Here is a 122,308-nt window from a genome sequence, read left to right as displayed (position 1 = left end):
ATCAATGTGGGATGAGAATTGAGTCTACTGTCACGTATTGCATGTTAACAAACTTATGCATGTGCAAGTGATGAATGTGGGTCTAATCTTGTTTTCTTTCCTTGTGTTTGAAAGAATGATTTCCTTACTAATGATTTATATATTTCAAGTGTAGGTGTAAATGGGCTATTTTAGAGTGTAAATAGCTAGGTTAATGAACTTTTTTTTATTTGTACACAGATTAATTATAATTTTTTAAAAACTTGTTTTATCTTTTCTTTTTACCTTTTTTAAATCCTTTTAGAATAAAATTATCTAAAAATAATCATTAAAGAGAATTATGATTTTCAAATCAAAGTAGCACTACAATAAACTGTAAAAATTAAATTTTGGATTCAAAAACACTTTTTGTCAAACCTAAATTACTTCTTTATCTTTTCTTTGGGAAAGTCTTATTTTGTTCTATTATGTATATTTAGGGGTACCTGTGGGAGAAATCTAAGAAAGTTAATCCTCTAGATGATGTGGTGAATAAAATTAAGAAAAAATTAGCTAGGTAGAAAGGTAGGTTTATATCTTTTAATGGTAGAACATATCTAATTACTTTGTTTTTATAATCATTTTATTGTATTAGTTTCCCTTCACATGTAATCTTATTGTCTATAATTATATATCCATAACTATATATATATATATATATATATATATATATATATATATATATATATATATATAAAGAATATTCTTTTTTTATGTTCACATTTCATAATTTCAATTTTTTTCTTTATAATATAATTATTTGTTAAATTTTTAAAAGTTATAACCATTACTTTTACATGTTTTTTATAAAATTTTCTATCTTCTTTCCTCTCTTTTTTTATTCATTAATAGTTATTTTCTCATCTTTTCTCAATTCATTTCACTTTGTTTTTAATCATAAAAATTTATTTTGTATATAAATTTAATAACATTACAATATCATTATATATTGATATAATATTATGCATATTTAAAAAAATAAGTACACACAGGTGCTACTGTACCGATGTTTACGCTAGTAAAGTTACAAAGAGACTTCTTATGAGGTTGGGAAGCAATTAGTAAAAAGATAGCATGGATAAGTGGGATAATATATATGCAAACCAAGGGAATGATGATGGATGAGTATCAATGACATTAGGTATTTAATATGGTTTTACTGGTCAAGTGGAAATGGAGGTTGCTTATGAAAGATGATGAACTGTGGAAAGAAAATTGAAAATGCAAATATGGATCTTTGAGAAATGTTAGATATGTATAAGCAATGGGAAGGAAAAATATACATAAGATTTTGTGAAAACAACTCAAAGAGAGATTGTTATTGATTTATTAGAACAATGTTTCATTATAAAGAGAAAAGAAAAATCCTAATAAAACAATAAAATAAAAAATTTGATACTAATAAAAGAGAATCAAATATATGATATCTTTCAATATATAAATAAAAACAAAAGATATATAATATATTCATTAAGAAACTTGAATCATAAAGGTAATCATATTCACAAGGATGACAACAGATAGGGTTGGGCATGGATAGTACCTACCCATTACCCGTCCCGCAAAAAAAAATTAACTTGTTATTCATCGAATACTCGCTTAAAAAAATACCTGAGAGATTTATACCCATGGATATTAAAATAAATAATTTTTTTTAAATAAAATTACAAAAAAAATAGAAATTAAATTTTAATTATAATTAAATTTGATCTAATAAAATATATATTAAATTTTAATTTTAATTAAAATTTAAATTAAAGAAATATAAATTAAATTTTAATTTTAACTTTTTGCAGGTAATAGATACCCAATGGATAATATGATCCCTACACTCGACCTGTTTATAAACCAGTGTTCAAATACTCGCTACTTGCTACCCATTGATAATAAATATCTACGAGTATCAAATATTCATTGCAGATTTTATCTCTTGATACCCATAAATACGAGTATTTTGTCACCCTATCTACACATGAATCCAGGTGATTGAGTGATTTGAAGTCATTGAAATTGAGTTCATATTTTATTTAAATATATTTAAGAATCATGTAAACTTATAGTCAACTTAAGGACAATCGAACATATAGGTTCCTAACTTCAACTATTTCACATTTAAGAAAACCACAAATTTTTATAAAGTTCAAACTTATTATTAAGTAAATTATAATAACATCAAAGCTATGCCTATTGTAAACAACTGATCAGACACACCTTTGCAAATACATACAATGATACAAGGCAAAATATTTTTCACTTATTGTAGGACTCCTCCACATTCGATAAAAGAAGACATAACTTTTTATCAATATATATATATATATATATATATATATATATATATATATATATATATATATATATATATATTAATAAAAAAGTTATATATATAAACACACTTAGAAACTATTTGTTTACATAAACATAAAGAGGTTTTCTACTAAAAACAGAAACAGAAAAATAATTCCGTAAAAATACTTTAAATAGGCCATGCAGATAATTTTTGTGTGTATATACATTGTGTAAAAATGTGATTTTTTTTTTCATTTTAAAATATTAGGGTAAAGATACTCATTGCTGATCCAACCCATCTATATATGCAGTCAAAATATACGCTGAAGCGAAATGTGAGTGACACTACTATCAAAATCACCACATACTTAGTTTGAATAATTTTTACATAAACTAAAACTAATTTATATGTGAGTTAAAAAAATTGACTATAAAATTTTAGTTGAGAAAGTATTTATAAATTAATTTATACATAAACCAGTTTATATTGCAATTTTTAATGAAATTTTGAAACGTATATTCTAATTTCTTTGTCACGGTATACGGATGTGACGATTGTTTGTACTAAATAACAAAGAGAAGAAAGAAGATAAAAATAAATAAATAATTTATAAAAAAAGTTGTAAATGATTTGAAGAATAAAAAATTAGGTATTAAATACATGTGAATGAAGAATGATTGAGGATAGCTTATATGGGAAAAAAAAATCAAGTGAGTTCATATCTGATTAAATACAATTGAGATTAAGTGAGTTCCAAATAATATATGTTCATTCTCTCGTAGAGTAAATAATGGAAATTAAGTTTAAGAGTTTTTACACTAAAATAATTATGAATTTCAAATTTAAATTCATCAATAACAAACTATAATAACGATGTTATGGAGAGAGACTAATTTTATCAAACATAATTAGTACATTCTACCCCTAACAATAGTAGTATTTTCACTCTTCAACATAAGTCTTTGTTCAAGTTAGGTGTGAAATATTCCGATAAGACCATGTCCGACCAAACCAAATGAAAAAATAAATTGTTGGTCGGCACGAATTCAAATAATATTAGATAAATTAAAGCAGGTAAGATAGGTATAAGTAGTCGAATACAAATTTGAAAAAACGATTCAATAATACTCGAGTAAAAGCAAAAATTTGAATTCACTACTGATTTTTATATTATTTTTTGTTATGTCTTCAAAATATATTTGATCATTAATTTTAAAATTTTAAAATATATTAAAATTATTTTTAAAGTATTAAAATAATGTATTTAATGTTCTGCCGAGAAACCAGACTCATAAAAGCACTCACTTTTGAATCAAACCCTAGCCACGGATGCTTTTTCATTTTCGAACACAACTATCTTTCTATCGCCACAATAAACCCAAGAATGCTCCAAATGTTGAACTTCTATACAATATTTCTCTTCTTTTGAACCCTTATCTTCCACCGAAGCCAAAGATTCACTATTGGGCCTTGAGATCACAATAAGGAAAAGGTACACCGCGACAACCAATTCTAGAATGCAGAGAAACAGAAAATGAGTGGTTTTGTTCTTGGTTTTTCCTTTTTTTTAGGTTTGAAATATGGAGAACCTTAAACCCTAAACATTAACAACGACAATTATTCAGATCCGAATAATTATATTTAACATAATATAAAATTATCTATATCCGAATAATCCGAGAAATTAAATAATCGAATTATATATTAAAATATTAAATTCAGATTATGTTGGTTAGGTCTGACCCAACCCTAATTCAACCGCTGCTCAACCCTAGTTCAAGTCTTTACTAATATATAACTTTCCAAAAATCTTCTTTTTTTCATCCTAGCTGCTAACCATGGAGGATAACAAACAATGTTGCTTTTGGGTTGGTTCCACAAGTGCAACAAAACCATACTATACACACCATGCCCAAATATTAATACAAATAAAAATATATCGTAATTTATATATTAATAATATATATATATATATATATATATATATATATATATATATATAGATAGATAGATACTTAATTGACTTTTGATAGCTAACCATACATTTCTCACTTACGAAATATTCAAGAAAAACAAGTGCTTACAGATTTCAAGAGAAATTCTTAGATACTTGAAACCGGATATGGCTCATTCACCATTTTACATATCTTCAGTTAGAGAAGGGTAACCTGAAAAAATAAAAATAAAACAAAGAACTTGTTCAAAATAACGTAACAGTATTTGCAAGTGTTCTTTACATGTATTATTATTTGTACACCCAGCAAATTTTTACACACACTTTACATTCATTATTTCACTAACAATTTTTTTTTTACAAATATAAAAGTTAATTTTTTTAAGACCAAAACATTCTTTAAATATGAGTCATAAAAGTTATGTATATAGAGTTGTCGTTGGTGTTTGTTGGGTTTGCTTACCCTAACTTGAGAGACGTGTCCGAGGAACCATCTTCAACAGGAGGGTCACTGATGCAACTGCTAACGTTGTTTGTAGACTCTAATGAAACACCTTCTTCTTGCATTCCCATATTTGACTCCATCAAAAAATGCATTTTTGTTTTACGCACCATAGCCATAGCCTCCATCTCCGTCTCCGCCAGCTGATTAATTCATGTAACATTAAAACTTTCTGTAATTTATTTATCTACTTCTAAATTAAAAATCAAGACAATATAATATTACCTATTATATTATCTTTTCAATTTTGCTTTTATTATCTTCACTTCATTCTTAAATGTTTTTTCTTACGTCTACCATAAATGAGAGACAAATTAAATACAGATTTATTGCATTATTTCATAATCTTGAGTTTTTCGTAAGTAAACAGAATAAAAGAAATTGAGTGAGTCTTTGATTTCTCACCTTTTTCTTTAAATGCTTGTTCTCTTCTTCCAACACGATTCCCTTTAGCAGACAGAAAAGAAACCAAACAATTAATCCTCAAAATTCGGAAGTTACTAGAAAAATCTAGCCCTAAATTGACTTGAGTATGAACATTATGATATTCCTAGAATTAAAACACTGTCGCATTTCTAATTATATTTATGATTATAACATAACCAAGTTATCGAAATCCTGGTATTCACTAAAGGAAACACTAATTTAATATTCATGCAGCAAGAACTATGAAGATTATACTATAATTAGTCTGCATTAATTTCAATTTGAGTGAAGACACTATAACTGCATCATTTATATCAGAAAAACCTTTTTCTGAAGTTCTGAAATCTGACCCATCATCTGCTTTTCCTGAAGGAAAAAGTTGAAATGAGTTGGTATATATATATATATATATATATGAATCATTCATCAGAAAATGGACCACAGAAAATTAACCAAATGAGTTTATGTTCTTACCTTTATCTCAATCACACGGTCGAGTCCACTTTCAAGTTTTTTCTCCAGTTGCTGCAACTCATCTAGGCCTAGTCCTTGAAGATTATCACCTTTCATCCAACTAATAGTTCAAAACATAAACACAATGTATGTTACTTCATCCAGTTATTCTTCAAGTTTATTTTTATTTTTTTAATTTCAAAAATAAAAAAATCATATATACCTTAGTTCTTGGGTTCTCTCTGCAACTTCCTTACTCAATTTGGAGGTAGTCTCTAGCTGAAATCAACAATATAAACTAGTGCAGTTACTTATCAGCTGTTAGTGTTACTTCAACCTAAAATTTTGAAACGTGTTTATTTGATTATCACACACCTCTTTCAAGAAGTAATAATAATAATAATAACATAGTATATAAGAATAATTAGATCATTTTCCTACATAATATGTGTTTTGGTCTCCAAGAAGTTAAATAGAGAAAAACAAAATATAAGAACATTTTTTTTGTACAACCTGCATTTCTAGTGATGGCCTGTCCAATTTGTCAATGCCAGGGGAATGCGAATTATACTTGGTAATTATGCCATTCATACTATAAAAAGACCAAAACAAAAAGAGACAAAAAAAAAATGTTAGCAGAAAAGTTTAAATAAAATGCATTTTCTTGAGAGAAAAATAATGGATATAAGGGTTACGTGATTAATCCATGCATACGTATAATAAATTCATGCCGATCAAAAAAAAAAAAGTATAATAAATTCATAATTCTTATGCAATTTGTAGAAGGAGCACGACATTCATATGAAAAATTATCTTATCTGTATATAGAGAAAGAATTTCTGACAGTTTATCTTTGAAATATTTATTAACTCACATTGCATTTAACTCGTGTGGTTAAAAGTAACTCCTGATATCATCTAAAACTTCGTAAACAGATTTCTTGATCAGCATGGTCTTATATATAAGTCGACAACATTAGAAAAAAAAATCTTCCCATAACACAGAAACAAAAAGTAATTAAGTTAATTTTCAATATAGTATTTGAGAAAATTTAACTCGTAAAGAAATAAAATTTTCTGATAAGCAAGTGGTAGCCAGAATCAATGATGTTTTATAAGATTTATGGACATAAACAAAGGGATAAAATCTTTTTACATTTCATATAAGCAACAAAAAAGGTACCTTTAGGAATGAAAAGTTATGAAATAGAGAGAAAGAAAATTGTAGTGAGACTAAAACTTTTGAGGACATAAAAAATGGAACATGTCAAATTGTTAAATATATCCCTTTTATTTTCCTTTATGTGCTGCTTCAAGTTCATTTGATATGAAAATTGACCCAAGAAAAGAAGTCTTTAAAGAACAAGAGCCTCTAAGACCTTGTCTTTTGTGAGGAGCATCATAATCGACGCAAAAGCATGCGTACTCATTACTCTGGCCCGTCTCATATTTTTTCGGTGAGCCTGCGGACCGGACCCGCAGACTAGGCCTAATTGCCATTCCTAAGAAAAACTAACATATAAGAGAAACACTTATATTATCACTGTCATCAAGGAAAATTGATACATCTATTCACTTATTTTCGCGAGCTTCAACCAATTTAAACCTCATGAAATTCCTTCACCTTCAAATTTGAGTAAAGCATCTTCAACCTTTATTATTTTTATATATTAATATTATGATATATGCTTTCAAACACACAAGATTTATTTATTTTTTTAATACATAGAGATTATTCTGTTCTTCCTGTAAATATCACTGTATCAGGATGTAGTTTCTTTATTTATTTCTGAACTATTTACATATATATACTTTACTTGTTTTCTGAATTATTAGAAATGATTTTTCAGAGATGTAATTAGAGTATGGGGATATTTCCCTTCAACCAAACATGAAAAATACAATTTTTCGAGAAAACAATATATTCTAAAGCAATAAACTAAATGTATACTTTTTCTATTTAATTTCTCACACTGATGTTTCTGATAATGATTAAATTAATGACAATGTAGTTTTAGTTAGCAAAAAAATTCCCTCACCAACACCTTAAGAAATATTTTGAGAATTTAGGGCTTTTGTTCAATTACATATTTAATTCAATTCACCAATGCACGTAGTTCAAGTTCCAACATTCTATTATATAAAATAATTGCAATAATTTTTTAAAATTTAAAATAATTAGTCATTATATTAATTTATTAACTAACTTACGTACTATTTATAAATTAAAATTTATTGATATCTAAAATAATCTATAATATAAATAAAAGTTATAATTGACTTATGATTTAGAGTTTGATTTGTTTTCTATCAGTTTTAACTACTCATTATTATTAATTTTAAATTAGTCTCTAACTTTTAAGTTAGAAACTAATTTAAACACTATAATTCATTAGTAGCTAAAATATCTAATATTAGAGAATAATTTTGACTCTAATTCATAAATCAATTTTAATTTTTTATTTATAATAAAAATTATTTTATATACTAATAATTTTTAGTTTATAAATTGATATCTAAATTAATAGTAATTAATTATTTTTTATCTTTAAACTCAATTGTTATTTAATAATTTTCTTATAATATATATTATTCCTAATTCTCCAATTTCAATCTCATCTTCAAGGAAAAATATAGTTGACATATATGGAAGCAATATACATCAGAGTTATCAATTTTGAATAGTAAAATGTAAAATAAAGACTCATAATAGCATCAGATAAGTCCCAATCCATTTATAAATAAGAAAAAATCATTTTTTTAACAAACTATTTTTGACAAATTTGACAAAATTTCATAAATATAATTAAATAAATTATTTTTTTTATTTTTTAATCAAGATAAAGTAATAAAGTAATATCTTTTTACTAATTTAGGTAATTTGTAAAAATTTATCAAAAAGGGAGTACCTAATCCGAACTCTATTAAGGACCAACTAATACCAAAACAACAGAAGAAACAAGACCTGAGAATGTTTTGTGTACATATGGCACACTTCTCCTGAATTAAAACCGTATAGTTACCTCACCAAAACCATCAATTGCTACCTAAGCGTATGATCCTTGTCTGTGAAACCTAATTCCCTATGTCAAAGATTGCATAATTCGACCATTTATAAAACCATCAATTTTTTTTTTTTAGATAAGGATAAATATATAAAGAGAACGAGTTTGGAATAAGATTTATCACGTGATGAAGGAAGATATATAAAAGTTAATAAGCAAAAATATTAAAGTAAAATAAAATATCATTCTAAATGAAAAAGCTGACTGTAATATTTTCTCAAAACTTACTCATGAGTGCGGAGAAATTTGTTGTTCAAGCTTTTTGTGCAAATATTATTTTATCACTCTATTGACCAGTTTGTTTGTTCCAACCAAGCACACTCATTGTGTCATTTCGAATTCTGAGAAAAGCATTTTCCTCTTATATCCTATAATGTCTGTTTTGTGTACCCGGAAAATGAGCATTAATGTCTGACATTACCAAAAGTTCAAGAGAAACCATATACAGAAAGGTTTACAGTTATGAGTCTTGCTGTAACAGATCTCTGATCGTTTATACTTTTGAGACATATGACAAGAATACCAATTCCGTTTCTCAGAAATTGTAAGCAAAGTTGTCGTTATAATATAAGAATGTGCTAGATTGATACACAAGTTAAAGACCAAGAGAATTTGTTTTTTCTTGCACAATTATACTACTTTTGAAACAACTTTTGTTGTCTCTTTGGTGTTTGCGGAACGATTTTTCATATACATGTATATGAAAAAAAACATATATAAAGCTCGTGTCTTAGCATACAACACTTTATCTGTGGGATATTCAGTGATAAACTCGTGCTTCTTCCAAGAGTCAGAAAATAAAGACGAGTTCTTTGAACGGGTTTAGATTTATAAGCAACCAAATACATTTTCATAGCTTCAAATGAAACCTTCGAAACTGAAGTTTCTTTCCTAGACACATGATTCTTTGGGAAAAGTGCATTAACTGCACAACAATAACATTCAACAGCCAGTGAACTAAGATGTAATAACACTAACATCAAAGGTAGTCGAAACTATACCTATTAACTTATGCACCTGCATTTTTTTTTTGTTCCTCTCAGCAGCACAATCTTTCATGGAAACAACTTCAATAGACTACTATTAAATTCCCATAAAACAAGAACACAAGCGAGCGAAACGAGGTTTGTGTTCCAAACCCATCATGAGATTACACCTAATACACTGTCCCTCTTTTTCTCTCTCTCTCTCTCAAACACATTCCGTACACAAACTACAGGCACTACTAGCTTAGAGGAATTGGGACAAGAAGGACCAAACACACACACAAACACACATATACGTATTAATCGAAAACAACGTAAGAATATTATGCTTTATACATGTATATATGTATGTATATATACAAATACTGAGAGAAAAGTCACAGTTGTGTAATACAATATCTATATATGTATCCGTACATACCTGGAACTGCTATAATCAAAGAGTTTCCCTGTAGATGAGAAAACTATGAGACCAACATCAGCATCACAAAGCACAGAAAGCTCTTCAGCTTTCTTGAACAACCCTCGCCTTCTCTTAGAAAATGTTACTTGCCTCGCGGTTATGTTGTCGATTTTCTTTATCTTTATCTTCGCCCTCGTCATTTTCCAGCTGCAAAAACTGAATTAAAAGAACTGTTTTAAACTACACACACTTCTCCGAAAACACAAAAAATAGTTGTACATGACACATATGTATATAAGGATATGGAATAATAAATGGAATGATGAACACTGGTTCTTGTGTAACTCGGAAAGAAAAAAAAAAAACCCTAATAAAAGACAGACCCAGTTTCAGATCTGGATAACGGGAACAGAAAAAGGAACCTACCACACCGAAAGGGAAGTTTGTGAACATGCAAGGATTTTGAGAGGTTTGGATTGGTGGGTGGGTTTTGATTTCAATTGGGTGTTGATTGATATGGTTGAAGGTAGTGGAGAAGTTTATGTAGCAGTATTTTGATTTGTACTGAAAGGGGAAAAACTAAGAAAATGTTGCTCCAATCAGATTTAGTAACAAAGAAAGAAAGTGGTAAGAGAAGGAGAACTTTTGGGAGTCAGGAACACAAGAGAGAGAAAGAAAGATAACCTTGATTTGGACGCTGGCTTCATATCAAGAAAGGAAAGAAACCCTTCCCTTTATAGATAGCTAGATAATGCTCAACTCTTTCTATTTTCATTACTAATTAATTATTTATTTCTCTTATATTATATCCCTTCTTTTTCTTGATTTTTTTTCTTACCTGTATTTCATTTTAAATAATTAATTAATGACTGTGACCACTAGTCAAAATCGGATATGGATATTTCAAAACATGGAATAATTAATTGTAGGAAAATTGCCATTGGCTATTCAGAGATCGATGCGAAAGGAATTTCAGTTCAGTCTTTTACACGATTGTTTATTTTAAGCACCGTGGTTGCATGAGAGTAAAATTTAGTGTTTAATATGTTTTTAATCCTTTAACTTTGATTTAAAATTGGAATTTATTTTTGGTTGAAATTTTGATAAATTTTGGTCCTTAAATTTAAAAAATGAATAAATATAGTTTTTTTAACCTAATTTTGTTAACTTTTTATAGGTTTCAAACGCATTTCTCAATAAATATTGAGTCAAGAATGTGTCAAACGGCGTAAACAACTCTGATGTTAATATAAAACACATTTCACATGTTAAAAAAAAGTTAACAAAATTAGGTTAAAAGGACTATATTCATTCATTTTGAAAGTTTAAAGACCAAAATTTATCAAAGTTTCGATTAGGGACGAATTCCAATTTTGAATCAAAATTGAGGGACTAAAAACATACTTAACCCTAAACACTATAATAAATATTTAGAGACCCAATATTCTTATAATTTATAATATATATATATATATATATATATATATATATATATATTTATACTAACAGTTTATTAAAATATTGATAGAAAATAGTTTTGAATTATATTAACCAATTGAATGACTATTTCACGAAAAGTATATAATAAAAAAATAGTATCTTTGATATAAGAATTATTAGAAAACTGTAAAATGTACTGAATGAGTAGTCTTATTCATCAGATAATAATTGATGAAAATTATACTGGATAGCATTTTTCAGATACTTAAATATTACTATAAGAATATTAAAATAAACGTGACTACAATAAAGTAAAGTTTGATAATTATTAGTACAGCTCAATATTTCATTTCTTTTTCAAGTATTTACTTATATCATGTTTGAACATATTTATTTGAAATCAAAATTAAGTTGGATATCAGACAAAAAAAATTACAAAATAAATAAAAAGTAATGGAAATGTAAAAAATGGATATATTTCAAACTTTAAAATAGTTTTCCAAATATTAATGAGCGAAGTTAAAATTAAATCAATAACCTTACACCTTTTTCTTTTTACTTTTAACCTTACAGGTCTTTTAAATATTTTTTAATTATAACTAAAAGTATAAATAGATAATGAAAAGTAAAAATTATAAATATAATCTTTTTACACGGTCTTTAAAATAGATAATAAAAATAATATTCAAATAATCTATAATATTCAAATATTTGTTTAAAAGGATAAAAAAAATCCATATAGGAAAATATGTGTACCATCAATATTAAAAAATAAATAATTTTTTTATGAAAATAGCACGTAAATATTACTATTTGACTCATAAATAAAAACATTGTTTATAAATAACATGTGCATAAAATATGAATTGAAGTCATTGGGCTTAAGGTCTTTTAAATATTTTTTAATTATAACTAAAAGTATAGATAGATAATGAAAAGTAAAAATTATAAATATAATCTTTTTACACAGTCTTTAAAATAGATAATAAAAAATAATATATAATATTCAAATATTTTGTTTAAAAGGATAAAAAAGATCCATATATGAAAATATTGTGTACCATCAATATTAAAAAATAAATCATTTTTTTATGAAAATAGCACGTAAATATTACTCTTTGACTCATAAATAAAAACATTGTTTATAAATAACATGCGCATAAAATATGAATTGAAAAGTCATTGGGCTTAGGCCCCACCTCATAACGCGCTTGGTCTCTGCACATGATGATAAATTATTAATTTTATTTGATTAGAACTATATGTGAATAAATATTTAAAACATAGAATTCATTATATTAAGTTTACACTAAACACTCTCTTATCATATAAAGTTGTTTCTAATTATTAAATTTTGAAATAAATTTATGAAAATATAACTTAAGAAATGAAATGAACAATTTCAATTAAAAGAAATAAAATTTAAAATTTAAAATACAAAAGTTGAAAGGACATTTTTTTGATACAGTTTAATTTTGTTCTCACACGGTTGTTAAATAAAACAAAAAAATAATATATATTAAAACAAACTTAATATCAATATATAATATTATATGAGACATGTACTTCAATTATAAGAAAATAAGTTCTAAAATACTTGCAATGCTTTGATTAAAAGATAACTTTAATAATACTCTCATTCGATGATAAACAATCGTGGATTTAGATATATAATATTACAATATTGAAGGCTATTGAGAATAATACATACATATTTATATATTAAATATAATGTTTTTCATACATTTTATTACATCATGTCCCTGTCATATTGATATTTTATTCTGATACATTATGATGACTTAATAATTGAAGTAAAAACATATATAAATATGTTTTCCTTATTCAAATATGGTAAAATGTACTTTAAAGATAAAACTTAAAAATATTATCAAATAACTAACCAAACAATAATATTTCAAAGAAAAAAAGTCTCATCTAATTTTTTACTCTATATAATACCTAATATTTTTTTAATTGCTTTTTATTCTAAATTATTTTATATTTTAAAGTAAAATCTTTATTTTGTTAATACTAAATAGAAAATGAAGTGTTGGAGTAACACCCTAATTTAAATACTGTTAATTAACTTGAAGTGGAAACATTTATTTTTTTCATTTTAAGTGCAAACTAGCACGTGATTGACTAGTACTCTATTTTCCACTTAATATTAATAATAACGTGGATAAGGTATTGTTATCTACAATTTCATTTCTATTTATTATTTCAATGAATACTTTACATATTTCTGTGGAGTATTGCTTTTCGTACATGATGACCATGCTGTCTGTCTGACCTACTGTTGCATCTCAATAATTATTTTAACAGTACATTATTCCACTTGATTTTTTTCTTTTTCTTTACTTTATATTATTATCAACATTTAAATGCTTGTTGTTCTATGATAAATTTAATTAAAATACATTACAATAATCATTATTTTCTTTATATTATAATATATGTAGTGAGATCTATATATAAATTTGTAATTCGTATTCCCACCCCAAAAGAGCACAAAGGTGGATCTTTTGATAAATGAATTTCCTTTGACGTGTGAAAGCTGTCGACTCACTGCACATGGATGTTTTCACCACTTTTATTAAAAGATAATAATATTTTAATTTATTTTTAATTCATTATTCTTATTATTTTTAAATTGTTATATCATATCATTAAAAAAATTAAAATAAATAATTAAAAAAATCAGAATAATACATTAAAAACAGTCAAAATATTTTTTATTATATGAAAATAATATATATATATATATATATATATATATCATTCGACTAATTTTCTGTAAAAATATCACTTTTAAAATAAAAATAAATAATTAGGAAAGTCTTATTTCATACTTCTTTACCTAAGAAGTTGTAAGACTCACTTTTGTTTTAAGTAAATGGTTTCAGTTTGAGTGACTTTTTTTTTAAGTAAATGGGCTCAGTTTGAGTGAATAAGGATTCATAATCAGCCCACTTGTTACCTCGAGAATCCCATTTCTAGTCACTCATTTTCTTATCATCTTATTTTCCAAAAAAATAGTTCACCTTCTTTCTCCCAATTCTGAAGTAGGAGTTGTGCTAAGGCAGCTCAGAAACCCTCCTCCATAGCGAAAATCATTTTTCTCTATGTAAGTTGAGCAAAACCTTCATCTCTTTTTCCTTTTCGTATCTGTTTCGCTTCACAGTTTTGGCCAAATTTTGTTTGAGGTCATGGCCTCACTATTTCTTTCTTGTTCTTGATTGTCAACTCCTTAAGTAGTTGTTGTGTCTTGGTGCTCTACTGTTGGAGCTCATTTTGCTGAGTTAATCTTTGTCCAGGTAAGGGAAGGTATGGTTTTTAAAGTTTTGAAATGCTTTGCTTGTTTTTGCCAAAAATCGTGTTTTAGAATGTTGATTGATGCCTATGATTGTATGAAAATGAGCTGGGTATGATTTGAACTAGATTCTGTTTTTTGCATGTGTGAAGAACCTGCTAATCTCGCCTAAGCAAGAGCAGCAGGAAATTCACCCAGGGTTATGCTCAAAGTCTTGCTTAGGCGACGAGCTCCACTCTTGAGCGAGAGTAATCTCGCTCAGCCGAGAACGCGCAGAATCTTCCAGTGCTCCCTGATTGCAATCTCGCATAGGCGAGGACTTTTAGCTTGAGTGAGAGACTCTTGTCGCTTGAGCGATAGTCCTCTAGGATGAGCGAGATTGACAACATAATTGATTTAATTACTTGGTTGCTTACATGATTGATTGATTTACTCCTTAAAGCATAAAGTACGATGTTATAAAATATGTTGTGCTTGGTATGAAATGAAACATGAATTGGTTGGTTGGTTGGTTGTGCATTGACATGAGAATACAATATTTTGATATTACATATGGATTTGGTGTGAGAACATGGATATGGAATGAGATACATGTAATTCCATGAGTCTCTTAGTGAGACCTCATGATAGTGGTGTTGTACTGTATATAATTAGATAAGGATTCAAACAATATTGCATCCTGAAACGCTAAATGATCAGTTAGTCTCACATTGGCAAGGTAGTTAATGCTCTTTTGAGTATCTTTTTGTCGAACTGTTTTCTTTTGTAAGTTTCTTGCTATGTGACCAAATTTTCAGTCTAATTTAATTTGTGTTTAGATTTTGGTTATGGCATATGTTTTAATGTCTTAGTTTCCTATTCAATATATTAAGGATAACTGTAAAGATTGATTCTTATATACTGTCTGTTGATGCTCTATTTTATGTTATAAACATGTGAAGTTCTATTTACTAAAATTGTTCTATTAAATTTAGATTTAGATGTTACATGAGTTAAAAGCAAATATAAAATATATAAAAGTTGTGAATCTCTTATAAATTTATTAAGTCTTAATTATTTCTAAAAAGTAAAATAATAAATACTATTTTTTGAGTTATCACTCGACTTCAACTTTTTTTCATAAAATAGATAATAGAAAAAAAGAAAAAAACTCTCACAATTACTTTCCCATGTATAGAAGGTTGGAATGAAATGTTATAATCAACTCATCTGATTTATTATATGTTGATTAAAATTTTAATTTTAGATTTAAATAAATTTTAAGTTTCTTGTAATTTTAAATATTTTTATTTATTAAATATCTTAAGTTTTTATATTTTAATTGAAATTTGTAATTGTTTTCGTTAATGGATAGTATAATTATAATCCTAACTCATTTACTTTTTTTAGTTAAAGATAGGATTATTCTTGTCTCATTATCGATAGTAATGATAACAATAATTTTTATCATTTAATCAAAGACATTGACGTTAAAGAAGATTGTCACAATATCATTATTAATATATTTTTAATTAAATCAATAATAAAATTTATTTATTGTTTTATATTAATATAATATTATTAAATATATCTATTAAATCGTCAAGATAATTAAGTTAGATGATCAATTAAACAATATAGTAATTATGTCATCCACTTAAAATAAACATTAAATTGTTTTTGTCATATATATCAATAATAGTGACAATAATAACTCCTTGGTCAACTAATATTGAAGTTAAAAAGTAACATCACAATATCATTATTGAATATGTCTTTAATTAAGTCAATAATAAAAATAATTTATTATTTTATATTCATATAATATTTTTAAATATTAATTCCAAAGTCTCACATTTATTATTTCATTGAGAAAACAAATTTAGACAACCAAATAATATAGCATTTCTGTCGTCAATTAAAATAAAAATTAAATTGTTCTTATTTTATATATATATATATATATATATATATATTAATTAGTGACAACAATAATTCTTTGATCAAATGATTAAAGATATTGAAGTTAAAAAAAATCCACAATATCATTATTTGAGATCTTTTAATTAAATTAATAATAATAAGAATTTATAATTTTATATTCATATAATATTGTTAAATATTAATTCCAAAATCCCACATTTATTAATTCATTGAGATAAATAATTTAGGTGAACAAACAATGTAGTAATTAGGTCATTCATTTAAAATAAAATTTAAATTATTATTGTCACATCACATGTATCAATAGTAGTGACAAAATAGTTATTTGATAAAAACACTGAAGTTAAAAAAAACCATCACAATATCATTATTTAATATGTTAGAATTAAATCAATAATAAAAATAATTTATTATTTTATATTCATATAATGTTGTTAAATATTAACTTCAAAATTTCACATTTATTAATTCGTTGAGATAAATAATTTAGGTGACCAAACAATTTAATAGTTATGTCATTCACTTTAATAGAAATTAAATGTAAAGACTCAAATATAAATATATAAATTCTAATTACTTAGTATATAAAAAAAAAATTGAAACTCCATAAAAAATATTAAATATAAAGGCTCAACTAAAAATATATAAACTCTAGTTACTTAATATATAAAAATGTCTACTTTTACGAGAACTTTAAACTTAGTCAAATCTTTCATTTATATGCAGTATCATATGACACATTTTTTTTTCAATACCATCCAATAAAATTTCTAATGAAACAAAAAATTATGGTTCGACAAGTTAATTATCCTAAGATATTATTAGAGACATTTATAATCCATATGAGGTATTGTTCATTTTTGAATGGGGACTCCATCACAATTTTATTCTTAAAAGACAATTCAGAGAATGGAAGGAAGAGAGGATATTTAAACCATCTTAGGCATCGATTCTAAACGACGTGGGACTATTTGGTGCGATAGGGACATTAAACCCTCCAGTCGATATCTACGGAGAATGATTGGATCATTCCCAGTGGAGGGCTTAAGAGACCAATTGTTCGCATGTAGAACCCCGCTATCGGCTCCACGGTAGGCGCCAAATGTTCTTATCGAAAAGGTAATGGAAGGGTCCAGATGACTACCCGAGTGTTTGAGTGGGAGGGAGCTCCACTTGCAAAAGACTCTCTGATGTTTAAGTTAGTAAGTAAGGGATTCTATGTGGACTTGTTAAAAGGGTAAGAGAGAAAAATGAACATATCTTAAGTCAAGTGGGATGCACTCATTTATAATGACTTTATAACCTATAACGTACTTGGTAACTGTCTTACTGAGATATCAGGACTTAATATCTCATCGGAGGTGCGAAGCGATTAGATTGTGTTGACGAGATTAGCAGATGTGTGGGTGTTTGGCCCAATTGAATGTGTGGGGTGCGTTGGATCTTATTGGGTCATATTTGGTAATGGGCCGAGTAAGTACACCATCAATTTAAAGTATGCATTCTAACATATCTATTTATTATTAACGTGTGTACTCTTAAGAGTTTGGATTCTCTATTTTTTTTTTATGTTATTTTTCTGTTGTGCCTTCAAAAAAATACATTGATGACCATTAATTTTAAAATTCTAAAATATTTTAAAATCATCTTTAAAGTACCAAAACAACATGTTTTTAATGCTCAGCAGATGATAACACAAAAATTCAATAAAGAAATCGAACTTGTGTACTTAATTAATCAAAGTCACGGTTAATCTAACTTTGCAAACAATTATTTCAAGCTGATGAAATGATTTCACATACTTTTTTTAATTCTTATTTACAAGCTATTTTTACAAGTCTTAATTAGAAGGATGAATTTTAGAAGAAAGAAAACAATATTAATTACAATGATAAAATACAAATTAAAACAAATTTATTACTGTACTGTATGGCCCATCGGCAGATCGGCCAAGCGGACCAAGGTCAAGCGGCCGCAGGCCGCCCGCTACAGGCGGACTTCACCTTGGACGTTGATGTGACAATCTCTCCAGAGTCTCAGTTCTGAACACACTAAATCGGCTACCTACCGGCCAAACGGGCTAAACACTCCCTTTGTCTTCATTTCCAGTTGAACTTTGTCTCCGCCTCCATGGAGACCCTCACCCATAAGGACGCCCTGAGCAATGATAGAAATAAATCAAGATAATACAAGCCACTAATCAAGTTTAAAAAGCAATTGGCCATAATTAAGAAACATTAATTATAGGCCCACCTCGAAAACTATAAATAGAGGTTAAAGGTAGGTTGGTGAGGATTTTTAATTCACATTTATTACAACAGTTACCATTATTCGCTGACCGGCCATAACTAACTTAATCATCGGAGTCTTTTAGACAGGTACACCGTTCGCCCGCTGGACTGAACGGAGAAGAGAAGAAATTGTATTGAACGGAGGATTTGACGAACTAATTAAGAAGAACGCAGATAAAAAATGATTAAAGGGTAATTTGAGTGTTGACAGTAAATGTTTGATCCCTACGCCTGAAACAATTACAATAAACTAGATTGATCACTTTATTTAATAAAAAAATTAATTAATTAAAAATGTAAAAAAAGGATAAAGAGAACAATAATAATTGATAACGAAAAACGATCCACGCTAATCAGTTATATTAGCAGTATTTATAATCTATACTTACGGTTACGCATTTATGATCGAATTTAATAACTGAAGGCCATTTTTGGGGGACTAAAAATCACGTGAGTTTATTATGATATCTAAAAAGAGACAAAACAAATCTAACATCTACACTTGTGGGCATGGGTAGCTAGTGATAACAAGACCGTGTTTGGTTTGTCTTCAGAAGAAGCAGTCAAATATTTAATAAGCCACTAATGCGCGCTCTTCCTGTTGTTGCTGTTACACCCACCAGTTCAACCCCATCCTCACAAAAATTAAAATAAAATAAAACAAAAAAATAACATAAAAAATGAACACAAACAGAGCCGAAGCCGAACGCTTGCTGGCCATCGGCGAGAAGCTGCTCCAGAGCCGCGACCTAAGCGGCTCCCGCGACTTCGCCATTCTCGCGCAGGAAGCTGAGCCGCTCCTCGACGGCTCCGACCAGATCCTCGCCATCGTCGACGTCCTCGTCGCCGCCGAGAAGCCGATCCACAACAGCCACCTCGATTGGTACGCCATTCTCCAAGTGGATCGCACGTGCCAGGACCTCGATCTCATCAGAAAACAGTACCGCAGACTCGGTCTTCTCCTTCACCCCGACAAGAACCCTTTCTCCCTCGCCGACCACGCTTTCAAGCTTGTCACCGATGCATGGGCCGTTTTGTCCGACCCGGTTCAGAAAACCTTGTACGACCGCGACGTCGCCGGTTCGGTCGAAACCGCGAGTTTCTGGACCGCGTGTCCGTACTGTTACTTTCTCTTCGAGTACCCTGCGGATTGCGAGGGGTGTTGCCTGAGGTGCCAGAACTGCGAGAGGTCGTTCCACGGGCTTTCGATTCCGTCGCTCCCCCGCTCGTGCCGGGCCAGGAGGCCTATTATTGTAACTGGGGGTGCTTGCCCATGGGCTTTGTGTTTGGAACTTTGGGCCCCAATGGGCCTGGGTGTGTGCCCGATAATGGCCCGAAGGCTGTTGCGAATGGGGCTGCTTCGGAATTGGGTTCCCGTTCTGCGCGGAAGCAGGGAAGGCCTCAAAAGGGGGTGTGAGTTTTTTTGGCTTGTGTTTCGCTTAGAACAATTGAAAAGCAGAAACCAATGGAGGTAGCGTTTCGTTTAGTTGTTTTGACCTAAAGTAGTTTTTGTTCGTTATAATTGTTTTCTGGTGGTTCAAGTTATTAATGTAGCTCTCTGATGTCTATATCTCAATCTCAAATTAGATTAACGTTTGTTGCTCCATATCATTTATTTTTTTCAATTGATTGAGCGTTTATGGATTTGGGAAACGTTTTTCTATTGTTTATATAATAATACGCTCAACCTGAAAGATTTTTTTTGGAAGCTCATTTGCGTCCTTTTGTCATCGTCGTTCGGTTGATGCTGCCACGTTATTTTGGTTTTGGAGTTCCGTTTGCTAAGCGTTTTTAGGGGATCAGTTTCGTTGTAATTTCTGCTGTTTGGGATAGTTCTATTGATCTGAGATTGACATTCATTTTAGGTATTGGAAGCAATTTTTTCCACTTGATTTCTTCTGTATTTCAAGTTTTACAAAATTTGAACCTGTTCTACTGATGTTGAACTAGCTTAGGACAAGTTTTGTTGAAATCTATGAAAATCTCAAGCCAATAACTGTAAGTACACAAGAGGCCAAGCAGATTATCCTTACAAATTGGCATTCCTTTCTCTTATGAACCTTGCACTTCAATTTCGGAAGGAAGATTTCTTGTTCAATATTTTTCATCTGTTTCGAATCTGCATTCGTTGGGTGTATCTATACTGCAACCTTGGCGAATGCTCCATGATAGATGATGAATGTGTACAGGCTAAAAGTGAAATCACAATCTACATTATTGTGAGTTCGCCTTTATTTAAAGCTTTTAGCCTCTAAAGTGAGGGATGTAGAAGATAAAACATAGTTGTAACTGTTGATAAGAAAATCAACACTGCAGATTGTTGGATAGTGATATTTGTCGATTTTGTTTTGCAGATATCTCCCCTCTTAATCAGGTGATTATGGGTAATAGTTGGATTAAGATACAGGTGCTCTGTTGTGTAGGTTAACTGATCAAGTTCATGGTTTGATTAGGTAAATGGTTAATCTATTTAGTTTGGCAAATCAAGTTCAAGAATTTATAGCAGTAGCTCTATTTCTCACATTGTTGAATTTTCAGCAGTAGTTGGTGAGATAATCTAGAATTTTATGTCCATTTCTATTGCTCTTGTGGCATGTTACAACAACTGAACAACTGAACAGTGTTTATCCAAGATGTTGAGTGAGACATTGAGTGAAGTTGAAGCAAAGAGGGCGAAAATTGACTCCTAAATATGAGAGAATTATTTATCCAGGAGAGAAACATTTAACCCTAAATATGAGAATTTAACTCCAGTTTTGATTTTCTTTCTTTATTATTTGTATATAAAAATCACCTTATTTTATTCTATTTTCTTTTTCTTGAAGTAATAAAAGGAGCAGCAACTATATTAGTGGATTGGAAACAACCTGGGTTATGTTTAACCTCCAAAATCCAAAATACACAGTTGGTCCTGTAATATATCATCCATTCATTACATTCAAACCAGACATAGGAGGTGAAAATGGTCTGAAGTTAGCCATAATTAACTAAATGTAGGCACTCTGCAGAGAGCTTATGGACTACTTTAGATTCATCTTTGATTTTGTCTAGTTTACTTTATGTTGGATGACACGGTGTGAAAAGGGAAACATGATAATGAAGTTTTTTTAAAAATAAAATAAGCGTCTCTCCAATGTGAGAAGTAAATCTATGTTCATCACGTGTGTGTTTATGCACATTTTACATGTCCTTATAGCAGTTAGGATTGCATCATTAGAATGTGTTAGATTTTCTGGTGGGGAAGACATAAGAGAAATTCATACTGATTAACCGTAAACAAATTTATAAAAGATTATAACATATTAATTGAGTCTCTCCATTATAAAAAAAAGTTTCATTAATAATCAATTAGTAACCAAAAATATTAATCATTTTAATGACTAATTCAGATACTAATTTAATTTACAACATAAAAAATAATTAACTATTAAAATAGTTATTATTAAAAATAAAAAATTATAATTAATTTTTAAATTGATTTTTAAAATTTAACTATTAAGATTTTAATTATCAAATGAAATTAATTATTAAACATCAGTTATTAATTTCTTTTTATTACAAAATAAATTATTTTTAAATTAAAATTTAATTAATCAGTGACTAATTTAATAATTAATTATAATTTTTTATTTATAATAATAATTATTTTAGTAATTAATAAATTATTTTTTAAATTAGTATCTCTAACGATAAATACAAAGATTAATAACTTTTGATCCCTCCTAAAATCAGATATTAATGAAACATTTTTTTACTTTGCTTTTGCAATTAGACGTGTTTTCGTGAAATGGATGACTTACGCTACAAGGATTTATGATACGTGTCAAATAATACTAATAATAAGTTATATGCAAAATTTAACTTGGATTTAAGTATCTGGCAGACAAGAATGATAACATCACCACAAATGAACAAAAGTCTTCTTCCAAATTTATCAACAATGGGAGAAGAGAGGAAGAAAGAAGCAAGACTAAATGTTCGTGAATATTAGAAATAATTATTAAATAAAAATAATAAAATTAAATATTATATAAAAAAATATAAACATAAAACTTGAAATATTGAATCAAAAGTGGTATTATGAATTAGACCTAAAATATAGAAAGTAAAATATCTTTCAAACCAACATATTGAAAGAGGTTAGGATAATAAGTATAGTACCTTCAATTATTAAGGTTAATAAATTTATTTTTTCAAATTTAGAAATTAAAAATCAAATTTTTAATTTTAAGAACTAAACGAGAAAATAATTTGTATTATAAAATTAAAAGCACATTTAAATTTTAATTTAATATTTTAGCTGGTTAGCCATAAAATAATGATATATAGGATGGTGCTTTTCCGACCTAATATTATTAACCCGTCAAGATGCAATTTATTAACATTTACTTAAAATGATTCAATTTAAACCATAATTGAGTACTATATACATCTATGCAAATATTCTTTACATTACAAATTACAATTAATATTAGGTGATTGTTCGGATAACTTTTACTCTTACATAATTTTGATGTCCTTTTTTTAAGCATATATTTGTTTATTTTGATGTCTAAAAAAAATAATTAAGTCGACTATTATCGATATCCACAAAAAATAGTATAACTTACCAATCCCATTTTCAATTTGTATGCTTAATATGACACTCTGAGAACGGGAGAAAAAAACTATCTTTCGCATACTTGACTACACAACAATACTTAGTTTTTACATTATTAACTTTAATTCCTATACATATAACATTTCTTTTATTTATACAGTGAGAAAATGTTAAAAAATAATAATAACAGTGATTACATGAAAAAATAATGAATAATTTATAGTGTAATATGAATGATTTATAGCGTGATGTGTTATTGAAATACGTTTTCAGCTATTTGTATCAAAGATATTTATTTTATTTTTAATTTTAAAATATAATTAAAGGTAGAATAGGAATATACAATGCATGCATTCCAGAAAAAATTTCATTCTATACAGTGATTTTATATATATAATAATTTTTTTTCAATATAAGTGTGTTTTTTTTTTTCGTTTTTACTTTATGTAACAAAATACTTTAATGTGATTAACATTTTACTTTCTGTTAGATCACTATCATATCTACATTTTGTTTTGCAAAATAACAAACACATTTTATTAAAAATATTGGGAGATCAATAAAATTAGTATTATTAAATTGTATTGTGAAATTTAGTTTTTTTTTGTTATGGATATCAACTAATACATCTTTAATTTTAATTAGGTAGGAAAACCTTAATTCTATCACTGCAAAATTCATTGATTATTGTAAGAGATAAGTGATCCAAGCTCCAATTAGTGAAAACATTTTGATCTCAAAGCTAATAATCATCAATACCACATTAATCTTCAAAATCTTTGTAAAATATTTAAACCTTAAAGATAAAAGTAGATACACATTTGAACACAAATTTGATTATTACCGATTAAAACCAGAATTGGATCCTTCAACTGCAGATGAAGATGAATCCAATGAAGCTAAAGGAACACTGTCTTCTGAGTTCATCGGTGCAAAAACGCAGCCTTTAAGTCATCAACTGCGAAACTCTTCTTTATGAACAATGAAGCTTCAGATTTTCACCCAACTAAACCACTCTCAAAAATCCGCTTTCGCCGTGGTTTTCGTCATTCTCTTGCCAGTTTTCTTTCCCGATCTTTTCCAACCACTTGGTCGTGCCTCGCCGTCTATGTTCTCTGTAACTCTAATCTTCAACTTCTTTCAATTCCTTAAATTTTGACATATTAATTGTGACTTTTATGTGGGAAAATTGAAAGAAAGAAACACCGAATTTGATTTGATGAAGAACCAATTTTGATGAACTGACATTGCAGGAATGGATTGCTCCGAGGCCTATGCACGTGGATTTGCTAGATGGTGCTTTGCAACACCAAACTGTGAGTACAAGTACACGTTAATCATAATTATGTTTAAATGCTAAAGATTAGGTTGATTTTGACATGTTTTTTTTGTGTATCTAGCTTTTTCAAGATTAACATTTTTTTTTATTGTTTTCAGTCTGTTGAACTTCAAACTAGTCTCTGGTCTCCCTTGCCCTTCCAAGGATGGAAACCCTGTACCGAGCGTCCGAAACCACCTTGTGAGTTTACATAGTATATTGAATTGATTTTTCTTTTAGACATTGGACATTTATTTATCTTGAAAATGAGGGCTGTATTGTATGTTACTTACTAGTTTTTGGTATTTTACATGTTTCTTTATGCTTATAATCTCTTGCAGCACTACCTGAAAAGTCAAGCGGTTATATACAGGTTTTCCTTGATGGAGGGTTGAACCAGCAGAAGATGGGGGTATGTGAATGATGATATTGTTTTGAAAGGGTATAATTTGATTAAAGAGTTAAAGTGGGGGGAAAAGGATAGTGTTCTATCATGCATTTCACTGGCATTTGCCTAAAATGTCAATTTGACCCTGTCTAACATCAGTCCCCCTTTTCTCTTTAAAAGATATGTGATGCTGTTGCTGTTGCTAAGATTTTGAATGCAACGTTGGTTGTCCCACATTTTGAAGTGAACCCTGTCTGGCAAGATTCAAGGTATATCCAGAGGGTCTGCTATTTTTTCAACCTTTATATGTTTAATTTCAAACTGGAAAGTTTCCGCTTAAGTGAAATTGTTGTGTTTCTGCAGTTCATTTGAAGATATATTTGATTTGGATCACTTTATTGATGCCCTCCGTGATGAAGTGTCCATAGTGGAGGAACCTCCTAGTGACTATTCTTGGAGCACAAGAGAGTACTATGCCACAGGCATAAGAGCTACTAGAATTAAAACTGCACCCCTTCATGCTACTGCTGATTGGTATATAGAAAATGTCTTGCCTGTACTTCGGAGGTGTGTACATAGCTTAAACTCAGATTCTGATGTGATCCTTCTTCCCACTCCCCATCTTCCCCTACTGGACTTGGGTTTTACCACTATAATCATTGCTTTTCCTGGTTTGTTTTTTTTTGTCATTAGATGACTTCTGTTTTCTGTAATTGTGAATTAAAAACTTTTGATACTAGTTATCAGAGGGTTTTTCAAAATGCAATTGATAGGTGCTATTTTTCTGTAGTACGAATCTATGGTGCACTAGAAAGTTTGATAGAATGAGGGATAAAAGGAACAAAATGTTCAGAGAGGGTCTGGAGAATTTGTGAGAATTATATTTATGGAAAATTAAAGGCTGAATGAATGAACTAGTTTTGCAATGCAATCCAGGGAGATTTCATTTATGGGTTTAGAATTAGGGAGGGAGCTGATCGTAACTAATCTACCTAATAGGTACAGTAACAATTTAGCCGACTCAGCACAAGTCTAGTATAACAGACTTTATTAGTTACCATGGTACTTATGCTAATATTCCCCCTCACCTCTATGGAATAGACTATGAGGAGACGTTGTCCTAGTAGCAAAGATGACTATGGTAAGGATTTCTGTTTCCCTAGCCACCCTTTTTGGCTGGGATTTGAAGCATTTTGATGTTAAAAATACTTTACTTAGTAGTTAGTAGGGATCTAGAAGAGGAAATCTACATGAAGATTCCTCAATGATTCAATACTCACGGTGAAAAGAGCAGGTGTGGCTCAGGAAGGCTTTGTATGGTTTCAAACCATCTCCTCGCACATAGTCTGGAAGATTCACCTAGTTTATGACATCCCTAGGATACAATAGAATCAAGGTCGTCATACTCTTTTTATAGAGCACTCCCCTGATGGCAAAGTCACTCTTCTGCTGATATATCTAGATGATATGATCATCCTAGGTGATGATTAGATAGAAGAATGGGATCTGAAGAAGAAGCTGAAAACCTAGTTTGAAATGAAGGAGTTGGAAAAGCTAAAGTACTTCTCTCTCTGGTGAAGATTGCTATTCCAAAAGGGGTATCTTTATCTCCTAAAGGGAGTATATACTTGATCTTCTCAAAGAAATAAGGCAATTTAGATGTAAGACATCTGAAGTACCAACTTGACACAAGATTAGAAGTTAAGAAAGTCCAACAAAAGAAAAGTCACAATACTAGAGATTGGTGGGCAATTTGTTAGTGTGGGAAGCCAATTTATGCATGATCCCAATGAAAGGCACCTGCAGAAAGTTCGATAGAATCCTTCAATATTTGAAGGCAAGTCTAGGAAAAAGGATTTTTTGTTCAAGGAAAGAGGTCACACTGTCCATAAAGGTACTTATAAATACAGATTAAGGTAGGTCAGTTGTAGATAAAAATGTCCACCTCCAAATATTGTATGTTTCTGGAAGCAAATCTTGTATCATGGAGGGATAAGAAGCAAAATGCAGTTTAGGTCTAGTGCTAGTGCAGGATTTTCAGCGGAGACATGATATTTGTGAGCTGTTATGGATGAAGATTATTCTTGATGACGTGAAAGTAAAAGTTAAAGGACTTTTGAGACTGTTTTGTGGAAACAATTCAACTATTACTGTTGTCCATAATCCAATCCAGCATGACAAGACAAAACACATAATGGTTGATAGATGCTTCATCAAAGAAAAATTAGACTGTGGTCTTTAGTCACGAACAACTCATGTTCGTATGGGCCTCCAATTGGTAGACATGTTCACCAAAGGATTCCCTTTAAGAAGTTTAAAGGGGCTTATTGGCAAGTTGGGAACGATTAATATCCATTCCCAACTTGAGAGGGGAGTGTTAAAAATATAATTGATATGTATAGAAAAATTATCTTTTAGATTAGTTTATCTCAATATAAGATAAACCAAAAGATAGTCATTTTATTTTTTATGCCCATTGATGAAAGATAAAAATTTTATTTGTATATATATATGGATAGCATCTTCGAACCCTAAGATTTTTTTTTCCAACTATTTTCATGAGCAGTAAACCTATGTAGCAAGCATGAACCTTCGACTTTCACTGGAGCCATAAACCATTCAATGTCTTCCTATAGATATACTGTTTACATAAATATCTATTTTCAATTGTTGTAGATTTTCTGGTTGATACAGTTATGGAATTGCTGCTATTGCACCATTTTCTCATCGCTTGACATTCAACAACCTGCCATCAGACATACAGCGCCTCCGTTGCAAGGTCAACTTTGAAGCACTGATCTTTGTTCCACATATCAAGGAATTAGGAGATGCCATTATTCATCGTCTGCGCCACACTTCTGTTGTCAACCAAGCTGAAGTGAAAGACTTTCCACTGGAGGAAACTGACATGGTTGGAAAACAGCAAACTGGAAAGTTTGTTGTGTTGCATCTGCGTTTTGACAAAGTACAGTTTTCCTTTTGGTCTGAGTCGTATATTATGAGTCGAAGCTTATGCTTGTAGCTTCCTAAAATTCTAGGTCACTTGTCATTCTAATTCAGTTATTGCATTGAGGACACAATCTTTTATGCTGTGTATAGGTTGATAATTAAATAACAGGTATTAGACTAACTGCTTTATTTTTTGCACTTTTATGTAATATGATTCATTCAAATATCCTTAACACGTAAATATTTTTCCTGTGTTAATGTAATTGTTGTTACACGCATTTGAATAATGAAATGATAGTCCATGCTTCTCTATTATAGTTACCAATAATGCATGCTCATATATTGAAATTGTGTTGACTCTGCTGTGTACAACTTTTAGGGCAATTATGGCTTCAAGGAACTATATATTTATGTTGCCTGTATGTGTGCGACGTGGATGTCTGAGTATGTTTCCTATATTTAAATTATGATTCAACCTTCTGTAGTTGACACTACTAGTTAACATATTTCTATTGAACAAAAGGGGTGATTATGTTATTAAGCCCTTTAAATTAACTGCAAGGAGGTGCATATTTCATCTCGAATTTTCCATGTAACCTTGTACTTCAACAACGAAGTCTTGTCCCAATAGGTGAGGTCACTTGACTCCAATCAACTTGGTTGAAGAGAAAATGAAGAGACATTATTTACCATGAGTTCCTTTGTAACCAATTCTTCCAATGTCCTTGACCACCCTCTCATTCTTCCTTTTCATAGGACTAAGAATGGGAGATTCATAAAAGAATGACTTGGAATCGGTATGGAGTGGGGAAAATCTAAAGGATTGTGGGGTTAGTCGGCTGTTAAGAGAAAATTAGGCTTGATTAGTGCTTGTTTTTTGGGTGTCACGGATCCTGTTATTATTTTTTCTGTGTTCTTGTCCATCTTTGTTTCTGCAATTTCAGAGTGTTATCATTGAGTTCTTGTACCTAAGATCCTATATCTATTGCCTTTGTCATCATTACATATCTTAGTCCTTAACACTTTGATTCCAAATTGCCCATGCAGGATATGGCTGCTCATTCTGCCTGTGATTTTGGTGGAGGTAAAGCTGAGAAGCTTGCTCTAGCAAAGTACCGGCAGGTGCTTTGGCAGGGAAGGGTATTAAACTCTCAATTCACCGATGAAGAGTTGAGAAGTCAGGGACGCTGCCCACTGACTCCTGAAGAAATTGGATTGCTCCTGGCAGCTTTGGGTTTCAATAATAGAACACGGCTTTATCTCGCTTCCCACAAGGTTTGTTAACGACATATGATGGGAAAGGCTTGTGATTACACATAGATTTCATTCTGATATTTTTAATGATGCATAATGATTAACAATCTAATAATACCTTCTGATACTTTCACCGATTGGCACTATTCTTTCAGGTTTATGGTGGAGAAGCTAGGCTAGCAACTTTAAGCAAGTTATTTCCTCTTATGGAAGATAAGAAGAGCCTAGCTTCCACAGAGGAACTGGCCAGAGTTAAAGGAAAGGCATCACTGTTAGCTTCTGTTGATTACTATGTCAGCATGCACAGTGACATCTTCATTTCTGCTTCTCCTGGCAATATGCACAATGCTCTGGTAAAAGAATCATCGTTGAATATTCTATTTCAAACTGCACTGTCATAAATAATTTGTTGCATAACAACTTAGTTTAAAAGAACCTAGCTATATTTGTTCTGTATTGGTGCAAGAGTTGAATTAAATTCCCAAAATGTTTTGCTTCTTTAGGTGGCTCATCGTGCTTATATGAATCTGAAGACTATCAGACCAAGCATGGGATTATTGGGGAATCTATTTCATAATAAAAGCATAAGCTGGCCAGAATTTCAACGAGCAGTTCTTGATGGACACAAGAACAGACAAGGGCAGATAAGATTAAGGAAGGAGAAGCAATCAATTTATACGTATCCTGCTCCTGATTGCATGTGTAGAGAGTAATGTAAACAAGTTTTGGAAGTTATAAATTGATCTTTAGTTTTATTACAATTCTGGTATATTTAGTTTCTGCAAAATTCATTTGTCTCTTTCAAGTCTTAATTGCAGAGATGTTCCAGTAGTTTTCGAATTCGTGCAATTAAGGTATTGTTCTTCTGTTCTTTACCGATGGGAAGTTGGGTCTTTAAATTTCTCAATTTTTTTAAAATTATTTATTATCTATATTTTTTAATTTTGAAACCAGTTAAATGTGAAAACATTTTTGTACTATATTTGAATGTTATAATATAATCAAATTTATTGGTAGTGAAATTGTTTTTTTGAGCTTTATTTTAATGATTTTTATATTCTTTAATAAATTTTCATATTTTAAATTTATATGTTAATTATCTTTTCAATGAAATATCTATTTAAATGATTGTTTTTTTCTGTTAAAGTAATGGTTTTTTCTTGTTTTTTTTTTCTTTTCTAATAAACTTTTTGTGGAACGAGAAATGATGGATGTGTTTTGAAATATAAATTTAGTTGAAATCTTAATTATATAATTTATATAATGATGTCTAATATGGGTTTACTAAAAAAGTTATCATAAAATTATAATGAATATTAATACAATGAAACGATGTTAAATTGCTATTATAACAGTTATTTTATTTGTAATTGTTGTCTTGGTATGTTTTTACTAATTATAATAGTTTCTCTCATTATTTATCAATTTCCACTTAATAATGTTATATTTTTAGTCTTTAAATTTGTACGCTGAAATTGGAAGTTTTTTCATCTTTTATATTTTAGTTTATAAACTTTACCAATAAATAAATATATTTTAATTTAATGGCGTTAACTATTTTTAATGTGTTAATATTATCAAATTAACATTTAAATTAAAATATGTAAAATATTTATAAACAACTCAAATATCAATTTACAAATTAAAAAAATTTCTTTCGTTTTGATCTTTATATATATATATATATATATATATATATATATATATATATATATATATATATATAATTGAATTTTTTTTTCAATTAAATTGACCTTAAAATCATTTTGAAATATTACATGTCGGAATTTAAATTTGTTATGGGTTAAATTTGGATTATTTTCTATCTTGAAATACATGATATTTTTCAAGTAATAGATGATGACCAATTGAACCGAAGAAACCATATTAAATTTTTTATAAAAATAAAAAAATAAAAAACTTATATAAAAGCACCAAATTACTAAATAAGTCTTTAGAAAACAACTAATCTTATTCACTTCTTGAGTAATGCAAAACCTTTGATGTTTTACGTTACATAAAATCCTATCTCAAACAAGCACCTGTTACGGATTATCTAAGAAAAAAACATTGATTGCTGGATGTTCACACTCAATATAAAACCTTTGATATAAAACCCTATTTCAAAACAAGCACCCGTTTCGGATTATCCAAAGAAAAAAAAACATGGCCCTAGCTATTTTTCTTTTGTGTCTATCACACACTTTATAAACCATTAACAACTCTGGCTTAAGAACCATGGCTCAGGGCAGGGAACTCTTACTTATCTTTTGCTCCAAGAGCAAACACACTAGATGTGACAAAACAAGGGGAATCAGAGGACTCGACCCTTTCTTTGTATCTTAACATTAGAAGTCCATTAGTTTTTTTTTTTTTTTTTTTTTTCTAGAATAGACTGAAAATTAACTACTTCTAAGATATAAGTTATCCTAGAGATCTGACACCACTTCTATTACAAACTTTAAGGTTTAATGTGTATAAGACTAGTTTTCCTTATATATCACTTAATCTTTTTATTTCTACTCAATTCATATTTGAATTTTTAACCTAATCCTGATTCTTTAGAAAGAATTTTGATGGCTAATTCTCTCAATACAAATAAAATCCCAAAAAGTTTTTCTTTGTAATTCAGAACGGGGATTACCAATTCCACTATTATGTAATGTACTCTCACAGTAAATGTGATATATCTTGTGTCTTCTTCTTTATAAACAATAAATAGGTTGGACAGTTTAACATATGATAGAGATAGACATGAGATATGAACATAATTTCTGATTTACACAAGATAATTGATTCCCACTAATCTACAAATGAATAATAAACATTGCACAATGCCCAGCTTAAAAAAAGACAGCTAGATCATTTTTGTGTAAACATCAACAAAAACGTAGCTACTCTACTTAAACATCAACATCTATTCTGCTCATCCTTCTTATCCTTGCCAATTGGAAGTTCACTTCCATTCTGGTGGGCTGCAACTTCTTGTGATTCTGAAGGGATAGAGTCAACCAATTCTTCATCAATTGCAATAGTTCTTCTCTCTGTGCCCAGCAAAGCAGCATCAAGAATAATATTCTCTTCCAAAGAATTACCAAGTGATGGTGATGATGATGATTCGGAAACATCAGATTTCTCATCATCTAGCTTTGATGGTGTAGTAGTCTCTCCAGAACCAGACTCATTGGATGTTGACAAAATTTTGGATGTTGTTTTTGACTTTTTGGACTTTTGGGATTTGGAGGTCTTCTGGACCGAACTTGGTGTCACAGAAAATTCATCAGAGTCTACTTTGAAGTCAGATGGCAAGGTTTCATCTACCTTACCATCTCTGTCCTCATTTGTAATAGTTGAATGAGTTGAAGGTTTAACTTTATAAGGTGGATCTATCAGTGCAAAAGGACGGTTTTTTGTTGATCTGGAACGAGAAGAAACTGTGTCATCAAATGGATCAATATCGAAATCAGTATCACTGTACATTTTCTGAACTGTGCGGATGGGTGTGGCTAGCCGAGCTCGATGATGACTTATAACTCTGAGAAGATCCAAGAGGATTACCTCCTGTTTTATAAAGTAGTAAGTAGTGTTCACAAAAGCTAATGCTGAATATAAAATAAACAAGACTTAATTATCTTTATACCCTCCCAAATTTTAAGAAAAATTATCATAATCCCATGAATTTGGAAAATATTATTTTTATCTTAATACATTAAATTTGAAGAACTAAATGATTTGTTTTGAAGCTACTTCTAGTCTATCAAATCTAGTGTTTAGAGACTAAATCCCTTTTCTAACTTTGATAAACTAAAAACATAATCCCATGAATTTTAAGAAAAATTATCATAATCCCATGAATTTGGAAAATATTATTTTTATCTTAATACATTAAATTTGAAGAACTAAATGATTTGTTTTGAAGCTACTTCTAGTCTATCAAATCTAGTGTTTAGAGACTAAATCATACTTTTCTAACTTTGATAAACTAAAAACTTTACTTTAATGTAGGGGCCAAGTATTCTAAATTTCAGGCACTAAAAACGTAATTAAATCATTAAATAATAATGATCTTTAATGAAGAGTTGCTTGGAAGCAGTAATTTGATAAATTGGATAGTTGGGTCAATATATCCACAAAGTTGGAAAACATATAGTTATGTAAAAGATGTGATTTGATATTAGTAACTAGGAAAGTATGTACATATGAATAAAGAATTTACATGTGTAATTAAACACACAATTCACAGAAACAGAGACTTTTATGTATCATAAAGTTAGGTTTTCCTTTTCCTTATTTTTGTCCTTTTTTTTTTCGGAAACAGCTGTCACAATCCTCCATTCACCACCATCAAGCCTCCTATCTTTGACACATTTGTCTCACACCGCTCAAATTTGCGTGATACTGTTCTCCGGCGACCTCCTTATCATGCACCTCCTCTTTCCATGAACAGTTTTGGGTTTCGTTTGACTCTGTTTGACTATATGACTTCTCCAAATTGAGCTTTTCTTAATGTCTCGTGACTTTCACCAACTTACCATGATACCATACAAAAAACACTTAACCACAACAGATTACACATTTGAGTGGTTTCAAGCCCAAGGCAGGATTGTCATTTGACAACTCTGACCTTCACTATTCCCAACTCTGAGCAACCTTGTTGGAAGCAAATTAACACTTCTTGATGCCTCTTTATATAGTGTCATTTGAGGCACAGTACCAGGCGTTTATGACTAGACTTGGTATGATGTATGGACAAAGGACAAGAAAAATTATTCAAATGATGTTTCACCGTTCCTACAATGTACTCATCAGCTTGATGAAAATCAAGTTGGAGAACATGAACATGCAGACATGTCGCGGAAAACTTGATCACCTGATTGCAGAATATTCTACTCTTATGTCCTTCACTACTGATGCAGAGACATTCTACAAACAATGCAGTCAATTTTCATGGTACTTGCTCCTATTGGACTTCCACAAGACCATCCAATCTACAATGTGGTTCAAAAACAGTTCTTACAACTCTCCACTCTTTATACTTTTGAAAGCACTTCAACATCTACCGGGGATTCATCTACCCTGGTCTCTTACTCCTCTCATTGTGGTCGTTGAAATGGAGGATTTAGTGGATGATGTGTTGCCGGTCATGGTTGACCTTACTACAACTACTGCAACCATTGGGGACATGCTGAAGAAGAATGTCGCACCAAAGCTTGCCAACAAGTCTCAACTAGATAATGTGACCCAAGTCAAAACTCCTACTTCAGATATCACGATTTCTACCACTAAGTATTATGAATTTCGCAAACTCTAAATAGCTAACTAACCTGCACCATTTGTTTCACTTGTGACTCAATCTGGTAATCCTATAGATTTTGTTTTATAGTCCTCCTCTCTAAGACCTTGGATACTTAATTTTGGTGACTCAGATCCTATACCAATCTCTTGTTTCCTCCTTTACCTATATGGACTCCTTGCCTTTTGTTACTCTTACAGATGACTCTCATATCAAAGTCTAAGATATTGGTCAAAACCATCTCTTCCTCACTTTAAACTGTCTTATTTATCCCTGAATGTCCTTTTATCCAATCTCTATTAGAAAACTTACTCGCACTTTTGATTGTTTTACCTTGTTAATAATTGTGATCTTGTGCAGAATCAACACAGTGGACAAACAATTGAAGTAGGATGTGAGTCTGGAGGACTATATCATCTTAACCCTCCCATGGCCTGTGCCTCTTCTGCCTCTCCAACTCTTGTACATCATCATCAACCATCATGTCTATACACAATGAAATGGTGTTGTAGAGTGCAAAAACCACCACTGGAAAAAAATTTGCACTCTTGTTCTTCACTTTGGTGTTCCTCTACATTTCTAAGGGGTGTTCTTCCTGCATGTCCTCTAATCAACCACATGCCTTCATCGGTTCTTAACAATCAAATTCTTTCTTGAACCCTAAAATCAAATTTCATTTTGTCACCTGGTGTATATTTGGGAAGACATGTTTTTTCCATAAACTCACTCCAGGTAAAAATAAAGGTTAATGCTAAATCCTTAAAATACATTTTTTTAGGTTACTCTTGATCCCACAAAGGTTATCGATGTTTCTCTCTCTCTCTCTCTCCTTTCCTACAATGGTATGTAGTCTCTATTGATGTTACTTTTCTGAAAAAACTACTTGCTTTTCTCCCACAGTTAAATGTGTCCTCTAGAGGTTCCACTATTGTACCAGTAGTAGGTCCTACTCAACCTCCACTTCTCACATGTCACCAGTGGTCGTGCAACAACATCTCCTACTTCATCCGTTCCTCCACCAGTGTCGCCTATACCTGAACCTTCGTTCCAATTCACAAAGGCATTACTAATAGAGAAACGGTTAAAAAATCCTTCCGAGTTTCAAAACATAAAAATGGGTACATTACTAATACAACTGAGTTGAAAGAATTGTTTTAGTAAACATTCATAAGCATCACTATATATGTCTTCCTTAACAAGGAGGTACGGATCATTGCACCATGCATCAACAAGTATTATAAACAATCTAGTCTCACCTTTACACGTAGGTACTCTTCAGAACGTGAAGTTTTAACAAAGCAGGACACCAATATCTGTAACATAAAAAGGCTTTTATAAGGTAATGGTAGCTGAGAAATCAAAATGCAGAAACTCAAATTCTAAATATTCCAAAATGTTAAAGGAAAAATGCTTTAATCCTGTAATGGGTGAAGATAGCTAATCCGTCACCAGGCACTAAATTGACAGTGCTAAGAATATTCTGCATATATACTTTGGAGATCATTTTCTAATGGACGAGAATTTTTTTTAACACAGAAATATAAATTGTAATGACCATGCATAAAGCTAAATGGCGGAAGTTAAAAATTTAAGTTTTCTTTATAAATAACTTTTTAATATATTTAGTTCTCTAAAAAAAGTTCAAAAACTATAACAAACTTCTCGATTTCATGACAATATGATAGTAAAAATTACAGTTCTTAAATGATAAAGCATACCACAAAGAATAAAAACAGGCCTCAGATTTCATTCAATTGACCAATATAAGTGTCAAACGAAAGTAGATTCTAGATTTTGAACAAGCTCATTTTCATTCTAAGAATTATGCTACATGCAGCATCTCAAAAGGAACCTTTAAAAAGCCTTTCAAAACAAAATTGAAGAAAAGGAGAGAGAGATAAAAACATATTGGAATTCATAAGCTCATGAATATTATATAAACCAATGAACAAGAAAGGTTTCCAACCATAAGAGCCTGATTTTCTGGATCAATGTTCTCTAGAAAAACCCTTCTGTGCAATTTTCTCTGCTCTACTTGAGGATGTTTGGCCAAAACCTTGCGCATATCAGCTATTATACTCTGCATAAAGAAATTAGGAAAGAGATTACTTAAGTTTTCAAATGATGAGATAGTCATCAAATAGTAACTAAACAATTATTAAAGGAAAGAATACTCACATTAATCTTGTTAACATCCAAGTGACTGATAGCCAGGTGAGTCTTTATACGCCAATGAGATTTCTTACTAAGATTCCTCACAACATTTATACTCAAATTGTGATTAGGAATATGAACTGCTTCACAATCAGAACCTCTAATTCTTGTTGGTGACCACCAGCCTACATGCTAGAGAAATTATGAAATTTGATTACAGTGAAATATTTTAAAGATACTTCGGAAAAATATCACCTATAATGGAAATCACATACACTGAACTAGCATATTGTTTTCTATTCCCCTAAACTACCTTTTCAGCAGGTAGATAATAAATACAAACCTCAACTTTACCAGAAACCTCATATCCTTTAATTTTTGTTTGAATCCGCTCATTCACAACAAATGGCCGAGTTGCATGAATCATTATACTCGAAAGGAAGTTTGTAAATATCTGAAGACACCACAAAAATGAAGTGAGAATGACAGCAAAGAGGAGCATGCCTAATTGGTAATGGCTATACCCTGTAGAATTACTCTACCAGAATTCGAGAATTTGATGTATAGGAGGATCAATAAAAAATCTAATGATAAATGTGACTTAATCACTCACGTAGTATCAAAGAACCCATAATGTACCTCACGACCTGCAAGGGAAATCAATACTGTGCCCAAACCACCCGCAGTCAACCACTTCTGTGTGGAGATACCCAGTAACTCCATGAACAATGACACAGCAGCAACCCAAACTGCAGTATATACAGCTTTCCCAGTAAAATCAATGCTCATCTGTCATTCGTTGGCAACATATTGAATAAGATTTGTGTTTACATACACTTCAGAATGCCCCAAGGATCAACAAACTAAATTAACAAGTTTGAACTTCCTCATTAAGATATCCAACATGAAAACAAGGACTATTATTCTATAACGATACCACATGCAACCCCCAAATTCAAATTTGCTAAAATAATATTCAGCAATTGAATTTTTTATTTCCTAGATGTTGATTACCTTCTAATTTTCACCGGGAATAACATAGCACATCTAAACCTTTATTTAAGTGGTATCACCCCAAAATTATTCCTTTATTGAGGAAAAAATGTTATGGAAACAGAAATGGAAGCATGACAAGGATCTGCACCAGAAACATACATTTCTTTCATCACTGGAGTCATTTGCCTCCATACATAATTTTTGTGCCTGTTGAATTAAGCTGAAAATAGGCAGCAGAATCATATTGCATTATAAGTTGAACAAGATAGGAAAACTGCAAACCCATAATAATAAGAAATTAACTACTGCAATGGTTCTTTTTACAAAAATAAATAAAGAGGATTCAATATTTTATTGGCATATTATTTGAATAAATCACAAAAATTTTCAAATAAATATATAATTAAAATGTTGAATAATTAAAATAAAATAAACATAATCATCTTACAATGCTCTACATTATTCTGCACCGTAGTTTATTCTTCTTCCTATTTTTTTAGTTAATAATTTGCATATATCACTCCACATTTCTGTGCATTTTACTTCTACTTATAACAATAAGAAAGCAAAAGTCTTTTCTTATAATGAAAAAGTGCAATACTCTCAAATTTTAACGGAAAAATATTCTATTTTATTGTATCAATTTGGCCTATAAATACATGAACGTGTAGCTTATTTTAGGAAATATGGACAGCTAATTCTAAGGCCATAAATCCCTGTGATTATGGTATTGCTTTTAAAGAAATAAACCTAGTATTAATTGCGAGATAGATTACCAAAAAGAATAAAATTATAGAAAGGATAAAATATAAAATAAAATTTCCTAAAATACACAAGGACCATGGTTTTGACAAAATAGAATAGTAACTTTGTTTGTTAGTTTATTGAACAAATGGGGGATATAATTCTGGCATAAATCAAATCTACCTTGAAGAACAGTAAGCAATAGTAAGCACTGTTGACAAAGATCTTACGAAACTCAGCAGCCGTTGCTTCATAGCCTGACTAGTTTCTGATGATAGGACTAGTGGATCTAAATCCCTGAAACAGTTTACACTAAGGTGTTCACAAACATGAAATGGCAAACTCCCACTGGAAAAAACGTTAGTCCAGAAAGATACCTGCAGATGAGCATCACTCCAGTCCACAGCAGCATAGGTTGAAAATAAGATGTCAAAATATAATATGCACTACTTTTCTTCCAACTTCTATCAGTACCCTGAAAACATCATGGAACAGAAAATCAGAAATTAATACTATTCAAATGATTTTGACAAACATGCAATAAGATGCTAACTTCTTGGAGAAACATCTTCCTGCCCAGGCGCCCAAGAGGCTCAAGACCAAAAACAGCAAACCCAATAATACCAAGGCCAGGGATTATTGGAATCGCGATTGGTTTTCCTGCTATAGCATTACATGACCTACATCGATTTAAAAAATAAATAAACCTAGAAATTAGAAATAAATAGATGCAAAAGGAAATATATGAACAAGACTTTGAAACTATTATGAGTGTTATTGTGCTTTCATGTGAAAATGTGTGTGGTTTATGCATTAGTTTTAGTTCACATCCCTTTATGTAATTCATATTCATACTATGCCTTTGAGAAGAACTTAAATCTTTTTCGAAAATCTTTTCAAAAGTGTTTCATAACATATTAATCCGATAATGTCAAAATATAATTGATTACACTATAGTGCTTTCACAAATAATCGGCCACCATAAATGAGATAATCAATTATCTTGATTCAAATACAAACTTAGTTCATAATCGATTATGCCTATAAATAATTAAATATTTGTGTTGGATATCTCACATCAACTATACAAGTAGGCAAACCTCATCTTACAAGCCGGTTTTATAGGGTTGAGTTAGTATTAAAATTCACTTCTTAAGATGGTATCAGAGCCAATTAAAAATCCATCAGAGTGAGATTTGTTGTTTGTTAAACCTATCAAGACACTCGCTATCAGGATGCTATCAAACCACCCATAAATATTTAGTCTCACGCTCAAGATGTATATACCTCAGTGTGAGGAGATGTGTAGGAGATCCCACATCGACTAAAGATAAAGCAAATTTATACTGTATAAGTGGATGCAAATCTCACATCACAAATTGGTTTTGTAGGATTTAGGCTTAAAGTCTACTTCTTAAGAATTTGAATAGTGTTAAACCATTATTTGAAGACATAATCGATTAGGATGTTCATATTGAATTTCCACAATTGACAAAAACATCATTTTAAACCATTATAAAAGTTTAAAAGATTAAATTGAATCTTTTAGAAATTAAGATAATAATATGAATATAAAAATGTTCAATTGAACCTAATAATAATAATGGAAAACAACATTTACTACTATGTCCAGTTCCTATTTCCTAGTCCCACCTTGACACTGCCACCATGTCCATGGTCATTGCCATCGTCGAAATCGATCTCCTTGTCAGACTCCTCATGATGGCTCTCCTTGTCAAACTCTTCATGATTGTAGGTATGCCACTACCCAACTTCACAACATAAACAAACTGTTATAATCATAGAAATAATATATAATCAGGAATATTTAGATTATGAATGTATTATTAGGAACATTTTTATTTATTCCCTTATCATATTTTTGTTATTAGAGGATATCAAATCTCCTCTATTTATTGTATTGATTTATTTTTCTCAATATAAATAAAGCACTCATACTGTTTCAGAAACACATAGTTTCATCTCAATGTTTCTCTCTTTCCTAGAGTTTATTTTAACACAAACAAATATATGCATGTAAGGGGTATGGTGATTGATCTTGTTGCACATCACGTGTTTGATGAAATGATGTTGTGACTAACAGATGTAACCGGTAACAGTACAATGAATCTTGACCAAAGAGTTGCTGGAGCATTAGAAAAAGAGTGTCCCTAAAGGTCAAGGCACTGTTAGAATGATCACCTAAGAGAAGTGTGAGAAGTTGAGAGATCAATCCCACTCAATTTGAATCCAATCCAACTTTTCACGCCCAATTCCAGAATAAGAACCGGAGAACCATAGTGTATGGTAATCACTCACTCTTACCTCACTGCATTCTATACTTTCTTTCTCTTTATGTGTAGGATTTGTATTCGATGAGAACATATTTTTTCAAAAGAAATAAATCTTGAATAGAGAACTTTATAACCATGGCTGAAATTAACTTCCCTCATACTTTAATTAGATTTCTCAACATTTATCATGTAAAAGGTAAAATGAAATATTCTTCAACGCACATGATCTAGGCAATTATCACTTGCTTAGATAGGCATTTTCAATGAAATAATTGAGCCCTTAGAATGTCTGCAAAACTATTCAACCTCTGAATCCAACAATTTCTCCCATACATCTTTAGTTTCTTGAAAAGAGAGAAATGGGTTTTGAAACATTTTTGTTTCTGTGTTTTCAAAGCCATTTCTCACTTTCTATGAAACTAAACATGACTAAGGCTGTGTTCACTTGAGAGAGAGGAGTTGAGAGAGAGGAAGTGAATGAGTTTGAGTAGATTTGAGAGTGAATTATGTTTTGTTTTTTTAAGGGATTTAGAGATAATTATGAGTAGATTTGGATGTAAATTTTGTGAAAGTTTGTGAGAAATTTGATTGATATGATAGATTAAAAAATATGTTTTGATATAAGTATTAGTTAAATTACCATTTTACCCTTTATGTAATTAGTAGTGTAATTTGATATTTGTATGAATAAATTTATTTTGTTAATTTTTTTTAACCACTAAAATAGAAGAAAAAGAAAATACCAAGTGATGTGGGATTGGATCCAAATAATGTGGGATTGGATCCAAATAATGTGGGAACGGATCCAAGTGATGTGGGATTGGATCCAATGATGTGGGATCGGATCCAGTAATGTGGGATTGGATCCAAGTGATGTAGGATCGGATTGAAGCTATGTGGGATCGGATCCCTTCTCTCAAACCATGCCTGGATCGGTTCCAACTATGGCAGGATCGAATCCCTTCTCTCAAACCATGCCTGGATCGGTTCCAACTATGGCAGGATCGAATCCCTTCTTCATTGAACGGGTATTTGCTTAATATTTTACAAAGGGTAAACGTGTATTTTCACAATTAATCATCTCAAATCACCTCCCATTACGCAAGATGATAAAAGTGATATATCCTGCTATCACTCTCTCTTAATTAACTACAAACGAACATAAAACTCACCTCATAATCCGTCTTTCCAATTTCTTTTTCCCTCAAACGAACAGAGCATAAAGGTTTGTTTGGTAGGGAGGAGGGGGAAGAAAAGAGAGATAATTAATTTTGTCGTTTTGTTCGGTAGAGTTTCACCTTAGTAATATGCAATGCAATGCATTTAATAAAATGAAAATTACCATAATAAAATTGAACCTTGGTTTTTAAGCTGCTTTAGTAAGTCCTCTTTTATCTCTCTACTCACAGGATTTTCACTTTGACTTGAAAAAATGTTTTTTTAATGCTAAGCAATGTTGTTAGCTATAGTTTCTTTCATATGCAACATCTTTAAGAACTCATTTGTTCTAATGTTGCTTAACTTTAGCATTGACAAAAGTACTTGCATTGGAGTCAGGAACATTTAGATTTACAGGGTGTTTAGATAACACAAAAATCAATTTTATCCTATCGTCCTATGAAATCATGGTGATACCAAGAAGAAGTATTTGCCTTTTACCTTCACCACAAAAAATTAATTGATAATTTCTAACCATGAACCTACTCCAAACACACTATGAGTGACTGAAATCCACAAGTGCTGCGCAAAGGAGGATGTAAAGGATTGGATAACTGATGTTCTCATTGATGCTCTTCACAGAGTAGAAGAATATGGTAAGCATGGTTGTCAGTAATGTAACTAGTCCTCCAATTAACCTCAAATTACCCTTTGCTTTTTATTTTAATGCTTAATATAAAAATCTCGAGTACTATATGTTGTTGTGATCCTAGTGATGTGATGGCAAATGTGAATTACAGAATGGCTCATATTTTTTTATATCTTTGGCTGAGTGTATAGGATAACTGCTGTGTACGCTCATCATAGCAGAAACTTTGATCAGAGAAGTAACTAAATTAGACAAGGTTAATATGAGTTGGAGATACTGGTGTCATTCATAAAAATGTATTAGTTGGTTGGTTGGTTTTGTATATTGACACATTACCCAGTCAATAATAATTTCTTGATTTAAAAGTAACGTTCTTTTTATATTTGATTTCGGTTGTCTTGTTTACTACTCCCTCTAGCCTCTGTCAATTCACAAAGTTCTCCATGGACTTAAACTATAAACAAAAGAAAAACAAACATCTATGACAGTAACTGTTATCACTGAAGCATGGAAGATTGCAAATGAAACTGTCAGCAACAAAAAATTCAAAGATAAATGGATAACTAGCAAACATAGCTATACCAGAACGGAACCAAGGTTTTAGAAAAAGAAAAACTAAAATACAGTTCCTCAGGTGCTGTTCGTTTAATTCTCAAAATAGAATTGAAGTTTTACCTAGTAATCCATATAACTAAGATTTTATTAAAGGATTGTGTGAATTACCAGGATGAAACTCCATTTTGATTAGACAAGAGTACAATCAATACCTAAAGAATTGTACCGAAGTATCTACAAGCACAGTTGTGGCACTCCTTTGTCAGTTATATTTAACATAAAGTAACAAAGTGAGATTGCGACCACAATTTAAATCCTTGGAAGGAAAAAACAGTAAAAAGGAAACTTTCATAGATGAAGGCCATACCAAACCATGTGCTAAAAGACTAATGGCAACAAAACATAATCTATTCCCATGCACGCGCTTATGCCAAGAGACAAGTAAATTGAAACTCAACGTTGTACATCGTAAGGACCTATTTGGATAGATTTTTTCCACAAGCACTCGCAGAAGAAAAAAAAAGAAAAAAAATTGCAGTAGTTTAAAATTATCGTTTACAAAAGTTAAAAATAAAAATTAGAACATTTCAATGAGAAAAATTCTACAAACAATATCATGCGTCAGAGAAACTCATTTCACTTTTTTTCTATCCTAAAAGCCTAAAAGTTGTAATGGAGAAATTTGTTCAAATATGCCCTACAACTAAGAGGAAATCTCAAGAAAAATAATTAAATTAAGTAACCACATACCTGACAAAAGCAACAGCTTCCATGATTACTGTACAGCCTAACGTCGCGAGACCGTCCAATTGAAGTGAAATGAAGTCCAAGGTTACGCGGTGAGCACAACATCGTACCAACAAATCGAAACTACTTTACTTTTTGCCTAGTTAACCTGAGAAACAAACCCAGTAATGTTAGAAGCGAAGAGACTAGGAGTTCTCAGTGCAAATACATATATAATGTTCCTAAGGGACTCGTACAGAGAGATACGCTGATGTCTGATACTGACAATATTCCGAAGACGTGGGAGAGTAGAAAAGAAAATAATCCTCTTCTTAGTAATGGAAGAATCGCGAATAGTTAGAAACGCAAATTTGAACTCTTCCAAGTCAAAAATCAGCACACGAACCTTCCCCAGCAATAATTTAGCGATAAATCTTTTTTTCCCTTTAAAAAAAGTGTTATATAATCACGAGTTATTCCCTATTCTTTTTTCTGATTAATAATTAATAACATAAAATAAAATGAAACGGTAGCAAGTAGTGATTTTTTTTATGTATCTTTTTAATTATATTTTAAATAAAAATTATGTTATTTAATTTTATATTCCTTTATAAATAATTGAAAATAAAATTAGATATCTTCTTTCAGAATAATTATTACAAAAGTTATTAGTTTTGCTTTACTTCGTAATTGGTTGACAATATTAAAATTATAAATCTTTAGTGCATTATAATTTATCAACTAGTATTATCAATCAATTTTATATGATAATAGTTTTCTTTTTATCAAATTAAGATATTCTTTGGCGAAGGTCCAAGAGTATATTTAATAAGGAATATCCTTTAGGTTCTTAGATAATTTTCTTAGTATACATCACTTATTTTTATTCTTCTGAGTATCTATTATCTCCAATTCAATACCTTTGTTTGAACTCTTAAGTGGGTCTCACCCTAAAGCTGGCATCCTGATATTTTATTACTAAGATATCATTATCTTATTTATGAAATTTTAAAAATTATGAGATTTATCTGACTGTTGTTAAGACTTTCTATAATACAAAAAAAAATACCCTAATATTAAAATTTTAAGGCATGCATGGTAATACTGTAAATAATTTACTTTAAATTATTTTTTACATAGCATTGCTGATATAAGGGTGTTCTTTGCACGTTTCGAATAATGACTTAAAAAATACATAGACAGTACACTAGAAAATTGTGGAACGGAGAAAGATAAACTCTGCATAGGAACCCAAACACAACTAGTTTGGATGATACTTACACCAGTGCAATACTGGTTCTTGGATAAACCATGTGCGCACTATTAGCGTTACACGTATTCTAAGATTAAGTTAACAAACTGACATTTTTTAGAGATGAGATTATTTATCAACTATATGAATGATTTTTGTGAAGAAAAAAACTCCTAAGTTATCCGTTTCTTCACCGACAAACACATTCTTCGTAAGTGTTCTGATGAATCGAAATTTCCCCCGACAGCGACAATTTACATACAAAACCCCGACGCTCAAATAACAGTAAATGCGTTCCTTTCATATTGAATATGAGGTATATATGGGTTTGGCTGACTAATCATTTGACAGGCAGAGGCAATAGACTGCAATGGCTTTAATAATCAATAATTATTTCTAAAATGACCATAAGGTAGTTGGAAAGTCGTACAGTGATGATATATATTCCACGTGTCTAATATTCTCGTAAGCATCCAATGCAAGTCGCCTTTTTGTGGACCTTATTCTCAGCTTCATGGGTCCAATCCAAAATGGTGAGCTGTTAAAATAAAATGGCATGAAAATAGGACCTCTCTCACACGAATAATGAAAATAAGTATATTATAAAATCAATCGACTTAGAGAAAATGTCACCCACAGGTGGCTGAATATGGATGATGAAAATGGGATAAAATGCCCACACATGCTTGAGAGGTTCACTAACAACTATTGCCTTTTTATCATCGCGACTACAATGAAAGTAATATTGGATTTTTTTCACATTGCCTCTACATGGAAAAGAGTTATAAATGACCATCTATTGCAGGTCCTGTTCAAGCCAGCCCAATGGTCTAGCTTAAGCAAGAATTGTTGCAGAATTTTAATTCCTTACTTTAACTTGAACTTGTGGATTGATTCAATTACTTTTAAAAGCATGAATTGGGCGAATGGGTATGAGTATAATGGTTTATGGTCTATGATTGATAAGTTTAACATGAACTTGGCATGTGACATATATGAGATGGTTGGTGGTTGGTAATTAAAGTGGCATGGTATTGGTATGAGATGAAATTCTATATTCATGGTTTGGGAAGGATGAGTTGGTATTGATTCTACATTCGAATATGAATGAGTATGGTTTATAAAGGTTGGTCTGAGATTATTTGCATGATAAATATTATTCGATTGTTTGAGCATGATTGGTCGAGGGTCAGTGCATAATTCCTTGAGATCTCTAGGTGGGATTTCAGGGTCGTGCTTCAGTGGTCGAGACGTAATTCCATGGCCCCTGTTAGTGGGTATCCATGGTGGTGCCCCATCTGTATAATTTGGTAAGGATTCAAGGTAAGGGAAACTAGATTTAACCGTTCATTTTGTTGTTGGGTGTCTTGTTGGTGTGTTCCATGTTTATAAGCTTGAGAAGCATGTTTAATTGAATGAAACTGAGTTGCATGTGTTTTTGGGTGTTGATCTGGGCTGTTTTCGCTACTGCATGTGTGCTGACAGTGGTGAGACCTGTTAATCTCGCCCAAGCGAGCTTGTCTCGCCTAGGCGAGAATAACAGGGCTTTTGCTTAAGGTTCTGCCTCGAGAACTCGCCTAGGCGGCCATTTTCGTTTCTGAGCGACGCCTAGTCTCGCTCAGGCGAGAAGGCCTCGCCTGAGCGAGATCTCGTGAAACCTCCACTGTCGCGCGTCTCGCCTGGGCGAGAATTCGCTGTTTCTGTGAGGACAGCATCTCGCCTGAGCGAGTTCGCGAAGGCGTGCTCTGTTTTCCTAGTTGTTTGAATGGTCTGTTGCATGCCTTGGTTAGGTTATCCTTCCTAAATAAGATGTACATAAATATGCTTGGGTGTTTGAATTTTGTGAGTTTAATTGGCATGATTGGTATGTGATTTATCATGGATTGTGGGTTCGTAGTAACTTGACATGAGAATTGGATAAATGACCAAAATGAGCTGGGGAATTGTATGAGAAACATGATTCTGATTGTGAGATAGGCGTAATTCCATGAGTCCCATGGGGAGACTTCATGGTGGTGTGTAGTGTATATGTTAAGATATGGATTCAAGTAAGGATTGCATCCCGAAGCTCTAAAGGGTCAGCGAGTCATAAAGTCTTCCCACGAGACTCATGGAATTACGCCTATCACACCAAATTTATGTTTCATACCATGTCCACCACCTTTATTCAGAACATCCAATCCTCATGCAAGTTCTCAACCAACCAACCAAACAAAATTCATGTGTTATTCATGCCAACATACCAACTTTTAGTTCATAAGATTCAAGCAACCATATATATATATATATATATATATATATATATATATATATATATATATATATATATATATATATATATTCACATGCTCTAGGTTTTGAAAGGAAGGGGTAAATAAATAAATCACACAATTCACCCATCAAACAAAGAGGAAAACAGATTTGGAACCATCCGCTGCAGTAGCCTCGCTCAAGCTAGGAGTCGTCGCCCAGGCGAGAGAAGTTGTCTCGCTCAGGCGACTGGCTCTCGCTTAGGCGAGCCTACAACAGTGGGTCATTGGAGGATTCACGATCTCTCGCTCAGGCGACGCTGTCTCGCCTGAGCGAGCTGGCCTGTCGCTCAAAATGCAGCCCCTCGCCTGGGCGAGTGCTCGAGGCAGAACCAGGGTGAGCATTCTGATACTCTCGCCTAGGCGAGACGAGCTCGCTTGGGCGAGAATAGCAGAGTTCACCACTGTCATCCCACATGCAATGGCGGAAACAGCTCAGATCCACTCCCAAATTCACATGCAACTCCATTTCATTCAACAAAAGCACACCACGCACGCATAAAAAAAACATACAACGACCAAAAACAGCCAAATAGTGATTTAAAACCAATGAATCTAGCTTCCCTTACCTTGTTAAACGCTAGCAGAAGAGAGTAGCGACCCAAGAAAAGTAGTGGAGCACAGGAGCAGGGTACGGAGCTGAAAACAGACCCACACAGAGTTGAGAAAGGGTGCTAGGGAGAACCCAAGACACAGAGTTCGACTTACCCGGAAGTACAATGTCCTTTGCTATCACGAAACAAGGGGAGAACCTCTATGCCCTAGCAGAGCTCTTACACTAGACAAGGGAAGGGAACACGGAGCTGTTTTTCTGAAAATGGAACAGAATGAAGAGGTTAGGGACTGACAAGGGTATTGGGTCCCCTTATTGGGCCGGCCTTAGGCCCACGAAGGCTAGGCCCCAAAACTCAACTGAAAAGGAAAAGGGGCTTACAGCTTATTTGTCTAAGAGTAACCATTTTCAATCCTAAGCTTGATTTGGCTAACTTCGACCTTATTCCCCCTTCCACAAGTGTTTCCACCTGAGAAATTTATGTTTTTACGGAAGTTTCACTTAAAAAATTTATTTGTAAAAGTACGAACCATAAACCATAATCTAAATAAAATGCCAGTGATAGATTTTACCTTTTATGGCCTATAAACCATAATCTAAATAAAATGCCAGTGATAGATTTTACCTTTTATGGCCTATAATCGGAGTGGGGAACAAACAACAATCAGAGCTATTCACAGATTCTGAAACTTATGTGAAACCATGAATTGACAATTATGTACATACACGGATAATTAGGGAGAATACAATGCATAATTCCAACTTATAAAAAGACAGCTGGATCATTTTTAACTTCTATCGGAGGTATATACTGAAATATCAATTTCTAATCCGGCCTAATTCAGCTACTAATCTAGTCATTTTGTTTATCAGTTGGGAATGAAGACTGACCATCCTTCTTATCCTTGCTAGCAGGAGGTCCACCACCGTTCCGTTGAACAGCAAATTCTTGTGAATCGGTGGGCATGGGAGATGGAGTAATTTCTTCTTCGATAGGAAGTGTTCGTTTTGAGCCTTCTAAGGCAACCCCGAGAAGAATGTTCTCTTCCAAGGAAGTTCTAACCGATAAGACAGAAGATTTCTCTTCATCTTGCTTTGACTGTGAAGAAGTAGCCGAAATGGTCTCATGGGTAGCAACCGGAGAGGATTCAAGCACATTACTTTGAGATAGATTTCTAGATACAGGAACGGTACTTCCCTTTCGTTCATCTTCTGCATTTTCCCTTTTAGTCTGTGATTCGGAAAATGACTTGGATTTATCCCTGGAGTTGTTTACATCAGCTGACGAAGTAGATGTTGCTCCAGAATTCTCATCCCCTTTGGTGTCAGATGCCGTGATTTCATCAATCCTGGAATCTTTTTCCTCATTTGCGCGAGCTGCACGGGTTGAGGGTTTAACTTTATCTTCACCATGAACTTTATATGGTGGTTCTATCAGTAGGAATGGACGATTTGCAGCTCTAGATCTGGTGAAAATCGAGTCCTCAAAAGGTATATTTTCCGAGTCAGCCTCACCGTATGTTTTCTGAACTGTGCGGATGGGAGTGGCTAGCCTGGCGCGATGATGACTGACAACTCTGAGAAGATCCAAAAGGATTGCCTCCTATTATCACATACAAAAAATGTTACAAAAGAAAATATTATTGAACATAAAGAATAATGATGATCTAATAATAGAATTAATGGCATGCTTCCAGAACTTTAAAAAAAGTTTTCACCATAAGCAACTGTAGTTACTGTTGGCATCATTTTACCTTAACACAGAGGTACTCTTCAAAATGAGAAGTTTTCACAAAGCAAGATATTAATATCTGAAACAAAGAGGACCAATAGTAAGAGAATATATATTGAGAAAAAAAAGTTAAAAAAGAAACTTCTGACGAAATATGTTTCTTAAGACACTGCAGAAAACACCAAAATTTACAAATTAAAAACTGAAGACTCGTGCCATATAAACAAATCAATAAAACAGACACAAACCATGAGAGCCTGATTTTCAAGATTAACATTCTCCAAAAAGACCCTTCTGTGCAATTTTTGCTGCTCTACTTGAGGATTTTTTGACAAAACCTTGCGCATATCAGCTACAATATTCTGCGTTAAGAAAAGGGTACCAAGATAGCATCAGCTTTCACATTAAAAATTGCATATCAGAGTCATAGAACGTATTTTTTAAGCATGTGATCCAATAATGCTCACATTAATTTTGTTAACATCCAAGTGACTGATAGCAATGTAACTCTTGATACGCCAATGAGATTTCTGGGTCAGATTTCTCACAATATTTACAGTAAACTTGTGGTTAGGAATATGAACTGCCTCACGGTCATCGCCTCTAACAATGGTTGGTGACCACCATCCTACATGCTAGAGAAAAAACAAATTTGAATACCAGAGAATTGAAGTTGCACAAACAAGAAATTCTACAATGGGAATAACTCTTCTACTGTCACATGATTGTGGAGGTCAACAGAAAAAACATGTTTACTGGACCACCACGATACTTATATTTGTAAAATTTCGTTCTAAGTAGATTAGAGATACAAACCTCTACTGTGCCAGAAACCTCGTATCCTTCAATTTTCGTTTGAATCCACTCGTTCACAATAAATGGCCGAGTGGCATGGATCATTATGCTTGACAGAAAGTTTGTAAATATCTGGATTAATCGCAAACATGAACTTAGAATGACAATAGCAAACAAAGAGTATTAAATACTTATTTTTTATATACAAAATACTGATTGAATATGGCTACTGACTATGAAGACTTATTCTTGCAGAATTTGATCAAGTTGACATAGCCATTGATTCACAACTTTCAATGAACAAAAATCAATGCTGGTAGACAGTACAAAAGAAACAATGTTGTACCTCGCGACCGGCCAGAGTAAGCAATACAGTGCCCAAACCACCAGCAGTTAACCACCTCTGTGTGGAGAAACCTAACAGCTCCATGAACAATGACACGGCAGCAACCCAAACAGCAGCATATACTGCCTTCCCAGCCAAATCAAAGCCCACCTGTTAGTCAAATTTTCCTAAATGAGAAGCTGATTGAGATTAAAAAAATTGGATTCCCACCCAAAAAGATACAAACAGGAAATGAAGAATGATTTTATGAAAAGGCATTCCATCCATATACTGAAAAAAAAAGTGAAAATAATATATAAAACAATTCTGTATTTCATATACATTGAGTATATTCTTATTTTTAATTTATATTTAAAAAGAAATTAAGGCTTCATTCGGATGCCCTAACAACAAAAATTAGTCTATCATGTCATTGATGTAACAATTAAAACATGACAGGAACAAGCAATACTAGTAAATGAATATGTAACAGAAACATACATTTCTTGAACCACTGGAGTCATTTGCCTCCACAAAGAATTTTTGTGCTTGTTGAATTAAACTGAAAAAAAAAATGCAACCTTGTAACATGATAATTTAACCACCATGCAGGACCCAATACGCTTAAAAAAAGAGAGAGAGAGAGAGAGAGAGAGAAAGAAAGTAATAAAAACACTGTGCTTTTGTGTCTGGTATAAGCAGAAAAAACATAAAAAATGATCAATACCTTGATAAACAGTAAGCAAATGAAATCACTGTTGACAAAGATCTCACAAAACTCAGAAGCCGCTGCTTCACAACCTGGCTGGACTTAGATGGTAGGACAATTGGATCTAATGCCCTGAAACAAATAATTCTATGATCAACAACAATACAGCTTCTTGGGAGATATACTTGTCAGCTGATAAGACAGCTGTGTGTTTAGGAACTGTAGGACAGTAGTATGGCAGTTAAGTGCGCTTTTCTTAAGCAGGATGTGCAACAGTTTCCAGATTATTGTGTGTTAAATTTCTGAAGTTTGTTTGATGGCAGAGACTCCTTGTTTGGGCTTAGGCCTATATTAGGATCTGTACTGCAAACTCTGGTTCAATCCCAGAACTCTTATATAAAATCTTCTATTTTATCTGTTCAAACTCCTGAGTCTACGCTTGACTTAGAAACAAACCTGCATATGAGCATTGCCCCAATCCATAACAACAATGGCTGAAAATAAGATGTCATAATATATCGCGAACTACTCTTCTTCCAACTGCTGTCAGTTCTCTGAAAATATTTTTTTCATAATCAGAAAAAGTATTAATCATATTAATCAATCAGATCTGGGATAAATGAATAATTAAAATTAAAGGTAACTTACTTGAAGGAACAAAACCCTGCTTAGTCGAATGAGTGGCTCAAGACCGCAAGCAGCAAAGGCAATGATGCCAAGGGCTGGGATCAATTGAAGCAAAACAGGGTTCCTTTGTAAAGCATCATATGACCTGAATAAATATCTAAAAATAAATAATATTTCCATAGAGTTATGCATTAAATAACAGATTAAGAGAGAGAAGCAACAAGAATAGTAGAAAATCATAAACCCTGTTCTTCAGATATATAAATTACAAATACCGTATCATCATCTTGCAGATAAAATAGAAACATATCACTTGACAGGTTGACATTACTCCAGAACATATGTTCACAACCTAAATAAATAGAAACCAAAAACAGACGGGGGCAGAAGGGCAGTTTAACCACCATGCAGCTGTATTAGACACTAGAAAACTGAAAACAGGGGTTTAAAGCAGAGTGAAAAAAAGAAAAGAAATAAAAGAGCATATAATGACCACACTATGATATATAATTATGAAGAGAGCAAGGAACACACTTTCTAACATAATAGTCTGGACATACACTCTCCCCGAGACTCTCATTCGTCAAAATTTATCAGAAACTACAAAATTATCAGAGCTTCACTAAATAGGATTTGGGACCAAATTTCAACCAATAGGGAAGAGTCTGCTGTTAGAATTTCTCTAATTACACACCTCTGAATCATAACTACAAGCTGATTCATTAACATGAAATTTATTACAAAAAAATTCATAGATATGTTTGTATATATATATGCGTGACATCATTAGAAAGGCCACAAAACATCAAGGTAACAAGTTAACATATGTTATACGACAAAAAGAAAAAGGTGAAAAAGTGAGAAACCACGTACAGGTATGAGCATACATATCCACTGAATTTGGGGAACCTTTCTAAATTAACAAGGAGAGAGAAGCCAACCTTGTTAAAATAACACCAGCAGATTTCATGAGAGGAGTTCCACTCCCTCCACCCGGTGTTAGGACAGACCGACATATGAAAACATTACATTTGGAAGGCACGTGCCTTATTGGAGCATGTAGTCTACTTAAAAGATGGAGTGTCGAAGAGTCTTGTTTCTGTTATTTCCAAAAGAAATGTCTCCAGAGGTTTAGATAAAATAAACATAATCAATATTAGCAAGTACGAAAGAAAAACACCAAATGTATGCAAAGTATAGGGGTACTGAAGACCAAATTTTGGCCAATGACCTATCCAACCGATCTCAGCTTATTTTGTGCTGGCATTGGATTCTAAAATTTAAACCTGATATATTTTGTCACTCTTTAAAGTATTTCAGTAAGTACTTAAATTTCACTGAAAAGAAAACCAAAAAAAAAAAAAAGAACCAGTCAAGTTTATTTCTGGAATGTGGGAACTTAATCGGCATTACAAACTAAGGGTGCCAAAAAGGTGGCTCGGCTAGGGCCATAGGTTAAGATGTAAAAGGTGTGGTTGACTCAGTCAAGCATGAGTTTTAACGGGCTGTGATTCTTCTAGACCTGGTCCAGGCCAATGCGTAGACAATGGCCCGACCTGAGCCCATATGGACTGCAGACTACACGAGTCAAGCCAATAGTGGCTCAGATCAGTTTAGGCCACATTTTTTTGAACTCGCACAGCCTGCTTTGCAATCTCTTTGAGTTAGTCGAGTTAGTTCATTTTGATACCTCTACTGCAAAACCACGCTAAGTTGGCCAAACTTACTACAGAATTTCTAGACTTTATGTCTTACGCATAACAAGATAAGTAGATAACGTTCTCATTGATATGATAATTTACTTGACGATACACGTTATTAAAATGCCATTTTTCCACATATAAACCTTTGGCGTTAGCCAGCATAGTAGTATCAAAAGGTGCACATTTTGCCTAAAATTTGGGTCCGGACAGACTCTGTCATTATTAAGTCTAAATATTTAATCAAATCAGAATACTATTCCAAATTAACTATGCACATGTGCAATTGAGCACCCCATGGACAGAGGAATTCAAGCGGGAAAGGATTAAATCATCCATCAAACATAGGCGAAAGAGGGAACGGAAAAGAGACCATGTATGAAAATTTTAATTCACAAGAACCATACCAAGCTACCCGGTGAAAGATTTATGGTGACCAAATGTAATCGACCAACCCCCATCCGATTCTGTCAAATGATTGAAATAAAACTCAGGATTTCTTTAAATTGAAGAGGAAACTGTAGGAAAATATCTAAATATCCGCGTACATGACGATGAAAACCGCAGAATCCAATATTACTGTTGAGCCTAACGTCATGAGACAGTTGCGTTGAACCTGGACAGACCATCTTGAAATTGCAGTACAAGATAATGCAATCAGTTCGAAGTTGAAAGCCAGTTCTCCCTTTCAACCCAACGCCTCCGTTTCTCAAAAATCGAATAACAAAAAATATAAACGTATCAAAAGTCGACGGAAAACAAAAACCTGCAAGAAAACAAACAAGAACATTAGCAAAAAAGGAAACTGAACAGATCACTGCAATCTTTATCTTTGAACAAATTCTCAGCAACTGAACTAATCACAGTCATATTCCCATAAATTGAGATAAATTTAACTTCGGAACGAATAAAAGACAAAAAAGAAAAAGAAAAACAAGAAATAAAACCCTAGATTTCGCGTCAAGATTATAACAAAGATGAACGCAAGAGCTTTTAACGGTGATAACACCACTTCATTAAGCATACCTCACGAGCCTTCAAAGAGGGAAAACAATACACAATTGAGTAAAAATTGAGATCTACAAACCTGAATGATGCTACAGAAAACAATTCAGGGTTCGTGGAAGAAAAGAGGATTTGACGAGAGAAGAAACGTAAGCGATTCCGCAAAAAATCTAAAAGAGCATTACGATATTATCCTCCTGAATGAATGGAAAAGGAAATTGTGAGGCGCTGTTATTATTGGTGAAAGTGTTAAGTATTTGAAGAACGACGCCGTGGAAAAGCCAAACTCGGTTGGCTTGGTAATAATGCCGCAATTAGCAAGTTTCTTCTCCCTGGTCCAATCAAAACGCAGAGTTTAGGATTAATGAATGCTGATAACCCGCCAATTATAGATTATTGTGGATTTATGTGGCGCCAGGATCGCGACCCTTATATCCAAATAGTACTAACTTACACGACATGTGCGTCTCCATGTTTTATTATTATTATTATTATTATTATTATTTTATTATTATTATTATTATTATTATTATTATTATTATTATTATTATTATTATTATTATTATTATTATTATTATTATTATTATTATTATTATTATTATTATTATTATTATTATTATTATTATTATTATTATTATTATTATTATTATTATTATTATATTATTATTATTATTATTATTATTATTATTATTATTATTATTATTATTATTATTATTATTATTATTATTATTATTATTATTATTATTATTATTATTATTATTATTATTATTATTATTATTATTATATTATTATTATTATTATTATTATTATTATTATTATTATTATTATTATTATTATTATTATTATATTATTATTATTATTATTATTATTATTATTATTATTATTATTATTATTATTATTATTATTATTATTATTATTATTATTATTATTATTATTATTATTATTATTATTATTATTATTATTATTATTATTATTATTATTATTATTATTATTATTATTATTATTATTATTATTATTATTATTATTATTATTATTATTATTATTATTATTATTATTATTATTATTATTATTATATTATTATTATTATTATTATTATTATTCTCTATACTACACAATTATTCGGTAAGCAATTAATTTCAAAACTTCAAATTAAGGGTCAAAATTGTGTAAAAAAATAAAATTATGAATAATTTCCAAATAAACACACTACATAGTTCAAGGTTAAATTGCTATTAGGCTTGCTTTCCTCAAATTTCAAGTAGTTTCTATAATTTAAAGAGACTTTAAAGGAGAATCTTGTATTTATAAGAAACAAATAAATAACTCTTATTACTAGCAATTACTCTTATTAAAAAAGAGGCTGAATATTGTTAAGAGTTTGATAAACTTTATTAAGCTATAAAAGTAGAAAGGTTTGTTTCAAAAGTGATACAACACTAACTATAGTAAAAACATATCCAATAAAAACGTATTCAACATAGAAAGGTTCGTCTCACATGTGATACAACACTAAAATGAGTTTAACTTGCTGCAAGTTAACAAAGACAACGACAATTGACACGTAAGTGAGAACGTGTATATTTTTATCCATATATTTTTATCCAAAAATACGTCAAAATCATGATAAACTTTTCAAAACATGAGAACCTATTTAAAAATTTAATGAAACTATTATAATTTATAAAAAAAAAGTAACCAATAAATAAAACTGCAGAAACATGGCAGCATGTTTTATTTTTAAAATATAAATTTAGTACCCACTCTATGATGAGTGGATGTAAAGTGGCATATGCATATTCTTTTATTATTGATATTATTTTTAAGGTTAATATGTTTTAATTATTGATATTATTTTTTATAAGGTTAATATGTTTTAATTTTTAAATTATGATGCGAAAATGAATTTCGTTTCAATCTAAAAATTTTTAAAATTGATGGATGTAGTTCTTATCATTCAATGATTAAAATTTTTTTCACGTGATAAACAGTATTTTACATTGGTGTTTCTACTATTTACAAGTGTGAGGGGTGTTTATTGAAAAATTGGGAAGTATGCAAATGGAATAAAGAAGAAGTATTTGGCCCATGAGGGCATGGCGATGAACAAAAACTTTGGGTAAAACTTCGTTTTGTAAGTATTGAAGTGTCAACCTCTTATGATGTAAGGAGAAAGAGAGAGAGAATATATATATTTTAATGAATGAGAAACATATACCATAGAAAAAAAGGCTGAAGTGATGGTGGTGATGAAGCGCATAAGGGAAATGTTAACCCCAATAAGTCCAAAACTCACGGTGAAAGTAGAATCACAAAGAGAGAATTAGATTTTAACAAACCAAGTAAATAAGAAATGAAAAAAAGATAATGTTGAGTTCGTTTGAGTGGACGAGATATGTGCATGGATTTAAAATCATAGATTTGCGGTTTGCGAATCGTGTTCTTATATGTGTTCTTATATGTTAATTTGCGAGAAAGTGAAAGGAACGGATTTGCAGGATTATCTGATAATCTCATCTCATCAAAGTTGTGAGATTTGCAAGAATAATAGACATTTTTACCATTTTATCTATGTTTATGTTCATGTGTGTAACATGTGTTATATAGAGGAGAGAATCAATCGTGTGTTGTGCATGTATAATATATATATATATATATATATATTTATTTATATATAATATGTATTAATTTTCATTGTAAGATCAAAATAGTAATTATATTTTCATTTATTACTTTATTTATCTATCATATAATTAAATAACTCACAAACTTTATCTCAAATTCATTTACTTTTATTTTTAAATTCATTCACTTATTCTTATATAAATTCGTCCACTTATTTTATTTTTCAAATTTATTGGTGTTGAATGTCTTTTGTTACATAAAAATCAAATGACATCATTGGATCGGATAACAAATACTACTTTAAATAATTTTTAAAGTTTGTAAATTAAATTATATCAAAATTTGAGATAAAAAAAAAAATAAGTTCTCATAATTCACGAACTATAATATATTTAACCATTTATCATATATTGTTATTATTATCTAAATAATTAAAATAATTTGTTAAATTATTTTTTATTCAATAATTAAATCTTTAATTCCTTTTTAATTTAATTTCGTTGTAGAATCTTACGTAAAATTTGTTGAAAGCTTGATTTTGTCTCTTACATAATGTTTAATTGCAGGGAAATGGATAGGATGGTTTCAAAATTCATTATTTTGTTATAATTTATGCAACAGAAAATCAAAATTTATAATTTTATAAACAAATTTAGATTTCTTAAAATTATACGATTTTAAAATTTATTTCAAAATGAAACTTGAAATTATTTATACTTTTATATTTATGATTTTTTACAATTTAATTTTAGTTTGGAATATTCTCTACTTGATTAATATGATATTTTTTTGGATAGCCCAGTTAACTCTATTCTTTTTTATTATTAATGCTGGCTAGACATACTTTTGGGTTGAAAAAAGAATCATAATTTTTTTATTTTAATCAACTATATTGTTTTAAATCTCTAAGATTTTGAAGTTTATCCAACCTCACCACTTGTATCTTAAAGTATAAGTACTTCTTAGAGAAGGAAAAATATATTTTATCAATTGTTATATATTTGTACATGATCACAATAGAGTTGAATATGATATTAAAAGACTAAAGGGATCTCATGATACAGAGAGGTGTTTAACTAAACGGCTTAATTAGACTTTTCGTCCTCTATTTTATATGTGAGGTTCATTTTGGTCCTCTCTTTTTTTCGGGGTTCAATTTAGTCCCCCAATTTGTTAAAACAGTTTAAAATGGTCCCTCCCGTTAGTTTTAGTTAAACGGCGTCAGAATATTGCCATTGTGTCTGTTTGGAACAGGGACGTGGCAAGTCCTGAGTACCTTGTCATCAATGTGGTGTAATGAGGTGGCAATGAAGGTTATTTATGGAGATAGAAGTGTTCATTTGCCCTAATTTAGTTGTCTTCTTCGTGGTGCTGAAGTTCAGCTTCATTTGACAAGCATAAAAATCTAAAAGCTCCAAAACTAAAAGCTGCATAATACATCCTCATGGCTTCCACATTCTTGTTCATCTCCCAAGCTTCAAGTCTTCTTTTCTTTTTGGGTCTTCCAGGTAGAATTCGTTTAGGAGGGGGCAATACATATGAAAATTCTGTTTCAACCATAATTTTGAAATCAAATCCTAACTAACAGTAACTGATCAATCACAAGTAGTCCACACAATTTTCCTTAGAAATTCTAAATCTCTCACAACATCAAATCTATTTTGAAGCCAAAAGGCCTTCATAACGTCCTTTAAAAAAGGCAAAAACTGGGTCTCTGGGGGGAAGAGATTCTTTGACAATTGGATGGTTCACAAATTCTTGGGTCCACCTGTAGAGATTAGGAAATTTCTCAGTTGTCAATAACTCTAACCCTGCTATTTCTTGAACCAAAGGGATCCAATATGCAACATAGACAGCAGTAATATCCACCAACCCAAGCTCCTCTCCTCCAAAGAACTTCTTCTCCTTTATCTCATTCTCAAGAAACTGCAGACCCTCATATGTTTCTGCAACATTCTTCTCACGCTCTTTCTCATCAACCGTGAAAACAGATTTCCATGAAACACCCACAATCTGATTTCATAAATCACACTATTTATTAGTCACCGTTGTATAAATCATAATAATTTAAAGCAGTTTAAATTAACTTTATGAACTCAGAGTAACTCAAATTCACAATCCCGCAAATTAACAAGTCATGAAAGGTGGTGTTTTTGGGATAAACGAGGAAGAATAAAGAAAAGTGGAAAAGATGGATTACATTGTCATCAATGAATTTAGACCAGAAACGAGCCAAGGCTCTCTGGTAATATATTGATTCAATGATTTTCGCTTCTTCCTCGAACCCTAATTTGTTCAATCGTTATCCCCAAATTCTTCCTCGCATCCAGATTTCTTTCCTCGTCGCACCTGATTTTCGCCTCTTCCACGAACCCTAATTTTCGCTTCTTCCAATTACCACTGACTTTAATTTTTCTTTTTGAACTGTCCACATAAGCTGATGTCCCTACTTGACACGTCATGTAAAATTGCCACAGTATCACATCAAATCACTCTGCCGTTAATTTTTTTAACGCTGTTAACACACAGGACTGAATTGAACCTCCTACACAAACTAAGGGACTAAATTGAACCCCGAAAAAAAAAGAGGACCAAAATGAACCTCGGATATAAAGTAGAGGATGAAAAGTCTAATTAAGCCTTAACTAAACTATACATTTTTTTTTCCCGTAGTAGGCAAATCATACTGCATAGTCATGATAATAGGCAAGTTTTAAAAAATTACCAATTTAGGCAAATTGTGTTGGTACCAAACCAGACGTTTTCTCATGAAGAAATCGTGAGGTCCCTGTGCATTTTTGGGTCAAAGGCAGAAGTCCTTAGGGGTTGGCAACATATAAGAAGAAACTGTGTAGGGTCAGCACGTTCTTAGCTGAAATTATTTAGGGGGGCACATTTTCTAAACTATGATCGATTACTTTACGATGTAATCGATTAGAGAATGAGTTGCAGTATTCAGTATTTATGGGTTAAATGTAATCGGTTACTAAAATATTGTAATCGATTACAGTCGTAATCTAAAAAAAAAACTAAATAAATTTTAGTTAGATACAAAGGCAACCATATCACCCTTCACATCTTGAACACTATGCATTCATGTTCCCTGACAGTTTAAAAATAATGAAGGAATCTCTACCTATAATTATTCACGCACTACACCAATGAGAGTTCCATTGCAGAGATTCCCTGACCTCCATTATTCATTGAAATTGCAAGGTGTGTTTAAAGCAATTTGGCAGCTGGAAATATATGCATGCGTGGTTGAGAAATAGGTGCTTATGAGAGAGATGGAGTTATGCAAAAGTTTGGCTTATGTGACAGAAAGATGAAAATGCAGCTTTATCATTGATTGATGGTGGGTCCAAATATATTATAATGTATCATGGTGTATAAATAGTTGTTCTGAAACATGTATAAATAAGCATACACTTTGCACCATGGGCAACCAAACATAAACCCTTTCCCATAAATAAGCATACACTTTTCTACTTTCTCCCTTGTTTTTAGTTTCATATTTGACATTATTATTATGATTGCCTTTGTATCCGATTAAAATTTAATCAGTTTTGTTTTTTTAAATTACGATTGTAATCAATTACAATATTTTTGTAATCGATTACATTTAACCCATAGATACTACAACTCATTTTGTAATCAATTACATTGTAAAGTAATCGATTACAGCTTAGAAAACGTGTCCCTTAAATAGAGATGGCAAATAAACTCGTCCCCGTGGGTATTGCCCGAACTCGTCCCCATTTTGACGGGGAATCCCCGCATTGACTGGGTATGGGTATGGGTTTGGGGAATCCCCGACTTTTTCAATTGGGTATGGGGATGGGTATGGGGATGTACATATCCCCGCCATAATACCCGTCTCCGCCATATCTTCGTCTTTGTTTAAATTATTAAAATATTCATAATTAATTAAGTAATTCTCTCTCTCTCTGTGTGTGTGTGTGTATATATATATATATATATATATATATATATATATATATATATATATATATATATATATATACTTTCTATTTTTTATTTCTTTTAATTATTTAGTTTGTCATGAAACTCATTCGCATCTCCAATATATTTTTTATCTTATCATAACCTTTATGTAATTATGCTAAAATGATGTATGTTAATTAAAATTTTTTTATGCCTTACATTTGAATATTTCTATTATTTTTTAATATTTTTATTTATTATATATTTTCCTTTCACATAAGAATGTTTATACTCTCAATTTAAGGTAATATAAAAAAAATTCTTTACTTATTCTTATTAATTTTTGTTTAATTTGAAGAATTCTTTTGTTTCATTAAAATAATTTTCGTTATTTTTCAACTATTGAGTATATATGTTGATATTTGAAAAATTTTCTTAGTTCTCTAAGGTATTTTTCATCTTATCATACCTTAATTATACATTTGATTTCCTTTGTGCGATTTCTTTCGATAGTTTCTCAAATTATTTCTAAAACACACATTTGTTAGTTTTTTAATATTTTTATTTATTGTTTATTTTCATCATGTAGAATAATATTTCGATATATTCTATCTAATTATTTTTTATTTTATAACTCATTATTAATCATACTGTAATTTTTTCACTTTAAATTATGTTTGAAGTGGTTAAAATTATATATATATATATATATATATATATATATATATATAATGATATTTAGGAATAATATATGATAATTCACTACAAGAAAAACATGAAATAGTGACTGATTTAGTCATTAACCCATATCAATCACTATTTTTCGTCATTGGTGGTAGTAATTGATTTATTGTCTGAATCAGTGATTAAATTAGTGACCGATTCAATGATCGAATCGGTATTGATTTAGTGACCAATTTAATTACTAATTTATTTGTAATTTAGTGACAAATTTTTTGGGCACTAATGATATTTCTTTTCAATTTTAACCACTTCAAACATAATTTAATAATTTGTTCTCTAAGGTATTTTTCATCTTATCATACCTTAATTTTACATAGTCTCTTAAATTATTTCTAAAACACACATTTGTTAGTTTTTTAATATTTTTATTTATTGTTCATTTCATCATGTAGAATAATATTTCGATATATTCTATCTATTTTTTTATTTTATAACTCATTATTAATCATACTGTAATTTTTTTACTTTAATTGTATAAATAAATTTTATTTACTACAATATAAAAATTTAATGTAATTGCTATGAACATTTTTTTGTCACTATCCAACATATATTGAAGTTCAAAAGATACAAAATCCATGTCAAAATTTTATTATTGTGTTTATTATTTGTTCTTTGTGTCATTTTGATCAAGTGATGTATTATAACTTTTATTAGTGTACTAGCATAAACACAGGCGCTATCGCGCCTATGTGTATGCATTTTTTAAACTAAAATGTTATTAAGTTAATATATAAACTAAAATTATAATATTAGTAGATGATAATATTGTAATGTTATTAAGTTTATATATAAACTAAAATTATATTTATTAAAAATAAAGTGAAGTATATCAGAACAGATGAAAAAATAACCATTGATAAATAAAGAAGAAGAGAAGTAGAGATAGTCGATTTTATAAAAAACTTATAAAAGTAATGGTCAATTTTTAAAAATTTAATAAATTATTATATTTAAAGGGTAAACTTGGTATTTTGAAATGTGAACACAAAAAGAAGAATCTCCTTTATATATTGTTATAGATAAAAAAGAGATTCATTAGAATTTAAAAAATTGAAGTAAACAAACATTTAAAATATATTTTAATTTGAATATTTGTTTTCCTTTTATATTTTTTTGAAATATTTTTTTAATTTTATCAACTAAGTTTCATTAATGTTGTAGTTTGCAAATTTAATAAATGTTTTGGTTCTCATAAAATTTTAGTTGGTATTCTAATATAAAATGTAGACAATTACAATTTATTTTAAAGTATTTGATATGGAAGAAACAATCATCCTCCTAATATTGAATATTTGATAATATTATGTTTTCTTTACCGTAATTTTTTTCTCTCATAAAAGTTAATATTGAAGTTGTTAGAACACGGGTACGGGTATGGGTACGAGATTATACCCGTTACCCGGTGGGGATGGGGATGAGACAAAAGTTTAATACCCGTTGGGTTTGAGTATGGGGATGGGGATGAATTTTTTCTGCGGGGATGGGTATGGGATAGCGAAACCCGTCCCCGCCCCGCCCCGTTGCCATCCCTACCCCTAAACGATTTAAGTTGAAAACGTGTTGGGCCCACACAATTTCTTCTTACATGTTGCTAACCCCCTCACGATTTCTGCCTTTGATCCAAAAACGCACAAGGGCCTCACGATTTTTTCGTGAGAAAACATCCGGTACCAACACGATTTGCCTAAATTGGTAATTTTTAAAAAACTTGTGTATTCTCGTAATTATGCAATGTGATTTGTCTAGTACGTAAAAAACCGATATTTTTTTATTTAGAAAATCACTTTTAATTCAGTGTTAAAATATGATAAAATAGAGTTCAGAATCTCTACTAATTTTTTGTTGTGTTATTCTATATTAAACATTAAAAATATATTGGATTGACATTTTAAATATTTTTTAATATATTTTAAAACATTACAACTAGTGGTAAACAGTATATTATGAAGACACAGTAGAAAAATAACCCTAAAAAAATATAAATCCGATAAAATAGTTAAATATTGGATGTAGTGAATTTAATCTCATTGAATGATATATTTACTACCAAAATGTTTAAACGTTCCAAATGTGCAGGATATTTCGAACTTCTTTAAAATATCTTACGTGGCAAAATAAATTTTTGGTTAGTTTTGAAATATATTTATTGCATTGCTGCATAAAGTTTTTTCTTAGTATAATTTGTTCAAACAACATTTACTTACTAAAACAAAAATGACAAAAGGAAAATTAATTTTTTCTATGTTGTTTTGTAACTTAAGGAACAATACTTTTTGCTCAAGATTATATTTATTTATAAACATATTGAATTAAAAAAATGCTTCAAATATTATTTAAACAATATGTTGTTTATTATATTAATAAAATATATGTGAAATTAAATGATAATTTTGTTAAGTACTTTTAAAAAGACTTAAGTAATATAATAAAATAATTATAGCCAAAATTGAAATTTTGTAAAAATTAAAGTCAAACTTACAAAAGTTTTAGAAAAAGTAAGAGTTTAGAGTTTTAGACCAAAACCCTAAACCATAATAAAATAATTATAGACCAAAATTGAAATTTTGTAAAAATTAAAGTGAAACTTACAAAAGTTTTAGAAACCCTAAAGTAAAACTTACACAGTAAAAAGTAAGAGTAGAAACTTAATTTGTAATTTTTTTTATATATCGTTCAAGATTGTATTTAATTAAATAATACAATTTATAATATAATAAAAGTTTAATGGATTTAAAGTTTCAAAGGATTCAATTATAACTTGAATACAGACAAAAATGATCGTATATTTGTTTGTATTTTATTTTAAATAAAATATATTCTGAGTGGATAAGATGGTCTTGAAGTATATGGTTCAGAAGATGTTGGGTATGCACGTAAATGACATGACAATAAATGTGTTTCGCGTGCTCAATTGCTGATGTGGCAGCATAATATAACTTGTGGGAAAAAAAATTGAGAACAAATTGTATTGAATTTTTTTTATTATCGATGTTACATTAAATTCTTAATTAATTAAAATAAAATAATAATTTCTATCGGATTTATTGCGATAATGATACAGAAGAATTTATCTAATCATCAGGTTTACCCTACCTAATAGAATTTAACACTTGAAGTTTACACTCTTAAAAAGTGAAATTCATATTTGGTTCAATTTAACAAAATAATGTTTTAATAATCAATAAATTTGCCATACACATCTCATAAATTAATCTCACACTGTTATACCATCATTGCATGAAATTTAAACTTTTTAACATGTTTTATTCATATAATATTTACCAGTCAACAAACGCTACATGTCTTTTTTTTATAATATTAAAAATGATATTGTGAGAAAAAAATTATAAATTAATATTTTTTGTTAATTTCTATGATGTTAAATTTATAAAAATAATAAAGTTATAAAATATTTATATTAATATAAAAAAAAATTATTAACAAGTACACTAAAATGATTCTCATTAATACTTACGGATATTATAGTTGAATTTTAAAAAAAAACTAATATATTCAAATTCTATTAATTCAAATTTTAAAAATAAATATTTTTGTTTTTTTTTTTGTTTTTTTAAATAAGTCAATCGATCAAAACCTAACAAAAATTAAAAATTTATATAAGTGATATGTCATATATATATATATATATATATATATATATATATATATATATATATATATATATGATAATCTTATCAAATTTGAAAATCTTGAAAAATTGAGAATAATAAGAAATAGAGAACTTTGAAAAATCTAGTGTTTGAAAATTGAAAAATTGAGAATTGATAAATTGATAACTGTGAGGTGAGTAATTGAGAACCTTAAGAAATTGAAATTCGTGAGAAAATTAAATTGAGTACTTTGAGAAATTGAAATAGATAATATTGAGAATTTGAAATTGAGAATCGTCAGAGATTGAGAATGGTGAGAAGTTGAGAAACTCATAACCATTAAAAATTGAAAATCGTGAAAAATTAAGAACCACGAGAAATTGAAAATCGCGAGAATTTGAGAATGGTTAGAAATTGAGAACCTCGAGAAATTGAAAATCTTAAGAAATTGAGAATCTTGAGAAATTAAAATTGAGAACCATAAGAAAATGAAATTGAGAACCGTGAATATCGAGAACTGTGAGAAATTGAGAACTTAGAGAAATCGAGAACTCGAGAAATTAAAAACCTTTAAAAACGAAGAACCTTGAGAAATGGATAACCTTGTGAAGTTGAAGAACCTGGAGAAATTAGATAACCTTGAGAAATCAAAGAACATTGAGAAATTGAGAACGGTAAGAAATTGATAACCTTGAGAGATTTAGTACCTTGAGGAATTGAAAACCATGAGAAATTGAGAAACGTAATAAATTGAAAACATTTAGAAAATGAAATTGAGAACCTTGATAAATTAAAAATGGGAATCGTGAGCAATTGAAAACCGTGAGAAATTAATAACCACGAGAAATTAAGAACCGCGAGAAATTGAAAACCGTGAGAATTTGAGAATGGTTAGAAATTGATAACCTTGAGAAATTGAAATTGTGAACCTCGAGAAATTGATAATCGTGAGATATTGAGAATCTTGAGAAATTAAAATTGAGAACTGTGAATATTTGAAAACGGTGAGAAATTGAGAACTTAGAGAAATCGAGAACTTGGAGAAATTAAGAACCTTTAGAAACGGAGAACCTTGAGAAATATAGAACCTTGAGAAGTTGAAGAACTTTGAGAAATAGAAAACCTTGAGAAATTGAAGAACCATGATAAATTGGAGAACCTTGAGAAATCAAAGAACATTGAGAGATTGAGAACAATAAGAAATGGATAACCTTGAGAGATTTAGTAACTTGAGGAATTGAAAATCATGAGAAATTGAGAACCGTAAGAAATTAAGAACGATGAGAAATTGAAAACATTTAGAAAATGAAATTGAGAACCTTTAGAAATTGAATTTGGAAATCATGAGAAATTGAAAATCGTGAGAAATTAAGAATCACGAGAAATTGAAAATTGTGAGAATTTGAGAACCATGAGAAATTGAGAACCTTAAGAAATTGAAATTGAGAACCGTGAGAAATTGAGAACCTTGAGAAATTGAAATTAAGAACCTAGAGAAATTGATAACCTCTAGAAATCAATAACCGTTAGAAACAAAGAACCTTGAGAAATGGAAAACCTTGTGAAGTTGGGGAACCTTGAGAAATTGGAGAACCTTGAAAAATTGAAGAACCTAGAGAAACCGAGACTCGTAAGAAATGAAGAACCTTGAGAAATTGAGTAACTCGAGAAATTGAGATATGTGAGAAATCGATAACAATAAGAAATTGAGAAATGTGAGAAATTGAAAGCCTTGAGAATTTGAAATTGAGAACCTTGAGAAATTGTTAATCGTGAGAAATTGAGAATTGTGAGAAATTGAAAATCTTTAGAAACATAGAACCTTGAGAAATGAAGAACCATGAGAAGTTGGGGAATCTTGATAAATTGGAGACCCTTGAGAATTTGAGAACCATAATAAATGGAGAACCTTGAGAAATTGAGTACCTCGAGAATTGAGATTTATGAGAAATTGAGAACCTTAAGAAATTGAGCACCGTAAAAAATTGAGAACCGCGAGAAATTGAGAACTATGAGTAATTAAGAATTGCGAGAAATTAAAAACCGTGAAAAAATTGAGAACTGTGTGAAATTGATAACCTTAAGAAATTGAAATTACAACCTTAAGAATTTGAAATTTAGAAATGTGATAAATTGAGAACTGCGAGAAATTCAAGATCGTGAGAAATTGACAACCGTGAGAAGTTGAGAACCTTGAAAAATTAAGAACATAAGAAATTACGAACTGTAAGAAATTTATTAGTGTAAGGTGTATTTGGTAATGATGGGTGCAGGAAGCACAAATAGTTAATAAGCCAATGAACATAAAAGCCCAAATATGCATGGGCTGGAATCATGGAACAGCCCATGTGCTTATGAAATCATAAAATATTGTTTCGTTAACTTCGTGTGTAAATTAAGAAAACCTTTAAAATCAGTACGTCCGTGAAAAACAGTATCGATTGAGAAAAGAGGGGGTGTAGGAGCATCGATATCAGAGGAAAATGATCATCCCAGTTCGTTGCTTCACCTGTGGAAAGGTATTATCTTTCTTCCTCTTTTCATTCCACATGTCTCGTGCTCAATCAAAATTAATTAAACATTTTGGATGCTTTTGCGCTTTTAGGGTTTAGGGTTTTATTTTGCTAATCCTCAAATTTGTTCCTTTTCTCCGATTTAGGTCATTGGAAACAAATGGGACACCTATTTGGACCTTCTGCAGGCAGATTACAGTGAAGGGTTCGTGCCCTATCTCCTCTCTTTTATTCATAGTTTCTTTTTTAAAAGATTAATCCTTAGTTCTTGTTCTTTAGGATGATTATAGATGTTACTACTGTGTCTGAACTTGATTCACGTTAGTTGTAATATTGCTGTATTAACATTTAACGTAATGATGGATTGCAGAGATGCATTGGATGCATTGGGGCTGGTTCGTTATTGTTGTAGGCGCATGCTCATGACCCATGTTGATCTCATCGAGAAGCTACTCAATTACAACGGTAACTTCTGTTCCCTCTATTATGTTTTTTATGTGTGTTAATTTTCTACTGTTGTTATTCTCTCTGTGCTGAATTGAACTGAACTATATACATTTGGTTGCAGCGCTGGACAAGTCTGATCCCAGTTAAGGAATACCAGATAACCAAAGATGGTTCAGTGAATTCCATGCCCCGTGGACATGTACCAGTTTTTCTTCTTGTTTTTTTTTTTTTCTTGAATTAATTGTTTTTGCTACAAGCAGGGTCATGTTTTTGTGTCGGTTTAGATCAAATATGTTTGTTGTCTGTTCTTAAGAGGGGCTTTGGCAAGACACCGTTTATGTTAATTTCATATGCCTTGTTATGACAGACCAAATTTTTGAAGAATGTCGTAATTGATGCCAATGCATGTCCTAATTTTGTTTTTTTAGGAACATTGTTGTCTGATATACATTGCATGTTGCAATTTAGCCTGTGTGTACAATGCGTATAGAATTTATTTGGGATGAGTTTATGAAAAGAGACTTAATCAGCCCGAAAGTTAATATAGTATCAGACTGGCCCTTAACAGATCAAGCCTTAACACCGATTGTCTATTGTAATATATAATTTCTATGGTGAAAACAAGAAACAATAGCTAGTGTACTCAGTTTAGTTGGCACCTTAAAAGTTCACAGTTATTTTTACTCTTTCTTTTTCTCTTTCAGATTCTGTGAAGTGCTTAACACAATTTCAGTCAACCAGAGAATGTGAATTAAGAAAGAGGATGCTGTTTAATCATTTATTCCTAAAAATCTTCATTTTTTTTTTCTTCATTGTATCCATTTCAATATAGTTTCTAAACCATTAACTGTGATGAAAATAAGTTAGCAATTTTGTTCCTGTTTCAGATTCTATGAAATTTATGCGGGACTGGAGAATTTCAGTTGAATTAAATGAATTATTTTCATTTATTAAGATATATTAAAGTTTGAAAAAGAACAAATTTTAGTTTTACCCCTAAATTTAGGAACTTCAAACATATTTAATTGTTTAAAATATGTCAATTATAAGTGCTTATTCTATTTCCCATCCCATGTTCATTTTTTAATATAGGCCAGATATTTTGTTTTTAATAATTTCAAGATTTTATTGTTCTATACTGATCCATATTGGGGGAGCATGTTAGGAGAAATAGGTCAGGGGTTAGTGGAACATGGATAAATAGATTATGAATGGTTAAATATCTTTTTTCATCACAAGTTAAATGCACCAAAAAAAATTAAAAGATTCTTGTGTTGCTTTTATCCTTATATTTATTGTAGGCTTAATTTATTTTTAAAACAACTAAATTTGAAAGATTCTTTTTTACTTTTCTTTTACAACCAACGTCAATAAATCCTTAACCACACGCATATAACCAAATATGAACATTGTGATTCTCTTAAACATTCAAAGTCTCCACAATGCTACTGTATTTCTTATTTGGAAGTATCGAAATTTTTGGGAAAGAATTGAACTTGAGTTTAACACTTCGCAAGTGTATGTTGTAGAACACAGATGGGAATAAACTAGATAGTTAATTCAATAAGCGAAAGCACTTAAAGTTTTAACATATTTTTCAAGGTAAGATGAAGAATTTTTGTGAGTATTATCCTTTAGTGTGAGGTGCATGAAAGACTAATAATTTGCAATGTATGATTTTGTGAATGCGGTTGGAATTCAATCAGAAAATGTAACGATCCCCATGTGTAAGAGTGGTTGATGAACTCAAACTAAGATTTGAACCTGAAGTTCAACAAAATATCGACAAGTTGTTAAAGAGATCAAGATGAAAATGTTTTATTGATAATGATTTGAGAGAGTAATGGATAAATTGTAGTAATAACTAAAATTTGTGATGAAAATTATGACATAAGTGATGATGATAAAAATGTATAACAAAAAATAAATAATGCCTTGTATTCATATTTGCCGTCCCTTGTTCATTTTTTAATCTAGGTAAGGTATTCTGTTTTTAATAATTTTAAATTTTTATTGTTCCATATTAATCAAGATCTAGTGGAACATGTTAGGAGAAATAAATTAGGGGTTAGTGGAACATGTTAGGAGAAATAAATTATGGATGATTTTGTTATATTATTTTTATGTAGTATTTTATGAATGGTTAAATATCTATTATCACAAGTTAAATGCACCAGAAATTTTGAAAGTTGATTGTGTTACTTTTATCGTTACATCTATTATCTATTTTAGGCTTAATTTATTTTTAAAACAACTAATCTTATTGCTGGTTTCAATTCAACTACAACAATTTTTTTCCTTTCTTTTTTACAATCAACATCAATAAATATTTAACCTTGCACACATATGAACATCTCAATTTTCTTAGACATTCAAAGCCTCCAAAATGCTATTGCATTTCCTAGTTTGTAACACCGAAAATTTTGTGAAAGAATTGAACTTAAGTTTCACACTTTGCAAGTGTGTGTTTTAGAACACGAAGGTGGGGTTGAACCAAATAGTGGATTTAACAAGTGAAAGCACTTAAAACTTTTATATAGTTCTCAATGTAAGATGAAAAATTGTCGTGAGAGCATTATCCTTTATCCTGAGGTGCATAAGAGAATAATAGGTTGCAATAACCAAATGTATGGTTTCGTGAATGCGGTTGAAGTCTAACCAGAGAATGTAACGATCCCACAAAGTCAGATATTCCTTTACTGAACTTGTGTAAGAAAGGTTAATGAACTAGAGCTAAGATTTGAATGTGAAGTTTAGCAAAATGTTTACAAAGAAGACGTTGTTAGAGAGGTATAAACAAGTAGAGAGGTGAAAATATGGTCAAATATTTTTTAGTGAAGAGATTGCATATGAAGTTGAAGAGTTATTGTTAATAGTTTGAGAAAAAAAATTAGTAGTAATTAAAATTGGTGATAAAATTATTACATAAGTCATGATAATAAAATTGTATAACATAAAAATTAAATGATACGGATTAAATTAAAAAAATTTGAAATGAATATACGACTAAACAAATTATTAATAAAGTGAACATACTCATATTCATTATGAACATGAAACTTAAATAAATATTGTATTATTTTAATATAGTTTTTAAATAAAAACTAATCTAAATATTTAGTTGTTAAGTATTATTGATGGATTGATATAAAAGATGAAACTGATTACACTGCAAATTATAAATTCAAATTTAAACTGGATTACTTTAAAATTGATTTAAATATTTGGTTATTAAGAATTATTCAATCAATAAATTAGAGTAATTTAATTTTTTGTAATTTAAATTAAATTGGATTTGTTTGTCTTAATCCATACGATAACTTAGTCTGAGTTAATTTTTTCTGCAATTTAAATTGAATTATCTTTTGTCTTAACATATGGATAAAAATAGTTATATTTTTAAAAGATAAAAATAATATTATTTTATTAAAAGATGTACATATACTATAATTTATATAACAAGTTATGACACTCAAATTAAAATTACTTTTAAAGATACATACTTTTATTTTATATTTTCAAGGTTTATTTTCGTTTATATTTTTTAAAGCAAGCCAAAATAACATGTCAGTCAAAACTAAGGCTAGACTAAAAAACACACAAAGAAAGAAATAATTGTTGGTTATTCGAAATTGTAACTAATATAATTTTAGATAAATATTCGAGAGACATTTTATTTATGGAATGATCATAGTTAAATTTGCAGTTAATCTCTATTTGAATGTAAAATCCTAATTATAAATTACTATGGAGAGCACGTGCACATATATGTCCACTTTTGAACATTCCACTTTTACATTGTGATTATAAAAAAGATGAAAAGTTGATTATTCTAATTATTATTAAAATAAAATGTTATTAAATTTTATAAAAAAATATTTTAAAAAATAACTATTAAAAAAATAGATATGAAATCGAGAAGATAAAATAATTTAAATTAATAAAAGTGAAATGGATAAAAGAAAAAAATTACATCACCAATCTAAAAAATAATCTTATATATGCATGTACAGATACACTGAGATATATGTTCAATAATAAACTCCAACAATAAAATCATCATATGTATATTATGTGTATCAGGGGTTAATAAAATCTTCTTATAAAATGTGTGTTTGATTAGTTTTTCTAATTTTTTTTCTTAATTTTAAACTGTGTTTAATACTAATAATACTAGACATTTTGGACAAAGAAAATTTGAATCAAATAGGTTTGGTTTCCCTCCGCAATTCTTCAATTGTTTTGTTTACGTGGCACATGGCGATTGGTCTTGACCAGGTTAACGTTACAAATTTAATAGACTCAGTGTATCTCACCCAAGAAGTTTGAGGTTGAATTTGGGCACAATCCATTTACCTTCATTTTTTCGCTCCCTAATTCTTCTCTTCTCATTACTTCCTTCCAAAGAGTATAATGAAGAAGACAAGTCGCCGATCTAAGCAATCGAGTCCAGTTCATGCCCCAACTTCAGAGTCGAACGAAAAGCAAATCTACGAGGAGAGGATTCGCAGTCTCGAAACAGAAAATAAAGCATATCAGGTTTGTCATCTCTTTAGTACCGATAAATTGCTTGTTATAAGATCTGATTTATCATATGTTTGTTCTTAGCAAGTTGATTGAGTTTAGAATCAGTGTTGCGTTTGTATCGGAATAAGTTCATGGTTCTTGATTTTGAAATGGAATCATCTGTTGCTGGAAAGTTTCGAGTCATAGGAAGTTATTTCTTCAATTGATTTTTCACAACCTTTGTAGTGATTATGTTGTTGATCTGATAATATTTTAATGAATCGGTTATTTGACAGAGTTATTACTGCTGAATTTGTGACTTGTGATGTTGAGTTGATGTTACTGTTAACTTGCTGTTTTGATTGCAGATTGAGATTGCTGAACTAAGGCAACAACAACTGGGGAGTGATTCGTCGGCTTCGAAGAATGGAGTTGAAAAGCTTAAGCAGGAGTATCTTCAGAAGCTGAACTTGCTAGAAGATCAGGTTTTTTTTGTTTGTTTGCGTGTGGTAGAATGGAATTGTTTTTGTTGGGGTGGCTGTGATTTGAGGTTTGTTTTCAATATCCTGCTGTTACAGGTTTCTGAATTGAAGATGAAACTGGGTACTCGGTCCCAGTTTTCAACTCAAAGAAAAAGGGTCGATGAATCAACTAAGCAGTTGCAATTTGAGATTCAAGGTTTGAAGGCTCAAAAGGTGTCATTTCTTTTGTGGATGAATTATTCTATAAAGTGTTGCTTTCGTTCTTATTCGTCCCTCTTTTACTTTGGATATCAAATCAACCTATGTTTGCGTACAGGTTCAACTGCAATGTAAAATCAAATTAGAGTCTGTGCAATTTAGATTATCCAAGGCTCTACTTGAAAAGGAGATTCTTCAGGTTTCTGTTACATTCTCTTGCGTCCAAAATTTTGAATGATTTACGATTTCATTGATAAAAATAGTTTTTTTTTTTTTTTTTTTTTTCTTTTAATTGATTGATGGGATACATATTTGATTAGTATTTTCCTCCCAGTTAGCCTTTTTATCTTATGAAATATGTTCATGTATGATTAGCTTAAGAAAGATGGAAGGAGGAACGAAATCAAGACCCAAAGTTTGCTGGATTCAAATGAGAGGCTTAAAATGGTTGGTTCTTTGAATTATCTGTGCTTTTATGACCTTTTATTTGTTTTGGTCGCTGCTATATGCCCATTGTTTTTCTTTCGGTAATTACTTTTCTCTCCATATCTTTTTGTCAGGTATTGCAGCGGAAGACAGAGGAAGCTTTTGCTGCTACTAAAATTTTAAAAGACATGATAGCAACTCGAAAAGCTATTTCACACAAATCAGCTGGTTAGGAGACCTGAATACCTCTTTCGTTTTTATTTGATTTGTGTTGGCCCCATCACATTTATGACCTCTTTTATTGCCGGTTTTCATGTAGGTGCTAGAAGTAGAAATGATAAACTAATTCAGGTAATTTTAAATCACTTGAAAATTCTTGTTCATTGGTCCTGTTGATGAGGGCTGCGTGGTTAAGTTTTGCTGACTGATGACATGTTTTACCAACTCCTGCTTATTTCCTTACAACTTTGGCTGAATCTTTCTCATATCCTTAGGGCAGGCTCTTTATTAGGCTCTTTATTAGTTTGCCTGAAACTTGTTTGTGGGTCCTTGTCTCTGTATTTCACTGGGTGCTGTATGGTCATATGTTGTGCTGAATTGTAACACATTTTACCTCCCACGCCTTTCCCTTAGGCTCAATCTTGCTCATAATAGATCCTGCATTATAATGTCTTTATTTGCTTCATTATTGAGGTTCGTGACCCGTTTTGTAGATTTTATCCAATATTATATTGTCCATCCTCTATTTTCTTCAAATTTGTAGTATAGATTTATGGTCTGCTGCAGAATGTTATTTTTTATTTTTTGAACTTAATCAGTGGTTTCTTCCTTTTGAAAATGTATATTGAATGGATTTGATTACTGTTTTGTAGCAGTGATCTAATTTATTAGTTAGCTCAACATACTAAAATATCATCAAAATGTGGCTGGTGCAGGATGCCGAAGAAGAACTTGATGTGACAACTAAGTTACACAAGTTATGTTCACAATATGAATCCAAAGTGGAAAAGTAAGTCCTTTGTCATTTCTCTCGTTTTTTTTTTTCTTATGGCCCGTTTTCACATGTCTTTCAAATGTTCAACTCTGTTGTTCATTTCATATTTTATTGACTTTGTAAGGATGAAATTTACTTCTAATGTGGCAAAATTGATTACTAAACACTGTTTGAAAGCACAATGGTGTGTGTTTATGTATGTTTCTTTTGCTATAATTAATATTGTATATGGTAGGAATTTTACATGACAACAAGTGTAAGCGAAAGTGATGTGAACTCCATTTGCACAAGTGCTGACTTAGGATCTTTAGGGATAGAACCTTGTAGGAAACTTGAAAAATTAGTGAAAAGGTGAAGTGGAAAGTGGTTGAAATTCTAGTTTGGACAGTAGTTTAGATAAGTTGATATCTCGAGCTGTAGAACTCCAATTGAGGTGATTCCAAAACGACGTGAAAGTTCACGTTCTGAACTTTAATTTAGGCTTAACAATCACTAGTTTTTGTGTGAGTTGAATGAGAGTTATGACCATGAGATAAATTTGGGTAGAATTGGGTTTTCTGAATATGGGTGAAGAAGTAAGAACAACAAGTGAATATAAAAGGTGGAAGGAAAGAATCATTCTTTCCAAGGGAGGCAACACACAAAGGATGGGAAAGTCTTTTGATACAGTCAAGGAATTCTTGAATCACTCAAGAACATAGAAAAATAAAGAGATAAAACTCTAATATTTCTGAATAAAACTCAACTTGTTTTCATTGATTAAAATGATTGAGCTTATATAGAAGCTTAAGCCATCAAAATTAGAAAAGATCCATTAATTGCAATTACTTTCCACTTAAGCTAATAATGATCTCACTATTTAATTACCGATTGTAACTAAAATTGTGGTAACCCAAAAGTTATCCAAAAATATTCAGTTTTGCATCCTCTTGATCTCCAAAAGGTTGATGACTAAGTTGTCAATTGGGCTTTTATTACAACTTGAAATAAAACCAAACTAAAGTCCATTAATTGATTAATCCAAAACATAATTTGGTCGGCCAATTCTACAAAGGATTGAGCCATTGTTTAAACAAACTAATAACTTGAAAAATTACAGTAAAGTGGCGTGTTAATCCTTCTCCATTTGGGTCATGATGTAATTCACAACCTTGGTATTTTCTTCTTGAAACTTGGGCTTCAACAAAAATCTTGTCACCTTTTTCTTCTACCTGATTGGATTCACATCAAACAATCCAGAAGTTTGAGTAGTGAAAAAACTTATTTAACTATATGGAAGCTAGCACAAGTGTTTCAGATTTTACATGCCTTTAGTATGATATGATATGACTCTAATGCTAGCATATATTTTGGCTTGAAATGTCTAAAATATAAGTTAGGGATTAACATTGTATCCATGTAGTTCATTTTTCCAACATCGAATCCTTGTTTAGTTCAGGTTTGAGGAGGAATATCCGTACTAAACGTTCCTAATTCTATGCTGCTACTATTTTTGAGTCAGCCATATAATTCTGATTATATGATTTGTGAAACAATCTTTTTCATGTCTCATTTTTCCGAGTAGGCTAGTATTTACTAGGTGCTTTATTAGTATCTGCATGAACAGTATAGAACTGAATAGCTTCTTTTCTTTAAGAGCATTCAAAAGATTTCGGATTGATGTTAACAAAATTATATAATTTTGGTTATGTCTCACCATAGTTTGCTTGCAAGAGTATTCCTGTCAGTATAATTTTTGTGAAATGCATATAAAGAGCCCTATTCTAACAATTTGACGTTGTCAGGATGGCTGGAGAAATTGTACAGCTGAAGGAAGAAATTGAGATGCTTAGGCAGGAAAAATCAGGGTGAAAACCGTTACTCAATTTTCTTTTGCATTACCATATAGTCCCCTTACTTAATATTTTGTTTGAAATTTTTGTTACTTCAAGGCCTGAGTTACAGGAGGAAGAGTATGACAACTTGGAGAAAGATCATGACATTCATGATCTGAAAGAGCAAATGAGCAGCCTTGATTGTCTACTTAGGGAATTACAATCGCGAAAGGAAAAGATTGATGTCAAGGATAAGAAGCAGGTGAGTCATTGACATCAAATTAGAACTGTACTAGGATATGCCAAGTTAAAACAAACAATTTAGTATGGACATTTAAAAAAAAAATATTAAATACATTGTTAATTTCTTACACTGTCAACATCTTATCAGGGAAACCTGGTTCTGTCTCATCTCTCTGAAGAGACTAGTGACAAGACAAAAGTGGGTACACCTGAAATGAGTAGTGCAAGTGAAAATAGTGTTAAGACGGAGAGAACAACTGGAGGGCTCTGTTGTTCATGCAGTAAGAAGTCGTTGTGCAAGACCAACAAATGTAAATGCCGATCCAGCGGTGGGAGCTGTGGAGCATCATGTGGCTGCACTCGTTTTAAGTGCACAAATAGGGAATCAAACCAATCAGCAGGAAACGAACCACTAAAATCAAATAACACAGAATGTTCTTTGGACGAAGATGGAAGTGTGATTGCTTCTGAATGTGCTAAACTACTCCAAAGTGCACTTGTTCAGAAACCAGCTAGTTGCAAGGACAACCCGGTGCCCATAAAGAAGCCATTACGTGACATTCAGAACTCCATGGTATTCTACATCTAAAGCTCTTTGCATTTAATAATATCTAATTTGATGACCAGACTCAGATTTTCGTATTTTACATTTATATATGTAACAGTTTTCCAACTAGCTTACTATGCCATTGGACAATATGTGATTACAGGTGAGATTGGACGATCAAAAGCAGGGAAAGAAAAAGAAAGCGCGAAAACCAGTAATTCAGTTAGTCACCAGGGACCCAATGTCTTCCCCTCCAGAAAATAGCAGCAGTACAGAGAGTGATCCAACTAGGTTTGACAAGATGGCAAAACCAGATACAGAGAATGATTCTGGCCAGTCAAATGAATTGGCTGCATCCATTACTAATGCACCTGGATTTCGTCGTTTAAGAAATCCGTCCCGACAAGCCAAATTTGTCGTTGGGAAAGAAAAGTTTTAGCAGCTGCAAGCATTCCTTTGTTCTTCCAGAGCGTTGAAAAATCATGCCAATGCTGAATTGACATTCCTTTGTTCTTACTGAGCGTTGAAAAATCATGCCAATGCTGAATTGACGGGTGCGGTTAGGTTGTTAATTTGGATCCTTTTTAACTCCATAATAACGTGGTTTCCTTAGAGATCTCATGGAAATTAAAATTAGTGGAGGAGTCATATAGCTCCTATTTTTAAGGTTTTTCTTACATTCATTGTTTGCTTTTCTATTGTATGAAACCGCGAGTGTAATGATAAAAATTCCTTGTGATAAGACAGTCAGAGGCATCTAATTTGGTTTACTAACCAAGTGCTCCCTGATGTCTTGATTAACTTGTATCATATACTTTTTTAAAGGCATTTTACAATGAAATATAATTTTGTTTTGGTTTGTATTTATTTGCCCATATTATTATTACCGTGTTTTATCGGAGAAGGGAAATGTAGGAAAAAACGTAGCGAAACTAGAAAAAAACAAAGATGAGAAATAATATGAAAAATATACTGTTGAAAAAAAATAATCGCAAAAAAATAAAATTAAAAATCATTTGAGATTATTTCACTTTAAAGAAGAAAAATAAAAGCAAATTATATGATTTGATAATAATAATAATTTTTATAATAATAATAATAATAATTGCTAACTTTCAAAAATTCATGTTTATTTTGATGATAATGTATTCACGTGAATACTTGACGTCTGATGGCTGAAGATGACTTGATTTCATTAAAAGCCATAAAATGTAAGATCATTAGAAGTGTCACGATTTTATTTTGAAACTACTACATATTCAGAAAACCTGACTAATTTGCATATAAAGCTTAATGCTCTTACATACACTTCAAATACTCAAAGCTATCATCTTGGTAGATTCCAAAATTACGCGTTGCAGGATCTTTGGCATGTGTAATTATTCCAAGTTTTTGGGATTGGCTTTCCATGACACACGTTGAGAATAAATATCACGACAATCAGAACAGTCTTCACTCCATTTCAAGTTTTTTCATCCAATACTCAATTTGGCTGGCAACACATGCTGACCCGGTGGAGCCGTAAGAGACAAATTTCTGGATCGCATTTTCTACTCCAAGAAAATCATACACATCCTCTTCAAAAACTGGATTTATACTTCTGAGCTCATCAAGACTTAAGTCCAACAGTTGGCAGTTCTTAAGTGTACATAAAGCAACAGATTTTCCAGCGATATCATGAGACGTTCTAAATGGCACACCCTGAAAATGTGAAAGAAAAAGAAAGAATGAGGCTTGCACGACTAATAGAGGATAAAAGATAAGTCGTAATTTAAAAATTAGAAGTTATTAGTAAAAGAGAAAGAATGATACAGTTGGAACATAAAAGCAAGCAGAGCCATGGCACAAACGCACGATGACTTGCGACAGAACCATCACACTTCTACTTAATTTTGACAATGACTAAACAAAAGAAGAAGAATTATTATAATCAAACCCAAACTTGGACAATGCAAATTGCTATTAATATCTTGCTTTTCAGTCAACAAATTTGTATAGCAGAAACATAGTTAACTCAGAGAAGGCAAACCAGTAAATGGGACTGACCTTATTAACAAGATAATCAGCTAGTGTGGTTGCATCAAGATGACCAGCAGGTAATGCCTTTTGTATTCTTTCGAGATTGAAGGAAATATTGAGAGCAAATTCTGCTGATACCTCAAGCATCCCCAAAATAGTTTTCACGCTGTCAAATACTGGTTCTTTGTCTTCCTACTTCCACAAAGGAACTTTTTTTAGTGAATCCCAGACAAAAAAAAAAAATGCAGAAATAAAACAAATGAACTAAAGAACAAACCATGAAAGAAAACATGCAATTCAAGAAAAGTTACACTTTTTATTTTTTACTTTTTAGCTACCTGCAAGTCACGGTTGTAAGCGTGAGGAAGACCTTTGCACAATGTGAGAAGAGTAACCAGGTCCCCTATGACTCTGGCAGATTTCCCACGAACAAGTTCCATGGGATCTGGATTCTTTTTCTGAGGCATAATACTACTTCCAGTTGAAACAGAGTCGCTTGGTGTGATAAATCCAAATTCCTCTGAAGCCCACAGCACCCACTCCTCACCAAGCCGAGAAAGATGCACAGCTGTGATGGCATTTGCAGAGAGAAACTCCAGTACAAAATCTCGGTCCGAAACTGCATCTATACTATTTAATATAACAATATAAAATCAGTTAGCATATCACATAAAGGGATGCATATAAAAACTTGACACCAATTACATAGATTGACTTCACATAAAATAAAATGAAGTGAAATACCTATTCCTCAAGGGAGCCGTAAATCCTAAAGCTTCTGAAGTCATGAATCGATCTATGGGAAGTCCTGTACCAGCCAAGGCACAAGCCCCTAAGGGGCAGAAATTCATCCTAGCTCTACAATCTACCAAGCGCCCAGCGTCACGCTCAATCTGCATAATAAATAATAGTTCTAAAACTATACCCAAAATCCAGATCGCCTCCTTAATTAAGTGAATGCATAAATCAGATAGAACATACATTTTCAAAACAATAACAACGTTAAACACATCATATACACAGTGCTGACATAAATAACAACACCATTGAGTGTTGAATCCCTCTCCTCTTCTATTATTAACATGAGATATCTTAAAGTTGGCAAGACACATACACTTGATTAACAACACTGTTTTCTAAAGAAACTCCACACTACTCAACATCAATTTGTCATCTAAAATCTATCAAGTCTTGAAAATCATTTCGGAAACAAGTACTACAATATTAGAAAATACAAGAAAACTTTTCGAAAGTAGTAAAGAAAGAAGGCCTAAACTACGATCAAACCTCCTCAACATAAGCCAAGAGAAGATGCTGCAGCAAAACGGGCTGCGCGCGCTGCAAGTGAGTGTAACCAGGAACAATGAGACCCTCGTTCCTCAAAGCCAGGGTCAGCAGCGACACCTGAAGCTGCTTCATACTCACGAGGATCCCGTCGATGGCGTCGCGGCACCAGAGGCGAAAGTCAGTCTGAACCTGATCGTTCCTACTCCGAGCGGTGTGGAGCTTCTTCGCAGGCTCACCGATCATGTCGGTGAGCGCAGCCTCGATGTTCATATGCACGTCCTCTCTATCAGCTCTCCAACTGAACTCTCCATTTTCAATGCGCCGCTCTATTTTCTCCAAACCTTCGAGAATGGAGTCTCTGTCGCTCTCGCTTATCAAACCCTAAACAAAGAATAGTGAGTGCTTCACTGAGCGTCGAATTGGAAGCGTAAAAGATTTCGTGACTGACCTGGTGAGCGAGCATTGACGCATGCGCTCTGCTTCCCTTTATGTCTTGCTTGTAGAGCTGTTTGTCGAAGGAGATCGACTCCGTGAACCTCTCCACGGCGTCGGTTACGCCCTCCTTGAACCTCCCGCCCCAGAGCTTGGCCTCCTTGGCCTGGGCCTGGGCTTGGGCTTGGGCCGGAGACGGTCCCGTTCTTGGCGTGGCGATTCTGCGTGGAGGAAATGCACAGTAGGAGGGAGTTGTGGAGAAGGAGAAGCGAGAGGAGGAAGAAGGTGCGAAACTTGAGTTCGACTGCATAAGCGGAGATGGAGAAGCTGTGAAAACCATGCCGAACTTCAGATTTCAGGGTTTCTGCAACTGCAGAAGTTTCTACTTTACTCGTAAAAGATTTATACATATAAATATATATATATATATATATAATATATATATATATAATATATATATATATATATATATATATACACACATGCATATTAATATTATTTTTCTAAGAACTATTTGTTTATAACTCACCAGCGTATCGTTGATCTAATTATTAGTATAGGAAAAAATGTAAGAGAAAAATACTTCATTAAATATTATTAGTTAGGTTTTTATCTTTTTTATAAAAACTATTTATTAAAAAACTAAAGGATGATTTATATTTCTGGAAAATAAATGATAATTTATAATTTCTTTTGGAATTATATAATATATATATATATATATATATATATATATATATATTTTTTTTTTTTTTTTAATTTAAAAAATATATCTCTTCTTAAAAGACTAATGAACCCATTTAAAAGTTCCATGAGAGGGGGAAACATTGTAACAAAGCCTTCCAAACATTTTGCTCTTGAAAGGATCTAATATATCAGACACCAACGATTACGGAGAAGTATCCTCGTTTTCATGTCTTGTTTCTCTCTTAGCTAAATTTCTTTAACCGCCAACATAATAAAATTGCAGTTATTCTAATTAGACATTCTGGGATTCCTTAATTTCTTAATCTTTATACTACCTATTGGTTTCATTTATCTTCATCATCAAGGTGTAATCTCAATGGATTAAATGTGTCTGATCGTTACACAAAATAAAAATGTTGCATAGAGCCGCAACAAGTGCATATTCATGGTGGTGGGCGAGCCACATCAGGACAAAACAATCAAAATGGCTGGAACAAAGTCTCCAAGGTATTATATAGCTTCATGCTTTTCTCTCTTAGTTTTCAATTATCTATCATCAATTCAATCAAAACATATAATATTTTTATTCAACAAAATAGTAGGTCTCTATTGATAATATTCACATTTTCATTTCTCTGGATTTCACAAACCCTTATTAATCATTTAGAAATGATGCAGATTTCCACATATAAACACTTGCCCCCTTTTTATATGTTCACCATTTTCTGATTAGAAAAATGAAGAAACAAGGTTTGTAATGTGAAATAAAGGACAACAACACTACAATGGCCTGATTCATATATACATTGATGACATGAAGAACAAGAAGCAGAAAAACACAGATGATAATCACATAACTCTCACAACTCCAACCCACATTTCTTATTGCATTACTCTGTAAAATAACAAACAAATAACTTTGTGAATATGCATACAAAAATTCAACAGATATGGAGAATGTGGTGGCCGAAACTCTCAACATCATTCATAATGAAGGAGAGTCATTTACCCAAAGGGCAGAAATGTACTATAGGAAAAGGCCACAGCTGATAGGTTATGTAGAAGAAGTCTATCGAGCTTATAGAGCATTGGCACAGAGATATGATCATATATCAAAGGAACTTCAAAGTGCCAACCGCACCATTGCCACTGTTTTCCCAGAACAAGTCCATTATGGAATAGATGAGGATGATAGTGAAGAAAGTTTCCCTGGACCAAAGTCATCATCATCATCATCATCATCTCAAGACCCCATCAATCAAATACCAAAAAAGGGCATTCCTAAACCTCCAGATATACCAAAGGATTTTAGAAAACAATGTCCAGTTAGGAAGATTGCTAACTCTGCAAAATCTCCTCCAATTAGTCCTACTTCAGGTCTGACTACGGCTGAAGCACTAACAGCAGTTGACAAGCTTCAGAAAGAAATTTTGGCATTGCAGACTGAGAAAGAATTTGTTAGGATCTCGTATGAGCATTCCTATGAAAAGTATTGGAAAATTGAAGACAAGATTACAGAAATGCAGAGAAGAGTTTGCAATTTTGAAGACGAGTTTGGCATTAATAATATCATAGAAGATAATGAAGCACGAGCTTTGATGGAAGCAACTGCTCTAAATTCATGCAAAGAAACCCTGCTTATGTTGCAAGAGGTAAAGGCACAATCATCTGAAGAGGCTAAAGAATCGTATGAAATTATTAAGGAAGCTCAAGGCAAGCTTAAAATCCTCAAAGATTGGTTCTTTTCTGAAGATAAAAGTGAACGAGACCCAAAAAGCACAGAGGAAGAAGATATGTTTAGCATGGAAAAAGAAATGCATGAGTGTGAAGTTGGTGAAAAGCTTGAGAAAGATTCAGGTAGTTCCCTCACTCTGGTAGAAATGGCTGACAAGATTGATGACCTTGTAAATAAGGTTGTTACACTAGAAACTGCAGTCTCTTCTCAGACTGGCTTAGTTAAGAGACTGGTATCAGAAGCAGAAGAACTTCAAAAAATTACACTCATGTTGGAAGAGGACGAGGAAAAGCTGATAGAAGATACAGAAGAAACCAGAAAGAAGCTGGAAGAAGTTGAAGAAAAGTTGAGGACAGCTAAAATTCTCAATCAAAGAGTCAAAATGCAAGAGAACAGCCTCCAAAGACTCTTTACTAGGGCTAGTTTTGAGCATGAACATCTTTCAGGAAAAATAAATAATGTGAAGCACGATGAGGAGGGAGAGAACTTGCTACTTCACAAAAACAGAAGTGCATCAGATGTAGAACTAAAAGAGGAGTCTGAAAAACCAGGTGATGATAACACAGAAACCAAGAAGGATCTTAAGACTAAAAAGAAGAAAAAGGATGATTATAGTGTGAATCTTGGTTATGTTAGAAATGAAGATAACAAGGACAATTTGAATAAAAGTATTGGTTTAATGATTGAAAAGGATCTTAAGACTAAAAAGAAGAAAAAGGATGATTATAGTGTGAATCTTGGTTATGTTAGAAATGAAGATAACAAGGACAATTTGAATAAAAGTATTGGTTTAATGATTGAAAAGGATCTTAAGACTAAAAAGAAGAAAAAGGATGATTATAGTGTGAATCTTGGTTATGTTAGAAATGAAGATAACAAGTACAATTTGAATAAAAGTATTGGTTTAATGATTGAAAACATTCCAGAGTTAACTCCGGTGAATAAGGATGATTTTTCTGAGTCAAAGAGTAATGTTGACACTGAATCACTTGATAAGGTAACTGGTGAGAAGGATCAAACTAACTGGAGTCAGATGTTTGCAAGTGGATTGGATGACAGAGAAAAGATTCTGTCAGAATTCAATTCAGTTGTAAAGAACTACGAGGATGTAAAGGGCAAACTCAATGATGCAGAGAAGAAAAATCAGGACAACATTTTGGAGTTAGCACTTCAGGTAAACATCAGTCTATATATACGTCTAAGATGTAAAAAATTAATGAATGGTTAAATAAATATTTGAGTTTATAATGAACTTCAATGTTAACAATTTAAAGCCAAATTGAAGGAGCAATACCTTTTTTAACAAATTTGATGTATAGATTTAGTTAATCCCCTCATATAGAATAACTTATATGTGCAATGTAAATTCAGAAACGAAAATCTGGTTACAAGTATGTTTAAAAAGTAAAAAAAATTATGTATAATGAGAAGTGCAACATTTAATAATACATTAAGGTTCTAAAAGCTTTACGTTTCATTTTTGAATTTGTTGCAGCAAGTGTCCTTCCAAAGAATAGTTGTTAGCATATCAGAATTTTCACATAATTTTCATGTGAGAATTTTAGTCATAAGCTAATTATAATTACTCTGAAATTTTAGTCACAAGCCTTGTTTTACGTTTAGAAGTTGTATATTAGGGTAAGCATTTCCTGCAATCCTTAGAATTAATATCTATTCTAGCAGATAAGAGAGTTGAAGGATACTGTTGAAACAAAGGAAAAACAGATCAACATTTTACAGCAGAAGCTGACCTGCTCTGAAACAAATCCTGAAGAAAGGCCTCGCATCACTCTCCCATATTATAACTACACATCACCACTTCTTGGAATTGCACCTCATGAAACAGAGAAACAGGACACTGAAAATCCAACTTCAAACACAGATGCAGGTGCAGGTGCAGTTAGTACTTCTGATGCAGATCACCACCAACAAGGTGTTGATAAAAGAACAAAGTTTGGCATACTAGTGAAGGTGACATCTAACCAGCATAAAAGGAGCCGTTCACTTTCAATCTTGGAGAAGAAATTTCGTTCAGCCATTAATATATTGCTAGAGGAGAACCTTGAGTTCTGGATGAGGTTCAGCACCTCAATGCACCAGACACACAAGTTCCAAGATTCCATAGAGGACTTAAAATGTGAGGTTAGAAGCATAAGGGACGACAACATGTCCAATGAGAACTCAAATATCATGCAATCTGAAATAAAAGCAATAATTAAACACCTGAGAGAGATAAGATCTGAGTTATTACTATGGCTGGAACACAGTGAAATTCTGCATGAAGAGTTACAACGTAGGCATCCATCACTGTGCACCTTACAAGATGAAATAGCAAGAGCAGCAACTCCAAATTCTGCGTCGAATATGGCAGAACTGAGTGGGTTTCAGGCTGCAAAGTTTCAAGGTGAGGTTCTCAACATGAAGCAGGAGAACAACAAGGTTCGTAATCAACTGCAAGCAGGTGTCGTTTTTGTGAAGGGATTGAAAGCTCAAGTTGATAAGATGCTAAAAAAACTGAGTATAGAAATAGGGGTTAACAATCAAGAACAAATTACAAAACAATCCACAAATCGTGCAAGAATACCCTTGAAGTCTTTTCTGTTTGGTGTCAAGTTAAGGAAGCAAAGACAACCAGTCATTGAAGGTGAGAGTCCAACAGAGCAGAGACAACACAGTGATCAAGGAATTGTTGATGACCATGACTAGAATCAAAGACAAAAATCATTAATCAAATACAGGTACAACCATATTACACAAAGCATCAGTTGCAACAAAGGAGAAAGAAACAAAAAACTAGGAATCCTTCTCATGCATGATACTGCATAAATATAAGAAAGCTGATGCAAATAGAGCATAAGTCAAAGTTCCGGATTAGGTGCATGCCCTTGTTAAGATTGTGCCTCAGTAGCTGTTTTATAAATTTAAATTCCTGTAGCTGGTTGTTAGGTGTTATTTAAGTTCGAATCAGTCTTAGCTAGAAGTTTGTTAAAGTTCTTTGAGTCTGTTTTATGTTTTGAATTGTGAATATGTGGTGCAGTATTTTTAGCTTAGTTTGTTATCTATGTTGTATTTAATACATGTTGATAAATGAAAAAATTGTCTTCTTCCAGAATAACAATTCTTACTTTCTAACGATTAAAATCCTTGTTGAAAATAAACATTCTTTGAGTTAATCAAGCTTAAAATTTTAACAATATTACATTAGAAGATAAGGAAAAATAACCAAAACTATAATTACACTACAATAAAATCTTGTTAAATAGAAAATTACAGTATCTTTCTCTAAAATCCAAAATCAATAACAATAAAAATAACACTCTCTAAATCCAAATAAAGTGAATATAGCATGCACTATATTTTCAAATAATAAGAGAATTCAACTAAAAAATCCAAATAATTAGAGAATCTTAAAAAGAAAGTCTTAATTTTTCTCACAAAATATTTTATTACAAGGGAAAAAATAGAGCTGATTTTAAGTTATCTCTAAAGCAGATTTAGAGGCAAGAAAGACAACCCACTATTAATATGGGACTTTTGAGTTTAATTCTTATACTGTCACATACCAACCAAAACACAGCCGAAAAAAGTTGCAGACTATGGATTATAAAAATATCACTACACACAAAATTGAATTCTATTTAATATAAAAATTATACTTGATTATGATGCATCTTAAGCTTTTTTATGATAGTAACTTCTAAATTAAATTGGTAGAATAACATAATTTTTCATCAAATAATAAGCTATTTAAAAAAAAAAATTGAAATGACCCCAAATAACTTCAGCGAACCAAAAGAATCTCCAAAAGTCTTCGAAAACAAATAGTACTTCAGAATCCAGTGTAAAAATAATTAAAATATACATTTCTGTTGATTTTTATGGTTGAGAAATGAAGTGAGAAAGCACCACATAAAATAAAATAAAATAAAAAAGAAAAAACAATGTTATCTGAAAGAAACACAGAAAGAAGGGAAAGAAGAAAAAATGGCGATGTTAGCATCACCATATGTAAAACTCTCACTTCCATTTCCACTTTCCTCTTCCAAACCCAACCCCCGGCGCCTCTTCATTCTCCGAGCCACCGAACCTGAAACCCCACCCTCTGGTTCGGAGTCCTCCGAGCCTGAACCTGATGCCGCCGCCGACGACTTCGACAGCCGTATCAGCCAGCTCCGCCTCCGGAACCGCAGCGGCATAGGCAAGAAAGCGGAGCTCCGAAAGAATCGAAAGTCGAAGAAAGGAAGCTCCGGATCCGGGTCGAGCGTGTTCCTGCCGCCCGTGGCGCTGAAGGAGCCGGTTTCTGACGGCGTGAAGGTGGAGCTAGGGTTCAGCCAGTACAGCGAGCGGTTGAACGGTCGCATTGCAATTCTTGGCTTGACAGCGCTGCTGCTGGTGGAGCTGGCGACGGGGAAGGGCGTTATCAACTACCACTCGCCGGCGATTATTCTGATTCAGATCTATTTTGTGGCTGCCGTTGGAGCTATCTTTGTTAAGTATGAGAAGGAGAAGATCAGTGTTTGGCCTCAAACTGATTCTTCCACTAACAAGTGATTTTTCGCCCAAGGCTTCTGTTTTTTGCTGATCAAATGTAATTATTTTGTTTGGTTCTTGAAATGAATGTTATCTTCGGCATAAATTGTGATTTTCTAGATTTGCATTTGTATTATATTATACTATATGATATATGTGTTAGCAGAGAGAGATGCAGAGAAGAGTATAATGCATACACTGATAGAGAGTAAGAGAAATTAGAATGTATTTCTCATATCACAGAAGGTGGAAGATACAGAGTATTTATACAGAAACAGAAACGGAAACGGAAACGGAAACGCAACAGAAGCTATTAACTGCCACACTTAATGCAGTTATTACAGTTATGATATTTTGAGTTACAATAACAACACACCCCTCTTAATCCAAAATATTAATCAATTTCAAACCCAGCAGCTCTCTCAACTTTTCAAATCTGTTTTGTCTTAGAGCTTTTGTAAACACATCAGCTACTTGATCCTCTGTAGGGCAGTACACCAGCTCCAATCTGCCTTGGCTTACTTGATCTCTTAAAAAGTGGAACTTTGTTTCTATGTGTTTACTTCTTCCATGACATACGGGATTTTTTGACAAACTGATGGCAGATTTGTTGTCCACCAGAAGCTGAATTGGTTCTCTGCACTCAAGTTTCAGCTCCTTAATAAGTGCTGTAAGCCATAGACATTGGCAGGCTGTTTCAGCAGAGGCAATATATTCTGCTTCACAAGAGGACAAGGCTACAACATTCTGTTTCTTGGAGCACCACGAGATAGGTGCATGCATGTACTTGAAGAAATACCCAAATGTACTCCTTCGATCCATTCTATCCCCACACCAGTCTGAATCAGTCCAGACCTCCATATTTCCTTCAACTTGACTTGTTCTTCTTGGAAAGAAAAGTCCAAGTTCTGTTGTTCCCTTTAAGTATCTGAGTATATGTTTTGCTGCAGCTAAGTGTGATGTCCTTGGGCTGTTCATGAAGCGACTAACCAAACCAACCCCATAGCTGATATCTGGTCTGCTATTACAAACATATCTTAGAGACCCTACAACTTGTTTATAGAGGGTAGCATCAACCAGCCTTTCATCTGTTGCTTCACACAGTTTCAGATTGGCAATCACAGGTATAGGAACTGGATTGCAATCTGCCATGTGGAATTTACTTAAAACTCCACTGATATACCTCCTCTGATGCAGCAAAATTCCTTTGGAAGTGTGTTTGAACTCCAGACCAAGAAAGTAATTCAATCTCCCAAGATCAGTCATTTCAAATTCTGAATTCATCTTCTGTTTGAATAGCTCAATTTCAGCTTGTGAATCTCCTGTCACCAGTAAATCATCAACATATAGGCAAATCAGCAGCAAATTATTGGGTGAGAAGACTTTCACATATACTCCATATTCAACTGTACATTTATTGAATCCAATCTGCAGCAGAAATGCATCAATGCATTTGTTCCAGGCACGTGGGGCCTGCTTTAAGCCATATAAAGCTTTGTGCAGTCTGAACACTTTATGTTCTTCTCCCTTTCTTTCGAATCCTGGTGGCTGCCTCACATAAACCTCCTCCTCTAGAGGTCCATTTAAGAAAGCTGATTTGACATCAAGCTGACTTATTTCCCAACCTTTCCAGCTTGCAACAACTATAACAAGCCTTACTGTTTCAAGCCTTGCAACTGGTGCAAAGACATCCGTGAAATCAATTCCTGGTTTCTGCAGAAAACCTTTTGCCACCAGTCGGGCCTTATGTTTTGCTATGTTTCCATCTGGTTTAAACTTGGTTTTGAACACCCATTTAACATCAATGGGATGTTTATGGAGAGGCAAGTCTACTAATTCCCAAGTCTTGTTCTTCTCTATGGACTTTAATTCTTCAAGCATGGCCTCCTTCCATTCTCTTATGTCAACAGCTTGCTCCCACATTAATGGTTCTGAATCAGCCAGAAATGCCAGATGCACAAGTTCTCCATCATCTCTAATTTCACAATCAGCCATAACTTCATGATCTGTTAGTCTAGTGGAAGGAAATTTCACCCTCTGTGACCTTCTGTTGGTGTTATCTCCACTGTTTGTGCTGGTTGTGGCAGCAGCTTTGTCTTCAAGCAGACACGGGATGTAGCTTTTCTCAGCAGTTACTGCCACGGGCTCCCAATTCCACTTTGCAGCTTCATCAACAATGACATCTCTACTTATCACAATTTGCTTCTTTTCTGGATTATACAATTTGTAGGCACCAGTTGAGTGGTATCCAACCAGTATAAGGTCCTCACTTCTATCTTCAAGCTTCTTACGTTTTTCTGCTGGTATGTGCATATGGCAAACTGATCCAAAAATTCTGAGGTGGTGAACAACAGGTTTTTCTCCTGTCCAAGCTTCTTCAGGGGTACAATCTGTCAAGGCTCTTGTAGGACACCTGTTTAGTACATAGGCAGCTGTAGAGATTGCCTCTCCCCAGAAATAGTGTGGTAGCCCCTTTCCTTTTATCATACATCTACACATGTCAAGTAGCATCCTGTTTCTCCTCTCAGCAACCCCATTATGTTGGGGGGTGTAAGGTGCTATCACTTCATGATGTATCCCCTTTGATTCACAAAATTCCAATACTTCTTTTGAATTAAACTCACCTCCTCCATCAGTTCGGAACACTTTTAATTTCAAACCAGATTGTCTTTCTACTGATGCACAGAACTTCACAAAATTTCCAAACACCTCTTTCTTTTCTTTCAACAAATAGAGCCATATTTTCCTGGTCCATTCATCCACAAAGATAAGAAAATACCTATTGCCCCCAAGTGAGAGTGTATCAAAAGGACCACACACATCCGAGTACACAATGTCAAGTGGCTGTTTTGATCTCTTTGGTGCACACTTCTTAAACTCCTTTCGAGTTTGTTTGCCAACGATGCAACCTTCACAAGTTTTATCAGGAACATGAATCAGTGGCAGTCCACTTACTAACTTCTTGCTGCTTAATTGACCCAAACTCTTGAAGTTTAGGTGCCCGAATCTGTAGTGCCAAAGCCATCCTTCCTCTTCAACATTCATTGATGCTAGACACTGGATAGCTGTTGCATTGAGGTTGATCTTAAAAGTTCTGTTTCGTGACAGTGGAGTTCTAAGAATCAACCTTTGTTGTCCATCATACACCTCTATGTGATTTTTCTGCATTGACATAGTATAACCCTTCTCCAGTAATTGTCCCAAACTTAACAGATTATTCTTCATGTTGGGAACATACAACACATCACTCATGTAAGCAATTTTACCATCCTTTCGAGTGATCATAACTTTGCCAACTCCTTCTGCTGTTATTGTGCTGTTGTCCGCGAATCTGACACTGCTTCTTACGCTTGGGTCAAGATCTATCAGCCACTCTCTCCTCCCTGTCATGTGGTTGGAACATCCTGTGTCCAAATACCAACAGGACTCGTCTTCTCCACTGTTTGTTGTGACCATTAACAACACATGATCAGATTCACTATCACTCTCGTCTTGGGCAAGATGTGCTTCATCACCTTTCTTGTTCTTCTTGCTTGAACTGTTGTGCCAACATTCATAGGAATAATGGCCAAACTTATCACACGTATAGCACTGTACCTTCCTTTTGTCATATGGTTTCTTGCCTCTACCTCTGCCATGTCTTCCTCCTCCTCTGGTACCATCATTTTGGCTAGTTCCAGATTCATCCACTGACTGCTCAGAATATTCTCCAAATCTGCCTCCACTCCTGCCACCCCGTGATCTCGCTCTTCCTCTTCTACCACCACGTCCTCGAAAACGTTGATTATCAACCCTAGTACTGAAGGCTTGATCAGTACTTTTCTCACTGTTCTTTCTTTCAATCAGCCGCTGCTCATGAGCTTCCAAAGAATTTTGCAATTCTTCAAGACTCATTGTCGTAAGATCCTTGCACTCTTCAATGGCGACAACGATGTGATCATACTGGGGTGTAAGTGTTCGAAGGATTTTAGCCACAACCTTACTGTTCTTCACAGGTTCATCACAGGCTCTCATGGAATTGACCAAAACTTGCAACCTTCCAAGATAGTCTGCAACTGATTCTTGATCTTTCATGCACAGTAATTCATACTGTCGCTGCAGGGACTGTAGTTTAACTGCCTTAATTTTTCCAGCATTACCATATGTGTCTTGTAAGATGTTCCATATCTCCTTGGATGTTGTGGCTTTTGAGATTTTCTGGAAAACAGTGGCAGATACACACTGGTGCAGTAACATCCGAGCTTTGCAATCCAGCCTTCGACTCTCCTTGTATGCATTTTTTGTTTCATCTGTAGCATTCTTGGCTGGTTCTTGCAGTCCTTTCTTTACGATATCATCCACCTCCTGGAAACCAAGAATGGCTTCCATCTTGACACACCAATCACCATAACTTGTGCCATCGAACACAGGTAAGTTGCCAGAAATCACGCCTCCAGCAGCCATGAAGCTAATACACGCAGCAAGCTTCTATCACACTAAGCCACACCCTCAGATCCTCCGGGGTCGGAAGGGCTCTTGATACCACTGTTAGCAGAGAGAGATGCAGAGAAGAGTATAATGCATACACTGATAGAGAGTAAGAGAAATTAGAATGTATTTCTCATATCACAGAAGGTGGAAGATACAGAGTATTTATACAGAAACAGAAACGGAAACGGAAACGGAAACGCAACAGAAGCTATTAACTGCCACACTTAATGCAGTTATTACAGTTATGATATTTTGAGTTACAATAACAACAATATGATTATATGATACTCATTCTTATTTGAGATAAATTGAAATTCAAGGTCCTTCTTTTGTTTTAGATTAAGCATAAAAATTTCATCTCCCTATATTCTAGATCCTTTTGTTTTTAGCTTAAGCATCTTCTGTGGTAGCTCTTATCTCCATTATACAGAAAATGCATGTTGCATAAGTATGAAAATGATTTCAATAAACAGAATACGAGAGAGTGTTCATGTGCATAATCCTAAACTATTCAAGCAAATCTGAAAAAACTTGAAAAGCAAACGATCTATATACTCACAATAATTTACAAGTACCAAACGATATCCAGAATAATATGTGTGAATATAAACCCACATTAAATCTAGGTTAACTTTTTTTAAAATGACTAGATCTCTTGGTGAGTTCTCTAAAAAAATAACTATATCTTTCTAAAGTTTCGTTTATATACCTCACACTTCATTAAGAAGTACATGTAAGAAAAATTAACATTTATTTGAATAAGGGGTTAGGATAGTGTAAGAGTTGCTTCATAATTATTTTAAAAATTAAGATAGGAAAGTTTGAAAACACCCCACAATAAAAAAAAAAAAAAAAAAACTACTTATGGATGTTTTAGGAAAAATACAGCTATTAAATATATATGCATCCAATTTTTACAATTCTTGAACGAAAAACTTTCTATTTCCAATGTAATAGCGCCAGTCTTATTTTGCAAAGCTTTAAAAATTCTGAAAAATTATATACTTTAATGAGAAGGATACATGTACCATCAATCTCTTATTTGAAATTTAAAAAATTAAATCTAAAGCAAGTGATTACAAAAATATATCTTCTAGAAATCATTTAGTAAATCATGAAAATTTGCAGGTCGTCAAAATATATTTACTACTAAGCAAATTTTTCTTCAAAAACATTACATTATACTGATGTGCTACAAATTCCTACAAGAACTTCAATTTCATCAAAACTTTAGAATTCAATCGAAAAAAAAAAAACTACTCATTTTCACAAACTAATCACTCAACGTTCTCCATCAGTTTTTACCACCTTGGCACTTTGGCTGCCTTCATCTTGTACGGGCAAATTTACATTTTTGTCATTCATGTTTTGATTGTTTGAACTTTCATTAATTGAAGTTTTCTTCTTGTCTTGATTAGAATTTAAGCTTCCCTTGTCAAGGTTGCTATTCTCAGTAGCATTCTTAACACTTCCTTGGTCTTCGCACACCACTGCATTTGCTTTAGTAGCACTTGGTTGTTTTTCATCTGCGACTGGATTTGCTTTATCTTTCAAAGTTTCCTCTCCATTACTAATAGGCACGATCTTCGCTTGACCTATATCTAATCTTCCCTTCTCTAAGTCGTTATTGACCTGGCTTCCAATAGTAACTTTAGGAGGTTCATTTTCTTGTGTCTGATCTTTCGGTCTGGAACTGGGATCGGAAGCTCTAAACTCTTTCGTGGAATTAGCATCTTGCTCCGATGGAACTTTACCAGCAGCTAAAGGTGTAACCGGTTTGTTCTGTTGAGAGAATATAAATAAAGTGAGTGAATTTTCAATTTGTCAAACTATTGCATAATGCAAGAGATTTGCAATTTATAGTGTAAATGAACCTTTGGGTCAGAAGGCAAATTGGTTGAAACGGATGTTCTTGTCAAAGAGCTCACTGCAGGCTTAGTGTCTATGTTGTGTTTTACTGGAGCAATTTTTAACTGTGATACAGTATTTGTTGAAGGTGAATCAATTCTTGTCCCAGGAGCAGCTGTGGTAGATTTTAGCACAGGATTTGAAATTATGTTACCCTTGGAGACTAGTTTTTCATCTACTAATTTAGGTTTTACATGAGAATCAGATCCCAACAAAGAAGCTTGCTGAGATGGCTGTTGAGGTGGTACGAAACTACTGGCAACCTTCTCCACAGTATTTCTAATCTGCACTTGATTTTTAACTGATGTGGATGTCTTAGCTGCAACCATATATAAAACGAGGTTATTCAAATGCCTTGCGTAAGATTGAAAAATAACATTACTAGAACAATAAACTATAAGTAACATTACTAGAAGATTGATCAGTCTTACATGTAATGTTCAAGTAATAAACTTAATAAAACAGGGAGAACTACTAATGTGAGAATGGAAAGAATTATCAAAATAAATTAGAGATTGAAATGAATAGTTTAGACCATACAAATCGTATTTGTGACTATGTAACTTTCGTTTAAACGTTGGGGTTACAATTTTTCACTGAAAGAGTTTTCTAGAATATTCTTAATATATTCCTTGAACATTCAAAATAAAATACAGTGCTTGACAATAGGGAAATTTTAAAAGCTTAAGGACAAAATATGTTATTAAAGAAGTAAATTTTAGAAGACACTAAAATTTCAATGTTACGTTATTTTTCAGTCATTGTTAGTCAATATTTCCTTCATCAACATCAACAGTCTTTTTTAGTTAAGTCAAACGCTAATCTTTCCTTGTTTTTCCATTTCATCTATTGTTTCTTGTTTCTTTTCTTGAATCGAAACTATAATGAGTCATTCCATGATTATTCTTGAGTTTCTTGGATTGAACATGTTAGATCTTCCACATCCCATAGACGACCGTATCAACTACTAAATAAAACATCCTCCTCCTTTGGAGAAACCAAGACTAGAAGTTCCAGCCCCAAACATTTTCTCCTCCCCATCGTTCAACCCATTGGATTGGTTTCCTTCTCAATCCTCACTTCCATTTTATTACCTGAATCTGAGTTTTCTTTTCAATCTGCAACCCAAAAGGTGGTCATCACAGTGGCAACCTGCATATTTTCCTCTGTTTTCCTTTTATGTTGCTTCTCCATCTGGCTATTGGCTCATCAGTTTCTTCCTCCATATTCTTTGTAAATGTTTCTCTTATTCCCAGTAATCTCTTACTCCGCAGATTCACAACACTTCTCACAGGATTGACAGGAAATTTTGTTCTTGCCATTATCAAAAAGGTGGTTGTTCTCAGTTTCTTTTGTTTCCTCAATGTTTTTTTCTGCACGGCCTGATTCTGATTCTTGATGTCTAGATTTGTTTCTGTTTCTGGTTCATTAAGGGATGTTTTCCCCAGCATGATGTTCCTTGCTTTCCTCCGTATCAACCATAGGTGTTCTCCCAATCCTCTTAGCAACCCCAAAACAACCCATCAGACTCATTTCTGCCACGATGATTCTTGATCCCAAGAACTTCATTTTTGCTTCTATTTTCAGATTTCTGGTCCAGAATTCCAATTAGTTGTTTTTGCCGGATTTCTACTTTCTCCTAATTCTTGTAACTTTCTTATATTTTTTTCTTGCTAGTTCTCTCCAAACCTTTATCTTGTTATGCTTTCTTCCACCCAAGATTCGTTATCTTTGCTCCCAGTTCTTATGACCAAAATCATACTTCAGTTAGTATATTTTGACCAGCAGTTTCACAAATGTCCACCAGGCTGCCCTCAGATGGTTCCATCTCCATGTTAGCCACCAGCTCAGAACATGAGCTCTGGAAGAGCTTTCACTGGCTTTGATAGTTTCTCTTCTTCATATGCACTATTGGCTTCAAAATCATTGCTCAAACCACCAATAAGCCTATTTTCCATCAAATGTTGGAATCATCTTCAAAAACCAGTACCCACAGCTCCAAGATAAAAATACTAGCTGATAGAAATTCGATACTACTTAGAAAGAAAAGAATAAGGGAGTTCTCCTGCATATAATGCCTAACTAGCAGAACTTTGAGGGTCTATGCGTTCTATTGACCAGACGCCTCAGTTCTCTCGCATATCACAAGACAATCTCTGTTTCAACCTTCCCTCTTATCTATAGACAATTTGCCTTAATTCCTCTCTATCTCAGCCCAACAAACTAACATATATCAACAACTTCCTAACTCTCTAAATCTCTCACTAATACTATAAACTAAAATGTATTAAAAGACCAAATAAACATTATTATTTGATAGTATTGAGAGATGGCAGAAGGAAGATAGTATTGATGGTATAGAGAGATTATATTTATAAACACGGGAAGCTTGCGAAGACCATTAAATGAAATTATAGAAGGCAAGATACATATATCCCTTGAATTGGTGAATTTGTACCCCAACTAAGTCATACTCAAGCTATTTGGCTATCCCACTCCAGCCATGAAATGCAAGAAGTCCACCAACAAAATGGTGATTGATAGCAATGCACTAATTCAACGTCACTCTGAATCTGTGCTTTTATATTAGAAAATTGCTTCGTTGTATTAAATAGTGCTAGATAATCTAAAAATAGTCATACTTTTAGGGGGGAGGTGACACAGGCAATACATTAATTAAGTTCGTGGTCTTTTAGGTTAAAACAAACATTTCAAATCACATTTGCATCTTGCCATTCATCTGAAAGATCATGAACATTTCAAACCACACTGGCAAATAATATTCATAATCACAGTACACAACATGAAACAGGGGACTATAACCAGTCCCATGGAAAGTGCGTAATTAACTAGTGTTTCTCTGATTAGGCACTAAACGTGTCTACAGTTATCAATGAGAATCATCCTAAAATAAATTTAAGAATCACCTAAAATTGATTTGAGAGTTGTAGAACTTTGAGAGTCAGTTCAGGATTTACAATTTGTTTGGAACCAATGATTTAGAAGAGGAAGAACTGGGTTGGGAACATAAGACACTTCCCAAGAAAATATTATCGCATTTGGAACAGTGAACAGAGACAAAGAAAAAGAAGAAAAATGTTGTGCAGATAGCAAAGAAATCGAGCTCTATTTTACAGAGAGAAAGGTGAGAAGAGGGGAGAGTTTGATGTAATGACCAAAATATCATAATGTTGATTTTATGTTTAGCGTAAAGGCAAAAATGTTATTTGAGATGAGTATATTTTCTTTATTCTTTCCTTTCTATCTAACCAAATAAGGGGAGATGGAGCAGTTTATTTGTTTCTTCTTATTCTCTTAACCCAAACAACCTAAAATACCAACACAGTTTTTCTCTTCTCTCTTATTTCTTTCCTCCCTACTTCTCACATCCAAACAAATGGATGGAGAAAATAGGAGGTAAAATGGAGCAAAATCAATGGACAAATATAGAAAATCCGAATTTAACTAATATGAAGATACATAAAAATAAACAGAAAAAGGTCCAGTACAATTACCAGGATCTGACAATCCAGGAGCAGTTAACTTTTTGAATGGCATATCAAGGGCTAAAGATAAAGAGTGTCGGGTTGCCAGTTGTTCAGCAGCAGTATATTGTGTGCTGGTTGATATGGTTCCAGAATTGACAGTGCCATCTTTCTTTCGTAAAATGCTCCACCTCTGCAAACAATTGTAGTTAACCCATGAGAATTAAATAAAACAAAAAGTAAATAACAAAGGGTAAAATGGTACGGTGCTTAAATCACATGAATATTCAAAAAGATACAAAGTAAAATGGTCCTTTTCTGCAAGTGTTAGGATAACCTATGCCAATATGTAGAATATAAAGTAAATAACAGTAAAGGTGAACAGGACTGGATCAGTTATCAAATGACATTAATATTCATAAAAATAATCAGTACACAAAAGGATACACAGATTCATCCATTACAACTAAAAATATTACAAATGAGAAGTTCTTGATAGAGTTGGACGTGAAAAAATTCATTAATGGGATTTGAACCTAGAAAAACAAGGTGATAAGCAGACATGTTACATGGATAGAGGATAACAAATAAAAATAGACTCAGTGCCATAAGTCTTGTATTACAATCAAACATAGCTGACAACTTTCGTTTTTCCTTTACCATTTTAGAAGGGATGACACACCAAAAAAAGGCCAGTTTTCAACAGGCCCAACTTCAACAGCTGCATAATCAAGCTAAAGTATCCTCTCCCAATAATAAATTTAATGGGTATAAATCTGCTATGGTAGATAAGGGTATCAGATTTCAACTAACTAAAGACCATTCTTTGCATCCACAGATCAAGCATATCAATGGAATAACAAATATTATGGCCTCCTATCAATAGGTAACTCATCGCTACTTAATTTGTTAATTTTACAATTCAGAATTAAGGTCTAAATCCTACAAAATCAACTTGTAAGATAAGAATTGTCAAGACTAGCAATGATGTGGGATCTCAACACATTGTCGCATACCTGATTAAACATCTAGAGTGTGGAAATATGCAAGTGCTCCAATAACAACATCCCTTATGCCTGGCAATTGACATCTATTGTGTGTACAAATATGAGTGACCCATTAATGGAATTAAGACAGACTTTGATAACAAATCAGAACCTAAGCTTAGGACATAACTCAATCCCAAAAACTAACTAATAATGTGAGGACTGCCTAAGCCTAAAAGGGACAGCATTGTTCATATATGATATATCTCCATTCAATGTGGAATCTCAACAAATCCCTCAAACGCAAAACTGCAGCATAGATAAATGTGGGCGGTTCAACAACAAATCTAAGATGGGTTTTAATAAAATTAAAATTTGGGATTAAAACTAGCTTGCAATACAAGAGTTACTCAAGCCTTATAAGGACAATATTGGTTATATTTTTTGTCGATGTGGGATCTCAACTAGTTAATGTAAAACAAAATATTTTTAATAAATATTCACATTTTAACAAATTGAGTGTTTTGAAATAGTCCAGAATAGAGGATGAACTTTTGATGAACTCATCACAGAACAAGCACAAGCACGAGATTAAACCCCCTAAAATCCCAAGAATCAAACAATAATTTTAAGCTGTTAATTTTGGATTTTACGAAAAAATAACACCGGTTTTCAAATGTAATGACATATCATTCATACAATGAATCTTAGTGTCTGTCTTTTACGAACTACCAATGAAATAGTCACATAATTACTAAGAGAACTGGTATTATAAATTTTTTTGATTTGAAAACCACCTGTGCTAACTGTGTAGGACTTCTCTTAATAGGAAAGTTGTCTCCTTTTGCCATGGTTGCCCAATTCCCTTCGCCCCATCTCTGAACAGCAGCTCGTAGTTGTATGTCCTCTTCCTCTGACCATGTTTTCCGTTTTCTTTTGGACGCCAAATTACCACCAACTAACCCCTTAGATTCGATACCATCTGTTGGTGGTACAGGGTGCGTTGGCAATGTTTGTCTCTGAACAGTGACTGGAAAAACAATGTTTGTCCCTTGCATCAAATTAGAGGGTTGTGAACTTTCAATAAGAGTTCTAGATGAATGGCAAACTGGAACATTTATAGTCAATGGAGCCTCGATTGTTGAGCTACTAGGGGCAGAGTCACTGAGTGTGCGAGAAGCAATCATTACCTGATGAATAAAAATTCCCAAAAACAGGCGGTTCAAAATTGAATATCAAGAAAAAACACAATTTAAAGTTTAAACAATGGACCGTAAAGAGAACTCAATTATTCTTCACTACATGGTACAGTCTACATAGATGAATCAACATCATTGAATACTACAAAATACCAAATTTTCAATAAAATTTAAAGGCTTTTTATTGTTTCCCTCTAATAAATTTTTAGGTCTTCCCCTATCAATTTTTAATCAAAAAAACTTTAACTAGTTCTAGTTTTCTCAATGCAGACTCCACTGGTCTTCTCACATGACCTAACCACCTTTGGGGAGTTTTCCTATCATCTTCTTTACAGGTGCTACATCAACTTCCTCTCATATACATTCCATTCCTAATCCTGTGTTTTTTTTTTTTGTATATTCATTCTCACTTTACTACATCTATTTGTTGCTCTTACTGGCACTTTACTGCCTACCATTCACAACCACACAGCATTATAGTTCTTATAGTGAGTCGTCTAGTGAAGGCAAGCTAACTTGCAATCATGTATTTACTGATAAAATTATTTTTGTTACTATAAGTAGAAATCTCCCCTACAATCAGAATGAAATTAGTAAAATTTACACTTGTGATTCCAGCCATATCCTTATCCAGCAGCATAAGGCACAAGACCCGTTTTGTTGATAGTTGTTGATGAATCTAACAAACAATAATTATACAACTACCCAATGCATAAGATATTGAGATAAAATGTGTAATAACTAGGGCAAGCACATGTACCTTCACACATGCAGCCGCCTCTGATGCAGATTCCACACTAACAGGAGGTAATGCTTCTAGCTCACACTCCAAGTCACTGTCATCATCCTGGAAATGAGGCTCCAAATAAATATGAACATATCTAACACTAATCCAAAACCCTAAGCAGAAAAATCCAGTAAAATATGGTAATACAGCATGTTGTGAAAAACTAATCTGGGATAGAAATTTGAATAGTAAAGGATACTCCACTAATATAATCATTAGTGGAGTGACTATTTAGTCATTGTCAGTCATCTGAGTTTGTCAATCTGACCCATAAAGGAACTCATGGTAATATTTATGAATTAAAATTAAGCCAGTACCTTCTACCCGGATTTTCATGTACTCTAATAATATTGGCTATTTGTATTTGGACACACGTCTATAAGGCCGAAGATAGGAGACGCTGTAAAACATGATTGCACTCAGGACTTCTAAATCATAAACACAATGATCTTGCACTTGTATATTATAAAGTAACCAAACTTCATTCTTCCTTATTTAGCACCAACTAGAATCATCATATTGCAAAAGTAACCACAAAACAGTCACAAGGAACTTCGATGCTGACACATGACCGAAAACCCTTTTGAAAATGAATGACCAGCAAATTCACCATGAATGCACAAAATTGTACTGAGATGGACATACATAGCATCTGTGTACTTGTTTGTAAAAATAGCTTCATTAAGGACTTATTGAATAGAGCTACATTTGGATATACAGAGAAGACAAACTGAAATAAGTTTTTCACAAGTTAATTAACTCATGTATAAGTTTAATATGTTACAGGAAGAAGATTAATTCAATTTACATTCTTATTTTGGTGGTTCTTTTTAAGAGTTCCTAAATATGAAGATTAATTCAATTTACATTTTTATTTTGGTGGTTCTTTTTAAGAGTTCCTAAATATTGATCGTGTACGCACTTACGTTTAAGTGAGTTGTTTCTATACTTGAAAGAGGGAGAACAACCAAACTGTTCTCATACAAACTATAGCTATTTTCAAGAGTTATCATGGACATTTTATAAGTTCTACCAAACTATCCATTCTACAAAAGTCAATGTTCTTTCCATTACTAAAAAGTATCTCCCTGTCAAACACACACTAATCTAGCTTAGGGTTTGACAGACACCAAATAGGTGGACATCCCAACCAGGTTGAGTCAAACTCAAGCACTTTGATTAAGCAACATAGTCTCTCCCATCTCCCCAACTCGCCATCCATATCAACCGAAGTTGGGTCTATGTTGTAAGATAAGTTCCAAAAAGTTGTAAACAAGTTCTTTCAAACCTACCCTAAACTAATGTGCAAAAGATATTTCACCTAATAACATATTAGCATATCAAAGAAATTTCAAGAGTATTATACTGACCAGAGGTTCAGCCCCAACTTCAAAATTTTCCGACAAAGAATGCCGATAGGCCAAATGCCGCCACAGCATTTGATATTCCCTAACATTAGAAATCCCAGTTGCGCTTTTCTTCACCAACTCGCTCCAATCAATCTTTGGCTTAGCGTAATGCGCAACTTCTTGAAGTAGAGTGAACACTGTAGTTGGGTCGTACCTGCACAAAATCCCAAATCGTTTGAAGTATTTGAAGTCGCAACACAGAATTACAAACAAAATTATAAACTTAAATAAATAAATAAATACCTTTGCATCAGCGCCACAGCATCTTTTTCTGTAAAAGACACTTTGGTCTTCTTCTCCGACATTGCCGTGTCTTAGTAGAAGCAGAAAAAAAGAGTGAAAAAGAAAAACAATCCCTAGCAACAGATAGATGAAACAGAAGGGAACTGCAGAGATGTTGATGGAAGAAGAAGAAGAAGAAGAAGTGTGCAGGAGAAAAATGGAGATTGAGAAACTGTGTCTACTGATTGAATACTTATAGAGATGATTCCCTTCTTGACTGGAATCATGGGGACCGATAATAAGAAATTAAGAGGTGGAAAAGAAGACAGAACAAGAATACAAAATCATTGGTGTTACTTTATTTATGGAACTATATTAGCAAAAGTTGAGTGAAAAAAAAATGCTTCAATTAGTACATATTAGCAATATTCTTTGACGAAAAATAATTATTTCCCAACTTGTCTGAGTACTTTATTGACATGGTATAGAAAAACAAAATTAATCTTATTCATTAATAATAGGTATATGAAAGTATGTATGTTATGGAAAACAGATGTGAATTAATAAAAATATATGATTACATTAAAAATGTTATTTGTTACTCTTTAAAAGGGTTCTAAGTTGTTGATAAGTATTTATTAAGACTCATTTTGATCTTTAATATTTTAAATAATAATTTTGGTTATTTACAGTTTAGATGAAATGAAAATGAAAACAGTCCTTTCAAATTTGTTACTATCTTCAATTTTTGAACTGTTTTAATACTTACTCAATAATCTATATAATGGTATATGAAAATTAAGAAAGCACATCCTTGAGAGAAGATTTATACATAAAAATGTGTGCATTATATTCCTCGTGTGAGTTTTATGGCTCTCTTGGTTTGAAAATAAGTTTATATGCAAACAAATCTAATAAAACAAGTTTCATATTTTGAATTGATCAAATAGATTTTGAAAATATTAAAGCCATGATCAATTTTAAAAACTAAAAGAGATTTTAAAAATATCATTGAAATCTTAATACAGAATATCGAAATGTTATATAAATATGTATAAATCGTTATGATTAGAAAATAAATGTAATTTTTGAAATGTCAACATACTATTAAATATTTTTTTATTTTATATACATAACTCTATTATCAAATCTAGAGTTTCAATTTTTCACAATATACTATATTGGCATTACTTGATATTGTCCACAAATGAAAACGTTCTTTCTTTAGTTGACGTGTTTTAAGACGTTTATTTTAACTCATATCGGACATATTCTGTCTTTATTATAAATGAAATCCCACATTTAAAATCATAAAAAATAGTAAAGTCATGATAATTAATATTTTAAAGTGTTTACCTCTCAATATTTGTCATCAACATAATCCAAAAATTTGTATTTATAATTTGTTTTCACACATGAAACTAGTTCCTAATGATAAATTAGTTATTTTAGTGTATATATATATAAATAAATAAAAAGATTATTATATTTGTTATACACATTTTTTAAGTTTATCGTTTAATAAATAATTATTACCAATTTTACCATTTAAGTACTATTTTTAAAATTTAACTTTTTTTAATTCAATCATTCTTTTTTAAATTTAACTATTTAACACATTTTAAGTATTATTTTAACTAAAATAGCTATTTATAATAAAATATCATTACAAAATAAACAAAAACTATATTCCATAAAAATATAAAAAAATTATATTTACTTATTTTAGGTAATATAAGCCATTCATAAAGGTAAATGCATGACCTAGTAATTCCTGATCTAGGTAAAAGTTTAATTAAAGAAAAGCAACTCATTAAAAAATATGCTATTAAGTTTTAACAATCTTATTTGAGAAATTAAAATTGTAACTTAATCTTTTAGACCAATTGTTTTCATCTATATGCAGAAATTACATGGATCTCAACTGACTACTCGTCAAATGCTTAAATTTAGAAGAAAACAAACAAGATGTTAGTTTCTAGTTTTACTTGTCTTTCAATCTCATATGACATTAAATTATTCTCCCACTCGTTGGATCATCCCATTGGATTGAAGAAACTTAAACGTTTAAGTATTTGTTAAGAGATCCAGTCTTAGTTTTTGAAATTCCCCAACACACAGCAAACTTATAACATTATTAAAATATTATGGCACCAGTAATATCAAGATCTTGATATATTACATTCAACCTTTTTAAATAAATTGTGTTCAACACAAGAACATAATATCCTCTGCATTAAAAAAACAAGTTTCATTAATAAAAAATAATTATTCGTTACGAATTTCTACACTTAAATGATACACAATCATCCACTGTAACCTCTATGTGTTGACCGATTTCTGAGACTAACCATCAGAGTCCCCCTAAAATTAATCCTAGTTTAGAGGGATCCATCCAACCTATCATAAGATAATGTAAAGACAATAGAAAGAAAAAGGGCAAATGTCCAGAAAAGCATTTCTTCTCAAGGAAACCTGATAAGCCTCCACTGTCGGTTCCTAAATTTCCGTAAAGGCAGCTACTAATCTCAAAAATATCCTCCAGCCAATCTTGAATTTTGCATACCAAATAGCAAGGATACCACAATCAAAACAGACGAACAACAAGAAAAATCACCATACATCTCTAAGGTAACGTCCGTCCGTCTGGAGTTTTTTCACTATAGCTTCAGCTTTTGTTGAGTCCACGTTTTCCTGTAATTCAATGCAGAAACGAAGTTTTTAAGAAAGTTTCATTACATAGGTATGGAGTGTATATTCTAGTGAAAAAAAGAAATCATCAGAACTATAGCATTTCTAAATAAAAGTTCTGAAAAAGATTTAAAAAGAAATAATTTAGAGACGAAAATTTACATTGTCGAGTCTCTTCATACACTAAACACAACATAAATGTAAATGTAGACAGAGTGTAACCAAGCATGCAAGAATCAGCATACGATTATGGCTCTCTCACACCCACTCAAGTTGTGAAAGGTAAAGTCGAGTCTAAAAATAGGAAAGAAGAAAAAACTAATGATATCAATACATTCATAAGGTTAGAATGAAGTCGATAATGATTTTCCAAATTGATATTTTAAAACCCTTCCAGGTTGGAAGAGAGAGTTCCTCCAAATGGCACTGAAAAACAAAATTGAGGCATTAAGTAGGGGAATCAACCCGTTTTTAAAATAAGCTAAACAATATTTTTTCCAAATAATAACTTTTGTAAAAAAAGAATAGCAACGTTACTATTTATTTGTCAACCAATTTCTTCAATAATATTGCACAAAAAATAGTCCATAATTTTCTCTCTACCATTGGATGTGGTAAGGAGAACTTACAATAATTTTTTTAATCACAAGCACAAAGGCACAAAAGTTCACATCCTCACAAACACAAGAATGTTAAAATCCCCCACATTTGAAATACTAAACACCCCAGAAATACTATAATAAACTCAATAGAAGAAAAGAGCAGAACAAAGAAAAAACGAAGTCAATGTAACAAATAGCTTTGGCTCCATTGAAAAATTCAAATATGCTAATTCAGCACCAAATTTTTCGAAAATCCAACCAAATTCTGTGTTTGTAATACAAACGAAAAGGCTTAAAAATTAGTCACACCTCTCCTATCACATAAATATATTATTATACTCACTGCTTAGCAATATAATTATTGGCATCTGTTCCTGGTGAAGAGACAAAAGCAATAGATAGAAAAGCTTCTTTTATTTTCTCATACTAGTTTGGCTAAGTTCGTTGAAAATCAATACTCAAGTATTTTGTAAAAGGGAGGGAGGATGAAAGATAATCAGCACCTGCTCCTGGACAATGGAATGAAGAGTTCGATGAACATCTCTGGCCATGCCCTTGGCATCACCACAGACGTAAAGATAACCTCCTTGAGAAATCAAACTCCACAGGTGCGCAGCCTGCACGTATAAAATTAATGCAGGTAATAATTTGTCCAGTTTCATTTGATACCTACTAAGCTGCTATTTGTACTTACTTTGTCCATCATCTTGTGTTGAACATATTCCTTTTCAGCCCCCTCTCTAGAGAATGCAACTATCAATTCTGAAAGAGAACCTTGTTCCACAAAATTCTTTAGCTCATCCTCATAAATGAAATCCTATATAAACAACATAATTGGAAAATCAAAAATTGCTCTGAAAACCCATTTAAAAAGCACAAAGAGAAATTAATTTACCATTTGACGATTTCTACATCCAAAGAAGAGTAATGCAGGGCCAAGTTGAACACCATCCTCTTTGAGAGCATATCTTTCCTGGTAAATCAAAGATAGAGTGAGTAAGCATTTAGAAGTATAGGTCTCTAATAATTCAGTTTCACCTGAACTTTCATTTATGAAATGGATTGGACAACAATTTTTAAATTTTTGGTATAGTGTTGTTAGACGTCACGGGCTTAGGCCTATCTTTTTGTACTTTCTTATTTATAAATGCATAACCCTATTTGTTCTATACACATTAAGGATTCAACCTGTGTCTCTCTCTCTTTTATTTTAACAAGGGTAAACTAGGTTTTTACAACAAACTAGATACCTGTTCGCAAATGATGTGAATTTTCTGCTTTAAAAAAAATCCTTAAAAGATACACCTTAAAAGAGCACTATGAAAAAAAATAAACAATTTGGATTTGGAAAAGTAATCCACTTTTGTTTCATTTGACAAGCACAACTTTCTAGCCTCTTGTTAAAAGCAGATTTTCACCTTCAGCTGTGACTTGAAAGCAATTTAGCCATGTATCTTCAAGAAACTAAAATAATTTCATTTTTAAGTGCTTATCGCTTTAGTTAATTCCACAACACAGCAAAAGAGCTCAAAAAGACAGAAAAGTGGATCTTTCCAGCTGAAACAAAATAAAGAATAAGGTGCTTTGAATTTTAGTTCATACTCGTAGTTGATTATTACATAAGTACTTATTTGATACCTATGTTTCTTTTTATATTCAATTCAACTGTTCAACCACCATCCCTTCTTCATTCTATATAGTTGTTTTCTAGCAACCTTACTTTTATAATAATTGCAAAAATACACACATAACATATTTCACAAACCTGTAAAAATCCCCTGAAAGGTGCAAGACCGGTACCAGGTCCAACCATAATAACAGGTACTGAATGATCAACTGGAAGCTTGAAATTTGATGGCCTAATAAAAATAGGAGCCGAGCTACAGTCTTGACTTTTTTCTAAGGGAATAGCATTCTGATAATTCATAAGAGATTTAAGTTAGAAACAAAATGAAAATTTTGGGTAATGCACCCCTCAGGAAAGAAATCAGAATCACAAACACAATTAGTTGAGAGCAGCGAGTCCAAGAAGTTAAAAAAGAGGACCATGTGATTGCACGAGAAGTGTATAAATTGCATGTTGATACCTTCATCCAAGTTGAACATACACCTTTGTGAATTCTACCAGTGGGAGTTGGACCATACACCAAAGCACAAGTTACATGTACCCTTTGAGGAGCAAACCTGGATAATCAAGTAATACAGTATTATTTGTTCGCCAATTATCTTATAAGGGTCCATTTGATACTTTAAATGAGATATGATAACTACCTAGGAGAGGATGAAATAGAATAATAACGAGGCTGTAAACGAGGGGCTATTGCAGCAAAAAAAACACCAAGAGGAGGTTTTGCTGATGGAAACTCGGCCATCACCTCAATGAGACTCCTCTGGCTTCCAACCACCCATTTGGAGTACTCATCCTGAAAACGAAAATTTGAAAATCATCATCAAAAGAGGAAGGGGAAAAAAATAAATTGTGTCAGTAAAAAAATGACAAACAGGAGTACAGAATTTTTACCTTCCCCTGAGGAGATGAAAGGAACTTTAATCTTTCTGCTTGGCTAGGTTCAGAGGCATGAGCAGCTAATGCAACTAAAGCAGCCTGGAATAGAAGCACGTGTAATTATTTCTTTATTTTCATTTATATAAAACAAGCACAAATCCCTATTGAATCACACTCTTATAAGCAGTAAAACCAAACAAGTACAAATTTCTATTGGATCAAACCCAAACAAGTACAAGATACAAAAATAAAAAGAAATTGTAAGCACATAAAGAGAAGATAATATTAAAACCTTTCGTGGGGGGTTCAAGAGATCAGCATAACGTGCTAATGCAGTTCGCAGTGAGCAAGGGCCAGGGAAAGGAGGTAGGAGAGAACCACCTAGGGAAGTGCCATCCTCCTTGTCTGTGTGAAGAGAAAAAAATAAATCTAAATTCTGACCCAACAACTTCCCAGTTTCTTCAACAGTTTCATTGCAGTTCTCAGCATAAACACCCACATGGTCTCCAGTTTCATATCTGGGAAATATCACGCAAAAGCCATCAACAGATTTATTGATTACTTTAAGGTAATTGGAACAGGATATTCAATTTGCCATCTAGTTAAGCATGAGAAAACCTCAATCCATAAAGAGAAATGTTGACAACACACTTTCAACAAATTTTTCCCTATTGTCTGAAATTTCTTAGAAATTACAAAATTATGTGAAACTCGTTCCATATTTAATGAACCTCCCTTGTGATTTTGAAGGTTTCAACAAATTTTAAACAATGAGAATTTTGAGAGGAGTATGCTAGAGATTTCATGATAACTCTGCCAATATTTATGAGAAACGCCATGCATTTCACATCAGATATGTTTGAACAGATCAAAATCATTAACAATAACTTCATCAGAAAATCTCACCCTCAATTTCATAGTCTTCCCGTTTGGGGAAGAGTGGGGAAAATTGGATATCGGACAAGCTTTCATTACTCTATATCTCTATTTACTAATCAAAAAAACATTTAATATTTCGTAAGAATTATAAACAAGTACAAAACCTTATACCAAAACTCAATAACATAATATAATCCAGCAGGACTCGATTATTTTGAATAATAATTAGATAAAAGTTTAAACATATATACAATATTTACTAGCATAACGTATTTGAAGCCTATATAAAACAAATTAGTAATAATTGACCGATGCAATTGTTCTACATTTTCTTATTTACCAAGAAAAAATGATACGGTTATTCATCAGGAAGTATAACTAACTTACGTTATGCCCGTCCCTGATACATCAAATTCCAAATGTATGCAAGAACGATCAGACACAGGTTTGTGAAGCTCCTTTTGTACAGCAACATTCACCCTTCAAGAAATGAAACAATAGGGTTGTTTAACAGACTGAACTAGTAAGAACAACATTATCAGTGTATAAAATTCCAAGCACCTGCAAGGATGATGAATATCAAACACAGCATTCCCATTTGCCACGGTTGAGTGATTATCATAGTTTGATGTTGCAGTGGGATCATGAATCACCACTCGGTATTCAAGAATAGCAGCTGTATAGGGGGTAGAGACAGTATTAGCATCATCCTCATCTCTGAGCAACTGATCCAACTCAGGCCATAAACTTTCTTTCCTGTAAACCCAAGACAACTCATGGTGTTTGAAATGTCCAAAAAGTAGTACACATATTTTTCACAATTTTATGGGTAGCAACAATATAATTAATAGCTAGATAGCAGTGATGAGAGGAATCAGAGGACTATCGTTACCAGGCAGAAAAATCATCTTCAATGGATTGGTCATCGTCACCTAATCCAAGTGCAACTAGACGCTTTGCACCTGCAGCGAACAGAACTATGTAAGAATATATCTATTAAAAGTCAATAACTACTTTAATTCCATTCTCAAGTCTAATTTACAAACTTCAGAACTTTATTAGAACGTGGTTTTACTAATATACATCTCACTTCAAAGGACTAAAACAAATCTGCAGAAATAAATAACTTAATATTACAGCGTTTTCCTAGATTGTAAACAACCAAGTAACATAATTCCACCAGTACTTCCTAGTTTGTAATAAGATTGACTAATAAATGACTTATTCTGAAAGTTTGATTCAAACATTATACACCCATTAGACTTTTTGAAAGGCTTATCAAATACATTGAATCTAACAATGTAAGGCACCATTCGACTAAGCCAAGAGAAAAAGAAAGTAGCACTAGTACATTACCTTTACAGTTAAGGAGGACAAAATTAAAGGAAACAAAATTCAAAAGCACACAAATGACAAAAATGACGAGATGTATAAGGCAACTTAGCTTTGACAAACGGCAATGATTCTATGCAATCATAACGAGGCAGATAACCAATTTAATACTTTCGAAAATACAGGAGATGGAACTACACACCTTGTTCAGCAAGATCTTCATCCACAACTTTACCTATCTGTATCAGAAAAACATAATAGAATCAAATGATGAATTTTTTTTGTTAAATAAAAATAAAATCATCTGATTTTACCTTATTAAAATGTTCGTATTGTCTGTTACCTAGGCCAAAAACTCCATATGTGAGTTTTTCAAGCCAGGTTCCCTTCTCATCTTTCCCCTAAAATTAATGTCCAGTGAAACATAGAATCATTTTATGTAGGCCATGTGAATAATGAAAATGCGAGGAGAGAGCAAGGCCTAAGATGTAGGATTTACTTAAAGTGAAGTAACTACAAACCTCAGTAAACCATTTGTAGAATCTTGCAGCATTGTCTGTTGGTTCTCCATCCCCATAACTGTCATGTCAAGTCAAAATGCATCATATTCACCACACATTTCAATAAATCAAAAAATAAATACATTTCATCCATTTTTATGTACATCAATCTTACGTTGCCAGCATGAAAAATACAAGACTCTCTTTCTTCAGCTTCTCCTCGTATAGATCATCATCAGCTGCATAGTCATCCTAGTTCAAATTAAATAGACATCAGACATTAGCCAAACTTAAATTTTAAAATTAAAATTCTTAACTTTCTGTACAATTTCACCATAAGTTTTCTAGAACTCTCCTAGTAAAAAATCAAACATTTAAAATAAGATGTTTGACCCATATATCTATAACCAGAATGTAGACAATGCCAAAACTTCCTTTCAATCCCACATACCAGGTCAACAACTTTGACAGCCGCTTTTTCATACCTTGCCTTGATCTCATCTGCCAACGCCTGTAATTAAAAATAAATATTAGAAAAATGCAGCAATCATACAAAATTGGAACATAACTTCCTTCAGATTTAAAGCTGCGGTTGTCCCAGGGGTAACCATTTCAAGCATTATAGAAAAGAGGAAGTAAGCATCATCTATACACAAATTATATTTGAAAAACATGTTACAGTTACAGGAGGGACAGCTAGCCAAGAAAAGAGGCACGAAAGTTCAGGATTTGCTTCACCTAAGAGAGGCGTCAACAAAATAGGAGGAAAACATAAGTGTTAGATTATTTTGAACTCATTTCCCGTACTAATTACTACAAGGCACAGAACTCATAGTTTTCGACAACTTCACACTATCCAACGTCACAGAAATTGCGGCACGATTTAGGATTTTCCACAGGTATCAATAAATAGAAAGGCACGCCATGCAGGGTGAGGCACTGTCAGCTCATCACCGTAGCCACGCCTTTTAACTATCACGGCGAACTATCAAATTGACACTAAAATGTAAGAAGAACACGACATCATTCCTCGCTCCTTGGCGTTTTCAATAACAAAATGAACACAGTCACATCTAACAAAAATCTAGCCAAACAATACGCGCCATCACAAATATCATCATTATCATAACTTATGATTAACCAAGTCATCGCACAAGTCAAAACTACAATATCTACTCCATTCATCAAACTTAAATACGCAGCACGAGAAAATCACAATCATTCTTTACACGAAGAATATTCCTATTCTATTTTAAAGATCCATAACATTCGATTGAATTCTCCTTGATCCAGCAGATTGAAAGAAAAAACACAGCAATGAAGAGAGAAATATAACCTTCGCAAAGCCTTCAGCAGTACCGGTCTGAGTACCGAAGAAAATGGTGACCTTAGTCTTGCCGGCGGCAACGTCAACTTCCTCCTCCTCCTCCATCAATAACCCCTTCGGCACAACCAGCGGCTTCACCTCCTTGCTCCGATCCGAAGATTTCTTCCAGAAAAACACTAGAAGACCGATTACGACCGCGGCGGAGGTGGTGGCGATGAGAAGCAGCGAATCCGAAACGGAATCTCCGAGAGAAACGCCGAGGAACGACTCAACGGCGCGCACCAAATCGGAATTGGAAGCCATCGCGTCCACAACTCAATCAAATTCGGAGCACAGTGCGGGAGGTGAAGGAGACAGTGACGAGTGCCTGCGTGATCGCGTGAGAACTAAACCAGTAACGACAGAAACCTAACAGGCACCGGTAGTTGTAGTGAAAGACTCTAGGAGAGAGAGAGAGGGAGGGGTTGGGTGCAGTGGTGAAAAGAAGAGAGAGGAAAGGACCCAGGAAGAGCTAAACCAGACAGAAACCTTGGGCCACTTTCAATCGATGTCAATGGGTTTACTTTTCGGTTTGTGGGAATTTGCAACTTTGCCAAACGATACTGATAATTAAAGCGCGAGATATCGCGGCGCCCGCGTTGACAACGACCCCCAAAAGCTCCTTTTGTGTTTCTTTCCCGTTTCTTACTTCCCTCCCTGCTTTTACTGTTACTTTATCTTTAAAGATCTCGCGAGAAAATAAATCAGCAACACAAATAGTGCAAATGCAATATTAACAATTATTTTTGTATCATTTATACCGTACTTTTCTGGCTTTTACTATTATTATTACATGAGTTTAACATATGCACGTCCATTAATTATTTCCTTCTTATACATCCGTTTTTGTTTGATTGGACTAAGGTTGGAGTGAAAGAGGAAATAAAGGAAGATATAGAGAAAGAGAATTAAAAGTAAGGTTCTTTATTGAGAAGCTATGATCCACAAATACAAAATTATGATCCACGGATATTATTATTGTATCAGATTTGATACGTATTAATACGTTAATATATTATTTTGAAAAATGATATCATACGATACTTTATATATTTATATTAAAAAATTATAATAATTTTTAAAAATACAATAAACATATAAACATATGTAAATATATGATTATTAACATGTTAATTCAAATTAAATTTATATGTATCGAAGTTGTCAATATAAAAAATTATTAATTATTATCGTAAAACTAATACTATTTCATTATTGTAAAATTAATACTATTTTATATATTAGATACTTTATTGATAAGTATTAAAGACAATATGTGTTAGACATCGATCCAAATTTCAAATCAAACGATCAATGATTCATAATTAAAAAAGATTAATAGAAAATTTATAATAATAAATAATTAAATTAATTGTATTACCATATTATTCTTAGTTGTAAACAAAGAAGAAGTGTATATTTATTTAAAAAATTAACTATGAACGAATTAATGTATGTAATGAAAAATATTAAAACAATAACAATAATTATTTACAATTAATAAAGCAAGGTAAGAGTGTATTAAAACATTGTAATATTTAAAATTGGATTTACACGTAACATTTTACCATATGTCTAATATATTAGTAGAATTTTTCATTCTTAATGATTTATTTTTTTACAAATTTGTTATAAAATTTTGGGTGAAAAATAATTCTTTATTTAATTGGTAAGTAATTTTTTGTGAACAATTATTTTCTACAAAATTTAAAAACTTGAAGTTTTTATTTGTTACAAAAGTTTATATAAAAAATATTTGGCACAAAATATTTTATAAAAAATATTTGTAGCAATTGTTTGCAAATTGTTTTTTATATCAAAATTTATAAATATTTTCTAAAAGGAAAATATATAATTATCAAGAAATATATGTTTTTTAATATGATAATATCATGATATTGAGTGAAATATGTACTTGTGATTTTTTTTATGTAAACTTTCTTTACAAAAAAGGCAATATTTGATTTTATGTTTAAAAATGAATTTTAAATATAATATTATTTCCAAAATTTTATTTATCATCAAATAGAATAAATCTTATTTTCATCATAAAAGAATATGTGTCCTCCAAAATGATGTGGAATGGTTTATCCCATATGAGAAAGGAAGTCATCGATATATGAATATGTAGACTGAGTATATATGAGAGTAATTGAGTGGACGAAAATGTAATTATTACAATATTTGCTATTTATTTATTATTTATGTTAATATCATATATTAATGAAAATTGTGACATATTATATTCATAATTATATTTATAATAATGTGATATTTATTATGAAAATAATATATAGACATTATATTATAAAATGTTTATATCTATTTAATATTATTTTCTGACTTGAACGGTGAATTACATATATTCTTAATTTTGAAATTCTATAAGGTGAGCGAACTAATTCGTAAGTTTGATTCATTACAATCGAGTTGGAATGAGCGAACTGATTTGTAAGTTTGGCCTGTTGGAATATACTTGTATACTTTTTAATTATTCTTGGTCATTATGTTTAGCTTAGTTTATTTTTCAAATGATGGGGTAGTTCGGTTTTGAAAAAGCTTTTGGCCATGGTTTATTATTTTTCAAAAAAATTCGAATTGCATTATTGGGTGATATATTATCGGTATTCAAATATTATTCAATCTTGATTGGTAGTTCGTTTCCCTATTGAACATTCATTCATTTGTTATTTCTAAAATGAAAAATCTATTTTATTTTCTCTTCAAATAAACTAATACATTTATACTTTATTTCATCTCGTTTTCTTTCATTGTTTTTTTCGTTTTTCTTATTCGTGATATAATATAATGTAAAGAAATATTACGTCTTCTTTACATTAACAAAACTATTATACTAAAATTATTAGAAAAATGAAAATATTGATACAATGTATGTATCCATAATAATTATTTTGCAAATCAATGTCACTTCGAAAATCATTGATATCAGTATTCTGAGTCCTCGTGGAATGCAATTTTAGCATTGGTGGTGCTACCTTTTTCTTTTCCTTGTTCAGAACCCTTATTGGCACTTTTTATTGACACTCCCCATGCTATCAACTTCCACGCCTTTCAACACCACCTAGCTGACACCCTGGTCTCGTAGGCATTTAACCGAACACCTTCAGCATCTGGTTCAAATCTCAATGACACAAGAGCCAGGTTTCAATGTTGTGTCAACATCATTTTTTTTGAGTCACTTTGGGAAGGATCTTACCACAACAATCACATGCATTCCATCTAAAGAATCACATCCATTCCATCAAAATAAGGTTTCATGTTTGTTTGCTTTCGATCATCGATTTGAGGAATAGTAAACGAATAATTTTGAAGAGATATAGAAAAGTAAGTAAGATTATTTATGCGAAGGTACGAAGATGTAAAAATAACTAAGGTAAATTTTGTTAATGATAAATATAAAATAATATTTTAATAGATAAAATTATTAAATTACAGTTGTATTTCGTGGTTTAAATTAATATAATATGATTATTATTATTAGTTTTAGTAATATTTTTATTGTTATTATTATTAGTTTTAATATTAATAATATTATTATTATTATTATTATCATTAATATAACTAATATTATTAAGTAAAAGTATATTTGGTAAGTTAGAATTTAAAAAAGCCAATGATTATTTAAATATTTTTGAATTGTTTTTTTCTTTTCGTTTCTTCATTGATGTAAGAATGATAATATTTCATTCGTCTTTAAATTCATCTACACAAATTAATTATAATCTATTGAAATAAACAAGGTTTATTTATCCTCTTAAACATTAAGAGTGTGTTTGTTTTACGTTTAAAATCCCAAAAGATAGAAAATCTTTGAAAGTTGAGTCTACTCCTTTGATAAAATTATTTCAAGTTTAATTAAATACTAAAATATACAAAACGTCATTTGATAAAATTATTTCAAGTTTAATTGAATACTAAAATATACAAAACGTCACTTGCATTGAAAGTAATTTTAAGGATGTTCTTCGGTTCAAAGCAACTTTAAATCTCCACTATCATGCATTCATTCACCTCCATGAATTATAATTTTCTTCTATTTGATTTTCTGATGGGTCTTTTGGTTTGAATTATAATGGTGTCTTTTAGTTTTCCCATATCCTTTATTATGGGTTAAAACTTATTGGAAGACACATATCAGGAGAGAGATGTGTCAATTAAATTGTGAGATTCATCAAATTCGGATTTTTAATAAATTTCAACTAATTATAGAGAATGTGTTCAAAAAATGGAGTGAAGCTAATTTAGGGGACTTTTACGGGAGCATTCCAAAATATGTGAAACTACAAGTAGACTTATTCAAATACACTTATAATGAAATACATATATTAAAATAAAGTTGATTTTATCTTTTTTCACCTTGCTTATTGTAGTAAGTTGATTTTTCATTTTATTTTTAATATAACAAAATTATTAAAATAAGCTTCACTAATAATATTAATATCAAATTACAATAATATTAATATTATTATAAAATTCATACCCAAGTAATTATACATATAAAAGTACTTTTCATCAATATTATCCAAAAACTATCATTTGAATAAAAATACTTTTAAAATAAAAGTATCTAAAAATAAATCAAGTTATACTCAATTTATTTTTTACTGAATTTAAGTTCAAAAAGATAAGTTGAACCAAACTTAATTTCTTTCAATTTAAATCCAAACATACCCTAAATCCCTAAAAACTACCATATACACTTCAACACTAAATTATATTCCCTTATTGAGATATTTATGCCATTTTACATATATTTTCACTTTTTGTTTTTACCAAATAATTTTACAAACATCCTTGTTTTCCTTTTCTTGTACTTTCCTTCCGGTCTCTCGAACATTTTCTCCATCAACCACGAAAAAAAAAAAGTAGAGAAAACCAAATAAGAATTCATTAAAAGTGTTGTGAAATGGGTGGAATGTATTATTAGTTTCTTTGAATGGCTTGAATATGATTGGTTCCAAATGCGCATTTTTCAAGTTTCTTGTTCACCCAGAAAAGTGTCGGGGGTCAGCAGAAGTAATTAGTATGGTAACCTCTTTCTTTATTGTGTGGCAAATTTGGTCAGAGTTGAGTTGTGCCTTTAATTTAAACACGGTTTATATACCAAACTCGGACCCACATCATTTGATTCCAATTCATGTGCCTTCCCAATAAATAAAATCAGTCTATAGAAGGAGGTAGATTTTTCGAAACTCAAACACTTCATTCTTCATTTGTATGAATCGCAATTATAGTTGTAAGATGTTTTCTTTTTTTATTTTATTGTTCTTCAACGTCTTAACGATAATTAATATATATTAAATTTATAAAAGTATGTATGTAAAATTTATAAAAAAATATATTAAATATGATATTAAATAAAATATAACATAATAATTATTAATATAATTTTTTTTATTTAAAAGATAAAAATGTACATAAATATTATATAAGTGTGTTTAATATTTTATTTAATATTTATAAATAAAAGTTAAAAATTAATTAAATAATAAAATAATTATATTTTAATGTTGTTAAAAATTATATAATTAAACATAAAAAAGTTTAAATTAAAAAAAAAAAGCAATTTAAATAAACATAAGATCCTACAAAGTTTAAATTTGAGACTTCATTGATTTTTTTTTTCTTTTTAATAAAGACTTACAAAGTTCTTATTTTGTATTAGTAGGTTATTGTCTACAAATTTAAAAAGGTATTTTTGTCTTTATAAATTTTGTTATGTGCATTTATACTATTTTAATTACTTTACTTAATTATTTTAGTTTTTAATGTAAAAATATGGTACAATACATATTAATTATTCCTTAACCAATATTCTCAAATTACAGTTAACATATTTTTTAATCAATATGAGATAATCTACTTTTAAAATTACGAGAATTGTGTAATTTGAAACGAAAATTAGAGTCGGATAATACATTGTCATATAGACACGGTTTCATAAAAAAAAAATTAAGTCTCAAATTATTTGGTTGTATTTGATTCGAAGTCGTTAGCACCATTTGTTTAACTTAAAAAATCTTAAAATATTGTATCATTTTTATAAAAGTTTAATATGTTTTTACTCTTTAGAATTTAATATAGAATTAAAAATTTTAATATAATTTTGATCTCAAATTTAGAATTAAAAATTTTAATATAATTTTGATCTCAAATTTAAAAGTTAAATAAATATAATTCCTAACTTAATTATGTAAAAAAATACGTATTAAATTACCTTTTAGATTGACGTTGAACTTTTTATATTATTTAATATGTTTTGATATAATTATTAATTTAGAACATCGTTTAACAAAAAATGTTATTAATTTAAAAGGATTATATCTTTTTATTTGTTAAATTTAAAAATTAAATATGCAAAATTTTGAGAAATGAAAAAATATTCATTTTGCATATAGATTTAAAGATTGAAAATAATATTCAATTGATTCATAATTTTATTTATAAGCAAATTATTTCGTATCGGTGGAAAAACCTTCATAAGATCATGGTCCTTGCAGATGGTGTAAGGATTGCTAATTCATAGTCATCGATACTTGATACATTTAAATAGGTAATGTAGTTTGTTGTATGCTCCGATGAGATCATTGGAATTAGGTAACAATCATAAAATAGTAAAGCTGAATAAAGTAAGAAAATTGAATAAGTTAATTTTAATAGTAAATATGCAAACGAACTTTCAAAATAATTTAGTAAATTATTTCATACATATTTGTATTTGTCTAAAATAGACATGACTATATAAACAATTATAAGCTTAAGTTTAAAAAATGATTAAATATATTTTTGTTATTTAACTTTCAATAAATTTTGAAATTAGTTAATTTTGAAATTTTAGATCAATTTAGTTTTTATCTTTTAAAATTCAATATTATTTTATTTTCTTAACTGAATGTTGCAAAACTATTTCTTGATTTTAATATTTTTGTGTTTTATTTTCCTTTTGGCAAATAAATATAATAAAAATAATCTGAATTTTTCATAAAGATATTAACAATTATAATAAATAAATTTTTTATCACATTTAGTTTATGGCATGAACTTGGAAATTTACATGGATTTATATTTCTTAAGATGAAATAATCTTGTGTTATTGTTGACCATGAAACAGATATTTTGTATTAATTAGCTAGTAGGAAACTAATTAAAGTCTGTTTAATATAGAACAAAATGGAATATATTGATGAAATTGAAAAAGGCATTTTATATTGTTTTGATTTAATATTATTTTACATTATATTTGACATCACTTTCGGTTCCTTTTTTCTACTCTTGTACATGAAAAATAAACTTGAAAATGTTAACTTAAATAGATGAAGGTGACCAAACTCATTATTTACAGTAATTATTGCAATATCTTTTAATATTTTTGTAGGAACTGACTAGAATAAAAACATTCTTAACAATTTTATTATTTTTTTGCATAACAAGTTTGTTGACCTAGTATTTGTTTCAAACATAAGATCTATAATGATCATTTTTTACATGTTTGTCACTCTTCGTATCAATTTCCTAATCAATATGTTTCCTCCAACCATTTAAAATAAAGTATTAATACTGCAAATGAATGACTTATTTCTTAAATCATAATTAATTTAAATATAAGAGTATATATTATATTATAAAATTGTTCACAATTAACATCGATTTTAGTATTCATATGAAAAGTTAATGAATAGATTTGGAGAAAAAATTGTATAATTTTTTAACAACTCGTGTTATATGTCATTATATATTATGATATATATGTTAGGAGACATCGCAAAACATACTAATCATTTATTATCATATAAAAAAATATTATTAAAAAAGACAAATAAAAACAAAAAATGCCAGGTAGCAAACCAAACTCATGTATCAAAAATACATATCGAATTTCCTTCAAAATCAGTTAAAGAACTTCGAAAACTGGAAGTTTATACTTATGAAAAAAAAAAACCAAAGGGCAATCTTAGTTGTCATGATTCATACCAATTATAATGATTTTTTTTTTTCTAATACTAAAGAACTCAACTTATTTGCACAACAAATCTTATCCTAAAAACATAAGAAACACTCAAACTCCACTATTTTACATATCTCGAAACATTTTTTCTATTTTCCTTTAAAATATCCGGAATAAATTGAAATGTAAAAGAAGTCTTATATAACAATATAAAATCACTTTCAACCGAACACATCTAAAGTCAACATTACGAAAATACTTACTAATAAGAATAATTCTCATAAATTCATCATATAAAGATTTGCATCGAAAAAATTCCGCAGAAACTACTAATTTATTTCACCGATATTATTTCTGAAAAAATTAGCACAAACCGCAAGACTACGAAAATGCTCACTATTAAGAATAATTCTCATAATTTCATCATATTAAAGGTTTGCACAAAATAAATCTGTAGAAACTACCAATTTATTTCACCCATATCATTTTAAAAAAATTAACACAAGCCGCAAAACTAAGACTTTCGAAAATTATATCTTAATATTCACCTTCGTCCAATAAAAGTTTGAAAATTATAAAAAAAAAAACTTGTACATGATAAGTATTTTTCATACCACAGTAGTTGTTATATCAAAAGATTGAAACATAAAAAAATTGTGCACATATATATGGTTAGGAATCCAAATGTGAGTCTATATCTCAATTGACCATAAATGAGAAAGTAGAGCACTATATAAGAATAAAGACATAAACTCATTGCCTTAAGGTATTGGGTTGAGAGTGGTGTTAATACCTTATATGGTTAGGCTTAGGTCTCATTGGTGTTGTATCTCCCAAGTGAAACCCCTCTGTAAACCTAACAAGTGGTATCAGAGTCGATGGTTAAAACTGGGTCAGACGAGTACAGTATGGTCCTAGTATCGAAAGTCTTCCTGACATAATGAGTCAGGTAAGCGTGTCCCGTTAAAAAAAATAACGACGATATAGAGATGGACAAAAAAAGAGTACTCGTAGTCTTAATGAAACCTACTCTGTAAAACCTAATATATATATATATATATATA

General features: G+C 31.6%; 11 protein-coding genes and 2 pseudogenes across 19 annotated transcripts; 6 read left to right on the top strand and 7 right to left on the bottom strand.

The window, feature by feature from the left end:
• Positions 1-4,360: 4,360 nt before the first annotated feature.
• On the bottom strand, positions 4,361-10,818 carry LOC114162273 (MADS-box protein SVP-like). 2 transcript variants are annotated; one of them, XM_028046099.1, is made up of 10 exons: positions 10,781-10,802; positions 10,523-10,675; positions 10,115-10,312; positions 6,157-6,235; positions 5,867-5,922; positions 5,665-5,764; positions 5,515-5,556; positions 5,170-5,211; positions 4,726-4,907; positions 4,458-4,476 (listed from the first exon to the last, which is right to left on the bottom strand). In XM_028046099.1, the coding sequence occupies exons 3-10, from the start codon at positions 10,294-10,296 to the stop codon at positions 4,458-4,460; spliced, it is 702 nt and encodes a 233-aa protein (XP_027901900.1). In that variant the 5' UTR covers positions 10,297-10,312; positions 10,523-10,675; positions 10,781-10,802. The 2 variants fall into 2 exon arrangements, with proteins under 2 accessions (XP_027901899.1, XP_027901900.1); XM_028046098.1 differs by lacking the exon at positions 10,523-10,675 and having other exon boundaries at positions 4,361-4,476; positions 10,781-10,818.
• An 8,677-nt stretch (positions 10,819-19,495) lies between these two features.
• On the top strand, positions 19,496-21,810 carry LOC114162259 (annotated as a pseudogene).
• A 2,661-nt stretch (positions 21,811-24,471) lies between these two features.
• LOC114195931 (O-fucosyltransferase 31) lies at positions 24,472-30,424 on the top strand. Of its 2 annotated transcripts, none has more exons than XM_028086378.1 (10): positions 24,472-24,783; positions 24,920-24,982; positions 25,104-25,185; positions 25,326-25,396; positions 25,553-25,641; positions 25,736-25,939; positions 28,067-28,337; positions 29,369-29,596; positions 29,731-29,928; positions 30,079-30,424. In XM_028086378.1, exons 1-10 carry the CDS (start codon positions 24,649-24,651, stop codon positions 30,286-30,288), a joined length of 1,551 nt encoding a protein of 516 aa, XP_027942179.1. In that variant the 5' UTR covers positions 24,472-24,648; the 3' UTR covers positions 30,289-30,424. The 2 variants fall into 2 exon arrangements, with proteins under 2 accessions (XP_027942179.1, XP_027942180.1); XM_028086379.1 differs by having other exon boundaries at positions 24,502-24,783; positions 25,358-25,396.
• A 1,874-nt stretch (positions 30,425-32,298) lies between these two features.
• LOC114163963 (mechanosensitive ion channel protein 2, chloroplastic-like) lies at positions 32,299-48,852 on the bottom strand. 4 transcript variants are annotated; one of them, XM_028048376.1, is made up of 16 exons: positions 48,640-48,852; positions 48,414-48,516; positions 48,275-48,344; positions 45,827-45,934; positions 44,169-44,313; positions 40,416-40,534; positions 39,316-39,442; positions 39,140-39,237; positions 38,946-39,059; positions 38,178-38,238; positions 37,662-37,811; positions 37,366-37,476; positions 37,047-37,214; positions 36,835-36,948; positions 36,125-36,181; positions 32,299-33,136 (listed from the first exon to the last, which is right to left on the bottom strand). In XM_028048376.1, exons 5-16 carry the CDS (start codon positions 44,268-44,270, stop codon positions 32,486-32,488), a joined length of 1,872 nt encoding a protein of 623 aa, XP_027904177.1. In that variant the 5' UTR covers positions 44,271-44,313; positions 45,827-45,934; positions 48,275-48,344; positions 48,414-48,516; positions 48,640-48,852; the 3' UTR covers positions 32,299-32,485. The 4 variants fall into 4 exon arrangements, with proteins under 4 accessions (XP_027904177.1, XP_027904176.1, XP_027904178.1 ...); XM_028048375.1 differs by lacking the exons at positions 45,827-45,934; positions 48,275-48,344; positions 48,414-48,516; positions 48,640-48,852 and adding an exon at positions 44,402-44,568; XM_028048377.1 differs by lacking the exons at positions 45,827-45,934; positions 48,275-48,344; positions 48,414-48,516; positions 48,640-48,852 and adding an exon at positions 44,431-44,568.
• Positions 48,853-48,937: 85 nt separating this feature from the next.
• Positions 48,938-55,494, bottom strand: LOC114163962 (mechanosensitive ion channel protein 2, chloroplastic-like). Of its 4 annotated transcripts, none has more exons than XM_028048371.1 (14): positions 55,234-55,494; positions 54,695-54,775; positions 54,554-54,613; positions 53,388-53,545; positions 52,468-52,603; positions 52,276-52,373; positions 51,838-51,951; positions 51,612-51,672; positions 51,132-51,281; positions 50,807-50,917; positions 50,458-50,625; positions 50,239-50,352; positions 50,013-50,069; positions 48,938-49,861 (listed from the first exon to the last, which is right to left on the bottom strand). In XM_028048371.1, the coding sequence occupies exons 2-14, from the start codon at positions 54,773-54,775 to the stop codon at positions 49,112-49,114; spliced, it is 2,058 nt and encodes a 685-aa protein (XP_027904172.1). In that variant the 5' UTR covers positions 55,234-55,494; the 3' UTR covers positions 48,938-49,111. The 4 variants fall into 4 exon arrangements, with proteins under 4 accessions (XP_027904172.1, XP_027904171.1, XP_027904173.1 ...); XM_028048370.1 differs by having other exon boundaries at positions 54,695-54,912; positions 55,234-55,493; XM_028048372.1 differs by having other exon boundaries at positions 52,468-52,591; positions 54,695-54,912; positions 55,234-55,492.
• A 3,920-nt stretch (positions 55,495-59,414) lies between these two features.
• On the bottom strand, positions 59,415-59,792 carry LOC114163693 (annotated as a pseudogene).
• Positions 59,793-68,451: 8,659 nt separating this feature from the next.
• Positions 68,452-69,467, top strand: LOC114162595 (DNA-directed RNA polymerase subunit 10-like protein). Its single transcript, XM_028046532.1, has 4 exons — positions 68,452-68,595; positions 68,736-68,794; positions 68,960-69,054; positions 69,158-69,467. Exons 1-4 carry the CDS (start codon positions 68,560-68,562, stop codon positions 69,181-69,183), a joined length of 216 nt encoding a protein of 71 aa, XP_027902333.1. The 5' UTR covers positions 68,452-68,559; the 3' UTR covers positions 69,184-69,467.
• Positions 69,468-73,343: 3,876 nt separating this feature from the next.
• Positions 73,344-79,096, top strand: LOC114162434 (kinesin-like protein KIN-4C). Its single transcript, XM_028046321.1, has 12 exons — positions 73,344-73,575; positions 73,911-74,027; positions 74,121-74,237; positions 74,341-74,421; positions 74,598-74,669; positions 74,783-74,876; positions 74,968-74,999; positions 75,584-75,657; positions 77,427-77,489; positions 77,574-77,718; positions 77,848-78,273; positions 78,410-79,096. The coding sequence occupies exons 1-12, from the start codon at positions 73,450-73,452 to the stop codon at positions 78,683-78,685; spliced, it is 1,623 nt and encodes a 540-aa protein (XP_027902122.1). The 5' UTR covers positions 73,344-73,449; the 3' UTR covers positions 78,686-79,096.
• A 319-nt stretch (positions 79,097-79,415) lies between these two features.
• LOC114164300 (argininosuccinate lyase, chloroplastic) lies at positions 79,416-82,378 on the bottom strand. The gene is made up of 6 exons (XM_028048911.1): positions 82,001-82,378; positions 81,553-81,933; positions 81,010-81,158; positions 80,604-80,895; positions 80,293-80,457; positions 79,416-79,947 (listed from the first exon to the last, which is right to left on the bottom strand). Exons 1-6 carry the CDS (start codon positions 82,322-82,324, stop codon positions 79,699-79,701), a joined length of 1,560 nt encoding a protein of 519 aa, XP_027904712.1. The 5' UTR covers positions 82,325-82,378; the 3' UTR covers positions 79,416-79,698.
• A 998-nt stretch (positions 82,379-83,376) lies between these two features.
• On the top strand, positions 83,377-87,157 carry LOC114162837 (kinase-interacting protein 1-like). The gene is made up of 2 exons (XM_028046815.1): positions 83,377-85,580; positions 86,090-87,157. The coding sequence occupies exons 1-2, from the start codon at positions 83,622-83,624 to the stop codon at positions 87,110-87,112; spliced, it is 2,982 nt and encodes a 993-aa protein (XP_027902616.1). The 5' UTR covers positions 83,377-83,621; the 3' UTR covers positions 87,113-87,157.
• A 1,168-nt stretch (positions 87,158-88,325) lies between these two features.
• Positions 88,326-89,057, top strand: LOC114196008. Its single transcript, XM_028086485.1, has one exon. The coding sequence runs from the start codon at positions 88,391-88,393 to the stop codon at positions 88,955-88,957; it is 567 nt and encodes a 188-aa protein (XP_027942286.1). The 5' UTR covers positions 88,326-88,390; the 3' UTR covers positions 88,958-89,057.
• Positions 89,058-94,514: 5,457 nt separating this feature from the next.
• Positions 94,515-103,737, bottom strand: LOC114164861. The gene is made up of 7 exons (XM_028049632.1): positions 103,424-103,737; positions 103,142-103,334; positions 101,745-101,831; positions 100,583-100,975; positions 98,830-98,992; positions 95,281-95,633; positions 94,515-95,188 (listed from the first exon to the last, which is right to left on the bottom strand). The coding sequence occupies exons 1-7, from the start codon at positions 103,483-103,485 to the stop codon at positions 94,688-94,690; spliced, it is 1,752 nt and encodes a 583-aa protein (XP_027905433.1). The 5' UTR covers positions 103,486-103,737; the 3' UTR covers positions 94,515-94,687.
• Positions 103,738-105,629: 1,892 nt separating this feature from the next.
• LOC114163164 (NADPH--cytochrome P450 reductase) lies at positions 105,630-113,805 on the bottom strand. The gene is made up of 18 exons (XM_028047297.1): positions 113,249-113,805; positions 112,364-112,423; positions 112,088-112,164; positions 111,934-111,991; positions 111,727-111,813; positions 111,615-111,651; positions 110,973-111,042; positions 110,642-110,836; positions 110,468-110,560; positions 109,494-109,719; positions 109,217-109,300; positions 108,967-109,118; positions 108,783-108,879; positions 108,461-108,610; positions 107,591-107,668; positions 107,390-107,512; positions 107,199-107,312; positions 105,630-106,096 (listed from the first exon to the last, which is right to left on the bottom strand). The coding sequence occupies exons 1-18, from the start codon at positions 113,540-113,542 to the stop codon at positions 106,016-106,018; spliced, it is 2,076 nt and encodes a 691-aa protein (XP_027903098.1). The 5' UTR covers positions 113,543-113,805; the 3' UTR covers positions 105,630-106,015.
• Between the last annotated feature and the right edge of the window lie 8,503 nt (positions 113,806-122,308).

The sequence above is a fragment of the Vigna unguiculata genome, chromosome 9, assembly GCF_004118075.2.
Source record: "Vigna unguiculata cultivar IT97K-499-35 chromosome 9, ASM411807v1, whole genome shotgun sequence".
Classification (NCBI taxonomy): Eukaryota; Viridiplantae; Streptophyta; class Magnoliopsida; order Fabales; family Fabaceae; genus Vigna; species Vigna unguiculata.
This window is presented reverse-complemented; position numbering and strand designations above follow the sequence as displayed.

Bases quoted from the DNA above. Each gene is read 5' to 3' on its own strand.
- LOC114162273 (XM_028046098.1), bottom strand. From the start codon at position 10,803: ATGAAGCCAGCGTCCAAATCAAG. The intron at 5,557-5,664 runs GTAAGAACATAA...TTTTTCCTTCAG, and splicing joins ACCGTGTGATTGAGATAAAG to GAAAAGCAGATGATGGGTCA. The intron at 4,908-5,169 runs GTGAGAAATCAA...TGAATTAATCAG, and splicing joins ACAAGCATTTAAAGAAAAAG to CTGGCGGAGACGGAGATGGA.
- LOC114195931 (XM_028086378.1), top strand. From the start codon at position 24,649: ATGAAGCTTCAGATTTTCACCCAACTAAACCACTCTCAAAAATCCGCT. The intron at 25,642-25,735 runs GTATATCCAGAG...GTGTTTCTGCAG, and splicing joins CCTGTCTGGCAAGATTCAAG to TTCATTTGAAGATATATTTG. The intron at 28,338-29,368 runs GTACAGTTTTCC...TTGCCCATGCAG, and splicing joins TGCATCTGCGTTTTGACAAA to GATATGGCTGCTCATTCTGC.
- LOC114163963 (XM_028048376.1), bottom strand. From the start codon at position 44,270: ATGTTGTGCTCACCGCGTAACCTTGGACTTCATTTCACTTCAATTGGA. The intron at 37,812-38,177 runs GTATGTTTCTGG...AACGAATGACAG, and splicing joins ACTCCAGTGATGAAAGAAAT to ATGAGCATTGATTTTACTGG. The intron at 36,949-37,046 runs GTGAGTATTCTT...TTCTTTATGCAG, and splicing joins TGGATGTTAACAAGATTAAT to AGTATAATAGCTGATATGCG.
- LOC114163962 (XM_028048371.1), bottom strand. From the start codon at position 54,775: ATGGTCTGTCCAGGTTCAACGCAACTGTCTCATGACGTTAGGCTCAAC. The intron at 53,546-54,553 runs GTATGGTTCTTG...TGGAAATAACAG, and splicing joins ATCTTTCACCGGGTAGCTTG to AAACAAGACTCTTCGACACT. The intron at 51,673-51,837 runs GTATTGATCATT...TTTTTTTTTCAG, and splicing joins TTTGCTTACTGTTTATCAAG to TTTAATTCAACAAGCACAAA.
- LOC114162595 (XM_028046532.1), top strand. From the start codon at position 68,560: ATGATCATCCCAGTTCGTTGCTTCACCTGTGGAAAG. The intron at 68,795-68,959 runs GTTCGTGCCCTA...GATGGATTGCAG, and splicing joins CAGGCAGATTACAGTGAAGG to AGATGCATTGGATGCATTGG. The intron at 69,055-69,157 runs GTAACTTCTGTT...ATTTGGTTGCAG, and splicing joins GAAGCTACTCAATTACAACG to CGCTGGACAAGTCTGATCCC.
- LOC114162434 (XM_028046321.1), top strand. From the start codon at position 73,450: ATGAAGAAGACAAGTCGCCGATCTAAGCAATCGAGTCCAGTTCATGCC. The intron at 74,670-74,782 runs GTTGGTTCTTTG...TCTTTTTGTCAG, and splicing joins CAAATGAGAGGCTTAAAATG to GTATTGCAGCGGAAGACAGA. The intron at 74,877-74,967 runs GTTAGGAGACCT...GTTTTCATGTAG, and splicing joins TATTTCACACAAATCAGCTG to GTGCTAGAAGTAGAAATGAT.
- LOC114164300 (XM_028048911.1), bottom strand. From the start codon at position 82,324: ATGGTTTTCACAGCTTCTCCATCTCCGCTTATGCAGTCGAACTCAAGT. The intron at 81,934-82,000 runs GTCAGTCACGAA...TTCTTTGTTTAG, and splicing joins CGTCAATGCTCGCTCACCAG to GGTTTGATAAGCGAGAGCGA. The intron at 80,458-80,603 runs GTAGCTAAAAAG...TTGTGGAAGTAG, and splicing joins CTTACAACCGTGACTTGCAG to GAAGACAAAGAACCAGTATT.
- LOC114162837 (XM_028046815.1), top strand. From the start codon at position 83,622: ATGGAGAATGTGGTGGCCGAAACTCTCAACATCATTCATAATGAAGGA. The intron at 85,581-86,089 runs GTAAACATCAGT...CTATTCTAGCAG, and splicing joins TTTTGGAGTTAGCACTTCAG to ATAAGAGAGTTGAAGGATAC.
- LOC114196008 (XM_028086485.1), top strand. From the start codon at position 88,391: ATGGCGATGTTAGCATCACCATATGTAAAACTCTCACTTCCATTTCCA.
- LOC114164861 (XM_028049632.1), bottom strand. From the start codon at position 103,485: ATGTCGGAGAAGAAGACCAAAGTGTCTTTTACAGAAAAAGATGCTGTG. The intron at 98,993-100,582 runs GTGGTTTTCAAA...AATTGTTTGCAG, and splicing joins GTCCTACACAGTTAGCACAG to AGGTGGAGCATTTTACGAAA. The intron at 95,634-98,829 runs GTAATTGTACTG...ATATGGTTGCAG, and splicing joins TCCTGGATTGTCAGATCCTG to CTAAGACATCCACATCAGTT.
- LOC114163164 (XM_028047297.1), bottom strand. From the start codon at position 113,542: ATGGCTTCCAATTCCGATTTGGTGCGCGCCGTTGAGTCGTTCCTCGGC. The intron at 111,043-111,614 runs GTGTGTAGTTCC...TGTTCGCTGCAG, and splicing joins TGAAGATCTTGCTGAACAAG to GTGCAAAGCGTCTAGTTGCA. The intron at 107,513-107,590 runs GTAAATTAATTT...TTGTTTATATAG, and splicing joins GATGTAGAAATCGTCAAATG to GATTTCATTTATGAGGATGA.